At 41.6% G+C, this 139,812-nt stretch overlaps 3 protein-coding genes across 7 annotated transcripts; all 3 read left to right on the top strand.

Moving 5' to 3' along the window:
* The first annotated feature begins 18,408 nt into the window (after positions 1-18,408).
* LOC120955590 (uncharacterized) lies at positions 18,409-101,257 on the top strand. Of its 5 annotated transcripts, none has more exons than XM_049609840.1 (10): positions 18,409-18,562; positions 20,077-20,347; positions 50,930-50,967; positions 63,071-63,139; positions 75,660-76,954; positions 82,356-82,630; positions 85,190-85,400; positions 92,502-92,613; positions 98,548-99,167; positions 100,192-101,257. In XM_049609840.1, the coding sequence occupies exons 5-10, from the start codon at positions 76,843-76,845 to the stop codon at positions 100,389-100,391; spliced, it is 1,530 nt and encodes a 509-aa protein (XP_049465797.1). In that variant the 5' UTR covers positions 18,409-18,562; positions 20,077-20,347; positions 50,930-50,967; positions 63,071-63,139; positions 75,660-76,842; the 3' UTR covers positions 100,392-101,257. The 5 variants fall into 5 exon arrangements, with proteins under 5 accessions (XP_049465797.1, XP_040232545.2, XP_049465799.1 ...); XM_049609841.1 differs by lacking the exon at positions 18,409-18,562 and adding an exon at positions 18,570-18,777; XM_040376611.2 differs by lacking the exon at positions 50,930-50,967.
* A 2,650-nt stretch (positions 101,258-103,907) lies between these two features.
* LOC120955588 (uncharacterized) lies at positions 103,908-113,190 on the top strand. Its single transcript, XM_040376609.2, has 10 exons — positions 103,908-104,114; positions 107,623-107,788; positions 107,866-108,200; positions 108,305-108,516; positions 108,648-108,764; positions 109,918-110,047; positions 111,329-111,712; positions 112,271-112,501; positions 112,585-112,803; positions 112,886-113,190. The coding sequence occupies exons 1-10, from the start codon at positions 103,991-103,993 to the stop codon at positions 113,077-113,079; spliced, it is 2,112 nt and encodes a 703-aa protein (XP_040232543.1). The 5' UTR covers positions 103,908-103,990; the 3' UTR covers positions 113,080-113,190.
* Positions 113,191-122,975: 9,785 nt separating this feature from the next.
* Positions 122,976-136,945, top strand: LOC120955589 (uncharacterized). The gene is made up of 10 exons (XM_040376610.2): positions 122,976-123,446; positions 123,531-123,726; positions 123,789-124,335; positions 124,404-124,523; positions 126,904-127,030; positions 127,125-127,291; positions 135,358-135,556; positions 135,644-135,871; positions 135,956-136,183; positions 136,308-136,945. The coding sequence occupies exons 1-10, from the start codon at positions 123,350-123,352 to the stop codon at positions 136,457-136,459; spliced, it is 2,061 nt and encodes a 686-aa protein (XP_040232544.2). The 5' UTR covers positions 122,976-123,349; the 3' UTR covers positions 136,460-136,945.
* The last annotated feature ends 2,867 nt before the right edge of the window (positions 136,946-139,812 follow it).

Here is a 139,812-nt window from a genome sequence, read left to right as displayed (position 1 = left end):
GAGCGATCTACTCTCCTCCCCCTCACGGTCCACTGCTGTGTTATGCCGTAACGTCGATCGTACGCAGATCGCTACCGGGTCTGATCGCGCGCTGTACCGTGTCTGCGTGTGCGTGTATGGTAAGTTATTTTCTTCCCTTCAGGAAAAGGTCATCCGAAGGCGCGGGTGAAAATTGGTTCGTTTTCCCGGTGCATTTTAACGTCTCACCCGGAAGAAATGTAAACATCGCTGGTGCGAGCCTATTAATGACTGCCGGGCGTTGGTTTTGGGAGTTGATGTGTGTGTGTGTGTGTGTGTTGGAAGGAATGGCAGAACCGAGAACCATCAATCGCACCATGGTGGATGAATTTATTTTCCTTCCCCAATGTCTCCGGAGGTTATTTTCTCTTGCCCGGTGGTGCCCCGTTTTGGAGCGCGTGATGCTCGATGGCGTGGCGGTGGTATTGCGAGTATTGCCTGGTTGGTTAACAAATTATCACGTCTTAAGATGGCATGTGAAGAGAAATTTACAGTATTTTAATGAGCTCACGGTTGACGATTGCCTATTGAATGTGTCGCGCTTGTCGTGCGTATTGTGTGAATTTAATAGTTTTTCTATCTTCGATTACGGTGTCACTGAGTTGGTTGATTATGCGGAATGTGTGGCCGTGTTCATGCAGACCATAAACCTCTTTCCTTAATTGCACTGGAGATCTCTCTTCTCGCCAGTTGGAATTAAGTTAAATCCTTGAGCTATTCAATATATCTACACTTTATATTTATACTTTTTTTACTTTTACGTAATGTTCAATTGTATGTCATTTTATGTTCTACTATTTATTAGTTAAGTATTTACTCTTTCAGCATTCTATTGTTTCTTTGATGTTATAGTTGTTTCTTATGCATGTTCTCAATTATATTTCATATTTTTGTATAATGTTTCAATCCATCATAATCAATTCGTTTATTTTCTTTTGTTTTCTGTAATTTTCTTGCGTAGAATACCCAGATTCTTCCTGTTGTATTGTTTCATATTCTATTCTATTTGCATATTCTTACATTTTATTCATATTATAGAATATTGTTTACAATATAATATTTGTATCAATTTTATCACATTTTAAGGAGATCGCATTATTTAACTATCACTTATTAAAATTAAAACATTATCATTATTCTCATTTTAGAGGCAGCTGACAATAAATCTGACGCATAGCCTCTATAAAACGCAAAACATTTATTATACATGAGTTGTATTGATATTGATATTGTAGTAAAGAAACATAAAAAACTGTAATAGATAACTTGAAATAAATATTCGCTAAATTTAATACATTTAAAGGAGGAAAACATTCAATAGTTGACAAACGAGATTAAAATAATTGTGAACACTTGATCTCATTTATTTCACTTGATTATTGATAAACTAAATTAGATTCTCTTTAACAAAGAGTATACACTACATCCCTACCATATTACTCAGTTTGGGAAACTTCAATTCTAAAAGAATTTTTGGTTTTTTCTCTTCACGGACCATGTTGAACTTTCCTATTGGTTGTGCAACATTGTGCAACACAGTAATTCTAACGTTAGTAACTATTGAATACAAGCACGTACTGAGAAAATCTGTTGCAAAATTGTATAGTATGCTCTGATACCTTCAAATAACTTTGAAATGGTTCCATATAGCTCCACTGGTGATGCTATTAAAAATAAAACTAGGTAACCGAATTCTATCTGAACAGTGCTTTAACATCTAATAGATCAGGTTAATAAGTATTTCCACAATTTTATAAAACTTTAAAAAGTACCAACCTAAACCAAAGCCTTGAAAGCTCTATCATCGTGCAAACTTTGAACATACTAATACGAGATAATGAACAAGCCATGTTTTGAAACGACTCCACTCTTCAGTAGACTTGCAAACAACCTCGTAAAGTTTGTGCATCATTGAACAATGTGCTGCTGCTGCTGTATACATGATCAAAACACTCGTCTAAACGACCGTAGTGCGTGGTCGTTGCGTTTTCCCGCAATTAAGTGTGATGTTTATGATGGTTGTTAGACCCATTACGATTCAAACTATTCATGCATGTGCGCATGGAGAGGCAGTTACAAATCACAAAAAAACTAATAGTTTGTCCTACATTAAAATTGAGAACGACGAAAACTACAATTCAATAAAAATGAAGTGCCAGTCATTTAGATGCTGTTGCTACTATAATCTTAAAATAGGCAAAAAGAAGGCAAACACGATTATCAATCAAACGTATGACTCCATTCAGCAATTTCCACACACTAAAACCACCACCCATTTCGTAGATGGGTGTTACGGTGTGTTTGTAAATATTAGCAGTCGGTTTCCCGATCTACTTCGATATCCCTTTCCGTTGCTGCTCAGAATGGGTAAGCAAATTAATCCTTCCGCTCGCCATCCGCACAGGCAACAGGCAAAGTCGGCAATAAATTAGTAGGGTTAGTAACAACTTCTTAACACAACGCCCGCTGGCACGGTTGTTTCCAAACATGGCACCGCGGAAACCCTGGCCCCAGCGTTGAGTTACTATCCACCGGGCAAACCGTCGATTTCGGTGTTGTAAAAATTATAAACAAATAAAACCGAACCCAAAATCGTTTTATGAATTTACAGTTCCAGCAATAATTTTCCCCACTAACACGCTTTCGGAACACGTTTGAATGAGTGTACTAGGCGTTTGAAAATCTGAGGGAGAAAAAAAGCAACAAAACCTACTACTACTACTACTACTGCTACTACTACCGCCATCACCGCGAGGGGTTTGCTGTTGTGCCGTCTCTGGGGGAAAATCGACCGAAACCGGGACCGGCCATAAAGGAACGACCGCCCCGTCAATAAATTTAAACTGTTTAAAACCGTCTAAAGTAGCAGATGTTTACGACTTTGGTCCCGTACCGACGGTTCGCGACGGCACCCGACGCTCTGACGCTATGATGAAGGCCTATGCCATGCGAGCCACTTTAAGGTGTTTCCACTTTTTTATCCTCTCTTGTCGTCTATTCGTCGTGGCGTGCACACACACACCCCATAACCGGGAGGGTGTGTTGAAGGTTGTTTTTTTTTTAAAGAAAGCATACATTTTCCTAGATTTTTCCCGCATTTCCACACTTCCCGGTACGACTTTAATCATAAACGGAACGTGGGTACACGAAAACGGGGTAATATTAATCGGTTCTTCGACAGATTTCGGTCAACTGGGTGGGGGGAGGGGAGAGGGCTTAACTCATCCTCAAAAGTGGGTCCAAGGCAACCCTAGCAGCGTGGCAATAAAAGATAATACTCTTTTTTAAAACGCCGACAGATGTGCTCAAGCGCGGGATACCGCCTAATTGACAGGTTCATAGGTAATTGGGAATTGGGGAAATAACACTTCGTTTTTGGTTGGGTATGAATCGTTTAATATACGACACCGTTCCAGCTCGGTAGTATGACACCAAAACAAAATCAAAGCAATACACTTCATTTGCTCTGGCTATCATAAATCTGTACGTCTGTCCCTCCGTGATATACAGTGATCGGCAAAATTTAGTGTCCTCTTGTTATTTTTCAAACGATCTTTTGTTTTAAAAGTAAATGATACAATTGATTTATTTTGTAGAAAAAGTTTATTATGGATTCTTCAATTTATTGAATAATGAAAATATCATCATGATTAAATATAACATGCTTTCGATATTTTATGTACATTCTGACCTTTGACCTTTAGGAATTAATGTAATCGCATTAGTATGTTTTTTTTACAAAATATTTTTGATGTTATCCATCTCAGCTAGTACCAGGTTTGTTCCAGAAATGGTTCGGGCTCTTGTTTAAAGACCGGAATGGTTTCAGGATTAGTTTCAGGAACGGTATGGGCTTGGGATCAGTTCCAAGGCTGGTACGATGTAAGAAGAGTTACAACAAGGGTAAGGGTACTAACATGGGTACAAGACCAGGTCCAGGGTAGGTAAAGGTTCAGGATCGGTTCATGATTCGGAATGAATTAAAAATCAGTACCAAGACCGGTATGAGTTCTGGATAAATTACAGGATCGGTATGGGCTCAAAATCAATTCCAAGACTAGTGTAAGTAGGGGATTATTACCAGAACCGGTATGGGTTGAATGTAAGTTCCAACATTGGTATGAGTTCAGGATCAGTTCCAAGACCCGTTTAGGGTTTTATTCTAGAACCAGTATCACTTTCAGAGCCGTGTACGGTTTTCATTATTAATTACAGAATCGGTTTGGGTCCAGGAATAGTTTCAGGAACGGTATGGGCTTCGGGTCAGTTCCACGGCCGGTATGATGTAAGAAAAATTTACAAGGAGAGTAAGGGTTCCAGTACTATCATGGGTACAGGATCAGTTCCAGAGTTGGTATAGGTTCAGGATCGGTTCCTGGACCGGCATCGGTTAAAAATCTGTTCCAAGACCGGTATGAGTTCTGGATATATTACAGGTATCGGTATGGGCTCAGAATCAATTCCAGGACCAGTGTGAGTTGGTGATCATTACCAGAACCGGTATGCATTGAATATAAGTTCCAAGATTTGTATGAGTTGAATGATCAGTTCCAAGACCCGTTAAGGATTTATTCTAGAACCAGTATCAGTTCCAGAGCCGGTAGGAGTTCAGTATCAATTCCAGAACCGGTATGGGTTGAATATAAATTCCAATATTGATATGAATTCTGGATCAGTTCCATGACCCGTATGGGTGCAGGATTTATTTCGGAACCAATACCAATTCCAGGTATGGGAATCAGTTTATATTGTAATGCACATACTCTTTTACTGAACTATCATTTAAAATAATATAGCAGTACGTTTACTTCATTTCTAACGAATCATATTTAAAATGCAAGAGCTGTGCGCTTTATTTCGATGGCCACTGTACCTTAAAGCTTTATTTATTTATTTTGTTGGCTAGGCCCATTTCATCGAATGGAAACTACCTATACCGATATTGGCAGTTTCGGTGTTGTTATCCCCAAATCCGATCTGTTTTGGAGCGAACACACACAAAAAAGCACCATCTTTCGCCCGAATCGACTCCCCAAAATGCGACCAGAGAACAACCAACAACCACGGTGACACACGGAAGCACTTAGAAAGCGACGACCTTTTCGCCCCATACATGTGTACCACCCATACGCCGGCACCTACCAAAGAGCGACCCGCCAGTGACAGATGTACTACCTATTAAATTGATATTTCGGTACGATATTTCGGTGAAAAATGGTGTCCCATTGTTGTTGACATAAATTGTGCGATGTGTGTGTGTGTGTGTGTGTAGCTAGTGGAAGTTAGTTGTGGCGCGGGAACGCGCGTAGTACACAACAACGGCCATACCCATAAATGTCACCGCATTTGTCTCGCGCGCGTTCGGTTGTCGGCGGGAAAATCGCCTGGCAGCTCGTCAACTAAAACGCACGCGGCAGTGCGGAAGGGGAAGGTTGGACATGACGAGTTGGTTGGTTGGCGGTCGTTTTTTCGGTTTTGTCATATTAGGGGCGGGTTTTAAACGTGGGGCAGGTTTTTCTTTTCCCTACGCACGTTTTCGCTTCCGCGTGCGTTTTGTGCGTAATGTTCAAACGATTGCGGTCTCCCTTGAGAGAAGACTTTGTGACATGTTCCGGCAGGTTGGATATTTGTCAAACGCACCTTGTGCTGCGTGCCGTGACGTAGTTGCTCTCTCGTAGGTGCTGGAAATACACACCACACCACACATCTTACCTTACACCTTGCCTAATCAAAATCCTCAAGTGTTCGGTTTTTTGTTGTTATTGTTGTTGGATGAGATGAAAGTTGCAGAACCTTTCACGAGATGATTGAAACTACTTAAGGGATCGAAAATGATATCCTTCAATTTAAGTGTTTTTCTGGATGCTGGAGAAGGCACAGAGAGGTTGCAAAAGGAATAAATACTCACGCGTGTTGTGTGCGAATACAAAGGTCCTTCAAACGTTGTTAGACCATGAAATTGAAAAGTCATTTTTGGAGATTTTCGGTCACAATCTTGTTTTTAAATATCTCTTAATTTAAGAACAAATGAAAAATTGTCTAAAGAACTCAGTGATTGAGCTTTAAGAAAAATGTGGGTACTATTACCTTGCCTAAGATAGTATAACTCTAATAAGCAAAACTAAAAACTGCTTTAATCAGTATTATTTTGCATCAAAATTTACTTCTTTGGTGAAATACATTACACTCTGCGGGCTTATTTTACATTACAAATTTTTACCTTTTTTACCTATCCTATTTCTACTTCAACTTCTTCAACCTTTTTTTCTTCTATTTCTTCTTATTCTCTTTCATTTACATTCACATTATATTCTTTCTATTTTTACTGTTATTTCTACGTGTACTTATTTTGCATTCTACGTGTAGTTATATTGCTTTCATTTCTACTTAACTATTAGTTCTTCTTCTTTTTCTATTTTATATTATATTTCTTCTACTCTTACATATACTTCTAAATCTTCTTTTATCTATTATTTTCTCTTATTTGCTTTTTCGTCTCATCTTCTTCTTCTACTCATTTGTACGGTTTTACTTCAGACACTTTAAAATTAAAGTTGAATTCCTAAATTTTAAGAATTCAATCTAAATTATCGTTCGTCCGAGGCCTGGATCCTAACAAAAACACCTACAAAATGTTTCCCGCAAATTCTCAACATCAAAAATAATTCTAATTCATTACTTTAATATGCCAAAAAATTAAATTATTCGGGTTTAAAAGTGTGACTTTACAATGACTAGTGGAGGAACTTTGTCAAGCATGTAAACAGAGAAGGCGGTGGCAGATGGCAAAGGAATAAATCCTGAACATAATACTTTACCCACAACGGAGCAAATAACGATCACAACTATTGGGTAATTGCGCCGAATCAAGATTAGGGATAAGGATTAGCCTTGTCAGGCAGTTAGAACATTATGACAATTTTTTTAAAAATTTCTTATTTTTTAATCATAATAAGAGTCTTACGCTTCTTACTTACTCAAAAACACCCATATGGAAACCAATTTCCTGTAAATATTAATTTACTCATAACCAGATCGCTGTGCCTTATTTTATTGCATAACTTATACACCACAAGAAGCCGTTGCGCTTTTCTGCTTTACCTTCATTCTTATTTTCATGGAAGCTGTAATAAACTCCTCCAAGGTGAAGGTACGTTAAACTTCCGTTCGTTTCCCAGCCGGCCGGCTGCGCAGAACATCGTCAATCAGTCACCAATGCTGCTACTACTGCTACCATTGCTGCAGTGCGTGCCATTCGATACTGTTTTTTCCATTGAACCGTAACCTATTTTGGGTGCGTGTGCCCAGAAGGAAAAACAATTCAATCATCATATCCTTCCGCGCGCCGTTCGAATCCCATTCGATCCTTCCGCACGTCTTTCCGTCTTCGATTGCGCCAAAGGTGATTGTTTTACGCGTGGTGGGGGACCACCTGGTGGGGGAGGGAGGGGAGCTTTTGCGCGTCGGCTTTTGGCCGGTTGACTATTTGATACGACACTTCGGTATAATGGTTTCGAAAATCTGTTGATTTAGGACACCACTGTCAGGGCCGGCAAAGGTGCGGTTTCGTTTTCTTGCGCTGTGTACGCTTTTCGTTCTTTGTTGTTCTTCGATTCTCTCCCATGGCATAGCACCGCTATATTTGATGGCCAAAAACGGGGGAGACAAAAAAAAAGGGAGGACAAAAAGTTTCGAAACGAAAAACAACTTCAAACACGTCCATCATCCGAAAACGGACACTTCTTGTTAGGTTAATATACTGTTTGCATCGATTGACCTTTCGGTGCGGTATCGCATGATTTGTTGATGCCATATCAATGGGTGTGACGTGTTTCTTAAGCTGCCAAAATAATAACGAATCGTTGGCGTTAATAAACTGTCACCTCTTTTTGACACACGAGAAAGAAAACGAATGGATTTAAGTTCCATTACACGCAGCGGTGTGGTACAAACTTTTACCCAGCGCTTCAACGCCATTGCGACTTGCTGAAAAGGAAATTGTAATTTAATTATCCCACACACACTGTCATTTTTTTCTTCCAAGAATCATTATTTTGCCACCACTCGACCGGGGGGTGGAAACCTCTTCCGACTCATTATATTCCAACCGACCAACGATCGACGCGTTCGTCTATTTGATTTGTCTCGGTTCGCTGGCAGTTCAATGTGCCGCACATGGCTTTGGGGCGAGCTGTAACGTACCGTACACGACGACAAATGATCGCCGCGGGGCTTTTGTCTATTTTTGGCTGGGTTGTTTTGCTTTTCTTCCTTCCTTCATTCCCGGGATGTGGATGTGAAGGAAAAAAGTGGTGGAAACCTTGGAAACAATTTGTCAAATGTAAAGATGCTTTACCAATGAATACGTAAGACATGCAAAGCGACGGAATGAAGAAAGTAAATGGAGAAATGATGTAAAAGTAGTAAAATGTTTACATTACATGACATAGCTATTTTTGGCATGCTTTGGAGCTTTTAAAGCTTATTTTGGCCGCATGGATATTGCTATTCTTGGTTACACCTTTGACACGTTTGAAGTTTTCGTGAAATCGTACATTCGTTTTCGGCGCTGGAAGAGTTTTGTTGAGCAAATGATTTAAAAATAGATAATGAAAAGGGAATGAGAAAAATGTAAATAAGTAATTTAAAAATACTTTTACTGGTGGCACCAACGATAAAACTGTAAACGCAATTACAAATAAAAATACAGTGTGTGACAAAAAGTAGCAGCGATAGATTCAACCATCAACTAACCCGTATAAACAAACTACGATAATAGCTCGACAATGAGACGCGCATTGATGAAAAAGTACTTCGAGACGTTAAAGCACTCATCGTGCTCTTGGTAGTTGTAAATTTGGCAGTTGTTGAACAGAAAATCCATGCATTGTTCACAACAATGCAGTCGCATAACTGAGCTGGTATCTTTAAGAATTATTATTATTTATTTTACATTTGCTTAAATATACTCATTTAGTTTCTATTTTTGTTAAAAGATGACACTTTCGTCAAAAACAGTAACAAAAAAAAATCAAACGTTCAAGAAATCATGAACTAGATGACGTTAGTGTATGAATGTGCAAGAAGTCCTTTATTTGATTATTTATGTATTTATTTGATTGTTTTATTTTTTTTTTATTTAATTATTTAATTTTTTATTTTTTTTGTTTTTTATTTATTTATTTACTAATTTATTTATTTGTTTGCTTATTTATGTATATATTCATTTATTTATTTATTTATTTATTTATTTATTTGTTTATTTATTATTTCGATTAGAACGGCAAGCATGGCAGTGTTAGTCGGTCTCTATTGAAAAACTAATTCAGCATGGTTTTGAAGACTTGTCACATTTCTCGTAAAAAAAACTCGCATAAAGGCCATCAAATAAGGTGAGATCATTATCAAACTTGTTTTACTGGGCTTTTCATATGAACTGATAAAGTTGGCATACTTTCTGGATTATGTGTGACGTTAAGTGATACAGTCATGCCTTGTTTGTGATTTGACAGATGACGGAAGAAAGGACAAAAAGAAGAAGAAAGGATCTAGAAAGATTGTTGAAATTATCAGAACCGCTAAAGAACCCTATAATGTTGTTTTTTTTTATCATCGAAACGGATAAACATTTATCTGTAAGAATTGAAAATATTACCTTTTTTATTATTTATGTTTATATACAACACTACCTATATTGCTATTATTGTTTAATATATGCATATTAATCGATTAAGCACTACACATTATTTCGTTCAGCACTATATCCGCAGTCCAATGCCGGTGCCGAACAACGTTGTTGCTTGGATTTACATTGCTAACCCCTTTCCGACCAAGCTTCTTCTCGACGCAAACAGCGCAAAACACATTAACGCAACAGCGCACCAGTGATACAGCTTTTCAACTGGTTTTCGGTGAAAGTGAATTAGCTCGTTAGGTGAATTAATGCAAAAGTTATGCACAAACCTTAGAATAAATACAGTCACGCGTAAGAAAATGCTTCTTTTCAGCGTGCTCTCTCGAGAAGAGTGAAGAAAACGGAGATGAAAGTAAAAGCGTCATATCTTTGTTGGGGCACAAACACACGCTTGCTTATCGTTCGCTTTCGCACAAATGGGCACCTCTCTTAATGTGGTTGGAAAGTTTTCTTCTCGTCCTTGGCAGAGGCGGCAGAGTGCTGTTGTGGGCATATCACTGGTAGCAATTATTACAGCGGCTCGGCGGTACTGTGTGTGCAACGTGTACAGCCGCACAGGCGGGCGCCAAGACAAATAGCCAAATTATGAGCCTGGTATCAAACTTCAAGCCAAACAAACGAACACCAACTGGGGCGACACTGGGCATAATACTAAAGCATAACACGAAAAACAAAAAAAAAAAGAAAATGGAAAAAAAACAACACCCTCACTTCCTCCAACATAGTATCGATTGCAGATTACTGTGTTTGTGCAATCCAATCGCAGCGTTTGGCGTTTGCTGCATAAATCGATACGCGGGTACCATTTGTTTTGCTCTCTCTTTCTGCATTTTTTTGGGGTAAAAGTTTTGTAAAGCCAATTAAATTAAACCCTCGGTGTGTCGGCGGGGTCGGCGGCCCATCGGCTGCTGCTGCCGCCGCTGTTGTTCTCACAGTCCTTTCAAACCGTGGTAGGGTGTCGTTTTGTCCTCCGTGTCTCTTTTATGTGTGTGTGTTTGTTTTCACCGCAATTCCTTTGCAAATACGATACTTCAGCGCTCATTCTCCCGCAAGGTGCAAGGTGGAAAATTCGGTTCAACTTCATCAGAAAAGGGAGGTACAATTTCTGCCGAGCTTCCGATTTCCAATCTCATCTAACCGCACGCGAGGCGCTGGAAGGTATCAAACTTTAATGACATTATTGCAAATACCTGGTGTCCTGGCCCGGTGCGGGGGGGATATTCAAATATCAAATTTCCGAAACGTTCCGACGCAACAAAGATGATGTAGAAGTGCGACTGTATGAATGGTATTTGGTGGGATTTAATAACAAAACGACACTCTATTGTTCGATTTGGTTGGGTGTGTAGATAAATGAAGCCAAAAGAAAAGGGTGCTTTTGTTGAGTGTTGTGACGTAAAATGTGGATTGTAAATGGGAGTTTAAGTGCAAATAGTTAAAGCAGTCAATGCACCTGTCGTGAACTGTTGTGGACAATTTTGAATGGAATGAAATTCAATTGAATTAACAACAAACAATGCATACATATTGCTTTACTCTTTCAAGGAATTTTGAACCCGAATTTTTTAAAGGACAGATGCAAACAGCATTGGGAGATTGAACCCCCCAATTGTCGATGAGATCAGTACTCTTAATGTTATTCATTGATTCTTTCAGTGTCGTTTTTTGTTGGAAGTTGATGAGAAAATTAAACAGCTGACAACAAATTATTCATTTTTTGTTTCCAAATAACTCCATATTGTTGCAATGCAATTTTTCTATTTACTGATCCAACAATCGTTGAAATCAATGGTTCGTTTTCAAAGTCTTTACACAAATATGGTGTTATGTAAATTCTAGGAAAAGAGTAGTGCGCATTTTAGTGCACTGAATTAAAAAATTGTGACCAGGAATGTTTTGGTAGGAGAGACCATTACTGGAATATGGAGTAGTAGTTATTGTTTGTAGGAGTTTAGAATGAGTTTCACGAATTATTTTTAGAATTGGTATGAGTTAAAGATCAGTTTCAAGATTAATATGTCAGCCTACATTCTCATGCGTCTGTATCGGATATGCAGATAAGCGGATACATTCCTGCGTCTGTATAAATTCAGAAGCCTTCATAAGACTGGTACAGGTATCGTGTATGTACGAGGACCTATATGGGGTCAGCATCAGTTCCAGGAATATAATGAGGTTAGAATATGTTCCAACATCTGTGTTTATGCGTTCGGAATCAGTTCTACGACCGATTTCAAATCGGGATCAGTTCCAGGACCGTTATGAGTTCTGCTCATTCGTCATGAGTTCGAGATCAATTCCAGCGTCAGTATGGTATCAAATTAACTAGCAACAATGATAAAAAGTTTAGAAACATATAATATAACATAAAATTAAAAAAGCATCGAAATAAAAAATAGAATTATCCTGATAAGTAAAACAAGTAAAAGCATAAATACAGGGTTTATGCACAATTTATTAACCGTATCCCATTATTTTTGGATCATTCTAAAAACAATTTATTGGTATCGTCCGATTAGAAATCAACTCGAATGGACCAAAAACAACTGGATTACGCCCAATAAACCTTGGGAACTTTAAAAAAAAGAATGGGAAGCAACCAAAAAACCTTAGGAAACCCTGTAATTACCACGTAAACTACAACTGCCAGTTCAAACGGCCCAGTTGTTATCCTAGTCACAGTCACCGATGTTGCCAAGAGAATCAACGGCTTACGGTATGCTTAGGTAGGCTATGGCTTTTGCACCATATAATAATAAGAAGAAACAAATAGAAATACCCACAAGAAAAATCTACCAGCTCACCGAAACAAAGCTAATCAGATGTAGCAAAACAATAAAGGCCAGTACATATTCATCGCCAGTCGAGAGAGCTTTATGACTCGCATTGCTTGTTAACTTAACATAAATCCATCGTTTGTTCCGTGCTGAATTACAGTACTTTGGTATCAGTCGTGTCGAAAAGAAGCTGTCCGAAAAAAGAGTTACACGTCCCTGTCTTATACTTCCCTCTCGAGGTATAAAGTAACCTCTTGTCCATCGTACTCGTACTAGTTGTTTGTTACTTGGTCTAGATCAGCGGTTTTCAACCAGTGGAGAATTCCCTGTATGGGGGAGAATTTTTACATTTTTGGGGGAAATTTTTGATCAAAATTTCGCTTAATACCATTGATTTCCACGCTCTCCACCCGCTCATGAACTTGTTAGTAAGGAAAGAAATCCTACATGCTCCCTACAAGGGGGAAAAAGCTGCAAAAAGGTTGAAAACCACTGGTCTTGATTCACTTGCTAGTAGTAGACGTGATAATGCTCAATCCATCTTCATGTGCAAGCTTCTCAATGGTGAGTTAGATTCTTCTGAACGAATTGGCAATGAAGTCAATATAAATCTCTCTTCTAGAGGGTTCCGTAACTACAGACAAGTAAGTAAGAACTGACATTAAAAGACGTGCGTATAGCGAGAAAGAGCCTATGATGGTCGGCAAATTTAATCGGCGTGATATGTTATTTATCTTGCTTCATCCTATTCTTCTACTTTTCAACAAGCTGTTTGTATTTGCATTTAGTATACTTTGTCTCTATTTAGTAAAGTTTAGCTTAATAGTTTGTTTGTCGTCAACTCACACAATTTAACAACTTGCCTGTTGTGGAATCAAGCCTCAAAACGGACCGTCCCCCACCGTAGCAAGGACTGACTATCCGGCTGCGTGGTACTGAATTAAGTCTCGAAACGCTGTATAAGTCGACATGCCCTCGTATGACGTTCCACCAAGTGAAAACCGAGTCTCCCGGAAGCCGGAGCGAGAGCAACGCGGACCTTCAATCAGTAAAATAGAAGAAATCAGTCTACGTTTCGTGTCTCTAGTATAATTCATCGCAAACTGACTGAAGTATTTGAACTGATTTGGGACAACATATGTGTTACATTAGCACAGAATTTAATTAGGTCTATAATTGAATTATTTAATGCCAAAAAACTTGTTCCTTATGTATTAAATATCAATGTAAATTGCAAATTTAAATTTATCTTCTCAAAACTTTCCACAAAGCACAATCATAAAATAAACCCCATCAACAAGCAACAGCGCACACAAAATAGGTTATCATCATTATCTGTCTGTGTACACCAGCTCGGGAGGGAGGGCAAAGGTCACCTATACCTATTTGACCCAGCAAAAAAAGGGGCAGGTCAGCTAAAAACTTGACAAGCGTCGTCGCTACCTGGTTCACCTGTCTGTATCAAAGGTCCACGTGGGCCAAAGGGCGGGCAGTAAATATCCATCCTCTAAAGCTTAAATAATTAAGTCGATAGCGAATTTCCACGAAAAGCCCCTTGTAAATACCACCGGAAATCGTACCTTCTGCGAATTCAGCGCATGCAGGCAGCTGGAACGGAAAGCGGGCCTTGTGATTGCCGAGCAGATATTTTGTACATCGGGTTTGTTTCGAGGCAATGGCGGCGGCCAATTGATACGATACGGTACGATGTAATCTGTTGGCGGTGTTTGGTGCCGAAATTAGCCACCGGCACTCATTCATGGATTATTTTTTTTTAGCATTGCTTTGATTTATTTTTGATGTTTTTTGGCGTAGCACGAACATAGAAATTCCAGTGGTGATGGTAAATTGGGCACACGAGCGATGCCCTGGAATGTGTTGATTGATGTGGAAGTTGGTACGGAAGCTTTGCCTAATGAGAATATCATTATGGGTTGTACAAATTCCCAAGCGAAAATTCAAGGTTTTAAATCTAATTTTGAATTGATAACGTTAAAGAAGTAGATATCAAATACAATACAATGATCCAACGGCTAGTAAAACACACCGGCTCTTTCAGGCAGCTCCGGCACTACGGAAACTTAATACTGCGAAGGAACTCTCTCGAACGGTCCAGACACCGCCACAGGGCCCCTTGACCACTGCACAAATTTAAAGGACTTTTGCTAGCAAACGAAATGGAAAGTGTCCGAGTTGTCGAAACAGCTGGCCTCTTTGGCTTGTTGTCGTCGTCGTCCCCACCGTGTGTTTGGTGCAGGACAACAGCGACAACACACACAACAACAACAACAAAAAACAGATTTCTTTTCAGTTTGTCTTCATCTTTTGCCTTCTGCCCACCGGAAATTAATAATTCATGAGCAGAGTGAGCCTGCCGATGGCGTGAGTCGCTAGGCGTTGATCGGTTGGCCGCCCAAGTGAAAACCGAGTCTCCCGGAAGCTGGAGCGGGAGACGTGTTTCGGAAGGAGCGGACCCACCGTCGTGCGGGATTGTTTGTTTTATGCTACCTCCGACAAAAAAAAAAAAACATGCCACAAGCTGGAACGATGCCAGAGCGGCCCCATCCTGTATCCTGCTGGGATCCAGAGAGACAGGGAGAAAAGGAAAAGCAATTCCTCGAAAAAGGATGGCACAAAATGCCATCCCACCACTATCTGCAGCACACGAGTTGGCGAGCATCCGGTACGGTTCGGAAGAGGCTTTGGGAAGGATAAGGATGTCCTTCCTGTTTTACGGTACGGTATTGTCGGGGAGGACTCGCCAGTCAGTTTAATGGCCGCGTAAATGCTCGGGTGTTGGCTTGTAATTTCTGATTCTAACGAGTGCGTCCCCTGCCCACTCCGGAACTTAAACGCTCACACCCCCAAAGCATAGCGCGTTTGTGGAGCGCACGGTCCACAGAGTGTGTGTGGTTTGACGTTTGTGCGCACGGGAAAAGCCTTCACGCACACGCCGGACGTTAGTTGCCAAGGAAACCGCGCCGTTTTCCAAGCAGGAGATTGATTTGGTTGATTTGATTTAACGCAGCAGCAGCAACGTGCTTGTGGTCGAAAAATAACAGCATCCACCAAGGGCAGCGTTTTGCCTTTGCCTCTTCATTTTTTTAAAGCCCTTTGCGGCATTCGCGACAAACCACACTTACCGTGGTTCGTAATGGTGGCCTGTTTGCTGTTCTGGCTTTGCTGAGGGTGGGCGGAACAAAAAAACAAAAAAAAAGGTTCGTTGCAACTTTACTACACTTTTGATTCGCGTTCCCGCTCTGCCTTCATTGGGTTTCGGTGGGAGGTTTGGGTACATTTAAAATTCATATGATTGTTGCCCAACAGGAGTGGTTTGTGTACGGAGGTGGAAGAATGGAAAATAAAAATAAAACCGTTCACAGCAACATCTTCACTAATAGGCTGTGGGCTGCCGGGGCTGTGCGGTTTGCGGTAAGCGTGCGTTTAAACGTGTGTACGACGGATCGCAGGACAAGGGTACGTGTAATTAATTATATAAAACCATACAACGGGGGACAGTATTTATGAAATTCCAAGAGTTTGTACAGGAAATTAGGTAATTTGGGGAGAAAACCGAATCTGACGTGTTTACAATAAAATAATTAAAGTCGTAGCAAGACCAAACAATCTGAAACGGTGAAGGTATGAGTAAATAGATTGTTATGGTTGACTTTTGCATTATGTTGAGGCTTGTTTTTACTAATATGCTTATTTTTTCTGTTCATTTTATATACACCATTAAAATCAATTATATACTTTTTGCATACTTTAGAGCTGTGTTCAAAAATTTTACAACCCAAATGTATCCCTGCTGAAATTGCTGGTCTCTTTATCACTCGTTTGCTCACTCGGAAAAAAATCCAAACGTATAGAAAACCATCATCATTTTTCGTACAATTTGTTGTCGCATGCGTGTCCGCAAAAAGTATTTTAATTTTTCTTAAAACGAGTACTCATGCATTTTTGACATATTCTTAACATGTTTTTAACCACAACCAAAATGAACGAAGAAATGTGGCGTGCGATAGTTATCTTTCTAGTATCTGTTAGATACTAGTTAATTAGGCCCGGTTACAGGGAATCGCAACAGAACTTCAGACGTGTATACTAACCGTGTAGCTATCTTGGTTCAAGTTTCTATCCAATTCTTATACCGGTTCATAGCCCTTTCATCTTTTTGTCTTATTTACATTAATGATAATTGCTACTACTCTCTCAGTATCTTTGACTATTCCGTTATCAATGATCGTTTTCACAACGACATACTACATACGAAATTTTAATTTAGTCGTTCTGGACTTTTGGAATAGCTACTATTAAACATCATGAAATGTTCATGTAATATATGGGTTCGAGTCTCCCATCTCACAGGACTCATTGTCACAGTTTATTATTGATCTTTCTGCAAGCATTTTTGCACACCAAGCAGCCATGGATGTCTTGGTCGATTGGTGGTTTAGAATCGTTTCTTTATCTGTTCAAGGTTGGTTGAGATTCTATTTAGAGATGGATTATCCGGATCGCACCTACAGTTCCGATCCGGTTTTGGCAAAATTGATTCCGATTCCGACTCCAGTATAATGAAATCGCTAGCTCCGCCGGTATCGTCCGGAATCGTCGCAATCGTAGTGGATCGATACTAGTGAATGTGTCTATGACTTTAATTACATGACAGTTAAACGCTCGATTTCTGAATTTACCGAGCCCACATACCTACTATGGATACAACAATAACTCACAGTTAGCTCAAGCCTCCCTACCCATCGCCTTGAAACACTTGAAAACCGTAAAACGGCATTTTGTTGCCAGTATACTAAGAGGTTCCATCAACGCTACAAACATTTTAGGGACGATTCCGACGATTTTGGACCTTTCCGGACGATGCCGACAATTCTGAACAATTCCGGACGATTCCAGACGGTTCTGGCGGGTGTGACCTACCCTTCGGAGCTGGTTCCGAAATTTGATGGAACCGTTCGGTCCCCGTTCCGCTTTTTTTGTGAATTTGGCCCAACGCTAAGTTCTATTCCCATCTAAACCATGTCTCTCAGCAGCATGAATTTTTGCTTGGTTGCGTTGTGAAAACAAGTGTGGAGAACTGTTTATGTTTATGAAACTTTTAACCAAGATCAATCACTTCCTTAATTCTAAATGATGCTTCGAACTTGCTTCTGCAAAAACATTTTTACAAAACTATAGAACATTTTTTTGACTGTAGAAAAGAACAGGACGTCTGATTCTATTTAAATGAAGCTATAAAGGCACAATTTAATAACCATTACTTTAGACTTCAATCAACACAAGGCATATTTCTTGTTTCTTCTCCTCTTTCAATCAATGTTACAGCACTGATTGTCAGTTACAACCGACACCGAGGCCACAGATTTGAAGCCGTTTAATCTGCATTCAAAAAATACTGCTTCTCCTCGTGCGATGTTTTGCCTCTCCGCTTTCGAACTTCAACAGCAAACATCCTTTCCCCTAGCCGGCATACAGCGGCAGCAGCAGCAGCATTAAAACCCTCCTGAAAACCATGCTGACCATTTCCTGAACCCGCACATTTTGTCTGCTGTACATGTCTTTCGTTAAGATTGTGAGTGAGGCGATAAACGATCGGTGCGTTTTAAAAATATTAAGACATCCCAATCAACACACAGACACACACATGGAAAAGGGGGAAGATGAAGCGGAAAGAAACCCCTGGCAAACACAGAACCCTTATGATCGGAGAAGATATCCGATAGCATCTGATTGAAAGCAGTCCTCCCGCGCGCGTTCGATTGCGTTCGATGCTGTCGATGTTGACGGCGGGACCGTGTACAGTTTCCCCGCCATAGGCAACCCACTAGGGGAAGTGAAGCCAGTGTGCGCATGTGCAGCACCACCGAATGTGTTCATCCGTGTACGTACACAAACCTTCCCGCGTTCCTTGGTGGTGTGGCTGGCAAGGTGGAACAACGGTGGTACCGGTTCGAGGGATACGGTTCAGCCAACAGGCCCGCCAGTCGGTGGATGGCTTCGGTACGGGATACATCGGCACTCCAACAGCGGTGAACAGTGTAGCACACATTGGGTAAGCTCTAACAGCCCGAAGCGACCGACAAACACGTCTTCGTCCCCGCCACGTGGATTGCTTGCGGTTGTGACCAAGGGACAAGAGCTCCGACAAGTGTATAATCCAGTGTAGAGTGTATTGTAGAGTATGTGCAGTCAATGTTACAAACGGGGCGGTATGGGCTGTAATGCCTGATTAAGGCAGCCAAGACGTTCCGTGCGACCCCTTCGAGAGTGAGTGTCATTATCCATATGCGATACGTTCTTGTCGTGTCGTGGGTACTTGTACGTGACCGAACGTGCCGGTAAAGGCAAAGCAATTGGTGGAAGAAATCGGTTACATATGAGTGGCAGCAGCAGCAGCAGCAGCAGCAGCACGATCGTACGGTCCTGGGGCGGAAGGAAACATAATTTTCCAACCCCTAGGTTCCAACCCGTTTGCCCCGTTTCTCGCAGCTGATATGCTAATATCTTAAGACTGACGGGCCCAAAACTATCTTGCTCAACTGCTGCAATCCATCACTCTCGTGTGGCGCTCCAGGGTGTCGCGCGAGCAGGTTGTGGTGGAGGAGGAGGAGAAGGAGGATTACCAAGCATGTTAAGCAAAAGTAGTGAAAAGAGAAGAAGAAAAAAGGGGTATCAAAAACGATGTGTAAAAGTTTGATCGTGGAAAATGGTCTTACCCAGTGCCTTCGCCCAGTCCTAGAGTAACCCTTGCGCTGAGTGAAGCAAGACAGATGACGACGATACCGGTGTCATACGTCTCGTGTATGTGTGTGTGTGTCGGTGTGTGCGTGTATCTGTGCGTTGCAAGTGTGTCAAATTTGGGAAAAGATATTACCGCACCGAGAAGGCAAATGCCGGCGAACAACCCGTTCCGACCCGTTGGCAACAGTTGGGTGACAAATTGGGAAAATTAAGATAACTTTCTCGCTTCTCATCTGCGCTCTGCGTACGTTGGTGGGGTATGCAACGCCTGGGATTAATATGCGTAGTGCGGATGCTGACGCGCCACTGTGCTGTGCAGTGCTTCCTGCTAAGTAGGCTGAGTTTTTTGCATGAAACGGCTGAACCTTCTCACGTGGACGCTGGTTCCGGTGGTGAAGCATTGGGAAAAGGAACGAAGGGCAAGAGTGGAGGGGCATATTTTTTTGGAAGCACATTTTGAGAACTGGCGCGACGATGTGAGTGAAAAGGGCATTAAAGGGTATGCCAAGTTTATTAATAATCCCGGCACGATACAACAGCCTCGTCGTCTTCGTCGTCGTCGTCGTCGTCAACGCGACACAGTAGCGTTGGTGCGTGATTTGAAACAAAATCAAATGACAACCACTGGTTTTGGGAGAAGTGTGTCTGTGTGTATGTGAGTTTGTGTGTTTGTGTGTTTATGTGTGGGGGTATAAGCGTGATCGGTGGCGAGGTGATACGTGCGCGTGCTTTCGGTGTTTGGTTCGGAAGGAAATTGTGCAATCAAGAGTCCTTTTTTGTGTGCTGGAAACGCTCTTACCTTTTCCATTCTCTGTTTGTTTTCAGTGTTTCAGCTTCAAGACAAAAGGTGCGTCACGTGCGTAAGGTGTTGGCGTTTGTTTAGCAGCGGGTGATTTAGCCCCTTGACGCGTGTGAGTGTGAGGATTATACATGTTATAAAACACTCCGTTGCGGTGTGACGATAGTTTTGGTATGAACGGTATTAAATGAAGTGTTAAATAAGGTGTGTGTGTGTGTGACATGGCATTCGAAACGGTTGAACGTGTTTGAGCCTGTGGTGTGCTGGAGCGATTCGAATCACCGTCGTCCCTTAAAGGTAAGTAATTTTCTGCACATGTACAAATCGGAATATTTTACACATTTGAATTTTTTTTGAAATTTGAATGAAATTTTTCAAACATTTTTTGCTATTGGATGCTATTGGATATTCAAACAACAGCTATTGGATCTTCATTCAAAATTTTAGTATTTATTGTTTGTTGTCATAAGATTCTCTGAAATAATGCATGCAAAATTACCTTCCAAAGGAGTCGCTGACTGGTGATCTATTCGATAAATATGCGGGCACGTACACATTAGGAAGAGTTCGGTTCCCAGCCAAATGATTCACCCGTAACGAAGGCCGGTTGTTGAAGTAGCTATAAGTCATGAAAGCTGGTATGATCACTTAGTCGTTATAGCAAAGAATTAGACAAAAGAAATTCTTAATTTATAAATATAAGGGACACTTATACAGTGGCTCACTTATGCTAGACTTAAATTTTTGATGCCATTTCGTAGGTAGTTCTTCTAAACATCGATTATGTTATCATACTTTTTCTATCCTCTTCTGGCCAAATTGTTCAAAAGCACCACAATTGAACCATTGGAAGTCAAACAATTGATCGTACATCACTGATTAAATGGACAAAACTGAAACAGTTGAGGTCATAATTAAGTTTCCATGAGCAATAAGGGCCACTTTCTTTTAGAGGCCAAAACTAATGCACGAAAAACTGGCCCATTACAACGCGTTTTTAAACCACGCAACGTGACTTATGCGTGTTTTCAAAGCTAGCCTGCAGAGCAAAATCGATACACTTAAGGCAATGTTGCGGTGACATCGTTTGAAGCCTTATCTCAGTGTATACGCTCAAAGCTGTTCCAAGAAATGAAATGAATAGCTAACAAACTGTAATCAAGAAGAACTATGAAGAGAATATCACAACAAATTTTTGTGTAAATTCTTCTAGTTGAAGGAGTGAGAATCCCACCAGACCACAATACTTCTTAAATTTTAATCTCTTTTGTAAGGAATATAGTCTTCTTAACAAACGTTAATGCTATAGCTACTGGAAAAGGCTATTCATTTGTCAACAATCACTTGTGTCGTCCTATTTCTTGCCACGTAATTGGAGCACTACTCAGCATATTAAGAACATTGTGTACTCTGCCAGTTTTAGTCGATGAAATTGTGCTATCCACTATACACATTTTTCTCGGAATTTGTGTACTGCACCAATACGACCAACACTGAACACTTTTCGATAGGAATGTCCATGCTATTCAAGTACTCTTTCACCGTACGACGGGGTACAAGAAGGCTCCTGGCCTTGGATGTGTACCTTTCCCGTTGATGCAGCAGCTGAAAGGCAAGACGTACACTCAGAGACTCGGAAGCACTATTGGATTGACGGAATCAGTCTTTCATTCCATGTTCTAACCCTTCTTCAGATGTGAATTGAAGTTACATGTACTGGATGAGCCATGCAGCTTCCAGTATGATGCTAACTGTTTGGTAACGTCCCTCAGACCAGCTATTTCATTGTTTTAGTTCGTGGAATTATACATCAATACATGAAGTTGTTGGATGTAATCTTCAGAGAGCTAAGGTCAAGCTATTAACGTAGATGAGGGGAATTCCTCGTGATGTCATTAAAGTTTCGTTGCAAATGTTAATAATTTTTATTAAGAATGCATTAAAAATCCAATCAACATTATGCAGAACAGTCAGTGCAACGACGGTTCAAACGAGACATGAATTCAATGTAAACCGATCATTTAAAAGTCAAACGTTGGTATATTTCTCTTTACATACCATCTACTCATTTTCATCTACCTTTATCCATAGGCTAACAGCACTTCAAACAAAATCGCAGCTATGTTTAATTCAATTTTATGTATATTATCGAAATTGATAACAATTTCTGCGTGCTGCGTGCAAGTGTCAACAGAGTGCGATAATAGACGAACGAAAACACCGATTAATCTCACCTAGTTAATGAAACAAAAACAACACATTGACCATTTAAATATTCATGCAATTTACAGCGTGCCGTGGAGCGGTATCGAGCGAGCGATCTTTCCCAGCCGGACACAGTCGCTCATTAATCCATTATGCGTTCGGCTAATAAATTTAATAGCTGCATCATCAGCCCCGATAATACAGGGAAGCGCGTTGTCAGATGCAAATTATCTTCCAACAGCTCACAAAAGCGCGTCCCTCCCAACCGTCCAGCGCGTTCTCGGCACGGGAATAATTTCACCGATCAGTTTCAAGATAACGCCATTAAGCGCCAATCAGCGCCTGATTGGCCACCGAGAGACAGAGAGAGAGAGAGAGAGCCATCAATACCGAATACCATCATTCCAGCCACAGAGCGTATCGGCGGTAGCCACGTGCGATGAGTCAACATTAAGCTAGCAGTGGGCGGCTGAAGGATATCAAAGCGCTTACAGACGGAACACGGTTGGATTAGCAATTGTAATTAAATTCCCGTTTAGCATACCGTTTCGCGTAAATGATTCGCCCGCTTGGCGGAAATATTCCTTAAACGTGGACGTGTTACATTGGCTGTAAGAGCTGCTCGCGCAGTAAAGCATTAAGCTGTGTCTGTGCAGCAAGAAGTACGCTCTTTGATGAGCAAAAAGGTGTTTGTTTTTAAGCACTGTTTTCATTCTAATTCAACACGGATGAGCGATAAATGCAGCTGCATATCGATAATCGTGCAAACGTTCGCCTCGTTCGCCCTCACCATGTCACCGATGGTTTGCGTTTGCTGGAGCCAGTGCGGTGGAAAATGTTAGCTATTACGATTGCTGTCCCGAGTTTTTCCCCCTACCACCGACCCGTCCCATAATCTCTAATCAGCATTGCCACGGATGCAGCGATAAATCAGTGTTCAGTGAGCGCAATGAATGCAATGATGCAATCAAGATTGCAAATGATAATGTGGCGCACATGTTCGCTTCCAAAAATAACAATATTGAATTTCGCTGAATTTCACAGCTCACTAAACCAAACCGTGGGTTGGTGTATCAAATTAATTTCTACCTGTTAGACCATGGGGATTCGGTTTTGTTAATGTTAAATGCCTGTTTGCTTATCGTTCATCCCCAGCTGACCTGTCAAGCCAATGACGCTCGTCCATGCGCGATAGCATAACAGATGGTGAAAAATGAAGCGCTTAGGACGATGAAAATGGTCTAAAAAATGCGTCATAGTTAATGGAACGGCAACGAGAGGGAGAGAGAGAGAGAGGGGCCGTGAGAGTGTCATCGCACCTGAGTGGTTGCGCGATGTATGAATTATGCATACTAGGCTTAATTTATGAGAGTGTAAGAATGTGTTCCGTTCAACACGTGTTCGGCTTGATGGTGTGGCTGATTATTTAATGGAGTCTTGAAAATAGATTCCTTGCTTTCCGTGTCTCTCTGTGTGTGTGTTGTGGAGCAGGTGAGCATGGTTAGTTTGTGTCAAATGAAGAAGTTTTGAGGCTACCATTATCGTTACCGGCGTTAAATATTTGAAATGGCAGTGGTAACCATTGAAACACATGTTGTACTTACACTTTAAATTCATTTAAGTTTTAAGTCATTTGTTAGTTCTATGAGTAGTATGAAAGCTTAATTTTGTGTGTTATTAAATTAAATAACAAAAATACTGACATCAAGGATACAGATCATAATTACAAACAAACAAAATGGCAAACTTAAAAAGGAAAGCATAAAAATCGAGAAAAGTTTTACTAAGAAGATGGATGGATGGATCGATTGTTTAGTTTGTAGTATGTCTGTCCGATCAAAGTGTTTCCAATCGGACGCTTTTAGTTTGAGAACATCTACGGAACATGCAAGCAGAGGTTTGCAATTAACTTTCCAAATGAATCTATGGATTTCTTTATAACTAACATTAAATGTCATTCATTTTGGTAACAATCTACGAGGTCTATGTTTGCCCTGGATAGGCTTATGATACTTGTTAGGCTGATAACTTATTTAACAACGCAGCATGCTAGTTAGTCCTCTCAAAGGACGACAGATGGAGAAGCACTAACTTATTAGGGTATTTACACCTATCTCGTATAATAATACTATCTACTCTGCATAAGGTTTTACAGGATTTACAGAAACACTTCTAAAGTGTCTCAACTCTTTTTGTCAGCTTTCAGTGACAATCATACTAGAAATTATGTCAAAGGCCTTCGATTTTTTACGATAATCCCTGCATGTATAAAAACTCAATTAAAATCATTCATCATTTAGTAATTTAGGGTCACATTGAAGGACTGGTATCAGGAGAGCAGACAACACACTAGTCGACACGGACGGACACTAGTCATGTGTCGTCCGACTGAGACTTGTAGTGAAAAATAATCGAAAGACAGTAACAGGAAACCAAGTCCAGAAATATTGACTTTTTTAGTGAACACATTGCTATGTTTCCTGGATTAGCAACGAAGCTTATCAAATAACTGAGTTGTGACCAAAACAGTTACTGAGCGTTACATAGCACAACATCGAAGGGTTGGTACAATAAAACAGTATTATCAAATTCTTTATCAACCGCACAAATTTAACAAATAAACTACCACAGGCAAGTCTACTTGGAATGCTGCACTCAATCGGAAAGCATCGTTCTGATGTGATTTTAATTAGAGTGCATTGATTGATGCTTGACAGCAGCAACCCGTGGCAACTGTCAATCCACAGCGCACGGCGTGTGAGCAATGAGCCCGCCGGCAGATGATTTATTCAGCAGTGCTTTCGCATCCTTTTGCCATTAATTTGCAATCTATTGCCCATTATGTACCGCCATTTCATGCCGAAATGCACACAGCACGCAACGCACAACCGGCACTCCGCATTACTGCACTGTGCCGGCCCGGGAAGGGGCCACCGAAGATTTGGGCCACCGGTGTCGTCCGCGGTGTAGTGTTTGTGTTTGCTCCAGCTCCAGCAGCTATTGATTTAGAAATGGGTCACTAATGAATGAGTAATTGGCTAAATTTTCGGAAGTATGTCGCGCACAACACTGTGGCGGCAGGGCAGCCGGACGACGGCACGAGATGTGCAAACGAACGATGCTCGCTGTGGTGGAATAATTAGCACGCCCTACGCAAACCTTATTGCGCTGCGGAATGTTGACCGAGCGCGTGATTTCCCGTGAATGGGAAGAAGCAACATTTTCCCGGCAGACCATTATCTCTAAGACAGTAAGGACGTAACAGCACTGCCCCCGTCCCTTCCACCCCGGCGTAATGCGTTAAGTGGCCTTTGGTTCATGAAAATTCATGGCACAATCTGTCTGCAGCTTCGTGGAATGCGTGCAAAATTTTGTGGAGAAATGCGTACCACCAGATATAGCAACTTCTGGAGAATCTGGTCGTCGTCGTACCCTTTTGCGAGTGAATCGAAATAGCACCTGAGCATTCCTGTTATTTGGACCACATGTATAACCGTCGAACGATGCCCTTTGTTGCCAGTTGGTAACGTTTCGAGGGCATAAAGCATAATCGGTGCAATTATTTCTGTTTTTAGCCGCTGGGAAAGGAAAATGAAACCGTTCCTTTATTATTGTTTCTGATGGTCAACGGTGCAGGACGGGGGCTGTAATTTTAGAATTAAATTGGAACCACAGCTAAACAACTATTCATCCATTTCGGTGCACCATTCGTCATCAATTACGTCAAGCACTGTTGTTTTGATGCCCTACGAATTGCGTCATTGATGTGTTAGGCATTGACATTTGAAACGGTTCGATCGATTCGTTCCATTGACATTTCAGCGCTGGCTGACCGGTGTGTCCGAAAACTTTAAACCGTGGACAGTACAAATGATTTAATGATCCACCGATGGTGTGGTTCTTAGAAAGGCTCTTCGTGACTCACGACGTATCCTGTCGAGCTGTTTATAGTTAGGTATTTCAAAGTAGTCCTTCGAACATGCTAGCTGAATGCTTTGCAATGCTTATGTGGATGAAAGAAAGTGATTCATTCTGAACCATTGTCCCATTGAACCGAGTGAAGTAGTGCAATTTCCTCGAAAACGTTTCTATCCTAATGCAGGAGGACCGTTTTCTACGGCTCATTGGATTTCTGTGGATGTGGGTGGCGTCCTATGGTGTGAGTATTTTAGCAATAGCTTGATTGACAGGACAGGATGAATTATTTTGGGCACCGTCCATAGGTGGATGGTTTCCTTTCTTTGGTGCAATATATTTACGGATATGCGGGCTGAGAGATTGGCAGTCGTAGCGAAAATGCGGGTTGATGCTGGGATCTCGTTATCTTCATTTGTTTGTCACCGTTGATTGATCAGACACTTGATTCATTTATTGGTAACTGTCGGTTGGTTCTCACCGTTTCAATGAAATGTGTTAGTAGTGTGAGAATCATTCAAAGGTCACCAGTGTGACGTGCTGGATTAAATGCTCATAATTGCTTCCTGAAACTGTTCCTTGGCCACGAAGATCCTTATTGCGTGTGAATTGTAATGCAATGTTTTTTGAACAGCATGGGCAAGTATGTATCATCTCTCCATCTTTTTAAGCCTAAAACGTGCTTTATGTAATTAAACGTGGGATATTTCCAAAGATCAGCAATGATGAAAGAAAAATACTGTATTGAAAATACACAGAAAAAATCAAAGATTTTTACGTTACACGTGCCCGCTACTACACGCCATACGTGAACCTTTGTCAAACTGAAATTGTATCTCCAATCAGGGCAAGGACTATCGTTTTTTACGTTTTTTTTCGTTTAGGTTTGACGTCACCACGAGCGGTCAAATAAGACGAACCATAGACTGTATTTGTATTAAATTTTCAGTAAATTTTATTAAAAAATGCAAAAAAGGACAACCTGGTCGTTTCTTATGGATAAAAAACATAGGTGTACATGAAACTGTACTGCTTTATGCAGAACAATTTCACTGTTACAATCAGAGGCGGATTTTGCTATAAGCGGGCTGAGCGGCGGCGGCGTAAAGGGCGCCCCGAGCTATTAAACCTTCACATGTTATATTTATAAGCGATTGAGTTGTTTTTATTAATAAACGGAAAACTAAATCTTTCTCAAAGTAGTACATTTTTACAAGTAAGTGTGTGGAATTGGTTAAGGTCTGGGTAACTAAATCTAGGTAAACCAACTACATCTATACTGAAATTTGGAAAGTCTGAAGATTTAATAACGACAGTTGATCATTTAATTGTTTGATTCATTTCCATATAAAACATTCTTAGCTTAGTAAATCGACCAAATGCGTATTTGTTTAACAAAAAAATTCTACAGACAATGATTTTTTTCTGACACCAAACACTGGTTAGTATTTGAATATAGATTTGATAAATTTTCACTACCGGAAACAGCGAAGATGGACAACTTAAAAATATGCAAAATATGTAAGCCTGATTACACGAAGACTATAAATACCATTAAAATAATGTACTAACTACCTTATAAAATGATTGAAATCCCTAACGAATTAAGGATTATGTATTTGGTATTTATAAAAATATATTCATTAAAAAGGCAAAATAATTTTGGGGACTATTGAAGAAACTAAGGGCCCCATTTCGATCCCCCGCTTAGGGCCCCGAGACAGATAAATCCGCCTCTAGTTACAATGCATAGTCTTAGCTACCCATTGATATCAAGGCTTTTTACTTTACATGAATCACTTTACATGAATCACTGAAGATGTCATTCATTGATTTTCATCTTTTTACTTAGATTGGGGCCGTAAATGGTGCTTAATATTGATGAAAAAGGTATGTATATGGACCCATATCTAGCAAATTCTTCATACGAATCATGCTAGAGACTCATTACAGATCAGTCACGAATCTTATTATTTGCCAATAATCTATCAAAATAGCGGAATGAAGGGAAAACTTTATGTACTTCTAATTCTAATAATATTGATGCCCAAGAATCGTTCTAAAACGCTTAAAAGCGCTTAATATTATTTATTCATTTGTTGCTAAAAATATAAAATCTTACATACTACTTCACCTCATGCTTGTGAGTGGTTTCCCTGCTACCAACGACCTTTTTTGAATGACTTATTTTAAAATGCAGAAGCAGCTGGGGGGGGGGGGGGGGGGGGGTGAATGTTTCGCAAAAACTTCACAAAGAAATGCAAATCGATTAAAAGGAATCGAAACGCAATAAACATGTAAATATTCTCCCGAATACTACGTGCAACGGTTCGAGCATTTTATGACTGCCTGCCTCATCCTCTTACATAAATTAACCCTACTGCTATCCGCCATCCCGCACTGTCGTTCCGGGACCAGAATCGTCCACCGTTCAAAACGTTCCCAAATAACCTCACGAATGGGTCCCTTTTTGTGGGTTAAGTTTCGCATCTCCCGGCGTAAAGTTAGCACACTCACACACACACAGTTGGATGCTGCTTTTTTCTACACCTTCCCGTTGTTGATACCATCAAAAGGAAGCATCTTCCGTTCGGTTGAACGTGGGAAAAGTGTTTGATAAAATTGTATTGTCGCCCTGGTTTGTCAGGCTGCCCGGCTACCCAGGCCAGCGGGCAACTGGTCACAAGTCCTTCTTCCGGCACACCTTTTTGGCCCAAAGCCCCGGACCGGACGGACGAACAATGTAGAATCAATTGAACTGTGTGTGTGTGTGTGTGTTTTTGCATATGGGGAAAAACACGCACCTACATACATACTGGCTCCACAAAGCCTGTCCATACTTTTGGAGCGGTCGACTATCGGCCCGGATGGAAGAGTACTATAAGAGTGCTGTGAATTGTAATGACCGCTATAAAACTGGATCGTAAAAAAGCTCATTCAACCGTTGTCTCACTGTGGTGATCGCATGTACACTGGCAAACAGTAGCAGCAACAGCAGCAGCAGCATGGGATAAGAGTGATCGGGTATGGAAATGTGGGTGTGCTCGGAAAATGTGCGATGTGTTGCACTTTTGCCAACCAGTATTGGACAGCGTGGGTTCCTTTTATGCACACACACACCCGTAGCATTTAGCAGAAGGGCTTTCCTTCTCGAAATTCACCGGCGGTTTTTTTAAAGGACATTTCAAATTCAAGCATAATATTCATGAGCTTTTCAGTGGAACAATCGACGAGAGATAGGGCACAGAAAGAGAGAGAGAAAATGCAATTGATGTTTGAAGTGCGAACGATTCAGCAATCTTGTGAATAGCGGTGGTCAAGGTAGTGCACTGTGTGGGGTAAAAAACCCTGTACCTTGGATTCATAGCCAACCGACAAGCAGGCAGGCAGGCAGTGGCAAATAGGGAAAAGCAAAGCAATGGAATAAAAACTCCCTCTCGAAACCAACCAAACGCAGACCGAACTGGAAGCGCAGCTCATGAAAAATACAACGTACAAAACGGTCCCAAAAGGGTCGCACGTAATACGATTCCAATCGAAAGGGTTCCTTTTTTTGTTGGGTCTCTGTGTTCCTTTTCACTGCCGCTAACCCACCACGCTGCTATCGACAGCTGATGATGGGCGCACGTTGTTACGAACGTTGGGATCGAACTTGTATCGGGCATGGTTTGGTTGTAATTTTCCATGGGAGAGAGAGAGAGCTAGAGGGAAAGACTGCCATTAAGACAAGGATGATCCGTAAATGAGCAACACAAACAAAAGGGATCGCAAAAAGGGTCAGGCTCCAAAAGGGCTCGGTACTTTTCACCCTATCAAGCAGAAAGGAGCGGGTGGCGCGTGGCCTGACCTGCTCTTGCGGAGGCTCGGTTTTGATGCGCAAGATTTGTGAAGCTCATAGTTGATGAAACATTCAAATACACCTACCCAATGTCTCTCCGTGAGATGAACGGTGGGCTTGAAACGAAGGGAGGGTTTCGATGCGTTGGAAATGGTTCGTTAGGAAAGATCAGAGCAGGCGGTGGAGCTTGAACCTGAGGGCCGGTTCAGCTGGCCGCTCCATTTCATGGTATTACTCTGCGCTAAATTTACGGTAAAAGTACATCACTGTGACGGTTGTTTTAATTCAAGGTTAAATGTCCCTTAAGGCAAGCGCTTCTAAGTTTTGCATCAGCAGTCGAGCTTCGTCATCAAAACAAACACATTTTTCTAAAAGAGATAGGTAGATAAATTATCTGATAAAGTGGAACGATCTGGAAAGGAAGTAAACATTAGAAATCCCCTCCTAAACCAAATTAACCAAACAATTAAAAACATGATAATGGTCTTTTTCTATGTTTTAAGCCAGTAAGCTAACATTTTGGCCTGGGACACCATCCAGGGTTGTATCAGTTTGACAATTACGATCCGCCGTATTGGATTTCAGCAATTGTGTACAAACAAAGATTCTTCTTCTTCTTCTTTGGCTCAACAACCGATGTCGGTCAAGGCCTGCCTGTACCCACTTGTGGGCTTTGCTTTCAGTGACTAATTGATTCCCCCCCCCCCCCCATAGCAGGATAGTCAGTCCTACGTATGGGAGCACGGTATATTCGGGACTTGAACTCATGTCGGGCATGTTGTTACGTCGTACGAGTTGACGACTTGACCAGCAGACCGGCCCATCAGAGTTTGTTATCAGAGAACTTAAACTACAAGGATAAATCACTTGGCTGCTTACAATTTGGTAGAGGAATATCATTTAAGAACAGTAGAACCACTGTAGGTACACTCGACTTTTTTACTTATTTGTGCATATATTTTGTTTTTCTTTAACTAAAATTTTAATTTTTACCCCTTGTACTGTTTTAATTATTTAAATAATTATTTTAAAAAATGCAAATCAATTTCATTGCTGCTTTAAAGTTCTTTCGGATAGGTAGAACAACATTTTAAAGTACTTCTTAGCTTTATTTACTATACCTCTAGTCCATGTCAGCTATTTGATATTACATAAAGCATCAAACTCAACATATTTTCCCTCGGGTGCGGCATTTTTTTCCCGGAAAAATATCGGCTTGATGAACAGTGGTGCCAAAATGGGAATGAACGACGAGCACGGGCACACACGGATAGGAGTCACGCACTTGCAAACAATTCCAAATATTGAAAGAAGCAAAGATTGGTGTAGCAATCAAGCTCCCTCTCCCCAAAAAAAAGGAGCGATACGTACTTTCTCGCCCATTGATCGGTCCCATTTGATGCCATATCGTTAGTCTTTACTCGAGCCGAAACGAACGAAACAAGAAAAGGAAAAACAGTTTCCCATTTACCACGTGCCACGGGGGTAGCGAATTTTTCAAACTCGCGAGGTCCCACAAGGTACTTACGTTTTACTTGCCGGCTGCTTCGTAAATACTTTGCCTCTTAATGCAACAGTGTATCGTTTGATCTGTTCACAGCCGTTGGGTGAAGACGGGGTTGGGAAAAATTGGAGCTCTGTTTGAAAAAAAGAAAAGTGTTGTGCGGAAAATCTCCCCCGTGATGGGCGGCAGAGATCTGATCAAGACGATGGCGATGTGAATGTTTGAAAAGAAAGAAAACCGTTTCTCGGCTACGGAACACCGAGCGTAGTCTTTCTCTTCCCCTGTAATGGGAAAAATATGGAAAATTTCATGCCCATCAAATCGTCTGTTAATCGGATTAGCTTGTTTCTCTCGACAGATCGATTTCGTTTGCATACTTTTCCATCAACGCAACGCACTGCCCCCGCCCGGCAAGGGTGCCGTGAATGAGTTCTGCGAATCGCTGTCGGTACCTACTCGGTCTGTCAATGCACTTATAGGCTATAAATTGGCTTCAAATTGTATGTTCGAGAGAGAGAGAGAGAGAGAGAGAGAGAGAGAGAGAGAGAGAGAGATAGTGAAAAAGCTGGATAGAAGGTTTAGGAATGGTTTCGGGAAACTTTTTTTTCCGAAAGAACCACTCCATCCAGATTGGATCTGTTTGTTTGTTCGTGTCAGCCATCTGCGTTACTTATTCCTGGAAGGATATTTTGACGAGGCAGAGATAGGATCGTTTTCTATTTGGAGATTTGGTGATTAAAAGTCTGCGCGCGTTGATGGTGTACCAAGCAGGATTAAGCGAGAGTTGATTATTGAACCCCTTTTTGCTGCTGCGAAATCAATCTGCGGCGATGAGTGTTTTATGGTGAAGTTTATATTTAGACAAGCGCAAGCGACAGAGACTGTGTTTGTTCTTTTTCGAAAGGGAACCGATTTTATTTGTTTATTTATTTACGGAAGGACGGTCCGCCATTTTTCTTGAAAGGAACTAATACAAATAACATAATTTTTATGTTCTTATGCAATTTCTTACTTGGAATGAATGAAGATGTTCTTCATGAATATTATATTGGAAGAGAAAAATTTTTGGATTTTGGAGAATTTTTGGAAAAATATTCTTCTAGCTCACATTCTTTAAGGCTTTTGAACAACATTATCGTTGAGTATTAGGCATTACTGATCGAATTGAGGTCCCGTAGTACAGTCGTCAACTCGAACGACTCAATAACATGCCCGTCAAGGGTCATGGGTTCAAGCCTAGAATGGACGGTCCCGTAGCAAGGATTGACTATCCGGCTGCGCGTGGTAATGAATTAAGTCTCGAAAGCCTGTATAGGCCGGCATGTCCGCGTAGGAAGCTACGTCAACTATAAGAAGAAGATAAAGAAGAAGAAGAAGATCGAATTGAGGGAAATGACGCGTTCCTATTGAACGTTAAGATATCATATCTTAGCAAAATGTAAATCAATGTGTTTATTTTACTAAAAGATTAAGTAAAGCTGTACGTTTCGCATATTTAAACGATCGTAATTGAGATGTTGGAAAGTTTAGACAGGGCTTATAATGGAACACAAAAAAAACCCTTTTAAAAGGCTATTGCTGTTTCAACTACACTTCAGCTTCACCCGTTCACTTAGCAAGACGTTGATTGAGATGAAACGAAAGCACTGATAAACTTTGTCCAACGATCTTCCACCCTCCATCGCGTGTCCATCGACCCACGCGCCGGAAACCCCCGTTTTATCACAGTTTGACGACAGCAATCTTGCCAACTTTCGTGTGCACTGTGTGCGCGGAATGAGAATTTATAGGCAAACTAAATAAAAAGAAAAAAAAACAGGAAAGAAAGCACAAAAAACGGGTTAAGCTGAACAATCTTTGTCAGCCCGTTGGTTCTGATTAAATCATCCGCTTATCAACGGAACCCCAAGGCGGGAAGGCGGGGTTGGGATCGATGGACAGCCGGGTTTCCTATCGCCGCTTGGGAATTGTGCACCTACGTACCTACGATGTGTTGTATCGGTCGGCACGAGCAAGCGAAACTTTCATCGATACACAGTTTGCGCAAGAAAGGGAGCAAGCTCGCTTTATGTAGCGATTTCTTTTTTCCTCGTATATATATACATTCAATCGCATGCCATTTACCCGTTCCTTTCGAGATCGAGAGCAGCAGCAAGAGCAGCAGTGCTCATCGGCCGGGCAAAGTGGTTCCAGTTCGCTGGCGTAACGAAACCAATCTTCGTAAAGCAGCTGATAGATTATGCTCATTTATCAATCAGAGGTTGTGCGGTGGGGAGGCTAGAAGAAGGCCAATGAATTGGTGGCCCTCTCGCGATAGTGTGTTGCTGCTGCTGCCCCGAGGTTAGGCAAAGTTTAATCGCTCACAATCCAGAAGGCCAGAAGGTCCGAGCCCGGGGGCAGGCGGCGTCTTAGGTTACGCTGCTTAGGATCCTGTGAAGCAGTAAACGATTTTCTGGATTAGTGCCCTCCGGACCGGCGGGACCCGTCAAAGCGGATTGTAACGAGCCGAAATTTATCCGTTGCCCCACCCCCCCGGAATCCATCGGAACCGTATCGGAAACCCTTCACTCGATGCTCTTCAGAACAATCCAATTAACACCTTCAACGGGACGTGGGTTAGTTTTTTTGCTTCTGCTTCCCTTTTTTTGCCGCCCATTCGCCTGTTCTCCGGCCTGGTCCGGTACAAGTCCATTGCCAATGGTGTGCGAATTGTTACGAGTGGCGTTAGGTTTCACGTTCCATCTAACTTTCGCTCCGGTAAGTAGCGGGTTAGTGTTCGATTTTCCGTTTAGTGTTGGTCGGCTGCTTATCGCTGGGGTGTGAAGTTTGCTGAGGCATTCAAATTACTAAGAAAATTTGCCCCAAAAGGATGGAATAGTACTGGATCTTTAAGTTACTAAACCTAAAAGGCATTTAGTCTTTAACACTTTTTGATTTATTCAATTCAATAATTTAAATAACCTCCGGAATGGATGACATTGTTGCTGTGTGGATGTTCTGAAGGCATCTTACAGTTGTTTTTTCATAATATCATAGTAGTTTACCACCTTGAACTACTTTCGCTGCCTTTTCCCTTTCTCCCCATTCCCCAACATTCTTATCGATGACGCATTCGAGAGCCACTCGACATTGTACGGCCTTTTCTTGCTCTGCAACCCGTACAATTTCCATCACTTCAAACCGGCACGAAACCCGCTAACGACCAACACGTCTACGGTGCAGGTACTGATTGACCCGCCCGCCCGGGTGTCAAGGAGGAGTGCTGTCGTTGCTCGAGCCAACCAAGCACCAAGACCCAGGGAGAAAGAACATGTAGAAAGCTGGCGCTACCCCATGTTAAATGGTCGATACATTTTTATGAGCTCTCCCAGCGCTCCGGCATGGTTTCGGTTTCGCTTCGGTCCACTTAAGCTGTCCGGCAGCTAAATTGCTTCCGCTCGTTTAATTTCTCTCGCCCGCTGTTATAACTTCGCACCATTCGGCCGGATGGCCAGTGGAGAAAGGGGGAAAGTGGCGGAGTGGACTATCACCCCTTTCGCCCCTTTTCCAGTGCATAAACTGTTCGGATATCATAAATTCATCGCCAGACGGTAGATGTTGTGTTGGTTCTTAAAATAAATTGTGCAATAGTTGTTCAAGCGAGAAGGCAGGGAAGAATGTTAAAACTTCGGGTACGTGGAAACAATCTGTTTTTGGTGATGTAAATTGATATTGATTTATGCTGACAATTGTTTACTATTTTAAATTGGTACTTGATGTGAACCTTTTTTTTTTTTAATTGTTTTGATTTATGGTAGAGAACTAAGCATGTAGAAAGCTTTAATTTGCTGCATCTTTTTTCATAATTTATATGGCACATTTGTACTCGGAGAATCATTGCTCAATGCAGCTCTCCAAAACATGTCAGATGCGCTCGATCCAGTGCTCACATTTCAGTAATTTCTAAATAAATTGAATAATTATCACTTTACAGTGGAGCGCCGTTTATCCGGGTACCTTTTATCCGGCTTTCTGTTTATCCGTGCTGTTGAGAAATGACAGTTCAATACAAAGGTGACATTGCGTTATGAGGAGGATATTTGAAAAAGCGGTTAAAAGAGCACATTGTCATAACAAAAAACATTATAATTCGTGGCAAATTTTAAATATTCTCATTGGAAAAACATGAAATTCAAAAAAACTGGGTTATTTTTATCCAAAAATAAGAAAATTTTCCAAAAAATTATCAAGAATTGGTGATGAAATATATCATTTGACTCATTATCCGTATTATTCGCTTATCCGGGCGAGGAGAAGCCCGGATAAACGGGGCCCCACTGTACTTATTCCATCCGTCAATTGATTGATCTGTACTGTATTCAGCTGTAATATTTATGTTACCGTTATCATAAAATTGACATTAAATTATTGCAACTATGCGCAACTATAAGGTTTATTTTTAACCATAATCATCTAGTTTTTATCTATTCTTCGCTCATCGGCATGAACACATTGATGCTTTCTTGTATTTCTTATTAGAAATCAACCTGGAATATTTAATAAATGCTGTTCAAACAAGCTTTACACTGCATTGAAATTATTAAAAAATAATAATAAATGTACATTTATAAATTCTATACAATGATCATGTCCATGATATAAGAATTTTTAAATAAAGTTTTCAAATAATGCTATATTATACAAATAAAAGAGTTGAAGGTTGAATTTAAATCTTTAACTACCTAAGTTAAATGATGCAGTAATACGATGCAGAATTATGCACTAATAAATGAAAGAAATGTTTCGTTGTGTCCAAAAATCATGCTCATCCTTATGGTCGAATACAAAACATACATATTGTTTACAAAGGCATCATTTGCTTATAGTTTGGAATAGTGTTACGAGAAAATTACATAAAAGAGTATTTGATTAACTGCCTTCTGTTTGTCCATTTAAAGCATCACAATTGAGCATCCTGTTTTTGGATAGCTTTGGATTTCATTCTAGGTACTGGTTTCGTCCAAATAGGACATCCTACCCAGAATTTCATTAACAATGGCACCCGTACTGTCCGAATAGCTGAATACAAAAGGCCCACAAAATTTGATGCTATGGTATTGTAGGACCTAACATTTTCCCAGAAAGGTAGCAAGCTATCAGCCAAAACGGTGACATATAGCTGTCGTTCGAGAAATGAGTATTAGCGAACGCTCCAACTACTATTCACAATGAAGCAATAAAAATCTCTTTGTTCTCAAACAACAATATATGCACAGCAATAGATTGAACAAGCCCCAAACAAAAATATAATAAATAATTACTCAAAACTATCTAAAAACCAATCGTGTGTAAAGAGATTGCAAAGCGTACAAGAGCTCTCTGATGCGGTACTCTCCTAGAAATAAGACCGTAAACAAATTCCCAACCCTTCTGCAGCGTGCGGATTTAAAGGTAATACCGTCGCGGTCAATTAACCTACATCATACAGCCCGAGCGGTTGCGGTTAACCGAAAAACCTCAACACCAGCCAGAACCAGCCCCAGTTCCGGCAGCAACAGATGCGAACAGAACATTCTACCTCCTTCACTCACTCCCTCTCTCTCTCTCGCTCTCTCTTTTCCTTTTCAATCTCTTTCTGCGGTTGCTAGCTTGTGCAAGAGCAGGAGAGGAAACGCATCGCTAGGGAAATGGTATCGAACTCGCTGAGCGCGCAACCCGGTAGCGTTGGGAACGGCATCCGTTGGCACCAATTACTTCTCCTATAGCTTCACTTCTTGGAAGTACCCGTGTCGAAAAAAGGGTTTAGCGTCCCGACGAGGGGGCTGTGGTGCAAACGGTGCGGGGCAAGATCGGGAAAAGATCAAAGAGGCTGCTGTGTGCTGCTGCCGTTGAAAAGACCCAAACCGATCCGGAAACGCCGCGTGGTAGATGAAATGCAATCCGTAGACGTTTGAGGTCGAGATGGAGGAGCCCCGGACTGCTACACCGAGCAGGCAAGATGCCAATCAGACCGGGCCGGCACACTGATGTTGTGCAGGTGCGCTCGGTGCCTGTTGGTTGTACCATTTGACAGTGAATAGCAGGCCAGCAGGATTTGTGAAATACGAACCCGACCGAACAGGTGTAATATTGATCTTTTCATATTTCCTTGACAACGATTTGACGATTTCTTTAAGCGGGTTTATTTTTCAAAAGCCCTTCGTTGCTCTCACCGCTTCTTTCACACGGGTGTGGTGGAATGGGTGGAAGGAGCTAGATGGACGGAGCATCAGAACTGGTGTGTCGTATTTCGTACAATTTGTGTATTTCTGCTCCCTGTTCAAAGTGATGGTTAAAAATACACTGGACAGCCCAGGCGAATAAGTTTATTTTTCCTGATCAAGTAAAGTGCCAGGAGTACTTCCAGGCACTCTGTGCACATTATGCTGTTGGTTAGATGTTGGTGAAGATATAGTCTTGATGAACTATGGGGTTCACAGAATAAAATTAGAAAAGAGATAAGATGGTAAAAAACCTATATTTCATTTAAATCTGCTTTGAATTGGTTTGGTAAATGTTTGTACCACTTTTGAATAAGTTATAAATTATTATATCATAAATATCTTAATGCATAATGTATTTTTAGATGTGCTAATATACTCCACAAACACAGCTCCATACAAACACTGTTAGTATCAATCTCTTGCTGATTTAAAGTGAATAACGACATAAGATTGTCCATGTAGCTGTATCATCATTTATTATTTTTATCATTATCATTATAATTATTTTTATTATTATTATTATTATTATTATTATTATTATTATTATTATTATTATTATTATTATTAATATTATTATTATTATTATTATTATTATTATTATTATTATTATTATTATTATTATTATTATTATTATTATTATTATTATTATTATTATTATTATTATTATTATTATTATTATTATTATTATTAATATTATTATTATTATTATTATTATTATTATTATTGTTATTATTATTTTTGCCATCCTTTTTATTATTATTATTATTATTATTATTATTATTATTATTATTATTATTATTATTATTATTATTATTATTATTATTTTTATTATCCATTTTATTAATATTATTATTATTATTATTATTACTATTATTATTATTATTATTATTATTATTATTATTATGTTTTTTTATTATTATTATTATATTTATTAATCTTATTATTTTTCTTATTCTTATTATTATTTTTTTATATTATTATTATTTTAATTATTATTATTATTATTAATATTATCATTATTATTTTTATTAATATTATAATTATTATTTTTATTATTAATATAATTATTAATTTCATTATTTTTATTTTTATTTTTTAGTTATTTATTTTGTTCAACGGACTATCGTCTAAATGAAAAAAAACATGATGAAATCTAACTTAACATAAATTTCTTTGTGTACTTCGTTCCTGTCATCCTAATAATATGTTAGTTTTGAACGCTGCAGTACTAGAGTTATAATATCAGACAAGAAAAAACATGAATGCAAAAAAACTCTTCTTCAATTGTTCTATTTTAAAAGCCATTTTGAACATTTGAGAATTTCAGTCGAGAAACATAAAAAAACGCAACCAAAAAGTTGGATAGAAACTTGAAAGGAGTCATCGTTACATGGAGACGCCCGGTACTTCATCGAGAAGCGGCCACTAGACATTCTCTAGACACGAATAAACGGTTGTTTGAAGAGCATTAAGCATTGAAATGAACATCTTAAAATAGCTCACAATATTATTCACCAGGTTTTTTTTGCAATCGTTAATTCATTTTATGCTATTTTCAACCAGGCTTTTCCCAGCATTCCAATGTATCCTCGTTTCCATTGTGCTTCAAACGAGGCTAAATATGAACGAGAGCTTTGATATGCAGTGGCAGATACCGTACAGCTACCACGTTACAGCATTGTCTAGGTACAAAACCGATTCACCCTTCTTCGTCTGTTGGTTGCGCCTCGGCAAGTCGCTTGGTAGTCGTAATTCCTTTTCCAACGGTGATTTTCAAAGTGCTTGCGCCTTGCCACCGAGTTTCGCGTTCCCGGTAGCGCCCGTCTGTCAAAGCAGGGTGAAAAGAAACACCACAGGCGGGCAAGCAGCATATACATAAAAGCAGCCCGCAGTGGAAATATAATTGAAAAGCTCGACAAACTGTTTGCCTTACACGGAAATGGGGAAGGAAAAGTCACGTCACGTACCGTGAGCCCTGCCGGCAAACTGTCCGGATGGGGCAAACAATGGTTTTGCGCCATAAATGCGGTTACCCACCGGGTTTTTTGACTTAGTGTGTAGGGTTTGATTTAAAAACTGTCTTTCCTTTCGCCTTGCCTGCTGGTTCGGGGCTACGGGGTACGACACGAACCAACCGGTCCTCGGTCCGGTTTCCGGGAATGGTGCGTTTTATTTTAGTTCCGTTCAGCTTGTTCGTTTGTTTTTTTCTTCTTCTTTTTGTTTGAACGAAATGGCGAATGGCAATCAAATCACGTCCAACGGTTGTGTTCGGTTCTTGGAAGCTTGGTGGCTTACGACACAGCACGCCGTAAAACACCGCTTCGACCGTTTAAAGGCACTTTTCGTTCGGTGTAAAGATCTGATCGGAAGGTGAGTAGGCATAAAAAAACCCGTGGCATAGCGCAGGGTGAAATAATGGAACTAGAACGAATTGAAAAATAGAGCCCTGAACACCGAACACAATGCACGGCATCGTGTTCTGCTTTCCCAAAATCGTACCAGAACTGGGGTTTGTGCTGGGTTGTGCAGTTATTCGGCAGCATTTATTCGTTGGTCGATTGTTGTTTGCCACATTCATTTGACCAAATTTTCCTGCCCCCCTTTCGCTGCCGGAATGGTAAAAGCTGCTCTGTTTACTTTTGCACTGCCTCCGAACAGACGAACAGAGCAATACACGGTGCTACAACATGACATTGCCCACTATTGCTACCGACGATGATGGTGATAAAACTTTGTCCTGTGCCCTGCACTGTGACTATGGCTGTGTTGAGCGGAATAGTTCGGTAAAAAACCCCCAATCGTGTGCTGCTCCCAAACCCCACCGACTAGTTTCGTTGCTATTTCCGATTTGCTGCGATCGAACCAACCGGCGGGCGGAAAGCGGCAAATAAGTGAAATGAACAGCTCAGCGCGCGTGGCGGATGGCGAAAGGCGGCGAGTGCGGTTCGAAACTAGCCAGATTAATGAATTGAGGCAAGATGCGACAACCCGTGATACGATGGGAGGGTGTGGTGTGGTTCCGCATCTTCTCAATGGAAAAGTGAAATTCAATTTTGGGACGCGTTGTAAGTTTGGAAATGAAATTAGTTTTTCCAAGCCCTGTGAATGCGCTTACCGAGAAAACATCAACCTCCAACCTCAATGCCGTGTGATTGTAATGGGTTATTTGGGGCGGGCTGTGGCTGGATTATTTCGTCCGGTGTGCTTGTGGGGCTGTGGAACCGAGGGGAAGTGTTTTTGTTTTAATAAGATTCACAAAGTGTGGTTCATTTTGTAGACAGATTTAGCAGACGGTTTGCAGGGGGCTTGCAGGAAATAAAATGAAAACCATCGTATTTTTGTTTGGTGCAAACTTGGTCAAATGGTTTTGCTGGAATGATACAGAAGCTTCGGCCCTTAGCACAACAGTGTGTTTTGTTCGTGGCTATTACACTCATGGGCTTCTAAATATAACCAACCAACCGGGGTCTACCTTTCCAGATGCGACTAACCGATCTTTCCAAACGTACTTTTCGCTCGTATTGTTTTATTTTTGTTGTTTTTACTTTGCTCTCCTCCTTTTCAATTTGCGTTTTGCGCCATATTACACACGAAAGCTTGTCAAAGTTTCATCGGACCATGTGTTTCGTTATTTTATTTTTATTTATTTTTTTCAACGCTACACGTGTGAGCTTAGTAGAGCAACAGTGAGCGGGCAGCGGACAATACAGACAACTTTCCTAAACAACGAACGGGGCTGGGGTGAAGTGGTTGTCTACTGCTGAAGGCTAACCGGTAGGATCGGAACACCATACACACAAATGGCGATGAGACGATGAGACGATAGACGATGGCAGTTATTTGTGGAAGCTTGTGTTGTTACATGCATGTGCTTAGGCATCTCTCTCTCCGGCCGGAGCTGTGTTTATTTTGCTGTTCATATGTTGAATGGTTTATTGTTGGAAAATATTCCATTTGGCGGCGGTGGCGGTGGTGGGTTTGGTAAGCGAATGGGGGCTTTGGTATTTGGATAGTTTAATTAACTTATTGCTTTGCATAGAGTCGTTCATTTGCAGAGCACAATGCAGTGGTGATTCATACAAAACGACTAGACTATTAAAATAAGTTGTTCAAATAATGACTGTAGCTAAACAATGCGGCTAAAAGTAATAAGAAAATATATTCTTATGTATCGTATTTGCGATGGACATTAAATATGTAAGTTAAAAAAATATCTAAATTATAAACTGCGTTTACTTTGTAGCGTGTCATTTTTCCATCATTTGGCATACCGAATTGGTGGGAAATATAAGTGTGATTGCATGTTTCCTTCTAAAGTGTAATTATTTTTTGTACTACACAGTTTATTCTCTTGCTAAGAAGTAAATGCGAGCAAGTAAGTCTTTAAAGAGTAACTAAAATTAGTATAGTTTAAATATTTGAGCAAGGTTCAAGCCTAGAATGGACCATCCCATCGTAGCAAGGATTGACTATCTGGCTGCGTGGTAATAAATTAACTCTCAAAAGCCTGAATAGGCTGGCATGTCCACGTAGGGACGTTACGTCAAATAGAACAAGATGTGAGCAATATGATTGAATGAATATTTATAAAAATGGCAAACTTCTTTTTCTGATTGAATTATTTCTTAAAAGGGTAATTTATGATGTACTTCACAGTAAATGTATTAAAATTGCTTCGAAAATCTATCCAATTTCAAAAATCATATAACTTCAAATCCTCGCCAGCTGAGTGCTGCGCGATTCGAGAAAAGCTCTATTCATATTATTGGGCATTAAGAAGAACATTTTGTGAAAAATTAAAAGGTATTTTAACATTGATTATTTCTTGGAGCCGACGCGTTTACCATCGGCTGATCATCGAACCGCCTTTACCTATTTCAATATTTGACTATATTTGGCCTTCATACTAGTTGAGTGTGTTTAAATTCCTCCTATTCTCACTCGCCTTTTTTCTCGCTCGCTTAGTGTAGGGATTTTTCCTAGTCAATGGAAACTAGCTTGGCTTGTTCCCATTTATAAGAAAGGTGATCGCACACTAGCATCAAACTACAGAGGTATTTCTATTATTTGTGCGTGTTCTAAAATCATCGAGTCAATTGTCCATTTATCTGTAATGCCTTATGTGTCTTGCTATATGCTGATGACGTTAAAAAATGTCTTCCTTTATCTTCTACAGCTGATTGTTTAGTCCTTCAATCCTGGCTCTGTAAATTCTCTACATGGTGTGCTTCTAACGGGTTAGTCCTGTGTCGTGAAAAATGTTCTGTCTTGTCTTTCTTCCGATCCTCTACAAGTATAACTCATGCTTATAGTGTCTGTGATGCCCCTATTCCCCGCGTGTCCTTGCCTAAAGGCCGGGCTACATTGATCGTACTCTCTGGTGTAATTTTGATTTTCACTAGCGTACCTGGCGGCGGCTGACCGAAGCTTTTTTTGGTCATCGAGGGAATGGTCGTGCCGGATCTCAAAATTAAGTTGTTTTTCCATCGTTTTTTGCCATGAAAATGGATGCAATGCGTACAGGACATGTGCATCTACCTTTTACAAAACTTTTCTTGTCCAAATTAGGTTAAAAACATGGAAAAATTACATATTTTTTGAAGCGGCTCCAAATTGTTTGGAAAAATGCTTAGGTCAGCTGCCGCCAGGTGCGCTAGTGAAAATCGAAATTACACTGCGGAGTACGATCAATGTAGCCCGGCCTTAAGGATCTTGGCGTCTTCTTTAACCCGAGTCTCTCTTTCAAAGAGCACACGGACTATGTCATCAACAAGGCCAACAAAAGTCTTGGTTATATTTGTCGCATGTCCACTGAAATTCGCGATCCTTTTTTGTCTTAAGTTCCTTTATTGTTGTTGGGTCCGTTCCGTACTAGAATATGCCTGTATCATCTGGTCTCCTGTCCAAGTATCTCTGCTCCAAAGGATTGAGAGGATCCAGAGACGTTTTACGAGGATCGTATTTTGTAGGTCGCTGGGTCATCACTCTATTCCGCATCCTTCGTATGACGATAGATGCACTCTATTAGGCCTTGCCAAGTTGGAGCACCGCCTCTCGGTCGCTCAGGCTTCTTTCGTTGCTGGCATATTGCTTAATACGATTGATACTCCTTCCCTTCTATCGCGCTTACATTTGTATGCACCTTGTCGTACCTTACGTTATCGTTTTCGTCTCCAGTTACCTATATGTCATACACGTTTTGCTCGCAATGAGCCTTTTGTAAGAGCTATTTCGTCTTTTAATAGTACTTCAGATTTGTTCGATTTCAACGTATACTATCCTGTCTACCGATCCCGTCTTCGCTCCTTTTCCGTACCATAAACTGCTTCCAACTCCTCCTCTTTCGCCCTCTCCTTACTCGCAAATAATTGTACACTATAGTCAGTAAGCACTATTGCTGTAACCCAACGTGGCCGAGCAGTTAATAAAATAAAATAAATAAATAAATAATTAAATTAGGTGAAGTTCCCAGGCTTACGTATTGTGCTTATTTAAACCTAGTGCTTATTTATTGGTAATTTAAGAATGATTTAATGGTAAATATCTTTGATTAGGTTTATAGGTTAGGTAATAGTTTTGATAGATCCTGTTCCTATTATTACATTTTTATTAAAATTATCAAAATTATGTTCAAATTTCCTTCAACTGTGACAAAAAATTCCACAGTTTTACCGACAAAACAGTTTTTGCAAAAACTTGACTGGAACACTCGCTCCATCCAGAAGAGGGGAAATACAATTGGCACTGTTGAACGTTATTTCCCGGCTGAATTTCATTGTACACGCTGTTTAACAACAGCCGACGTCTTAATCAGCTACAGTTTCAAGAACTCATCACAGTGAAAACTGCTGTAATGGATAAGTTAACTGACGCATGTCTGGCTGGGTTGTCTGCACAAACGTAAAATGGCAGTTTTTTTATATTTTATGATAAAAAAATAATGTACAAGAGTATTTGTGTGTACCTTTCAAATGTGTTTTTTTTAGAATTTTAATACTAATGCAACGACCACAAAAATCGTACCATTCGTGTCCTACCATTCGAGCGTCAGTGACCTTCCCTGGTGCTACAAAACACCTTTGTCTGCTGGGTTCGCCTATTAGGCAGATTAATAGCAATATTTTAATAAACGCTGATCACTGATTGTTGGTGCTACCCGCGTCAATGCACGCAAACATGCCATCCCGTGTGAGCCGAATACCCGTCGTCAACTAATTACCGTTCGCGTCAATATTTAATTAGATCAACATTTCACGTTAGCTTCTAACTACCCTCTTCCCACCCTCACAGGATGGCCACCGCTCACGCATGGTTTGTGTGGCCTTGCATGAATAATTCGGTACATAATGCATTGTACAGTACACGGCGCACAGAGGGTAAACATACCAGGACGCCGGTGAAATGGCTGATTGAGTTAAGAATGTGATCCACTTGAAGCATTAATGGCCAGCAACCGGCGAGTGTGTGTGTGTGTGACCCCGTATGATACCGGCAATTGTAGATGCCGGGACGGGACAATCCCTTTGGAGCCCTTTCTCTACCATTCTGTGCGTGGCAGGGTCGAGCCCGGTCGTTGGTAAAATATTTATGAAAATATATAAGCCAAACATTCCCTATCGGCTTTCTCGTCCCCACCTCGGGAAGGGATCAGAACGTAGGAAGAGATGTATGGGAACATGAAAACATGTATGTTTTTTGTCCCATTTTGTTAGGTATGCTCTAGCCCCCCAAGCAAGCATGTGAATCCGGTCCGGTGAGACGGGACGCGCGTCATCAAGGCGCAATAAAGGAGTAAAACGGAGGGTTTGGGGGGCATCTTGCGCCTTCTCCGTTAAGATGTGTGTACATCAAAAATCACCACACACACACACAAACTTCCATCCTTAATGACATGTTGTTCCGACCGGGGCAGAAAGGCACGTACTGTCGCATAAAATATGTCACCTTCAAGACACCGGTGGGCCATTCTTTCGGTCATGTTTTATGTTGTTTGTGCTTGCGGTTGGGTGAATAGCATAGTCACTAGTGCCTGCAGTGTCGAATCTACCGATTGTTGTGCTGCCAGCGGCAAAAGCACGACGTTGGCAGTCAAAATGGGTCGAAACACTCGGACGGTCGTCGGTCTCGGTCGCGAAGGTGGCGCCGCCACCACATTCCGAGCCTAAGCGATTTATGACCAAAGCCACGATCATGCCGCGGTCGTTCGATACCCGTGCGTGGGTGGGCAATTTTTGTGATTTAATGGTCCGCCGGCATGAGATGATCGGGCGGGAAAAAAGGTATACACAAAAGCATACACATTCGGGCGGCAAATTATCGGGCTGGCGGTGGGCCTGGGTGGGCCTGGGTGGGCAACTTGGGCGGCACTTGGAGCAGCTTGAGTGGTTCAACATTTTGATTTGATGTGATTTACCGCTTGTTGCTGCGGACGACGACGATGAGGACGAATGGTAACGATGGGGTGGGTGTTTTATATGGGTGGAGTGGGGCTGGTGGGGAGGGGAAGGAGAGGAGTGTGTCTCGTCGTGGTTTATTGCCCGAAAGCAAACAATTCCCGACTGGGGCAACCATTGTGCAGTTTTGGAGGGTAATGAAATTCAGCTATATGAAGGTCCCCGGTTTAGTTAAAGTAGCGGTGTAAGTGAACGTCAAAGTATGGAGTGACTAATCGGGCCATGGGTATTAATTTATTAATATTTGCTTTTCTTCTTCCACTGCGGCATGTTAAGTGTGACGTGTATTTGACACCGGGTATTATTTATTACAGAAAAAAGGATTAAAATTAATTAAAATAGTCAAATTGCGTAAAGAATTATTATAATCTTAGGCCACCAAGTGCCAAGTAGCTTACTCATACGCCAGTTCAAAACTCATCGAAAAGCTATAAATTAAAATGTGATGTAAATAAATAATTTCCTATTATACAATATCATATAATTCTTGATTTTCTAGACGATGTGTACTTTACATGTTCTTGGCGTACCTTTTATCCAGCGAGCCATGGTGGGAGTAACCGATGCTTTCCTTACGAAACAGGAAGCAGATGCTTGGGTGAAATCACTCTTAACATGGAAAATAGACGCTTGAGGATAGATTCAGCACGAACACTCATTAATCCCTCCTGCTCCGTTATGCCTTCTGTCCCTTCTGTCCCATTCTGCCCAAGGGCTGTGTGTCCCTCCATACTCTAGCTGGGAAAATGTAGAGAAAATTTACAGAATTTACTGCATGCCTGGAACGTGCTGGGAAGAAAGGAATGGAAAGCTTATGAACGGATCCAACACATTAACGCAACGATACAAAGTGCAGCCTGTTCAGTGGCTTGTTCAGAAGAAGCGAAGGATCTGTTGCAGATCGGGTATGCAGACAAGCGGTAGTTCTTGCTCCATCTATTGCACGTGTACGTAGGAGTGTGGTTGGCAACATGGCTTATGGTTCGCAAGCATTGCACTGCTGTAAGCGCCCCATCAAAAGACAATATAATAGCAATGGTTCTGCTCTGACCTCTGCAAATCATTTCGTTGTTCAATTATTACTTCAATAATTCCAGATGGAAGCTGCCTTAGGGCTAAAATACTCAGAACAAAATGTTCCACAGATGCCTTAGATCCTAGAATGACTGGAATTCCTTTCTCAAACGATTAGTGTCTAACATCGGCACTGCAGTATGCCATGACATTGTTGGATCATTTGCTCTCCATCTAATGATCGATGTCCATTTGTCGTACAACTTTTCTCATAAATGTCTAAGCCAATACGTTGATTAACTGTTAAAAAGGCCTAATGTTGGATTATTTTTGTAATCGATCCGTATTTTTAATTCTGATATCGTGATAGTAGTATGAGGTGTGCCTCAGGTGTGCAGACGATGTTAATTCTAGTTCAATTTGCGACCAAATTCCAAAACCAAATTTTAGAGCCAAATTCTTGTTATCTGAACAGAATATGTGAATGTGATTACTCGTTAGTGTGAATGTGATTACTCATTTTTTAAGTGCGTAACTTCAATAATTACTCATTAATATTATCGAATTCAAACAGGACCTTAATTCTACAGCTTGTTCGTTCCTTCGCTCCGTTCGATCGTAACCATACATATATATAACACCTTCGTTTGAATGTAGACAAGTTCTTTGAATTCCATGTACAAGATAATGTTTTTCACCTTTATTTTGCGATCAATCCTCCGATTTAGGTACTAGATATGGAGCATTTTCATAAGAATTAAATTATAGGAGTGCCAATGCTTGTGATATTTTTTCCAGCTGCCCAAATCTTATTTCAAAATTTAGACCAAACGATGAGGAGAAGCCAATCAGAACGTTACCCAACACATTTCCATCATTGCTTTACTGCGCACTGTGTAAAGTAAAAATAGCAATTTGGGGAAAATCGTTCTCATAAAAACGATCAGCTTCGTAAATCGGTTAAACAGTTGTACCTAAGAAATTCGCTAATAATTTCACCATTTATGTTACACAGCAAATCTGCTCAATAAAAACTGCGAACAAACTGAACCACCTCTAATCAATGCTTAGCGGCCACAAACAAGCTGCTGGTTTTATTGGCCCTTTTAGCATAGGACTTAGAGCTCTGCAAGCTGAGCAAAACCTCCAACAAAGCGAAGCTTGTGTAACGAAGCTGCTCCGGTACATCAACCAAATCCGTTACTTAGCTTGATATGAAAAACACAACTTTCTCTCTCTCTCTCTCTCTCTCTCTCTCTCTTTCTCTTGCACACTTAACAAACACTTTGCTCACCGAGCACAATGAATGGTGGGGCAGATTCGTGCTTTGGCGCAGGATTACACCGTTGCCGCGTGTTTTGCTTACTACCGCTCCCATCCCATTTGCAGGTTAAAGGCTTTGCTCCCCCTCCCCTCCCCCCACCAACGAGTGGTGAATTGGTACCGCTTCAGATTTTATGCCCTCATTTTGCAAGCACATCTTCTCGTCTTATCTTGCTAATCAATCGTCGGTGCGAAATGAAACAGACACACCACCGCGTACGGGAAAATGTGGACGGGCGCAACGGTCGGTGGACGTGTGGCCGTTTGAAATGTGGGTCGGGACGGGCCCGTCCGCTGCGATGCGACGTGGTGTCATAAAACCCACAAAAGAAGGAAAACATAAACTTTTACCGTGCAAGGAAGGAGGACGCCGGTAGATCGACGGGTGTGTGTGTCGACCTGTTTTATACGGTCGCATTTCTTCGCAAGTTCGCCAGGATGCCACTGCCGATGATGGTGGGGTTTGCTGGTTGGTGGTGGGGCAAATTTGCCGCGGGGAGCCATGGTGCTTTAGGGGAGATTATTTTTCCCAACCGCAAAAACCACGTAACCCCCCCCCCCCCACACCAAAACCCTGGTGCGTTACCGGTAATAAAACTCCGGAAGGAGTTAACAGAGCACCAAAGAAAAAAGCTCATCAAGCTCGAGAATGTGAGTGGATTGGATGCATTCTTTGGAAGGATGGGTTTACACAAACTTGCTGCTCGTGTTTTCTTCTCTTTTTTTTTCTTCCCTACCGAAGGTTGTCGTGAAAAACGTCACGTTGAACGGGAGAACTTTATTGCCCTACAAAGTATGCGTTTTTTTACAAATTAGAGCTGTTTTTTGTGTGTAATACTTTTTGGCAACAAATAAACATCCTCACAAGGACACTTTCCATTTCGGACACTGACCGGCCGAGGACCGCTTGCTTTATGTTATTGATTATGCGATTAATCATGCTTGCATTTTTTGTTTGTACCCAAACACCGGGTCGGACGGAGAAATATGGAGCAAATTAAACCGCCCAAAAACCTTCCCACGAAGTGAACCGGTGAGTTGTGTGACTCTAGGGCCAGTTTACCTGCTGCACATCGTTTGGCCATAAACCTCTCTGACCCATAGCCGTACGGGGGGCTGACTTTGCGCAAAACTTCCCCCTCCCTATATACTTGGCATTGGCAGCCCATCCCAAGCTCTGGCCTTCGCGAAGGGTGACCGGGCATCGTATGAAAAATTAACGAGATTTTAATAGCATTTTATGGTGGTGCTTTTCTTCCGTTGCTGCTGCTGCTGCTGCTACTGCCTGGTGGAATTTCATAAAGTTTTCTCCCACCTTACCCGGGGCTTTTCTTGTCCAGTTTTGCACACGCACCCCAGCCCGGGTTCGTTCCGGTCGCTGGTTTCGGGGATCTCTCGGGGTCCGGTTTTTTTTTTGCTTTCTTTCTTGACATTTCGACGTGCGTGAACCATGGGGTATTCTTGTTGATTGGGTAAACTTTCTTCTCAAATTTCATTACGCCAAATTCCAGACGAGTTTACTTTCCGGTACTGTCTGACGGCGCTGTGTGTGCTTTTCCGTTTGCTCTTTCTCTTTCTGACCATTCTGACTTTGCTGCGCGTTCGGTACACTCACGTTTTGGCAAACCCCGGGCGAAGCCCAGGCAGCCAATTACATTTGACGAAGCAGCCCGAACCGCTTCCTGAGTGTTGACGGAGCTATGGTGGACCACGGCACGGTGAGGTGAAACAAACAGCAAAAAAAACATAGAAAGGGTGCGCAGCAAGCGATACGGCAGCAACCGAATGATTAGCAGATTAGCGGTGCCCTTTTTGTGTGCGTGCTTGGTGAGAAAGTGTTTCCTGGAACAGCAGCAGCAGCAGCAAAGGAACAGTGTCTTGCGCCGGGAGAGCAAAAACAAACGGAGCAGAAGGAGGGCAAAAACAGTCCCGAAAATGAAGTTAAATTCGACTGGTGCAAAAAGCACTCCAAAGTTTTAATGGATCGCTAAACTACAATGAGCTGGTGGACCGGAAAGCGGGGTGGCAGTAAAAAAATATATGTACGGGTGGCACGGTAGAACGATAATCTTTAACGCTACAATGTTGTAAATCATCCACCATTCAAGGCGATTTTTTGGGCGAGTGTTTGGTATTTTGTTGGGTTGGATTAGGTGCGATCAATGTTGATGCTTTTTAATTGCAAATATTTTAATCGTCCACTGTATTCGATACGGTTCGATTAGTTTAAATTGCTTTATTGACTTTTATTTGTGTACAAGTAGATTAACATTGGGTTTGCTTGTAATTAAAAAGTAATTAAGAACGAGTTGAAGCTGTTTTTTGTGCCATAAATACTAAGTTGTTGTTGAATTATAGCAAAAACATCAAATTGTATACTTTCAGGCGCATGACAAGCTCGAGGGATGAGGTGATTTGCTAAGGTAAGCCATAATGCTTTGCCAGCCATATTAAAAACAAAGCTTAAATAACTCTTAGGCAGAGCTCTGGCACCAATAGAACAATACAAACAAATACGACTTTGTTCGAAAGGCGCTCTGTCACCTGTTCGATGTCTTATGCACCTGTCATAATGCACTGCAATACGCCTATTATTGAAAATGAAGCATTTTCATAGCTTAAATTAATAATCATCTACAGAGGGAAGATTCAACAAACAATTTACTAGCAATCCACATCAGTAATAATATAAAATCATTCAAATTTAATATTGAAAAATGTAAACAAACGTCCATGCCAAAACACATACAGTGCAGTGCACATACGTAATAGTTTTTTTTACGTTTCAAACGTGTATATTGGATGTTATAATTGATTGTGAAGCATTACAACCATTATTAATAACTATTTTAAATGTTTTGCACGAAATTTTATGAAGAAAAAGAGACAAACTTGAAAATGTCCCCAATTGAGTTTCATCTACTGTAGCGTTGAAGCGTTTGACAGTCAAGGTACTCACAGCACAGGTGGATATCGAACATAATCGAAAATTTGCAATTTTAGCGTTACGTAATTGATGGATGATACCTTAATATACAGGCGTATTTTATTACGAGCTCGATTCGATTCGTGTTGAGAAAATGAACTCCAAAGTGAACTTTTCCATACAAATGAACACACAAAATTCATCAACTCGACGTCGAGACGACTCGAGTATAAAAATAGACTACGCCTGATAATTTCCATTTTGACACTGCATAATGGATTCAACCCGTACTCAAAACACTTCCTCTTAGTACATTGCCACCTACATTCGATTGAGCGTTATAAGTCAGTGTTAGCAAGACCAGGGATTAGCTAAAAAGTAGAATGAAAACACGAAATGAATTTTTCAGTGTGCATCCCACCACGTTATTCAATCAGGCCCTGGAGGGCAATAGTGCTGCCATATTTCCATTTTAAATATTCCAACTCTAACACCCAATGCGCTTAGTCGATTGCCCGTAGAATTAAAAGCAAACATCAATTCCCTTCATTGTTTCCGTTTTATTGAAGTGTTGGTTATAGGTATTAGAAGGGCATTTCTGTGTGATTTGTAAAACAAAGAAAGGAACAAAACGAACACACACTATCAAGCACTCTATCCTAGGCCATTGTGAAAAGGGCTGCTTGTTGGATAAAAGTATTTGCGTGAAAGATTTTTTTTTATTCCCACCAAAACATTCGCTCCTTCGCTTCTGCTTATCACCATCGTCATCATCATCATCAGCGGTATGATCAACGGTCATGCCCCTCGAACAGAGCGCTGAAACTTTCCCTAACCGATCAACCAGTGCGGCACACCAGCGCCAACCATGTGTCAGGTTCTACAACGAGCAAGCAAGCCAAAAAAAAGAATGGGGATACAAAAACTCCTCCCTAAACCATCGCGCAAAATTCGTCTTCCTGCTGCGCCAGCAGCAATGCAAATCAAAATTTGAATTCCAAATGGAACACTAAGTGAATAAATAAAATCAAATGGAAATTAAATAAAGCGCGCGGCGACTCTCGCCTGCTCGCTCGCGCGTTGCTCTAACACCGCGGATTGACGAGGGCTCTGGGCTGCGTGGTTTAGCGCGAGATCGGTAGATTTATGGGTCAGGGAAGGTCACAGCATGCTGGAATGCATGGGAAAATGTGCAACCAAAGTGCAACCCGCGGCGGGAGGGAGGGGACCGAGGATGCTTCCCAATGAAAACCCAATAAAGCCTCGTTCGCTCTTTCCGTTCGGCTGGCTTTGGCTGGTTTTGTTCGAAAGGCAGATGAGCTGCTGTACGGATGTGGATGTGTGCCTGTACGGATGAGTGTTTCAGTGTGTGAGCGTGTTGCATGCAGTGACAGGTACCGGGATAACCACGTGCAACTGCAACAGACGTAATGCACATGGCCGCCCACACACACACACACACACACACACCTGGCTTTGCAGCGGAATTTTGTAACCGAGCTCGGATCATGTTGCGACATTTTTGACTGCACATCGAAACCGAAGCGGTGTACGAATTGGCATTTGCATTTTGTGACTTTTATCATATTTTATTGTTTCAATGTGATTTGACTTTTTTTTCTTCTAACTTTTCTATATCCTTATTTGTCATGCAGCCAATAGTGTGCAAATTTTTGTTCGTTAAGTTTACGTTTTAGTTATGTTTGATTTGAGTCGCTCTTTTTTGTTATTTGTATTAAATATTCTTTCTTATATTTTAGATTTATCTTAATTTTTTAAAATTTATTATGATATTTCTTTTTATATATAACTATAAGTGAGCGTTTCGTTTTTTTATTTCAAAAACAATACTTAGAAACTCTCTTATCCATTTCTGATTATATCTTTTCTATTTGTTTTTGTTTTCTATAAACTTAACTATCCTCCTTTTTTTGTATTTTTTTTTCAGTATTTTTTCAACTATTCAACTATTTTAACACTGGAAATAACCGTTCCTAGTTCCTCATCATACATACATAATTTATCAAATATTAAATCCATGCCTCTATCATACAAATATTTTTCAATATTTTATAAAATACATTTTTTCTAGTACGTACTATCACTTGTTTACTTGTGACACTCAAGACACATAGAAATGTTCATTATTAAAAAAAAGGTAAAATACCTAACGTCATGCAGGGCTAAACGTGTCAATATCACACACTAAGGCTTTCCGAGAAGTTCCCCGCTGGGAATATTCTTCCAGTTTACTGCTCGTCTGCTAAAGTCTCGTTAAGTGACGATCATCACACTTTTCGTTCACGCCTGCATGTTTTTCCTTGCCATTATTTTATTCACCTGCCACTTTTCATAAAGCCTGCAGGCAGCCCACATACCGCGGCTCGTTCACTCATGGTTGTTTATTATTGTTCCTTCTCCGTCGATTATGTATGGATAGAGGAAAAAAAACAAAATGGAGCATTTCACCCCTTCTGCTTGTGTGTTGTATTATTTTTCATATGTTTTCCCGCTTGTGTTTTTTTTTTGAGATGTCAGTACAAAAATTTTGTCCAAGCCAGCCCCACTTTCGGTGTGCAGTGCGGCAATGGCCAGCGCAGCAACGAGCCGAAACGAACCGACTCCCCTTTGTGCAGTTGCACCGATGCACAAGCCCGATACGGCACGGCCTTGTCTCGGCGGCGACGATCAGAGCCCGCTGCAAGTGGGTAAGCAGAGAGCATAAAACAGAATTATGCTAATGGCTTATGCAACGCCGAACGCCGTCCCAATGTGCCATGAGCACGCAGCAGCCCTCTCACCCCTAGATCGGATGCACTCAGAAGGTGACAGCAACGTCAAACACACGGCCCGACGGTCACGACACGACACGGGGCTCGGGTGCAGCATTATCGTTCGCCGGCCGCCACCGGCAGCAGCAGCAGCAGCAGCAATTGAATTGAAATTTGCCACCGCCCCCACGGTCGTCCTACATTCAATTTAGCATTCTTATCCGTAAAATTATCTACCGCGCATCGGGCGACAATGAGTGCAATAATTAAAAGTACACTTGCACATAATATAATATAATGCGGATGGGAGCAGTCGTGTTTGATACGTGCAAAGAAGCGTGCCCGGCGTGTGCTTCATAAAAGCCGGTTTAAATACAGCACGCCATCGCACGCCAAAGGAGTGCTGTGCTGTGCCGAGGAGCGGAATTCGCGGGCTTAGCGGGCGGATGCTTGTTCTTGAATCTCCGTTCAAAATGCTACTATTGTACTTGGGTGGCACTGCACAATCCAGCGTGAATGGTACTCAAATGAGCGCTTGTGTAATTCGCCCTCTTCGTGTGCGACGGATCGAGGAAGCTGCAAACCGATAAGAACCCGTTCCAAGCCGGATGAAGCTATTTCGCCGTAGGAAGGGCGAGCGTGTGCGCTGTGCAACTCGGCGAAACAAAACGAGGCACAAACAACGCTTCATTAGGTCGCCGGTAGTGTGGGATTGGGGTTTCTTGCTCGCTCGCTTTCCTAACGCTGCAATCAATTTGTAAACGTGCTCTCACGGTTGTTACATGATGGTTGGTGTGAGCATGGTGTTCGGCATCCGCTTACGATAAGACGACTGGTTGGCAAGTCAGTCCCATTTCGGACGTGGAGAGAGCCACTCATAAACAATGTACAGAGATCATTGGGAGAACACCGGCAGCATCGATTGTTCCAGTACGGTGAACGAAAATCGATCCGAGCTTGATTGATCGGAATGTGAACGGGATTGAAACAATTTCACTCGTTTGTGCAATGAATGTTGAAGCGTTCATACTTGAAGACATTTACTTCATTTAGTCAAAACGTACGCAATTGGATCGTGTATCGTACCTACACCGTACCTAATTGGCTATTACTGACTCTTAAACTAAGTGTTTAAGCTATTCTATCCACTGCTCATTCTTAGCTTGCTTTATTGCTCTGTATTCAGCAGAGATCTTCCTCAAATAGCAACGAGTGAAGGCGGACACGGTGGAGACGCACTGGTGGCTGACTAATTGTAGCTCTTTTTTAACAAATGATGCACCCATCCTTCGTACCTTAACTAAGGTACATCAACCTATGGGCCAGACAGCTATAATTATAGTGTACGTCGTGCTATTTTTTCATTTGGTACACGTTGTATTCACATTTCATCTTGTGCACAGTGTCATTTGTTTGGAAATTGCTGACGTAGGTCTTCATGATTGTAAGAATATGGCTCAAACGTTCCAATAGAAATAAGGTCGCATGTTGCGCAGAAGTACTTTATGTACTTGAAATGTATAAAGTAAAAGAATTCAAGCACGAACAATGTGTATTGCATCATTATTTCATTTGCAGGGTTTTTCAGAATATATCACAAGAGGCACATGGTCATCTTGCACAATGGATGCAAATCATTGGTAAATAACAACATCAGTACACATAATGTATGATATAGGCAATGTAGAACAATTCATCACTAAATTAAATTATAATTTCTCTCTTAGTTTCTCTCTTCGCAACAATCAGTCGAGCTATCCCGAACATTAAAGTGAATCATTGAAACATTGCAAAACAAACAAACAAGTCTAATTAATGAGGAATAATCTGTGAAATAAGTGGAAATAAGGGCTTTCAGTGACTTATTGATTATCCTTAGCAGGATAATCAGTCCTACGTATTGGGGGATGGGTCCAGTCGGGGCTTAAACCCATGACGGGCATCTGGTTAAGTTGTGCGAGTTAACGACTGCCCAACTTGTACTACTACTACTACTACAATGTACTAGCCTTAAATTAAAGGGCCGTATCGGAGAACTCGTTCGTCGAAGAACGTTCGTCGCTCATGTGTGAACAGGGTTGTACTACTAGATTTTGCAGAACAAAACCTAATTTTTGATCATAGAGGACTATGAAATGAGTTAAAATGAGCGTCGCGGCGAACGTTCCCGGGAACGAACGAGTTCCCCGAAACGGCTTGTTACTTTAAGGATCATTCAAAAAAAAAAAAAATTAAATTCAAATTTTCATTATATTCTAACAAAAAGTGTCTGCATTCGTGCGTCTTTCTCCAAATGGTTGTAGTGTTCTGTTTTACATATACTACGGTATAAACGAAACACTGAAGAATATATTAAGAGAATACTTCGAACGAACCGTGCTCATCAAAATAGAACTACTGTACATTTGTGCATTTGTGCAGTTTATCTCATGCACCGCAACGTACCCTTTTCCTAGCAAACAACCAGGAAATTAACCCTGATGTGGTTGGGTTGGAGATGTGATGGAAGTGTTTTAAAGTTATATCCTCTTACACGTCCAATTTTGTACAAAACAATGGACGGTCCCATCGTACTCACAGCGTTCAGTTGAGCGCAGTAAAACCTAAAAACCTCAAATTAAATTTGTAAAACGTTTGCTTTTATCATGCATTCCTGTGAATGGTCCTTGGAAAGATAACAGAAATAAGGTTTATTGGGGTTTTCCCGAGAATTGGTCGATGTGCAAATTCAAGTTCAAACTCAACCTCCTTAACGCAACATTATGAATTCCCAAAAAAACGCCGTCAAGTCAAACAGGCGCTGAGAAAATCATAATTCGATCGAATCGTTTGCGAACAATTCAAACCATCCACCGGTTGATTGATAGGAAGATTATCTTCGCTTTAAATATGTTCAAGGAATTGATGTTACTTGAGCTTGAGCGTATAATAACGTTGGTATATTGTGCTTTACTTTCATGAAGAATCATCGTTGTCACGATTCATTTAATTTCTGGCATATTAGAAGTTAGTTTGTGCTACAGGAAATTTCAACATTGTTAACAACATTGTTAGCTTCTTTTGTTCGATTTTTAACTTTATTATATTAGTTTCAATTTCACCTATCTTTTTGTCATAAAAAAGCTAAAACAACCCACTTGAACCTAGGCACACAATACGAAGTCATTCATATTTCATTCACTTTTGGGCTTCAGCACATCATAACGCTGCAAAAAGCGACCCTCAAAACTAGCTCCTGCTTTTGACTTTGCAACGATAAAAGCTTCTAATCCCGCCGGCCAACCTCGCTTCGGCACCTGCCTCTATCCCGAAAGCAAACCATAACTGATTATTACCGTTCACGTGAAATATGCCTGTGCACACCAATATCGCATTGCTGCGGCACTACCTGCGGCATCAATTTCTCCACACTGCAGGTGTCGCTTTCGGATCAGCAAATTTCGGTACCTCAAGCCACCTTTGAAGCAGGGCGAAGCAAGCGAAACAGGAGGACGGTGTTTAGCACGGCTCGCCAGTGCCGGCCAGCCCTCTGCGCCTTGCGTGTGTGACGTTCGAGCGAGCATGGCCGGATAGCATGGCTTTCTTTTAATTGCCCCCGGCGGGACGGTCTGCTCGACGAAACGTGACCAATTGCTCTCGTCTGCATTGTGTGCGCCTCTCGTTTCGTCTAATTATGATGGGAGTTTGCTGGCGTCATTTTTTCGCTCTCCTCCACTTGCACACAACCGAACCACTCCTCGGGTCGGTTTGCTTTTCACACTGGGCGACGTTGTCGTTTCACGCAACATGAGAGCGCCTACTTCCTGCCTGGCGTTTATCTGGCGTGTCGCTTAACTGTCGAAACGGGCGGCGCAGCTCATCATCCGTTCACCGACACAGACACCCAAGGTGGGTGATGAAATTGGTGTCCTGGGGGCTAGTGTGTGGGGGACGCTAGATGGCCATTGAATCAAAAGGACGTTGAAAAAGTGTCGGTAATTGGAAAGGCCCCCGGACAACGAGCCCGCCATGCATCCTCGGGGAGTTCTCGGCTACAGCAACAAGGAGGAAACACATTTTGAATTAATCTACCTAAAGCAAAAGCGTAAATGAATTTGCCTCCGGTTGCGACAGAGTTTTGTTGATTACTTTTTTGTCCCCTTTGCTGCCTTGCTGGACGTGTTCTTTTTTTCTCCTGTTGTGAGCTATGGGCTGTTTTTCGGCTTCTTCTGTTCGACCAATTTTTACTCCATATCACGTCAAACGGTAATTAATGCGCTCGTCGTTTTGCTTCTTTAATTTACACAGCTTTTTTCTCTCTCCCTTTCTTTATGTTCGGTGAATATAAGCGGTGAACGGCACAATTTAAAAATTGACAGTTGCCTTTCACGGTACGCTTATTTATGAGTTTCTGAAAACATCCATTTAATTTCGTTGCCAATTAAGCCGCCGGTTCCAAAAAAAAATTAGGCAATAGGCAGCGTTGTCGCTTGTTATTCAACATAATTTCATTTTTATCATCATGGTTTCTAATTTGTGTGTTAACATGAAATTTTCCATTTCTCGGAGCGAAATTATAATCTACTACGGCGCAACTGGTAAACTTATTTCTGACCGGGGGCAAACATAAGCTTTCGCCAAAAATCCCTTACCATCAGTCAGAAACGTTTGCGTATCCATTTCATCATCCCGGCAAAGTTGACCTAACCATACACAACCATCCTTAGTGGAAGCCGTGTGCCTTGGAGGCGAACGCATTTCGCAACTTTTGGCAAATCTTTGCAAAGCCATCACGTACGTACATTATGTGGTGAAAGGCGATGGCGTCGGTTGACACGACCTTGTCGAACCTCCGTGGTGCCCAGCGTAAGTAAGCGAAGGTGGCTCCCGGATGAGTGTGAATATGACGCCTGCTCCTTCTCCTCCGTTGAGTGCCACTCAGCGTGAGAAGTCAACAGGCAAAACGGGGTTGAGGGCAGCTAGTTCCGGGGCCGAAAAGCATATTGCCACCAAAACATGCGGGGAGGGTTTTCCACATTGGGGCCCCTTAGCCTAGCTGCTGGCCGAATGAGATGAGCACGATGAGCTGATGGTCTGATCTTTGGATGGATGAACACGATGCGGCGAAGAGGGTGTGTGAGCAGCATTATGAGGCCAGGAAACAGGAAACATAAAGTTGAGCTGGTGCTGCTGCTTGTTGTTTCGCTCGTTTCTGGCCGGCTGGTAGTGTGGTGCGATGCGAGGTGCGATGGGGACACATAAGCAAATGAGGTCAAAGCGGCCGGGCACCATTGTGTGACGCTTCTGCTTGAAGGCATTTTATTGCCCGGTTAGATGTTTGAGTGCTTACGCTTTTTGTGTGGTCGTCGTTTGTAGCTGCAAAGGATCCAGCGCATTAGTGTAGGGTGGTGGTGAGATGGGCGTTATAATGTGACGGAAAAATGTCATAAATAATAGCAAATAATGTTAGGTGGTGGTGGTGGTGTGATTTGCTGCACGGGATGAATATGTGTGTGGCGTATATGCGTAGGAATAAATCATATTTGTAAGCGTACATCATACTTGAAAAGGATGGAGTAACAAGCGTGTAAGCACTGATTAACAAGTAGTATAATTGCGAATATGCCGAAAGCCCGCAAACACAAGTGTAGCTTATAAAGTTAAAGTAACATCGTAGTAACAGTAACATATTTCTTGATAACTTGTAAATACACGATTAAACTCAAATATATTGGAATATTTAGGCATAAACAACAAACAAACAGATGTAAAATATGCGTCCAAGCAAAGAATAACGTCAGAAAATCATTAGAAACGGCATAATAATAATAATAATAATAATAATAATAATAACAATAATAATAATAATAATAATAATAATAATAATAATAATAATAATAATAATAATAATAATAATAATAATAATAATAATAATAATAATAATAATAATAATAATAATAATAATAATAATAATAGTAACAATAATAATAATAATAATAATAATAATAATAATAATAATAATAATAATAATAATAATTATAATAATAAAAATAATAATAATAATAATAATAATAATAATAATAATAATAATAATAAAAGTAATAGTAACAATAATAATAATAATAATAATAATAATAATAATAATAATAATAATAATAATAATAATAATAAAAATAATAATAATAATAATAATAATAATAATAATAATAATAATAATAATAATAATAATAATAATATTAATAATAATAATAATAATAATAATAATAATAATAATAATAATAATAATAATAACAACAATAATAACAATAATAATCTTCTTCTTTGGCTCTACAACCGTTGTTGGTCAAGGCCTGCCTGTACCCACTTGTGGGCTTGGCCTTCAGTGACTAATTGGTTCCCCCCCATAGCAGGATAGTCAGTCCTACGTAGGGCGGCAAGGTCTATTTGGGGATTGAAGCCATGACGGGCATGTTGTTAAGTCGTACGAGTTGACGTTTGTACTATATAGACCGGCTTAAATAATAATAATAATAATAATAATAATAATAATAATAATAATAATAATAATAATAATAATAACAAAAATAGTAATAATAATAATAACAATCATAATAATAGTAATATTTCGCTGCGCCTAAGAAGAATGGCAGTAACTGAACTTTCAAAGTGCACAGTTATCATAAAACAATTTTTCAACTTAAAACCATACAAGGATGGTCATTATTGATGTTAATAAATAAAAGATTATATATTATACGTATCAATGTATACTCAAACAAATAACAAATGAAATAAAAGGAAAGTGAAGGTAGCTGGTATTGAGATAACAACATACAAAATATTCAGATGTGCCTTTTAAAACCCTTTACACAATTTACAAGCACGAGTTCAACTTAAGCACTTCCGAGTACTTTGATTTTATTTTATTCCAGATTCATTATTTTATGCAGCAATTATAACTGTCAAGACTGAACACCCTGGGGTCAAATGGTTAAGTCTTATGTCAGCTTCATTCCCGGAAATAAGAAAAACATCCCCAGGAAAAAACCATTAAAAACATGAATCATGAATCATCAAACCCCGGGTCGGCGGATGAAGGGGAGGGAAAAAACTTTCTTCATTGCAAATTTTATGGTTCATCGGCTTACGGCTCCATCGGCTTCAGCCTTAAACATTTGAGCCCAAGAACTAATAAAGTGAAACTTTTTTGATCACTCCAATGAAAACGAATGGTTTTCCGGGATGTCCTCCGGGAGCTTATTCCTTTCAGTGTATTGATGGAGAAGGGAGCGGTTGCTGCTGCTGCTGCTGTATCGATAGCAGAAGAAATTGTTGCCATCGGGCAATTTGCATAACACATCGACGATACGAGGTGAGAAACGGTTTGCTCCACGAGCTACCAGAAACGGTCGGGGTTTGTCGGGGTGAGAGTGGTTGAACGGTACAAAATGTGTCGTACGTGCTAGGGCGCCTAGGATAGGTGCTTACAAGAAGGGATTGAAATTGCTTTCGCTTTGTGTAGAAGTTTTGAGTGAAGAATTGCATCGTAAACTGCTTCGTGTTTCATTTTTTCACTACATAATACGCTACAAACAGGAAGGAAAACATCACACCACCGGAGGCAGAAACACATACACTGCCATTGAAGGGAAGGAATAAAGAAATGTGTGTGTACTGCAAAGCCGAGTGTGATGTGTGGCTGTACATTGAACTGCAGCTCACGAGCATGCTTCCTTTGCTACAGTGTTGCGGTTTTATCCATTTGAAAAAAAAATGGTTCTTTTTGCACCTCAGAGAGTGTGGGAAATCATCGATTGTTCGATTATATTTAGATCCTGACCGAAGCAAAACGATGTGACAATTCGCTTACATAGCACGCGGCGTGTACATGATGAGACAGAAATTAATGAAACCATACTGCGCGGTGCACTTTTAATTAATAGTAATTGTATTCCAACTCCATCCTGCAGTACTGGTGGTGGTGGTGGGCTGAGGGAAATAATTAAAGTGAGCAATTTACCGCATTGCCCCATAGCATCCGTTTGGTTGGTTGGTGCAGCATTTTGTTTTTTTTCCGTTTCCCAGCACTAACCGGGATAGGATTAAATAATGTATGCCAGTGGGGTCTCTTTTTTCGATGTGTGTATTTTCGTTGTGCAATTTGCCACGTTGATGAGTAATTTTACAGAATGCAAAAAAGCGAGTGCGACCCGCTGGAATCATTCATCCACAAAGCGATTAATTATTGGTCACATTCGTACGCACGGTGAGGGTTGTTGCGAGTTGATCCACACAGGCTTGATGAGGGTAGGATATTGAATTTATTTGCCGTATGATTTTATCCATCATTTAATTTTGCACATGTGTGTGTGTGTAATTGTGGGCCATTTTTTTTTTTGCTTTGAATACCATTTGCATTCCATGCGACTCTCCGGGCAACGACCAATTAATGCACACTACTCTACCTGCAGCGTGGTTGAAGGTCGATTGATTATTGACAGCAATGACGTTTGCGGTGTGGTTTAGTAATTGGCTTTTAAGCTTTGCTAAGCTCTACCCACCAAAACACCAAGGTATGGGGTGGGAGAGTGGAGGTGAAGGAGCGAGTGGTTTTGCTAATACGAATTAATTTAGAGCATGGGTGCGTTTTAATGCGGTTTCACGAAAGTTGAGTATTTAATTGTGGTCTGAAATGTGGTGACGCATGGTGAGAGTAATTGGAATTTTCTAAACATTGTGGGTAGATTTAGAACAAAAAGAAACCTTCTTTGATTCATGTTGTTGCTGAGTAGTTTTTCGCGAGTAAATAAATATGCTCACCATTTTGTTTTATTTTATTTTAACTTACAGCATACAACAAATAGGAAGCACCGACTGGGTAGAGCATGATTGTGGACAGGCAGCTGAAGCTTTTATAAGGTTTGTAGATTATATATCTTGTTGAAGTGCTTATTTATTTGTCAGAAACAACTTCAATGATTTCAGCACCTACAATTCGCGTTGAAATAAAAATAACTGATGTAGGACCCCTTTTCGTTTTTAGATCGTAGGCTGAAATTTAAGCCTATCAGCTGTTTGCATTGTATAGCAGTTTTCGAGCTGCTATCAAAGTCTAGGTCTAGTATACAGATGAGCTTATCCCAAGATGTATGCATTTAGAAGGCTGATTTTTATCGTTTCTGTTTCTAAATGAAGATTTTAAGAGTGTTTTGTGTATTCATCAAGCAACCAGGTAGCTTGTTTGAGCAATAGTTTACACCCATCCTGTCTAAAATTGACGTTCAAATTTCGTTATAAAAAACATGCTATGAGACCACCTGATCTACATACACTTTGATTCTAGATTCCACCACCTGATCTCTTCAAGGCACCTTGGGATAAATGAAAACACGACCTTGTTTTGACATGTTTTCGAGCAGGTACTCGAGTCTAATTCTAGCATTGAGGTCTATAATCTAGGCTGAAAATTGCAGGCTAGTTTTATGTTTGGTTTTGTATGGAATGTTTACATGATTTCAACCTCCAACTGTCAAACTCCATATAAAAAATCTAACAAGAATCGTAAAGGGCCCTATAATAGGATTTACTTGCCATACTATACAGAGCGACACTTTGCATACCTTTAGGCGTATAGTTAGAGTATAATACGTAGATTATATTTAAAAAATACTAATAACATTTCACAGTTTGTTAGTAAGTTGTACAAAATAATGTTTCTTCCATATTAATTAGCGCGCGACATACGGTGTTTCTTGCTTTTCTCGCTTTTTCTCACATCTATCCCGCCATAAAGCGCGACCTGCTTTGAAAAGGGGAGTGCAAAACATCAAAGTTCCCACCCTTGCGGGGCAAGTTAGTTTGGTTGCTGGCTGCTGACTGCTAATGAAGCAATAAAACTGAAGCAAGCAAAACAAAATCTACCACCACCATAGAACAAAATACCCACCACTGTACCCAAAAAAAAAAAGGAATAATGCGCACATGTACATGCTGCCAGGCTCGTGGAACCGTTATGTCAATAAAATTCGCCACATCCAGTCCAGGCAGTGGTTGACAGGGAGGGTCCCTCCAGCGGCAATTGCCTGCCACCGGGCAGCTGTGAATATGCTTTTATTTTTCGGCTTGACCGGTCGGTCGGTCGGTCCGTTGGTTTCCGGTGCTTCAAGCGGGCACTGGAAGGCTGAAGAAATTATGAGCCCTCGATTGAGCGCTCAATCGAACGTGCGAACGTGTACATGGCATGGGTCATGTCACTCCCCGTTTCGGGCTGCCCTTTTTATCACCAAAGTCTCCTGCACCGCTATCGGAAGCACCGTTCAGGCATGATTGCGAGGGAAGGAGGAGCTAACTGCGAGAAGACCTTGCGATATGCGGCTCATAAAATGGCCGTGCGTGTGCCCTTTCGGGCGTGAATGCGTTAGCCTGAAGGGGTCCAGATAAAAAAAACCCCGGTGAAGGTAATTTTGCCCGAAGCAAAAGCATAAATCATACATTAGTTGCGAGGGAACGGAAATTAATTTTATATTTGTCAATATTGAGCGATTGCACGGGTTGCTGGGGTCGATTGGATGGTGAGTTCATACACGCTCGTGGATTGCTTTTTTCTTCTTCTGACGAGTACTGGTAAATGTTATGCGTGTGTTTGTGAACCCGTTTCACAGGGCAACAGATTTCAGCTAAACACAGGATCACCAGTTTTTGCTTTCACCACTCAGCGCAACGGTGACAAAATTTGTATTTTATTGATGCGTGCGTTGATCGTGGGGCTAAAAACAGTATCGTAAAAAATGATACAAAAGCATTGAACAAACAGGAAAAGTGTGCACACGTTGATCACACAATTCTCGCGCCCTATCAATCGGTAAGAGCGTTGATTGAAGGTTTTTGCACGTTCAGCAATTCGCAATTTTAGTTTTGTTTTCGTTTTTCAAATCACATGATTGCACCGTATAAGGGAACAAATGGTAATGAACAAGTATGCAGCAGTGCTCGAATTGGACAGAAATGGTGAACTGGCACTGTCACGCAGAAAAGCTAAATTATTCAAAGATGAATGATGGTAATAATAGGGGGAAAATACGAAAATTTGGGGACATTTCAGCTGTAGCATAAATATGAGCTGATTTTTGTTAGTATTTGTTTTTATCATAGCGTGTGGTACATTTAATCATTTGTTTGATAAATTGAAGTGAAAAAGCACTAAGAAAATAGCATAATAATATGTGGCGCAGCAATTTCAACACAATTAAAAATAAAATCTATGCAAGTGCTACGTATTGACAGACGATTAACAATTTTTCATACACAATTTTTTTAACATTTTTTTCTTTTTTCATAAAATAAACATTCCAATCGTTTATCGTCGCATTTTTTTTATTTTATTGTAGAAAAAAAAACCAAAATAGTCACCAACTACTAGGCGCCTCCATCAAGTACGAAAAGCTTAACACTAAAGGTTGCTTTAAACCTTGCGTGGAAGTGAACTTGAAATTTTGTTTTTTGTTGCAATATTTCATTAAATATTTATCTGAATATTTCTTATGGTACATCAAAAGAAAGGATATCTTTTATATAAGGATATTGAATTTCCTTTCATTTGGTGTACGAAAGCCAAATTCTGATAAAAAAAATATTTAATTATAGCAGAAAAACCCAAAATTTCACATTCAATTTCACTGGGGCTCTAATGCGAGCTTAATTTTTTTAATTATTACTTGTAGAAAATGGAATTATTCCTCTTATTAACAAAACATTTGATGAATAACTCTGTGCATAATGCAAGTTTTTAATGGATTTATTTGAAATGTATTTTCCCATTATTGGCGATTGCTAAAGTTCATAATAATAAGTTAGCCGAAGATAATACAGTATTTATCACAGATTATTTAAATAAAAGTTTAAGTAAACACATTACTAAATTCTCTGGTTCAGTCTATTAAAAAAATCACATTTATAGCTCAACGCTCTCCATTCACAGTATTGAAAACTAATTTATGCAAGATATGCTTTCCCTCAAAGATGGGAAAACAATCACAGGAATGTGGCCATTGATGTCCTCCAAAATTTTAACGAGCTCGCCTACCTTTTTTCTCTTTTTGTTCGCCCACCATAGCAACGGAAACAAACAATCGAATAATTTCATAAGTGAACAATCATTGCTGTCGCAAAAGTGGCACCCTCAAATCGAAACATTCCGCTCTGCCCAACAGCTGCTGCTGTGTACCTTTCGATTCGTCAAGCACCGGCCAAACAGTGCCGGCCAGGGCAGAAGAAAGTCGAAACTTGCTATGTCACAATTTGCCGTTCCAATCGGATCCCACATTGTTTACTTTTCCGGGGAAAGCCATCCGGCGGCGTGAAGTTTGTGTTCACTAGCCGCCCTGTGCGCTTTCCTGTGGAAAGTTTTCAGCAAACGCAACAACAAATGGTGAGATGAGCGCGAGGGAACGAATGGGATGCGCGGACAGTAGTGGCATGAGGTAGGCGACAGGAAAAAGGAACTTGCGGAAAAATAAATTTCCAAAAGGCCTCGTTATCCCGTAGCACTCGGTCCGTAACGTCTCTATATCCGGGGCAACAATCGAACGAACGAATTCGCAAAAAGGCAAGCACACACACACACACACGCTCCGACTCACTATATTGCTTTGGCCATCGATTCGAAGGTTCGAATCGGGCGTGCACAAGGACCGACACAAGGATCCCCAAAAAAAAACGCATGCCAATGAAGCACGGGATGCTAGCCTAGCTAGATCCGACCCAAACCCCCAGCGCCCCGCTGGCCATATGGAAGCGGGCAAAACTTTGCGCCATTTGTCAGTGCCGCAACCGAACGGAGGGGTTTTAAATAGTTTGATTTGGGTGAAGTTCCCAGAAACCCGAAGGAGGGAAAGTGGGAGGGAAAAACTCCCCACAAAAGGACGCCTGGAAATTCGCAAGCTTTTGGCGAGCTTTGGTGCGGTAGTACAGCTGCCGGAACTGCTTGCCTCCAGCACTGCCGAGATGATGATGCCCGGGATGATTCGTATCGTTCGGTAGATGGTTGATAAATTTTCTGTCATTTCACAAACCATTCGTTCCATACTAGTTCCGAGAAGGCAAAAGTGCGCAGTGCCGGCTACCCCGTTGCAATTAGGGGCGAAATCAATCCATCACAATTTAAGTGCTTCGATCCAGCGATGCCAGCTGGTGTGTGCGGCAGAAGGCGAGCAGACTGCTCGATGGGTGGGAGAAGAGGAAAAAAGCAGTAATCCCCCATCGAAAGTTTTGCAAGCCTGCTCCGTTTCCGTTTCCGTAGATCCCGGCGATTGAGGTTTAACTTTTCATCCAACTTTGGAAATCAAGTGCTTGGAATTAATCAAAAACGCATCCCACCGAGCGTATTGAGGGTGAGGTTGGGTACGATAGTTGGCAAAGTATCATTAATACCTAGCGTTTTTTTTGTGTGTGGAGCAGAAGTTTTCCAGATGTTAGCTATTCGATGGGCCAAGAATGGGTTTAGGTGTTCGGCAGGCTATAATGAATTTTAATTTATCAACCCACCGCCGGGGCAAAGGCTTCGTTTGCGACCGTGGCGTGGACTTTCCAAACGAGCAAGCAATTATTTTTAACTCGATTGTGAATAATTCGTTGCAGAAAAGTTAAATGTCGGTGCGTTTTGTTCCGTGACGACTGTGTGGAACGAAATTGAATCGTTTCGGCGTAGAGTGTGAAAAGAGAATTCGTTCGTTGTGATAGTTTTCACTGGGGTTGTTTAATGTAGGCAGAGGAATAGGTAGAACAAAAATAGTAGATTTTTTTTATATATTTGTTCCCACTGCTATAGAACAACGGTCAGAGAAAAAAATCAGGGAGGCATTTGGGCTTTTTCATTCATTTTAACATAAAAATGAATGGAAAAAATTGTGTGTGTGTGTGTGTGTGTGTGTGTGTGTGGAACTGTATCAAATTTCATTAGTTGAACAGACCTTTCATTTCGAGAACTTAAAAAGTTTTTTTTCATGAATTTTTGATTAATATTTGTTCCATTGAAACAAAATGACTTTACGTCTGTGAATTGCAGAACCAGCATTGAATTACTTTTTCTCCGTTACCAACATAATAATAAGCTTTTTGTACAGCGAATATTCTTTAAGCGCTCAATAATATTGGTTTGCTAAGGAACTTCCGTGACTGTGATGGCTTTTGATTGTTGGTGCTTTTGATCATATGATGCCTTCAGCTGTGATATATATAGACAACTTTCATATGACAGCTTTGACTGAATACATATGAATTAGTGGCAGAAATCATATCAACCATCTATACAAACCCACACAACAAAATAGCCTCAGATTTACCTCCTGGATTATTTTTGTCTGACAAAAATGTTAACCATCGCCGATTTGTAGCAGTTTGATTTAATGATAGTTATTGATTGCGAACAGTCCCGTGGTACAGTCGTTAACTCTTACTTTGACACGAACTCAATAACATGCCCGTCACGGGTTCAAGCCTACAATGGACCGTCCGCCCGTAGCAAAGATTGATTATACGGCTGTGCGGTAATGGATTAAGTATCGAAAGCCTGTATTATAGCCGGTATGTCCGCGTAGGACGTTACGCCAAAGAAGAAGACAAATTGATTGATTTTTTTTTACCTGAAGTAAATACTTAATCCATTTCAAAAATACTAGAATCCATTTCAAATAGGAAAAAAAACTATTTAAAAATCCATCTTTGTTTGTGACGACAAAATCCGTGATGCATGATGAAATCCAATATGATGTAACCTGGCGAATATTGATGCAATTCAGATGATGAGCATTGTTCCACTGATAGGTCGAAACGTCAGCTTTCTAGCTTCAAATAGGAATGTAGAATTGTTAGCAGTGCTGCAAAATATCACTGTCAACGTCATAACAAAAATCTGACCGAAACAATATCCATATCAGCGTCACGTACTCAATTGTGATAATCAGAGGTGATACTCAAAACGGTTGCTGTGACCAATGCATGTTTCGTGAAATTTTTGTGACCAATGCTTGGTCAGTCACATTGTCATGACGTTTTTTACTGTGATCAGATAAATTCCGATTTAAATAAAATCATGTCAGCGTCACGAGCTCTACTGTGACGATCAGAGGTGAGACTCAAACAGTTGGTGCGACCATCACATGTTTGGTGACATTGTGTGCAACCAACTCTTGGTCAGTCCACAATGGGCAGTTTAGAACAAATTGCAAATAAAATTATTTTTGCAGAAATGGTTAGTTTTTATCGTTTGTAGTAAAGTATTATGATAGTAAATAACATTTTATTTGTAGTTCGCATCCATACCACCAGGTGGCGCTACATAAAATAGTGTTTTAAGGGATCTTTGCTTAGTTTTATTAAATTTTTGTGTTTTTTTCTTGTATTATTTGTTGCTAATAGTATAAACCATTTTAAAATATACTGTAATGTTCCATAATGAAGATTAAATAATAATAATAATAATAATATATAAACAAAACATAATAATTTTGAATAAGATAATTTTTTCTGCATTGTATAGGACAATTGTAGCTAATTCTCGTCACTTTTACTCACAGGTAGTACAAATATTAAAAATTTACACACACAACTTAGGTGGATGCTATTATAAGCTCCTGACGTCTAGTTCACTTTTCTAAAGACATGAATAAAGGCATTTAAATAATTAGATAGAGCAGGTGCATTGAAATAAAGTACTTCCCATATTCGTAATGAAAAGCAGCACATATTGTTTGTCTTTGAATATTCATCCAATACCTTTCCAAGTGCTGTACTGCCTTCAGAAGGGGTAATAAAACTACAAATTCCTTCTTGGTTTTACAACTATCTGAAAAAATCAAAATTGCACGATAGCTACAAACTAAGTATTTACTTCATTTGTAAAGTTAAACCCTGTCTTTGTTTTAGTGCGTGTAGCTACTGATATTGAACTGGTTAACGAATCAGAGGAATACAGCTCATTATACAAAATGTCCTTCTGGATGCATTTTCTTTCTTGCAAAATATTCTTTGTAGCATCTCCCCTCTATCCTTATATTTAGTTTGTCATGAGTTTTGGGAGTTTCTTCTCCCAAAACGCCAATAGATGCTACTGCATTCATAACGTTTTCCTGTTATGCGTATAATTTAAGAATTACTTTCTTTATATCCTTCTATAATCTGCAGTAGGACCAGAAGGTATTTGGTTCTGATTTGCTTCATTATATTTAATGATAAAGTTAGGTTAGAATAGAAATTTACATATTAGATAAGTACATGAGCTGAAACTAAGATACACAGGTTCGTAATTGAAATGAAAGTTGATCAAAAGCACGTAGAATATATTTTTGTAGAATACACGAAATACGCTACACTAGGCACCTATGGAGCCGCCTAGTTACGCATGTGTCTGTTTTTAGAAAAAGTTGATGTGAAAAAACTTCAATAAAATTCGCGTTCGCAAACTTTCGCAGAATATTTCTTCACAGATTGATAGTATATATATTACACTATGATGTGACATATATGAGACAACGCCACTCTACGCCACTTTTATAATGGCATCAAGTCAAAAGTTAAAATGATGAAAATTTTCAGGAGGTTTCTTCAGTTATTATCGTATATTTTTGCATAAAATTAACTTAGCTCAAAATTTTTCATGTGTTTATAAAGCTGACTAAATATCCTTTATAAAATGTCTAAACTTATCAAAATCGGTTCATATTTGAAAAAGTTACAAAGGTTCAAAGTTTTCCAAAAAAGTGAAAATTTTTCTGCGTTTTTTTAACAAATCTCGACTTTGAGAGGTGTTTTCTAGAGAACCAGAACAGATACAGAGCTCATATTTGGTATTTTTCTTAGTTTAACCCTTAGTATTAAAACCTATTATTTGGAATTGCGCTATTACAAAGTTGATTTTTTGAATTTCATCCCGGCAAATGCCCATTGTGCAGTCACTTGGTTGCGACATTTTCTGTCGGTGATCATCACGATAGTATGCGATAGTAGAGATTCAGGATTGAATTCACACATAAAATACTATAATACACTGAACGGAAATCAGGCAGGAAAAACAGAGAAAATAAAATAAGATTTTTTAAGCGAACAGAATGAAGGAGAATACAAGTAGAAAGTGAAGCAACAAGGCTGCATGACAAAAGGTTCAAATGTCTTATAAAGAATACCACTAGAACTGTCGCGTGCAGCCGATCGCGCTATAGAAAAAAGAAGTTGAAGGGTTTTCGGCGTAAATCCGACTAACATGTCCAGCCTAACATATAATCAAATTACTCTTAAATTACAGGAAATCTATTCTCACTCAACGCAGTCCTAAAACTCCATACGACACGAATTTCAACCACTTTAAACAAATTTAATAACTGTTAAGAATGGAAACAAAACGATTATGATAAAAACAAAATCAAACACACCATAACCTCACCAGTCAAGCGATTCCTTTGATGTCGGGTTCATTCGTTTTGCATCCACAAGGTCTGGAAATGATTGGGTGGGTTTGAAACCTCTACAGAAAAAGCAGCCCAATAGGTGGCTGAAATAATGCGAAAGGAAACGAAACGAGCGATATTGCAAACGAGATGAAAATAACATCATGTTGGCCGGGCCCTTAAAAATATCAACTTCTACCCATTGCTATGCTAAGGATTCACAAGCAGGGGTGAGGAAGGGACACGGTTTTTTCTTGTTTGTAAGATGCGTGGGAGCTTTCCATTTAGAGTGGATGGATGTTCCTATGAACTTGTGTACGCGTGTGTACTGCCCGTGGGAAAACCGAACCAAGAAATCTTTGCCAAAAGCCGGCCTTAACAGCAATAGTACGCAGGGAAAAAAGACGCATCGCCTTGGGTATAGCGCATTTATAAAGGGCATTCCCGTTTTGGTTGGTGCTGATGGTGGAAGTGTGTTTGAGAGAGAGAACGCACCAAAAGACGAATGAATGAATAAGTAAAAACTCACCTTGAAGCTCTGGAAAGGTTTTTCTGGCCTGCTCGTTACCATGGAAGGAGGGAATTGGAAAGAAAGGTAAAAGAATCAACAACGCAAACCAGCGACAAAAAACATTCCCGTAACAAACTCAAAAACGTTCAGAAACCACATTCCGCAAGGTACAATCGGTTTCCTCGGTGTGTGTGTGCGTGTTTTTTTCGACTTCATTTTCACCGTTATGGTTTTTTCTTGTGTTTTTACATGTTTCTTTTTTTTTTGTTTGGCTGCTGCTACTGTTCCCATTTCACAGTGAACCCGTGTACGGAAGGTGAAAAGCTCCCGTTTCAAAGTGAATCAAATCGAAGAAATGCGGCAGTATAACCTTCAACTTTCTTTCCCCCACCGGTGGGAGGGGGGGGGGGGGGGTGGAATTCCACTGTGCCACCACCCAGCGGCAAAAGGTGGCAAAATTCAAAGGCTTCCCCGGCTTTTTTTTGTTGTTCCCTCCCCCCCAAGGGTAAAAGCCCGCTGGTAGACGAAACACAGCGAACTAGTTTCGGTACAGCAATTTTGATTACGGTTTGCGCTGTGCCAAAATTCACCGCTCCAAGGGACGATGTCGGCGCCGGTGAAGACCGGTTTGTGCCAGGTCGGTATGGTCGACCGCAGCACGACGTCAAGCGACGCCAACAGAACGATGCCATTTCGGAGGTGGGGGAAGCAGGAGGACCACCTTCAGGGCGTTTGGGGCTTTCTTTTTAAAAAGAAAGGAAATCGTATAACATTTGCCAGTTGCGTAGGTCGCGGTGCAAAGTTTTTACGCTCCCCCTTTACGCTCCGTGCACGTGTGTGTGACAAACTGTTATTCCCATCTCCTTCTTGTATGTGTGCGTTTTGCTTCCCCTTTTGGTAACCCATCATCATACTTTGCCTAATCTTTTCTTTTTCACCTTTTTCCACCGCTGTTTTCCGTCCAAAAGGCTCGCTAATGCCAAAATATCACTTCCGTTGAGTGTTCTGCAACTTCTTTCTTTTGCCTCCCCCCGTTTGTACTGTTTCCGATAGAAGTTCTGGTGCTTTATTTGCTTTCGCGTTGGCAGCAGTGGTGGTTTAGGGCTACACTTTGTCGCTGTCCAATCGTTTGTTGGCAGGATGTATGTGTGTATGAGCCTACAACATTTGGACAGGGGGGAAAAAAACGAAGGAAACTTGAAGGCGGAAGCTATACTTTCGCGTGCCAACTTTCTTATCTTACTAAAAGAAAAAGACAGAGAGAGACAAAAAGAGAGCAAGAGAAAAATGAAGGGAAAAAGTTTGCACACTGTTAAAATCAAGCGGAAACAAAATGGGCATAAGAGAAGGTGCAAAACACACAAAAAACCCATAGCCTCACATCACGCCATGTGCAAACACGGTCCTCTGCAAGAGTTTAAGTTTTAGTTTTCCCCCCACAATGATACATGTTGATGTGGAATTGAATTGAAAACGGTCAAGGTTAGTCAGCGGGGCTAAATAATGAAAGGCTAGTTTTCATTGTCTCGTGAGTTTTTTTCTTTCGTTTGGATTTAGCTTTTCCCGACTTTTAGCCGTATCACAAAAGGGAAGTGAGTTATTTCTTTTCTTTTTGTGCTATTTTTGTTTCCTTCTCAGATTCGATAGTGAGCAGAATACTAATGAAAATGCTTAAAACATACAATGAATGAAGATATGGTGCCATTGAAAACAGTTGTATTATCTAGATTCAGTATCAATTTCAGGAAAAAAAACTGGCTGGCATAACCTTAATACAGAGTGTTCCAAGTCAGTTTCGAATGTATAAATTGTTATTCACCACGTACAAAATTTTAATCCGCCTCGATCGGACATTTCATTTTGATCACAATAATTTATTATTTCTTCAGCATGATTTTCAACACTTGAACTCTCAACGGGTGATGCGATGCGGCTTAAAAACCCGGTGTAATAACGATGGCAGCAGCCCGTTCAAGAGTTGGAAATCATGCTGAAGAAAGCAATGTAATGTAATGTAATGTATTTCTGAATTGCGAGTCCGCCGAATTGCGTTGTTGCACATCGATCTGACATTTCATTTCCATCACAATAGTTTTCAATTTCTATAGCATGATTTTCAACACGACTCAAGCTGGATTGAGTTTGACAGTTCTTTGTTATGTGTTGAAAATCAAGTGTTGAAACTGAAATTTCATCTTGAATTTAATAAACCATTTGACAGCTGTTGAAAAACATCTTGGATGCGGTGAATAACAATGTTTTCATTCGAAACTGACTTGGAAAACTCTGTATCTTTTAGACTAAATTTAGTATCTTCTTTAAACCTTGTTTACAGGGGTTTTCAAGTCAATTTCGAATGCAAAAGTTGTTATTCACCGCGTGAAATATGTTAATCCACTTCAATATGATATTTCATTTCCATCATTATAATGTTTAATGTCCCCAGCATGATTTTCAACACGTCTTAAGTTTAATTGATTTTGACACAGTTCTTTGTGATTTGTTGAAAATCACGTGTAAAAACTAAAATTACATTATGAAGCAAATACACCATTTGTCAGCTGTTGAAAAACATCTTGAAGGTGGTGAATAATTATGTGTACATTCGAAAGTGATTTGGAAAACTCTGTATATATTTGCGGTTAGATTTCATTTTTAACTAATCCTATGACGTAACCGCTTAATAGTTTGATTTTGAATAGCTTCCTTTGGCCTTAGACATAGCTAACTGACGCAGAGAACTCATACGGCCACCTTTAGTCCAAATGAAAGAGCCTAATTTCGATGTAATCTTACCTAAGTATTTGTTGCTTATTGCTAATACTGCTTCAACAAACCATAACTTAGAAATGATGAAAATTATATGTAAGATCGAGGTGGAATAACATTTTGCACGTGATGAATAGCAATGTTTACATTCGAAACTGACTTGGAAACCCCTGTAAAGAGACTGGCGTTTTTTTACATTAAATTATTTATAAATATTTACTTATTTCATAAATCAAATATCTACTGCATTTGTGCGTTTAATATTGTTTGCTCTTTATCATGCTAACGTACAGCAAAAACTAGCAGAGCTGCTTTTCTTCGCAAATCAACCCACTTATTTTCCAAACTTTCTCCTAAACGCTTCCAGAAGCGTTCCACGCCTACATGTTGTTGTTACGTCTACCCGCTTTACCCGCCACCAGGCGCCGGGTCGATCATGTGTCACACAATGGGCTTCCCAAGAGTGAGCAAACGAGCGTAAAAGTGTGAAAATCAAAAAGGATGCAATCAAAATAGCATTTTTACTCACCTTCCCCGAAACGGTAACGGTGCTAGTGCGGGAGTACTTTGCTTCCCTTCCCATTACCGCCTTCCTACCCAACCTATTCAACCCCACTCCAACCGAGAGTGTCAACTTTAACTGCAAATGATTTCTAACCTTTTACCTCGGTACAACAATCTCATTTCCTTTCCGTGTCGTCTTGTTTTTATTCCATTTCAGCAACAACATGCTTCTTCACATCGCAACGCAGTGAATAGAAGCCGTGCCATCAGCGGAGAGAACCAAGAGAACAAGGACGAGGAATAGAGATAGAATAGAACGGAACCAGATAGCAATGTTGCACCATTGAAATCCATCCACACCGTTGACAGGATCATTAGTGACGTTTAGAAGCCGTGTCCCGCGTAGGGAGGGGAAGAAGGTAGCAACATGATCACCGTGAAAGGCCTGCCTCAAAAGTCGGTCCGGCACGGGTCGCTACAACCTTCGCTCCAGCAGTGCGTGTGTGAAAGGTGTACGTGTGTGTGGGCTACTGTGGTGGTGTCCCTGCGACGACGCAAGCCAATGTGTTAAAAGTTAATTGAAATCGGACTGTATAGAAGAAAGCAGAAACAAAGCCTAAGCCAGCGCCTTTCACAGCAATTCCCACTTCGGTACAATTAGTGTACAGAACGAAAGGAACTGTTGGGACACACTTGCAGCAACAGCACACCGTTGCACATGGTTGGTAAAGCCTGGTAAAGCAAGCCGTTTTTGCATACCTCAAACAAGTGCTCGTCTTCACGGGTGTAGGTGTGATGTGACAGAAGAGCAATGCAAAACTAGTCAACACAGCTTTCACACCATTCACACTTTCTGCAAATTTTCCCACGCATTAAAAGTTGTTTCCATCCAGTGGCAAATCTGTCTGAAAACGGAAGTATGAAATGTGGTGTATGGTGCATAAAAGCTGCACATTGCAGACCATTTGCACACGGTGCAGGAAAGTGTGTGTGGATGAATCAGTTGGCGACGGTAATGAATGATGATGATGATGATGTTGATGAGATGGTGCAAGTGATATGTCTCCGTGCGAGTTAATGGGGCCTACAACAGGTTGGCCTAGTTTTACGTCTCCCGTTTCGTAGTGGATGTGTAAATTAAGCAAAATTGTGTAACAGACAGTAAGGTAGCGAAGCTTGGCAAGTTTCTGAAAGTGTATTGAAAAAAAAAACGATCAAAAAGTGGAATACTCCTGTTAAAGAGTTTAAGAACGCAACACGCATACAGTGACACATACCCGGTCGAGCTTCAAACTTCAAACCCTTCAAGCACTGTTTTTTATCAGTCTTCAAAAATCCTAACCGAATCCGAAGCGCAACGTCCAAACGTCCTCCCTTGCTCGTAACGAAACGCACGTGCCATGGCTTGGATTTACACCGGTACCGATCTGAGCTATCTCTGTTGCTGCAATCAAAGGCATCTTCTAGCTGTGATATTCATCTTTACCATCGTCATGGGCGCACCACACTCGGGTGAGTAGTAACGGGAACACCGCTTATAAACTTTCCATGTTCATTGTTTCGTGTTCCTCTTTTTTTTGCCAGTCACACTCCTTTCTTTCTCCCTCTCCGGGAGGAGGGTTTCTCTCTGGTTTAGGAACGTGTGTTTTCACGCCACTGCTTCCTGAGATCCACCATTAAAACTGGATCCTTACAGCCGTTGTCGTGGCTGCCGCGTTATGCGAAACAAGGCGCACAAACAACACTACACTTTCACGAGATGTGTGTGTGTGTGTCGCATGAGCACACACGCGCAAAAGTTTGTGTTGTGCTGCACATCATTATCCCCCCCGAGGAGGCAAGGGGCAAAAAATGTGCCGTACCGTGAGAAAAAAACAGCCTGCTGAAGTATTCCTCAGGTGGCACATTCTTCGAGCACTCACTGTAGCGATGAGCTGCTGCAAAACAATTCCGCAGGTTCATTGCTGGGAGTGTAATGCAGAGTGATGTATGACACCAAAAAAATGCCGTAAAGCAATGCTGTTTGAGTGTGGGAGAGGGGGGGGAGGGGGAGAACACAATCAAATTCCGTGCAGTTTGAAGCGTTTTTCGTTTTATGGGAACATTTTTTTTTCACAAAAAGGTTTTTTGGTGTATCTACGCTTTTGATGTTACATGCGGTGCTTTGTGAAAGGATTGTTAGTTTATGTATTGAAATTAGCTTCATTTGCTTTGGTCATTATTCATACTATACTTCGAATTTATTGATCGTTTCACGATATATATAATCCCTATAAATACTGAATGATAAATAATTGCAAAATTCTTATAACATTTAGTTGAATGTTGTAAAGTAATGATTTTTCGGAATAATAATGAATGGTATTATAACCATTTCACCGAAAGTACCAATAATTATTCCATTTCACGGGAATTTGTTTGGATTAATTGTGAAATAATTTAGAACCATTTGCGGTTTTAATTTTCCTTCATTGTTTCGTATTTAAAGATGTTAATTAATGTTTCACAGAAAGTAGTGAATATCACGCAATTTCATGCAAAAATGCATTTTGAAACGTACAGCAATGCTGCTGCTATTTAATGCGATTTTAACATCATTGCATTTATAGCTGTTCGGAAAATATTTCGAACTATTTTAGATTGATTGTAAACAAACAAATGTTTGAAATGATAATTTTTGCGAAATGTGTCAAACCATTCTTAAAATGTTTTTTTTTTAAGTTGTTCGTTGTTAGTTAAAATTTTCACAAAACATCAGACTTTATTCTCAGTTCAATCAGTTTCTTTATTTCATGTGAATTTATGCACATGGCAAACAGTCAAATAGTTAAAAAAGAAAATATGAAAAGCTTAAATTGATTTTTTACAATTTCTTCCATTGTTTTTAAATTTCTTCACCATTTTTGTAACTGCTTTCCAAATATGTTTGTATCTGTCTTACGATTAAACAAAATAATTTTACAAAATTCATGGAATCATATTCAAAAACATATTCAAACACATTTATGCAATTTTCAAATCCCCTGAAACATCCCTGTAAAGCAGGGATCTCCAAACTAAGGCCCGCGGACCGCATGCGGCCCTCAAGAGCTTGTAATACGGCCCACGATGACTTTGCCAGAGTTAAAGAAAATGTTACGTTACTTTGACTTTTTCAAATAAAATTGTATTTTTACTTTTCTTACACAAAAATCAAGCTTTAGTAACACGAAGCTGTAGAAGTATCTTTAGTATTTTGTAATAAAAACGAGATTTAAACGTTCATTCATCAGTTAAAGGTAGCGTCAAATGGCCCTCAACATAGTTATTTTTGAAACAATGCAGCCCGCGAACTGAAATGTTTGGAGGCCCCTGCTGTAAAGCATTGCTAACATAGCTCGAATAGGAATTAACTCTAGCATCTAGATCGTATTGCTGTATTTGTTTGTTTTCTCTTCAAATGTTTATGTATTGCTTTCTAAGAGATCCTAAAAAAAACTTTCATCGTTCTAAATTCCCAAGAGCTTTTGGATATTTTAGAAGAGAGAATGAGTTGTGCTCAATGCGGCAAACGTGCTTAATGCGTTAATAATCATTTATTTCAATGAAGCGTCAAGCGGGCTGGTCTGATGGTACAGTCGTTAACTCGTACGACATGAACATGCCCGTCATGGGTTCAAGCCAGTGGCGGATTAACACGAGAAGAGGTCCTGAGCGGAGTCCCACTGTAAGCTAGTAAGCCTTTCTGAAGTGGCGAGCGAGAAAATTTATGGCGAATTCTAAACTACCGAATCTACTTGTAAGCGGGGAGTAGGTCCCTGTTTTTTCGGGGCTTTTCGAGACCCCGAGACTTCGGGATGTAGGACTGACTATCCCGCTATATGTAATCAGTAAGTCTCACTGAAAGCCAAGCCCCACTAGAGGTACAGAGGCAGACATGGACCTGGAGAAAGAAGAAGTCAAGCGTGCACTAAATTCACTAAATATTATGTGTTCTGTATCTATTATTAGTAAATTGCTTCAAATTTAGTTACATGATTCAGAACCATTCAAATAGGTTTGTGGAACTTGTATGAATGCTTAAGCTGCCTTTTTCTCGTAACCTTTTCTCAGCCTCATTTCTTTGAATATTTACACGCAGCCACGCAGTGTTAAAATATGCATCTCAAAAGGTTACGGAAGACCTTGTTGCACACCCACACAATGTCCTACCAGCTAAAGCATGCAAAATTTTGCGAAGAGTGATGTAGAACGGTAGCTTCATTTTCCACGCAAAGAAAATATTCCTGTCAACGACATATTCTATAATTGGAAAGCATTCCAAGACCGCTGCTTAGCATTAAGCTAAATTATTTCTGGTTACTGAAAACATTCATTCAAATATTGCTGCTTGATAGCTTAACTCATCAAACGTGAAATTGATTGACAGCAGTGTAACTCAATGAAACCGACCCTCACAGCTTAATAGCAAAAAAACACGTAAATCTGGAATCCTTGCAGCAAAACACACTTCCACCGCCCACTTTCCGTTTGCCAGCTGTTATAAAAATATTGTTCCCACTTTGCCGCACAAATCATTGCTATTGCTAGGAAGTGGAATCAGTTTACAGCTCTCCCACTCATCGCACAAACATTCAAATTAGTTCTACAAGTGATATCCATTAACATTCATCTCACCACAATTATCAGCTCGCTGCGGTGCCACAGAGTATTTACACACAAACTCAATTTAATTAAAATAATGGATCGGTTTAGTCGCCTCTCCCCGTGTCGCCGCAGTTCTTGCATTCCCTCCCGGATAAACCCCCCTCCCGCCCACAGGCACAATACGTTCGGTGCTTGGGCGTTTAGCGAATAATAAATCTACGCTCTTGGGGGCGTCTTTTGGGCTTCTTCCTGCGTCTTGCTTTTTGCCCCGCGAGAAGCTTGGAAAGCTTCCATCAACGCCGCAATAAATGCGAATGCTGTGCACACTCTCTTAAGTGATTCGTATGATCCATTAGCTCGCTGCTCGCTCGGTACAGCGCACACAGTACAACACACGATACAGTTTAACAACAATCGCTTTGCCCCTTTCATTCCTTCAAGATGGGATCTTTTTTTCTCTTGCTATCCTTCTCTTCTTTCTTTCAACACCCAAAGCCAACTCTGACGTTCGGTTTGTATCTTTTCTCCTGACAGCTGAATGTTGACAATTGCTGGCGCACAGGAAGGGCATTACAACCCACCCTCCTACACTCGCTGACACTCTTGTTTTTTTTTTTGCTTGAAAAATACATTTGAGGTTATTTCAAAAACCACCACAGTCAGCATAACATTAAAAACCAAGCGGCTGGGAAGGACTGAAGCAAAACAAAAAAAAACACTTTTCCCCACACAAAACAACAACATCCATCAGCGGATAAGAAATGCTGGCGGTTTGTGCTTTTTTCCTCTCCCCCCCCCCCCCCTTTCGCCACCATCTTCTAGCAATCGGGCGGTGGCGGGACGGGGCCAACTGTTTCATTTCCACCGAAATCACAGCCCCCACTCCGCACTTGACAAGTTTTGGAGTTTGACAAAGCTTACCGCCCTTTTTTGCTGTTGCTGTTGCGTTACATTTTTTGTTGCTTTTTGCCCTCCCTTCTCTTTCCGTTCGTCAACGTTCTTCAACAACTCCTTTGCGCAGGAGAAAAAAAAAACAAGATTCCTCCATTTGTTCGGTTCGTTTACAGTCGTCGGTACATTAAGAGTGTTGGCGCTATTGCTGTGCGAAAGGAAAGGAAAAGAAAGAAGCAGAAGACGACGACGACGATAATAACAAAAAAAAATGACCACCCCCCCCAAGAAGGCTGGCAATAGCTGGGGGTTTGGCCAGCAAAGTGCTGTGGCAAAAGATGAGCCGTGCTGCCGTCATATCGGGTGAGAACTGCTGACGACTGCTGACAAGAAAGAGCAATACACTTCACAAGCTCTGATGGAGTTTTATTCTTCCCGCGTCCACAAACCACCACCTCCATCGTCTATGGGAGGCTTTTCAATGGACGAATGAGGGGAACTGAAGGGCGTGGGAAATCAACCACTGGGAGGGATCGCTGTGAAATATCATAAAGTCGAACCATTGTTGTAGGACGCAGTGCGGTGGTGCCGGTGGTCGGTACGGTTTTGGTTTATTTTTCTTCACTCCAAGATGGATGGGGCTGGTTGGGTTGGGGAAGGCTTAGTGATAACAATACGAGATACCGCCCATATCCTTCACAACCGCAACCGTCCCAAACTGTTTCCGGTGGCGGGATGCGCGTAAGTAAACATCAACAAAGACGATCAAGCAAGGCCTGCAGGTCATCGGTGGGCGGGCGATGGTAACAACAACAACAACTATGACTGCGACGAAAAGCGGCATTACGGCCAAAAAGTGGGAAGCTGAAGAGAAAACAAACAAGAGAGAGAGAGAGAGAGAGAGAGAGAGAGAGAGAGAGAGAGGGGGGGGTGGGGGGGCAGGAATTTGCCAGTGTATAGACAGGGTACGATAAATACACGAAATAAATTAATACCGACCTCCGAATGCAATCAATCATCGCAGCGCAACACGCAGGATGAAATGGGAAGGTGACTCTCGCCCTCTTATCTTCACCTCCCAGTGCGTGCCCAGTAAGTGGGTGGTGGGTTTATTTTTCCGGCTCGCTATGTCTTGCACACTGCAGACACAAACACAGGGGACACAGGGAAGTCGTAGGCACGAACACGGAAATGTAGTACATTAATTTTATGCTCGCGTGCTGCTGGTCCACCACCGTCCCCGCGCACAGTTGTTGCGGTTGTTTTTCCACTGTTGGCAACATCCAAAAATCCATCACAAAAATTCACCTCAAATGCTGTACCCCTACTGATGGCTTTCTATCTTCCTTTCTCTCCCCTATCCACCGTACCAATGGTTTAATTTTTTTTTTTGCAGATTTCACCTCTTCACAACGCCAAACGGTACAAGATACCGACAGCGACGACCACCATCCACCACGTGCACATCATCATCACGCACATCACCATCCACATCAGCATCGGCAGCAGCAGCAGCACCACCATCAACAGCCGGCCGCATCGGACGCTCCCTCGGTATCGCCATTTCCGGCAGCGATGTATTTTGCCACCCAAAACAACACAAAAGTCACCGCACAACGGGGCGGCACGGCCCTGCTACCGTGCACCGTCATCAGCCAATCTTCCGCCCTGGTGAGTTGAAATTTCGCTTCGCTATACACCTTGTTTTTTTTGGGGCTTTTAACCTTCCCTGGGAAGGAAGGAACTGGGTGGAAAGAAAGGGGTACAAAAAGGGCGTCACGGGAAGGGATACAGACAACGTAAACAATATCTTTGCCAATAAGGGCAGTTGATAAGGCAGTGTGTTTTCTCTGAAATAATATACACTACTTACGAGGCTAAGCTACGAGCTACGATGGTGGGCGTGTAATCCGTTTCCTTTAATGTGGTCGGATCGTTTAATGGGGATCGTTTAGGAACGGTCTGTTTGTTTTTGGTTAGAAAAGGATACAAATAACATATTTTTTACTTAGATTACGGTTGAAAGAGTAATTAATTAAATTAACTTAGTATATTATATGGTTGTCTATTCGCTTTGATGATTTTTTTGTTGGTTATTTGAATTGTTTTGTGTATGATATGATCAAGAACTATTAATAATCTCAGTGTTTTTTTTTACAAAATTTGGGCTAATTTATAAGGTTCAAGTTCTCATTCCAAGGGCTGCCTTTGGTATATATTGTATATGTTTTAAATCCTTCATTTTAAATTCAGTTTACATTCGTTTTACCAAAATCTTTTTTTCAAAACAATTTTCCATAGACAATGGCTCCATTTATTGCCTTATTGCGTTAAGCTATTTAGCTACTTTACAGTCTTTTAACACCACTAGTTAATTTAGACAGATTACAGGGCTGCTCAAACTAATTTCAAAGATGTTCTTTACGCTGAAATAAATGGCATCAGAACTTAATTTAAATGAGGTACTCATGACGATCCCTTAAGAGACCTAACATCTAAAAACCAAACAGGTCCTGACACAAATCCTTTACATATTCTGGTTGAAAATTGCATATTACCGAATGCCAGACCTGGAACCGATCATGAACCTATAACGACCCTGGAACCTATAATGAACCCATATCGGTCATAGAACCTATCATGAACCCATATAGTTTCATTCATTTCATTCATTTCCTAAAACAGTACATGGAACTGTTTCGAATGCGGAACGATACTTAAACCTGGTCCTGGTCCGAACCGATACAATGTGCAGCGTAGAAATAGTGTATGAATTAGCGTAGGAAATAGCGGAGCAATTCAGCTTAGGAATTCAGCGTAGAAATTAGCGTAGAAAATTTAGTGGAATTTTTATAGTGATGACAAGTTAGTTGAGATCTTGAACTTTTGAGCTTGTTTTTGATTTTTTATTAAATACATTCCCAATACAAAAAAATAGAATAAAATGTTCCCAAAAGCTTTTTGTAACATTTGTTATAAGCTGGATGGCTCTCAGATTGCTTAGAAACTCTGAATATCGATAAGAAAAACTTGAAAATTGATGCATCCACATATAACCACAGTTTCAATCGCTTTGAGTGTTTAAAATACAATTAAAAATATTTTGTTCGCTCATCATGTCAAGTACGCATAACATTAAAGTAGTTTCATGAAATGTTTAAAAAATTCTTCCATAAAAACTTACAATTTAACTTAAAAATCGAAATTTTAGCTTACATTTCCCAGCAATGCCAATGAAACCTTAAGCCTTTAGATCTAGAAGAGATATAACATGCCCGCTATGGGTTCAAGTCTCATATGGACCGTCCGCACGTAGCAAGGACTGACTATATCAGGTGATATGGCACTAAATATGTCCAGAGCGTCTGTAAAGTCCAAGAAATTAGATAAAGATGCCAGAAATTATAGCTTAACTCAGGGGTCCGCGAATACGCGATACGAACTCAAACTTGCATCGCAAACAACGTTGTTAAGCGCTATTTGGACATTGCTTTTAGCTAAACGGTGAACATTCGCAGCAGAAAAAGCAAACATTCGTAAGATAAATTAAATTTTAACAGCCTTTTAATATTGTAGCAAAATTGACGGTTTAAAAATGTGATACTTTTTATTGAAATTCACAAAACATACCATCGCGAACCACTTTATAGGATCTTGAAGACCGCATTCAAGCCGCGAGCCTTAGTTTGATTCATTTATATTATTTATTTCCGATTAATTTATAGCTAATTCAATCTAGTCGGTTGTATTGCGCTCCTCCGTATTTGAAAGCTTATCAAACTCGTACTATAGCTGCGTTGCATTTTTAAGGGTTCTGTTTAATGTTCTTCTTCATTTAGAATCCTTTTTCTTACCCTTCGTCATCAATTGTTTACCTTTTTAAACTTTAAAAACAAAAACAATTAATTTATCGTTTCATTAAATTAAATAGCAACCTTCTTGCGTACCCTTTCATTAAACCCAAAATGGCCCTACGGTTCGTTGCGCTATGTTTCCTTCTACCTTTAAAAGCTTCGTTTTTATTGGAAAAGCGATTAGTCCACTCGACGGTCCCCTTGCCCAATCGGCAGGAGACAAAACATAGGTACACCAGCGAGATGAAAATAAAACAGCGTCAGGTGGAAAACGAATACCTGCTCACTTCCTACAGGACCACTACGGTCACATTCCACCACTGAAAGCAATCTAACAACCCAATGTGTGTTTTTTTTTATCGTCTTCTTCCGGCAGGTATCGTGGATCCGGCGGCAGGACTTCCAGCTGCTCACGGTCGGGCTCGCCACGTACAGCAGCGACGAACGGTTTCTGGTCGAGCATTTGCGCCACTTGGGCCACTGGGCACTGCGGATCAAGTCGGTGCGCACCGAGGACGAGGGCCTGTACGAGTGCCAGCTGTCCGTTCATCCCGTTCAGTCGGTATTTGTCGAGCTTAAAGTCGTAGGTATGTATGGGCACGTGTAGTCGATTCTGTCGAGGGCTCTTGCTCTTGCCTGTACGCACACAGACACACCGGAACAGCGCCATTTGTACAGCGCAAAACGACACAAACGGTTTGTCGATACGCGGACGGTGAGGTTGGGCATGATTTTCCAATAAAAGCGGTACACGGGTACACGGGGAGCCACTTTGGCAGGATTTTTATTTCAATACAACGGCATACGGGGCATAAGAAAATATGGCCTAGTAAATGGGAAAACGAGTGCAATCCTGCGTTGGTCTCCTGGGGGGGACGGGGGGACGGGTGGCTGAAGGAACCGGCGCAAAAGATAAACCTCTCATGAAAAATTCCTTCGATGACACAAATCCACACTAGTCGGGCACGATAGCTTTCCTAAGAAGATAGGGCGGGCGATATTGCCGGTAAGAAAACGGCACAAGGACAATAGGAATCCTCGTCCTCGCTCACTCTATCTCCTTTCCCAAGGGAGAGGATACAGCTCAGCGGATAGGGTAAATAATCTGTCCCACCTCCGCTTTCAATGTTTGTTTCCCGTCTTTGCGTCAGGTGCTCGATCGGAATGGATTTTCATGTTTGGAAAAACTGCTCGTATTTGTAGCTTGCTTTTTTACGGTGACCGTCTCCACGAGCAACATCCTTCGCTGGCTGTACAACACTAACGTGGAAGTTTAGTTTTAACATTTTCGCTACTTATTCTTTTCCGACCATTTCCGGTGGTCGATATTGGGCTCGGTTTTTTGCATATGTTTGTTTGTTTGCACACCTTTTTTTCTTCTCCAGCTCACTTATATTTATTCTCCTGAATCTGTGTCAGGAATTCCTGCGCAATCCTTTTGCAAGCCCTTTGAAAATACGCTCCCATTTCGAGCTGGCAAATTAGATTGCGGATGGAACAGCCAAAAAAAACAGCCCTTTTGCGATCCGGCCCGTAAGCCGGCCAAAAAAGTGTGGAGCGAAAAGGCAAACGCGTAAGCAAACAAATTTCAGATGATACTCTTTATATCCGCCAATGGGAATAATAACAAAAACGGACGGAAATGTTGCTCCTTTCGTCGCTAACTCGATCGTGAGCTTGGGAGAAAGGTGTTGGCCTTACCCTTTCGAACTAACTAAGCCCCTTCGACACGGGACACGGGTAATATTGGTTAAAAATGCTGATGCGATGGGCATGCCTTTAATGCCGCCAAATGAACTCCCTTCAATGAGCCGGTATTTTGTGGTCAGAATTTTTAATCTAACTAGTGTAGTGTGTGTGTGTATTGCATGCTTTTATGCAATGCAAACAATGTGTGAGGTCAATCCCAAATTTGAAAACCTTTTCATAAAAGGTCAACCGTGCGCGGTATTGTACGAAAATGTGCGATGTGATGTGACATCGGGAAGGGATGGTTGAAGATGCACGATCGGGAATTCAAAGCATCATTCATGCCCAAAGAGGTTCTATCTGTGTTTTATCATGTACATTTAAACATTGCTGAAATGTAAAAGATTTCAGATTTTTATATTATTTTCAAATTTAGGGCGATTTGCAGAGAAAGAGAGAGAGAGAGAGAGAGAGAGAGAGAGAGAGAGAGAGAGAGAGAGAGAGAGAGAGAGAGAGAGAGAATAAAATTAGTAGTTTCTTCACTCTTGTGTCATAGGAAAAAAGGACGAGTGTGCTTTTTGCTGTTGTATTTATGAACATCCCTGTAGTAATTGGGAAAAGGGTTTCCCTTCAATTTATTGCTTTTTTATTATCGTTTTTTTTGGGATTATCTTACGATTATTTCTCCATATCCAATAGATAATTCCTTTGGATGACGTTTCCATGATTTATTGGAATCTTATCATTAAAAAGCCATACAAACGATCCATAAAAATTCGTGAGTAACGCTCAATTTAATTTATGAATAATCGTATTTCATATGTGATGCATCCTACAATTTTATAGAAACTAGTTAATTTGGTCCGGTTACAGGTTTATGCAACATCATTTCTGGGGTATTTCATAACTTCCATGTGATTTTTTACTTCAGGGGACACATATAGAGAAACTGAATCAAACTCCATACCGATCCTGGGACTGATTCTGAAAATATGTTGATTCTGAAAATTTGCAGTATTCATACCGATGCTGGAACCTGCTCTGGAATTTCCAGGATCTTGACCCTATAGCGGTCCTGGAACTGCTCCCAAAGCCGTACCGGTGCTGGAATTGATTCTAAAACCATACCAGAATTGAGCTCATACTGGTCCTGGAACTGATCCTGATCCCATACGTATCCTGTAACGTATAGCTATGCGAAGAATTACACCCTATGCGTGTAACATAACTATATACACATACATACCGGTACATACCGGAACTGGAACTGATCCTAAACCCATACTGGTCTTTGAATTGATTAAGATTGCATATCGCTCCTGGAACAGATCCAGACCCTATTCCAGACCCTGAGCCTGTTGCGTTTTTAATTCGTTGCCAAAAATAGTACCTGTATCTGTTTCATTCATGGAACTATTCATTCCAGTGGTTTTCCTATTTGTTTTTTTCCATTGGCGGTACTATCGCCACCTAAATTAAGACGCATGTCTTTTGACGTTGAGGCTTCCTGGGCAGCTCATTCGACCACTTATTGGAAAACATTCCTCACACGTCGTAGATGACATTTTTTAGCTATGCTTCAGCAAAAATAGGTCAATATATGGAAAAAACTCTAAACACCACTCATACATGCATATCCAGTCTGAGCGCACTGGTTGAACTACGATTGCCTGCCAACTATTGTATATGTGTTTTTTAGTTGGAGATTTTTGTTAATTTTTCGATCACCGTTTTTCCACAAAAAACGCATGCTTTTTCATTTAACTGTAATCAAACTATCGACTGTTGAACTAAAAAGCGTTCAAGTATCGAATTCGAACTGAAATTTGTATCATCATAGAAATTTGTATTTTCAAAACAAAAAAAAACAAAAAACTAAGTCGGCGTTGCGTTTTCCATAACCAAATCGGTTGTAAACTAAATGAAAAGCATTCAACCATCAGCTAGAAAGTAACGCTTATCAGCCTTTGCTAGAATTTTATTATAGAGAAGAGATAAATAAATCAACAAATAAACAAAAAGTATATCATAATACCACTAATGGCATGATTATGGCGTCCTGATTAAGTCAAATGAATCAAACGTTGAATGCGGTTGTAATCGTTTTGTACCGAAATTTAAAAATGACTTTATATGGAATCATTTACTATTAACAGGAACAGAACCATAGATAGCAATATAACGAGTGCATTTTTGGTTGAAATTTCAAATTTCAGCGCGGCATCATCCGCAAATCCTGTTCAAACAAATATTAAGCTCAAACATTTGAACGTTGAACGAACCAATTTTACGAATTTGACGAAAGTTCACAACTGTTCCACGAAACAACTGTTCCCGCTCTCGTAGTAACTCGCCTAAACAAGCCCTTATACTAGTATATTACATTTACTGGTAATCGTTTCACCGACTGTCCCAGAACTATAAAGCAAATCAAAACGGAAACAATCCCCTGAATAATTCAAACGTTAATTTTTTTCCCCTATCTCTCGAACAAAAAAACAAGCGGGAACTTAACGCTTCGCATTCCAGTGAACGTGTTGTTTAATTTCTCTGAAAATGAAAATTCCATTTATTCATATTTCCCCGGCGATCAACTTTCAATCACCGCTTACAGCGTCTGAAAAGCTAGACAGGGGGTCTGAAATACCGGGAACTAGCAATCTGTCAGCAAATTTGCCGACCCAAAAGCTGCTCCACCGGTAACACTCCAGGTACGCGCTGACTTCACAGCACGTCCATCCATGCGATCTTATGGTGGAGGTTGTTTTTTTCGCTCTCTTCTGTTTGCCATCATCTGAATTTCACCTAAAAACCCCATCAATGTAGTCCACCCCCTCCCGAACCGCTAAAGTTACTCAATCATTCCCACCAAACAGCACTGCGCGTTGACGCGGTGGAACGTTTCGCCAAACCAAAACCGGGTAGAATGTAACTCCGCTTACAAATTGCACGAACCGGAGGGGTTCATTCCACACCCGAGCTGGGCGGAATTTAAAACGGATCCTGTTTATGGACCAATTGGGTACAAAACCCCCCGTCGGAGGGGGGGGGGGGGGGGGGGGAAATAAAAGAAAATTCCCACACCTGTGAGTGAGTTCTGTGCGTAGTGGCGATGGTGGGGCGATCCTGTTTCTACCCGCGAAAGGTGGTACACCCAAGGCACCAGTAGAAAGACCTCCATACATCTTGGCTACATCGTCGTAAGGAGTATTTTTCAAGTATTTAACGTGTACAGGGGAACGTTCCACGCACGAGTAGGTGTTCTGGGAAATTGAGTTTTCATTAAAGCCTGATGAAATCGCATCGAATCCAGCGCTACCGCTGCCGTTCCCAGTGTGTGTGTGTGTGTGTCCATGTATCAGAAAGAAGGAAAAGCTTTCCTACCCGTTCGGACCGGATACATGGCAAGTTGCCGAAGCCATTCTAGCCGGCACCGGTCGACCGGTGTGCTTGCGTGCTTCCTTAACCGTAACGTGCCGTGCGCCGTCGTTGTACGCTGTCGTTGGACGGGAAAAGCTTACCAAGCGCTCACGTCAAGCGTATATTTTAATTAAATTATTTACAATCTGCAACCAAATTTAACCTTTACCATTGAAAAGCGGGTAACAAGCTAACGTACACGCACACATGCACACTCACACGTACGTGCTGGGATCGTACCGTATTAGGGATGTTAGGTTTCTGCTCTAGTTTTTTCTTCTTCCAAACATCATCCCTTCGCCGCTCTCTCTCTCTCGCTCTCGGTTGGCGCGTAATTGAAACTTTTCCCATGCAAGCAAACAAGCTTCTTCGGTCGGTTCGGTAGCCGAAGACGATTTGAAAGCGATACATTTTCCCACGAGATGAAAGCAGCGTGCAGGGAAATGGATTTCATCTCGTAAGCTGTATCAATGTGTGTTGCCATTGTTGTTCTTTCGAACAGGCACGGGCTTTACCTATTGCCCAATGCCGCTCGGTTGACATTTCCGAATGCTTTTTAACTTCTACTACTTCGAGCATGGGAAGAATTTAGCAACATTTCGAGCGCTCGCGCACGCGGTGGAGTGTGATTGCAAATAAAGCCCGCTGCATGGAATTTTGCAGTGAAATGGGCCGAAAAGTTTGCTGCTTCGGAGAATCTGTAATAGCTTGTTCCCTTTGCCGCTGCTGTACGGCTTTGTTCATGCAAGGATTTAAATTATTTTTAGAACTTGTACGTCTAATAATTTTGAACATCGTTCGCGTTACACACGTGTCTGTTTTGGTGTTGTGAATTTCTATTGTACTACCCCCCGGTTGGTTGCAATTATATCTGGTAACGTGGCAGCCTGTCAGCAGCAGCAGTTACCGCATCCATGCTTTATGGGGATTTTTGTTGTTGTTATTTTTTGTGAGCCTTTTTCTGTTGATGGAAGCAAAATTTGATCAAAGCTCAGCGAAAATCAGTTTTACAGTCCATCGAAACCACATGCCGCGTACATCAACTGAGTAAATGCTGAGTGTGGTAAAAACAATTCTCGATGCATAATTGAGAACGTAACTGGTTAGGCGATGACGGCTGACGCAAAGTGGGACCAGGTTAGAGGCCCCAAAATTGGTTCAGAATTAGCCCGAAATAGGAATTAAAGGTCAGATCGATAGAACAAAGTTCTATCCCAGAATAGCCCAGAAAAATGAGGCCTGCGAATGGGTCAGGACAATGGTGGATTGACATGATGACATGATGTGCTAAGTGGTTACACTAATGTAGACCCTGCGAAAGTGCCCAGCACGAAGGTTGATCGAGGAATTCTCAACCCGAGATATATCAAGATGAAATTTCCTAAATGTGAAATAAATCATTACTATTCGTACAGGATTTTTCAAACTATGCTTTGGAATGTGCACACAATTATTCACCGCCTTCAAGATGTTTTTCAACAGCTGTCAAATGGTGTATTTGTTTCAAAATTAAGTTTCAATTTTTACACATGATTTCTGTGTCAAACTCAATCCAGCTTGAAACGTGTTGAACATCATGTGGAAGACTTGAAATTTTATTGTGATGCAAATAAAACATTTGACAGCGGTTGAAAAACATTTCGCAAGCAATGAAAAATGTTGTATACATTGGAATTTGATTCGGAAAACCCTGTACCAATCAATACGTATGCCTCACATTGAATTTGTTTTTAAATTACAAGAAAAACAGTAAAAAATTCTATCTAAAATAAATGAGAAAAAAACAGCTTAAATCTTATAGCTGTAAATCTTCCTTCCTAATACAAATGCTTGCCGATGAAATAATGCATACTAAACCCAGAACGATGCTCAACTGTTGATCCTTTCTTTTACACCGCTCAACAAAGCCCGTTCCATTCTAGCTTCTGATGTTACATTCCCTTTCCCTAACAGTTCCCATGGGCAACAACAAAAAAAGGTACGCTAAAAATAAAACACACTCGTCATGTTGCTGACAATTGCAATTCAATTCAGCATTGAGCGCGAAGTGGTACACCAAAACTCACTATCTTTCAAACATTCGTATCACCGGCAACGGAACCGGGCACAATGAAGTCGTACAAAACGAGCTTTACCGTGGAGCAGCTCTAATGCTTATTCACACACATACACACACATACATAGTCAGAATCCCGGAATGCCGGGGAAGCTGAAACAACTGAAACATATTAGCAGGCAGTAAACCAGCAAGCCCCAAGTTCTCATCCGGTGCCTCGGGAAATACGAGCCACTCGCCTGTGTATATGAGCTGGTATCTGGTGGGAGTATCTGAAACGGAGAAAACACTCGAACGCAAACGCCGTGAAACGCTGCGAATGCGAATGCAGAAAAGGGATACATTTTATGTGCAAGCTTAAGCTGTGCACAAACCTTGCTTCCTGGATGAGCTAGAATCCATCCGGCTCACACGGCTAGCGTAAACCGAGTCGGGCGAGCGGACTTGTGCGCCTGACTGCGTCTTTACCATCTGACTTTCTTATTTCTTACCCCGTCTTCCCGTATTTTGATGTATTTTGCAGAAGCGGTAGCAGAGATAGTCGGCGCACCCGATCTACACATTGACGAAGGATCCACCCTGCGGCTGGAGTGCAAATTACAGAGCGCTACCGAGAATCCCACGTTCGTGTTCTGGTGAGTATTGAATAATTTACTTCATTTTGCGCTGTGAGCAAAGTTGCTTACCAAGCGCGAACCGAAATCGTATGGAAATTGGTTGCAACAAGCATAATAAGGATAGCGAAATGTACAGAACAGAGGCTTTTTTTGTGACAACTTCTACATATATCATGAAAAAGAGCTTTTGAAAAGTGTTTTTCTTTGTTTTTTAAATTGCGCAAAAGCTTCAATTTTATATCATTCAAACGACGATCGTAAACAAACGACACCCATAATACGGAGAAAGATAATCCTTCCCCGGAGGCATTATGTTGCCGATACGGTTCCGGAAAAAATGACCCAGGTACTCATAACTACTGTGCAGCAGCAGTCAATACAGTTTGCATTTTTATTGCTCTCTTTCTTCCACTTTTACCCATCTGCTTCTCCTCGCTACTTATGAGGGGTTACACAAAAATACAAACCAAAATTACACAACCATCCCGTGACAAATAGCTTTTTAAAGCCCACTCGTTTTGCGTGTCGGTGTTGGCTCACCGCTTATCGGACGACGGTGTGCACGGAAACTCGGCCTTGCTCACAACAACAGCAACCCATTCGCCCGATCATCCGCGCGCAGGCGGGAAATAAATATGTGCGACAGGTATTAATGAGGGATTCATGATATGGCCTTGCCCTGTCGGTACTGTGTATCACTCCTCCTCGTAAGGCCAACCAACTTGCAGAGAGTAACGTGACACTCGAATTGGGTGGAACGGAGGCTGATGGTACAACCCACGTACCGGTTCGATTCGACGGTACAAATCATTTTTTATCCAACCGGGGTAAATGCAGCATCAACTGAACGTTGGAAACAGGGATCACTTACTTAATTATACCTCGCTGCGGGTATGGGCGTGTCATGATAAGTAAGCGCGCTGTTAAGTTGCAAATTTAACGTTTCGCAAACTGACATTATTGAACACAAAGCCTGTCTGGGGGAAAATTGATGATTGGTGGCAGTAATGTTGCCAAATATCAACCAATGTGTAAGGGTAGTATGTTGAAGTTATAAAACCTTTTATGCATTGAACAAGATTGAACTTTCTGTGCAGATGGTTTTCTATTGTACTTTGCTGTTGCTAAGTGGATGAACCTCGTTAGTCACACTTCTCGGATGTGTCAGAATAAGTACCATAAACTTAAACCAACGCTTACCTTCGTCCCTAACCTTGACCACTGGTGGGAATACATACTGTGTGTTGTGGCCTAGTTCTACCTGTCTTCCCCGTTGTCTGGTTCGGGTTCAGTCAAGCATTATGCAGAACTTTCAGGCGAATCAGTCAAATGCACTAAACCACTTTGCTGATATGTATAAAGACAGGATTGTGGTGGTATGTGTGTGTGATGCTTTTAAGTTTGCTAACAGGTACTGTTATAAGTTAAGTGATTCCTTAAAATGTGTGGTGCTGTACTGTAAATGGATAAAGAGTTACTAAGAACAGTCATGCTTGGAGTGTTAGCATAAGGAAGGGATTAAGTGATCTGATAATTAAGTTTTCCTATTTTTTTGGAAAGTTATGATAAAATCATACTTGTAAGACAGGTAAAACACCGTTTTAAAGCTGATGTACATATATGTTTTGGCAGAATATTTTAGTTTGTTCTATTAACTAGCATCACTCAAAAAGAAAATTATAAAATGATGTAAATTATTGTTTTCAATGTTCTTGAACGAAATTGTCTGTTAAGAAAGTATGAAAACAGTTTTCCTTTGACACTCTTTTGAACTTACTCACAAATTGCTGGTGATTTTAATCCATTACTATGTAATTTTGTCATCCTGCTCCATCCATCTTGCTTTAAAATTAAATAAATAATAAAGTAAAACTATCGTCTTAATGGCGTCTAGACGTTTGAATGGAGCATGTTGACCAGCTACTATAGCCAAATGACACGAACACGGGGCACAAGCTGCACAACTACCGTTCTTCGGCTGGTGGGATTTGTAAGAGCTTTATGACCGTCGGTTTAAGTATTTGTTCAGGGTTTAAGTGGCATTTCATCCTATTGCAAATATCAATGGGAGCAGTGGCTAAAAAGTATCCATTTTTAATATTTTTGGCCAATGATTACTTACAATGGGCAATGCTAGTGCAAAGCACAATAGGGGAAGCGTCACTTGTTAGGTTTGTGACAGTTGAAGCTTAACAAATTAATAACGTTTGAATTTACCTTAATTTGCATAATATTTAGATCCCGATTTTCGAAAGAAATGCTTTACCAAACAAACATATTCTTCCATTTTGCTAGTTGTATCCACACATTTGGTATTGATCAGTTATCCTAGAATTTAAACGACCACAACTAGACAAGCTTCTTTGTGTCAATGATTAATCATACATAGCCCTCTGTCAAGGACAACTCAAATAATTTACAAAGAAAACACCAGATGGTGCTGTTGTGACAAATAGGGAGAAAAAGTTATCTCCAAAGGCGGGGCGGATAGCTTACCAAAAATAGGGCCAATAAGGAATAAGTTAGGCAGAGGACACTTAACAAGCAGGGACAAAACTGATCAGCTGATCAAGAATAGGCGCCACCGGGGCAGTTAGTAGCACAAGTAATTCGAACGAAACAAGATTTTGGTTTTGCTAGAAAGTTTCCAGTTACTAGAAAGTTTGCAAAGCTACCGAAATAAATAGATTGTCACCTGGGGTAGCAACTGAAATACAATACATAAAAAAGACTTAACGCTTAACGGGTTTATTTTTGGGTCAATTAAAAATGTACCCAACGTTGGCAGACATACAGCACGTAAAGCGAATAAAATTTAAGAGCCATTGCATTCATTGGACCATTTGCGCTATAAGCACGACTTGTTTGGTCAGTTCGTAGTTGTTGGGGAGCTTTCCTGAAGAGAGCATAATTCTGTCTCTTGGTAGAACGGTTCAGGTGAATCCAGTGGTACATCGAGCATTGTCACGTCTCCTGGCAGCAATTTTTTTTTAAACCCGAAACCGTACCAAGCAAATGGATACCTTGGTACCTTGGTCCTTTGCGAAATTCAAAGCAAGACGTGAGTTGTTTTTTGCCTACTTTTTATTTTAGTTGTGCAAAGACTGGTTGAAGGACACAAAGCCATTAAACTGTTGCTTAGGTTTATTCAGAGCTCTCAACTGTTTGCGAATATACTCTTTCATTAAAGCGTTGCACGCGCTGCAATTGAGTCCGTGAAATGAAGAAGAATAAAACATAAATTGCATGAAGATGGTTATTTATTTCATCTGTTATTTTTGAAATGATACAGACAGTTTAGTGTCTTTATTATTGCAGATGATTTTAGTAGTTACATGATACAAAAATGCGACATACTCCTCATTGTCCGCGGCGTAAGGATGTATAACTTCATCAAATTAATCGTACCACTCTACCATGGAGCTTTTCCATTCCGTTCCTAACCAAAGGGATCAGCAAACACAAGCCACCAAATTACGTACAGTGTATCCACCAGTGCGCTACAATTACCCCCACAAAAACCGCTAATCGTCAAACCACGTACGTTTGGTGCAATTTCCGTGGTCTCCGATGCATGCACACACCACGATCCCGAAAACCCCGAAAACCGACAACCCCGGATGGTGAGCGAGATCGTTGATCAAGATAATTACTTTCCGCATCGGTACAAGCAGAAGTGCATTGCCTCTTTCCATTCTCTCCCTCTCTCTCTTTCTCGCTCTGTCTCTTTTCTGACTATTGAATTTTGCAGCAATAGACAACGTTACAACACAATGTAACCCGGTAATCGACCCGGCGCGATGGTTACGTTTGAGAGTAGACGGTCGGAAAACATGGGACAATCGTCCCCGATTACACGCATCCGTCGTTAGTGAGGTTACATTATTCAGTGCACTTTGGGTCGTAAATTTCTGCGAATGAATGCTACCGTTCGAGCGAACCGAACAGATGAGGCAGATTCGGTCTGGCCGATAGGCCGGAATGCTGCCATCTCGAGGGCATATGGTCTATGATCGATCGGCCGTTAGAACGGCGATGCAGTAGTTGGGAATGGTTAGTAAAAAGCCGTTACAAGGATAAGACGCACATGCGATCATGTGACGCCCGCCCGGCATGCTGGTAGATTTGCAGTGCAGAGAATTGCATGAGCTACGCAACATTAATTCGTTTTACGAATGATTTGCGTATAGGAAAAGTGGGGGGTTTTGTGTTTTATATGAAGATTGCAGGATATTAAACAGATTGTGGGACTAATTTTAAACCATTTCAAGCAATGCATTTCCTCCTATTCTGATGTGCAATTAGGGTAAACGTACCAAAAGTGGTGCAATTTGTAGTGATACAGATGTGTTTTAATGGATTTAAATTGTCAGGAAAGTCAATTTGTGAATATTTTAAAACGTAGCAATTGTAATATGTTTTATCTTCGCTATCACAAGCATTTTTACCATCAAACACAGCATATTTCCGGAAAAAGTATATTTTTATGACGAATTTGTTGTACCGGCAATGGTGGTTTGGTTCCAATAGTCGTCGTATTGTGTTCCTATAGAGGTGGTAAACAAAGATATCTCTAAAACAGTGAATAATATCAATGAAACTTAGTTTCGAAGCAAGGATTACTGTCATAATATTGATTTCTTGCGTAATTTGATCGTAAACAATGTATAAATTTGATTGATGTAACTTTTGACTAAAGTACTGCATCACACCTGTCGTCAACCCACACCCGGAAGAGTGTGCTTGATTTGAAGTCAATTTTTCAATTCAGCCAAATAAGCGAATTTTGTCCTTTTTTTGGCAAATTACCAACAGAAAACTTATTTCTGTTGCTTATTTTAGTGAAAAAAAATCGACATGTCAAAAATATCCTCGAAAAGATCTAAAATGACCTGTTTTTATTGATTTTATAACTATAACCACTATAGGAACATGCCTGTTTTGTGTACCTAAGTGGTAAAAAAACACTAAAAAATGCATAAATATGGTCAAAAGGCAAATAATGTTATTAAAACAATAACATTTCATAACAGTGATGTTGGAAAACTAGTAATTGCGTGGTTATGTGGTCATTCAGTACGTTAACAGAAATATGAGCTTCATAATGAAATCCTAAGGATTTTGAAAAAAATTTGACACATTTCACAAAATAATGGATTTTTTGCCCCATTTATCTATTAAACCCTTTATAAAGGCTAAAGAACATTTGACACAAACTAAATAACCTGATTACTTGTAAATTATCGTATGGAACGAATTTTAGTGCAATACCACCACTATAGGTACTACCATCACTATAGGTACGTTTACTATAGAGGTTTAGAATTCTAACGAAAACGAAACCCTTGTCTTTAAGGTATTTATGTAGAAATTATCAATGTATATTATCTGCTCTTTTTGACATTTTTACAAAAGATAGTCTTTTTTTATAGCGACTTTGAGCCAATTGGCCTCATTCGCCACACAAAACGACCAATTGGTTAACTGTAATTAAGGTGGTTTAAAGACCTAGGTTCATCCTAGAATTGAACCTATCGCGGCTATGCTGTTCTGTCATGCATTCGGCATTTCTGAACCACAGGCTGCAATTTTAAGTTTGGATTTGCTTGTACACATTTTAAGAATCAAGAGCTTGAAGAAAACTTAAACAAAACAGAACTACTAACATTCATAAAACGTTTTGTTTGTGGTATGTCTTTCTTATTCACTCATAGCAAGACCGTTGCATAAATGGCATTATAAAGCCACAACGCCTTCATTCCACCGCTAAGCAAATTGAAATTATTACCATTTATTTGTACCACCTTCAACCGGTTGCAGTTGCTTCCCCTTGAAACTCATCATACTTTACTGCACTTACCTGTAAAACCCCTCCCGATCCACATCGTTCTGCTTCATTAAACTAACTTATTTTACACGTTCCTCCCAATGCTCTCTTTTCCTTTATCACAGGTACCACGAGCAGAATATGGTCAACTTTGATCAGCTGAACGGATTTTCCGTCACACCGTTCCAACCGCCGGCCACCGCCAGCCATCCATCCCATCTTCACCCTTACCTGTTCCCGCACCCGCTCGAGGACGACCAGCACGAGCTGCCCGAGCTTTCGTCCGAGGAGCAGGGCTACAATCTGCTGGACGACGACCGGTTGCTGCAGCGCTCGCTACAGCTTGGGCAGGATTCGGCCGAACCCTTCCTAACGCCCTCGTCCTCCTCCTCGCTGCTGCTGGCGTCCTTGGCTGCAGCGGCCCTATCCTCCTCGCCCTACCAGCTGCAGCAACATTTGGATCGAACGGATCTATCGCTCGAGCGCGGGGACGCAGCACCGTCGTCCGACCCGTCACTGGATCGACCACAGAATCATCCGCATCTGCATCACCAGCACCACCACCACCACCACCAGCATCATCTCGCGATGAATTACAGCGGACCAGCGTTGCTGTACTCGCACATCCTGACACCGGCACCGAGCGTGCTAACGATCAAGGAGGTCCACTTAAGGCACGCCGGTAATTACACGTGCGCTCCATCGAATGCACGCCCGGCCAGCATCACCGTGCACGTGCTGCAAGGTGAGTTTTCCGCGGGCTGTCGGGGTTTGGTAGCCGCATTTTAGCGCTAAACGTTACAATGCACACCAGTTGCATGAGGCAGGTTGAGAACGATGAGTCGCTTGTTTTACACAATTCAATCAGGAAGATGTAACGGACTGCTAAAAAAAAAATTCGTTTTTACGTGCAATTTCCATGCAGTTCGCTGCAGGTGTACTAACTGGACAATTAATTTAAAAATTCTATTAGAGAGAAACTAACTTTAAAAAATTAATGTTTAAACAGGAATTTAAATTACAAGCTGATTGAGGTTTAAGGTCTGGTTGGAGTTTGAGGCTAATTTTGGATTACATTTAATTTGATCAAACGTTTCAAGCATCTCTTTTCAACCAGTTCACCATACCCGTAATTACAGATACACTTTCCAACTTCAAAAAATGACTTTTAACTTGAGCCATTCAAACCTCTCCTGTGATTCTATGATAAGCATGTTTCTTCAACATTTTTCTTCACAAAACGCTGCAGAAAAGTTATCCTATCCCATGTAGCTCGACGCTTTATCCGCATTAAACTCCTGTACCTTGCCCCATCAGCTGTGAGCAAACTTTCTAATCCCATAATTCCATTCCAGTCGCAATTTAATTGGCATACATGCGCATTTTTGTAACATAAGCTCAGCAATATTCCAACTTCCAACCAGATGTTAAAACATGCATATTTTTAAACCTTTCCGCTAAGCTGAAGAAACAGTCCCAAACTGGAGAAGGAGCGAGTAACTTTCTGTTTGCAAAAGCTTTTCTATTTTAAATTTCTTGTGAACAAAAAAGCACACACACACATACACACATATATAGGATCAAAAAGGTCACAGAAAGCTCGGCCACAGTACGTCAAACGATGTCACAATCTCCTCCCCCCACACCGATGCAACATCATGCAAATTGCATCGTTTAGCGACAGTAACAATGTTAAATAAAATAGTAGCTAATGTAATTTCTGCTAAATAAATTCTTTTACCATTTTTGCTTCCCGTTTGCTTTCGCAGGTGAGAAGCCGGCAGCGATGCAGCACGCCAACCGCAGCCAGCTGGACGACGGCAGTAAACCATCGTCCCGTAGCGGAAGTCACCCACAGCGTCCTACTGCGGCCCACGGCTTGATGGTTCCGGCACTGCTACTGCTGCTGTTTGCGATGAAGTGGATGATGCCGATGTACGATGGTCGTTCGTTCGCACACCGTCGGTGAAACGAAATGTCGCTAATAAGTGGTGCATCATGCTAGGGGGGGATGTGGATGAATGGGTTGCAAGAGAAAATGTGGGTAAATGTTTTATATGAAAAAAATTAAATTGCAAAAACTGCGGCGTACAGAGCATACATTGGACACAGAGCGATCGCTTCAAAGTGCAGTGTGTGGCAATGGAAATGGAAAGCTGTATTATAGTTCAAAAGGGAAGAGCTATCCGCACACCATGTGGGCCACATGTGGAGGAAACATAGACATAGAAATCTAACAGTATTTTTATTCCACCTTGCATGTTACAGCGCGTAGTGTTCTGGTGTTTCAGTTTTGCGCCACACAGACTCTCACACATACACATAGTTCTGAAGCAAAGAAGGGTGTGTTTTTTCTTCTTATGTGGAAAAAATCGTACAACCGAGTTAAAGAATAAATTAACAAAAAAAAAAGGAAAAATCAACGGAACGATTTCGTTTTCTTTCCTGCGTGTTTTGAGCGCAGCTGAATAAAAAGGACACAGAAAACTACGAATAATTAACAACAACAAAAAACACATGCAAAAAGATATAATAAGAATCTGATTAGATAGAGAAAATGTTATACGGTGAAGGGAAAATGGATTTAAATGTTCTGGAGAAGTGTATAGAGAGAGAGAGAGAGCAGCTAGAAGCTCACACGCACGGGTGTAGAAGGTAACAGAATTATCTGATTGAGTGGGAGCAGATACGTACGTAAAATGGATTGAGGTGGGTGGTATAGTGTTTGGGGCATATGGGAGGGCTAGAAACGGGGATGAAAAAAGTATTATTCATATACAGGAAGTATTCAGAACTCAATAAACGGAAAAACGAAAATACTCTCAACAACAAACAGCCAACAATTGTGTATGTGTTTTCTTTCTGTCTTTGAAATATTCCTTTTCCGAGTAACATGTTACATCCATTATAGCGCAAGCTTTTTCTTTCTTAAAACTCTAGTAGGAATTTTTAATCATCAACATAACTCTCTTCCTGTAAGCTTTGTGCGAGCGAAAGCTTTTGTAAAACGATTCAGTGGGGCGGGTTGCTGCTTCGCAGAATAGTAGCAAACGCGCTTCCATAGAAACCGTTTGATGTCCATATTTGTTCTGCGTTTCTTTTCTTTTTTGTCGATTTGTTTTCTTATGCTTGTGCCGTTTGATGTGAAAGATATCACGTGGCTTTTTTGAGAAAAGCAATCATTCTCGGTAAGTATGTATGAAATTTAAATCGTCGCATTGCAATGGCAGGTTTTAGTTTTTGTTTCCTTTAATATTTGATTTGCTTTACTTACTTTTGTGTATCACTCCTTTTCATGTAATGTGTTGTCAGGACAAGCTGAAGAAGGATTAACAATTATTTGAATTAATTATACGTACACTAAATTTATATTATAGAATCGAGTTTTTATGTTGTATTTTTTTACTATTTCCAATTTCAATATTTATTTTCAATTAAAGCGCTATTAAAGTGAAAAGGATATTGTAAAGCAATAGTGAACAGAAACTATTTTGAAGTACTGACTACGTGAAAACTGAATTCCGACATTCTGGTAGCCCTTTTTAAAAAGAGGAATACAGATTTCAGAACGTTCAAATTCACCAAATTAGAAGAGCAAAAGTGTTCTGAAAATGAAGAGACTGTTTAAAATGTTCAAATTACTGAATGTTTTCAAATTGCAAAGGCTGCAGATTAGGGAGAGTTCATTGCATCTCTTTTTTGTGATTTACAAAATAAGTTTTATGCCTGTAAACTGTTACATCAATTTCATGAGTACACTTTCAATTAATTATGTGAATTACTTTCCACTTTACTTTTTTTTTAATTTTAAAAGAATAAATTTCCTTTAAATCATTCGTCAGATCTTTGGATTTATCTACCCGTAGAAGTAAGATTTTAACTGGACTGATCGTGTTGTTCAAACATATTGCCGCTTTCATCTCTGAAATCTAATCCGAAAGCTGGACCTTCGGTAGCTCAATCATACTCTATTTATAACCGCTTTCTATTTTAAACTGGAAAGCTGAAATTTCATCCTGTCCGTGGAACAATATTCATCGTCGGGGTTGGATTTTTCACACCCATTTGACAGCTTTCGTTCCGCCAATTGTGTACAATCAAAGATACATTGAAAATTTAATTTTTATTTTCAATGAGTTATAATTCTTTGAATTCATTTTAACCATCGATTAAAACATTTTTTTCCGACAAAAATATTTTTGCTTAAAAAAACAAAACTCTTGCATGAGCTAACCTCACCAAGCTTGCGACGAATCGGTTTTAGTTAGAAATTGTGCCTGCTGAAATAATCTAGAATGAATACTTGAGCCAAGTTTGACGTGTGGATTTGTTGAAATAATTACATCCGCCAACTGTCAAACTCCATACAAAAAAAAACGCAGTAGTATCTCCCATTAAATGTTTGATCCTAGCGTCATCTCGTCGAATATGACAGTACTACCGCAACAGTTGGAGATATTCAAATAGTTTTTACAGCATCTTTTAGGTACTCAGCTGGCCTTTACTTAACTTAAGCTAGCTAAGTATGCTGCAGGTGTGGTTATGATTTCTGACTTTGGTGCCTTGAAAGATCTTTTAATTACTACACTATACTTTGACAAATCGTAATTTGGCAGTGGGGAAAAGAAGGGTTCCTAAGGGGGTTGTCAACAATCATTGCGTAGTAAGCCAATATTTTGTACGAAAATTAAGACACCAAGAAAAAGAGTCACCAAAACTACCACTGCAGAGATCTTTTGGGTCGTCTGCAATAAACAATTCTTTCAGTGGATCATACGAATCATTGTTATTAGAAGAAAACATTTCCTCTAAAGCGTGCATAATAGTTTAAGCAGATTTTTTGTTTCCCCGAAACGCATACAAACTCTGCGATGTAACGCATTTAAGTGTTAATCTTCGAAGACTTCTAAGAACAATAGAAAGTGTGCGTCACACTCATCAACACCCGCAACCACCAAAACACACCTTTTTTTCGTTATGCCTGAAAGATCGCATGTTTATGATTGTTCTGTTAAAATCACCGCATGTATAACCCGCTGATGAGATCAATCGTTTAGTAAAAAACCCATATTCCGCTTTACCAACGAACCGTACACATAAAATGAAACAATCAGACGGATCATGCCAAATAAACCAAAACACTCGACTCGACAACCATCAGCACACGCTCGAGACCCTTTTACTTGTGGCCACGCGACAACAAAAACGTTCCAACGCCGCCCAACACACCCTGGCGCAACGGTGATAATGGCCTCCAGTATAACCCGCTACTGCTGATTAAACTGTGATTCCACTTCAACCAATCGGAAGGGCAACTAAAATACCAGGTTTTTTCTTCTCAAACTCACGATTAGAATGCGTCCTGGGCATTCGAACGCGTTTTTTGTAATAGGAGACAAATTTTCTTTTGATTAATTTGAACCAAGGGAATAAAAAATGACCCAAGCCCAGCCGAAGGCGCTGATAGCGGTCAAACATTGGATGGTGGTACATTTTTGGACGGGAGCGCACTCATTTCATGTTTAGTTCTGCTCGGTGAAGGCACGCGATCGGACACGCGCTTGTAAGATGATTCTCAGACGTGCTGAAGTGGGCCCGGGGCCACAATTACTTTTAATATCGTTGGGCGTTTTGGTGTGCTTTCCTGCTGCTGTGGACTGTTTTGTAGGGCTGCCGTTGTCAACTAAACCGGGTGAGTTGCAGTGCTCGTGAAAAGGTTGAAGTAGCTTTTGATTACATCTTTCAAGTGAACATTATTTCAATGTGCATAAAATTCATGATCAATTTCAAGCAAAGCTGTGTGACTAAAGTGTTATCCAGTTAAAAATTCTCTCCCTTTTGCGAACATTTGTTTATATTGGGTAACATTAGAACCGTTCATTCATGTTAGAACTGTTTTGCATTGTAATAGCAAATGTTCACTCTCCGGTCCGGCCGCTTCCTTGTCTGGATGGACCGATTGTGCGATAATTCGTTTGAAATAAAAAATAGAATTTCAGCTGATAATGGAATAGACTGTTTTTTGTATCTTTCACCACCATAGCCACAATGCGCGATTCGATTAAGATTGTCTGTGTCTGATAGGTTCTATCGCTTGTCTTTTTTTTCTTGTTTTGTTTTGCTCTGCACCCGTCACAATTCATTCCTTTTGCAGAGGAATGTTATGAAAGAGAATCGTTCTAGAAAGTGGGGAAAATATTCGGCAGACCGATTATAAACTCAATTATAAAGTGGAATCGCAAATGCTTTACCAGCAATAGAGAAAACAGACTATGCTGAAAACTCTACTGCCAAAAAATATCAGGTTCAAAACAGATATCTAGCAAGATTTTAGGTACCAAGTAAAGCATATGTTATTATGCATATTAAACTTTTATGACTCTTGCCATTACTCCTTTTGATAGGAATCACACGAAAGTTGAATACAAAAATTCAGTTAATCGAATGACACACCCCCTAAATTTAGCAATAAATTTTTATCGGTTGGGAAATTATAATAGGTTTGATTGATTGGTTGCAGCTAACGATTGACGTCAGTGTAACATTTCTCCATAAAGGTTTAATGCTTTATCCTAACGCAAACCCTAACGTAATGTTAAAATGTATTATTGCTGTAAGGTCTATGCTTTAGAACTGTTTAGGTAAGGCAATATGCTGTTGTTTATGTGATATAATATTACAATTGTCAAAAATCTGCTCAAATACATTGTAAAATTATCATGATTCCTACAAGAGTCAAACATTGATGATTTACAGACAGAAATAGGTGCGTTAGAGTCAAAAATAGATGCGCACTGTCAAAAATTGGTGTTTTTGAGATAATATTGATGCGCACTGTCAAAAGTTGATGCCTTAGAGCCAAAATTAGGTGGTAACGATTGTATTATTATTATAACACGTAGTACTTCTTCTTCTTCTTCTTCTTTGGCACAACTACCGCTGTCGGTCAAGGCCTGCCTGTACCCACTTAGTGAAATGAGCTTGACTTTCAGTGACTTTTTGTTACCATAGCAGGATAGTCAGAACTACGTATGGGGGCACGGTCTATTCGGGACTTGAACCCATGACGGGCATGTTGTTACGTCGTACGAGTTGACGACTGTACCACCAGACCGGCCCAGTACTCCTTCTAGACCATCCAAAACTCAACTGAAAATAACACAAACAATCAACTCTTGCCAAAAAAATTGACATACATGCGAGATCTTGGCGTTACACTTGACTCTAAGTTAACATTTCAACCACGTATGGAAGATACCATCGAACGTGCAAATTGAGCGCAAGGTTTGATTTTCAAGATGACGAAAGACTTTGACGACACTATGTGCATAAAAGCATCATGGTGTAGCTTAGTTAGTTCCAATCCTTAGTTGGCCCATCCGCTATGCTATTCGAAACATGAATTGAAACAATCCAGCGAATATACCACCGTACAACAAACGTCTCTTGCTCTTAGGACTGGAGACGCTCGAAAAAAGACGTAAAGACTCTCAAGTAAGCTTCATTGCAGGGTTGGTGGTAGATACAATTGATGCACCATCGTTTTTTTACACAAATTACGCTTTTTCGTTCCTCGTTTAATATCGCGGCAACGTAGAAAACTATATGAATCGAGACATAACACACAACATGGTGCAAATGCCACCATGAGCATCATGACGGGGAGATTTAACGAACATGTAGACTTCAAGGGATTATTTGACTACCACCTAAGCGCGACAATATTTAGAAAAATAGTATTAAATTGGTACTAAAAAAGGCTCTCGTTGGAAATCTCCTTGGTGGACGGGTAATTTTTAATAAACAACAATGATTAACAATGAACAACAATCTAAAAACTATGCCAACATTTTTGCTTTCCATTGGTATCCATAGGTAGTTGATTCCAAATAAATGTTGTATCTATGCAAACATTATCAACATATTATTTGTAATTCCAAAATAATTAAAAAAAAAACATACCAGTATGTATGCTGAAACAAACCATCTGTAGTTCGAAACTGTTACCAAACTCATCAAACTATCGGACGATTTTTGTTTTAACTGCCTTTGTTGTTTTGCTCTTAAACGTACCAACTTATCAAATTTAGTGTTAATATAAGTGGATTTTTGTTTTTATTACTTAGTTGATTACTTTGATGTGCAGTCAAGCGCACGGGGACTACCTCAACGAATTCTTTAGCATCCAACGGCAGCGTTTCGGTTGTGTTACGGTGCTTTATCAAAAAATGTGACATATGTTAGACACACGGGCAGTAACAAGCAGAAGCATTATCACCTTATGTAACACTATTTTACGATCATTCGACGTACGGCAAAGTTGTGCGTAAAAGTGCCCAAGTGAATGTGATTTAGAAGCACGGTCAGTGACTTCGAGTGATAATGTTAAACCCGCAGACGCAAATCTTGGCATTGTGGCGTGAAAAAAAACACCACTCGCCACACTACATTGCTTATGATTTAATCCTTTCGGCACACCTAGTGATAAAGGGTAGAAAGAACCTTTCTAATCTAATCATTTTGTAGCATTGCAAATCATGAGTTAATCAATTATACATGTGCTAAAGATTGGGAGTAATGGTTGAATTGTTGGCGGTTTTGGTAAAAATGGCTTTGAAGTTTGGGTATATACATTGGAATTGGTCTAAATGACTCGATAGACCTAACACCACATTCGAAAATAAGCCCTAAAGAAGAAGGAATACTTCATTACAATGACAATCTTTCATAGCAAAAGCTATAAAATATCTACATTGCAGTGTTCTTGTTTGATACGTGCTACATGCTATAGCAAACATTCCAAACATATCATTCATTCAACGTCTGTTAAATTAACCAACTCGGGTTTTGTAGCGTTCAGTTCCTAAACTCACAACACCTCTACAGTTCATTTCTCAAAGAAAACCCCAAAATTCATCTTCATTGCATATCAAAACGAATTACCCACCCGAATTGAAATACCCAAAGAAGCTCACAAACTCTTCAACAAAAGAAATTTATTTTCCAAGCTTTTCGGAGAAAACTTGCTCAATCAACAACGAACAAATCACAGAACAACATGTTGCCGTTGCTTCCCAAAACTCAACGCAAACCGTTGTTACAACAAGCAGCGCTACAGTTGCCTGTGCTACACCATGCACCATAAGCGCCTCAGAAATCCCACTCAGCTCGCCACTCATCAACGCATTCCCTCTCCACAGCACGACTCTGGCCGCAGCTATTGCTACTCGCAGACAACGCCACCGTACCGCCCATCGTCCGGCGGGTCGTGCCGGGCGACCAGTGTGACCGGCATTGCGTACCCGGGGACCCACCGCTTACCTGCCACTTTCGCTGGAAGCTGGAAAACTACGCCACCATGGGCTCGTAAGTGCGGGGTTGGTTCTCTTCACAACCGATACGTTTTGTTTCATGTTCTCCTCATGTATCGCCTCTTACGCCAGTGCCTGCTGGGACTGTCGTCTCGGTAACCGAGCGCACTGCTTCCATCCGCAATGCATCACCGCGAACGGGCTGGAGCGTGGCGTATTCGCCATCAACCGGCGCGTGCCGGGACCACCGATACACGTCTGCAAGCACGACTCCATCGTGGTGGACGTGGAGAACCAGCTCGAGGGTCTCGGTTCGACCATCCACTGGCACGGCTTTCACCAGAAGGCAACCCCCTGGATGGACGGTGTGCCGATGGTAACGCAGTGCCCCATACCGCAGGACACCACGTTCCGCTACCAGTTTACGGCCGTGGAAGCGGGCACCCAGTTTTATCACTCACATGCGGGTAAGTGATAATAGAAAACGCATAGCGAACCCACACACCTACCACCCTTTTCTATGCAATTTCTGCTAAATTGTTTGTCTCCTGTGCTCGCCCACACGTCATAGGTTTCCAGAAAGCGAACGGCCACTACGGTATGGTGGTGGTGCGCGATCCGAGCGACCTCAACCAGGCACACTACGACTACGATCTGTCCGAGCATCGGATCATCATTGCGGACTGGACGCTCGACATGGTGGAGAAGTGGGTGCCCGGCATCCAGACCGATTCGATGCGCGTCGACTCCATCCTCATCAATGGCCGCGGGCGGTACTTTAATGTATGAATAATGAATTTAAGCCCACACACACCCCACACGCTGGTCGTCTGACCGGAGGTTGGTGGTTGGTGGGGGGGTTGTTGATAAATTAAAATTTATCGAAAATTACCTCCACACCTTACCATTCGCAGGAAACGACCGGCACTCGAGCGGACGCCCCACTGACCGTGTACCAGGTGGAATATGGCAAACGGTACCGCTTTCGGTTGATCAGCAGCGGCAGCCAGTACTGTCCGTTTCAGATGCAGGTACGTGGCCCGTGCAGTTTGCACTCTGTGTGTGTGTTTTTTTAATACGAAAAGTAGTTCAAATATTATAATTACGTTACGTGCTTTATAGCATCCGCTCCAGTCGCGGCGGCAGCATTACACAGTACGACCTTCGGTCAGCCCAAAATGGAAAATACTGTTTACACCCGCAGCAACGGGACTTTTGTGTCTTTGTTCTTGGAACACTGCAGTTTGTGTGAGTGGAAATTTCCCCCCTTTGTTGCATTTCCAATGCGACCCCACCCGAAACGAGGTGCCAATTTGGTGCAAATGTGCACAATGTTTCTCAATTACGGCGAGCTTTTAAATGGGGATTTACTGCTCGGCGAAGCGTTGCGCGTTTGTTCTTATCGTTGCATTTTTAAACGATGGAAAGTTACAGCTATTGTTTTTTTGCCGATATTTCAATTGCATTGAATGTTTACCCCCGAATATGTGTACGTTTCCGAGCGCATCATTGGTGAAAGGCAACATGGTTAAAATGATGCTTTTCCTCACTTTATTAATTGGTTTTGCGAAGCACATTTTCCGATTGCACGATTGTGAGTTCTTGTTTTGTTAGAATTGCCCTCTGCCAAATATGAATAATTGAAATCAATTGCCATGTCATGCTGGTGTTGGGATGATCGCAAAAGTTACTGATGGCTACGAAATTGTACAAGAGGAAATCGTGTCTGGTTTCGAACGACATGGAATAAATTTATGGATGTTTTTTCGATTTCCGATTTCTATGTAAAACCATTAAAAACTTTAAAAGCACAATTTAATTAATTGGATTTTTGCAGTGCGTATAGATGCAAAAAAGCTGTTTGGATGATTGTAGCTATTATTGTTTGCCCGGCTGAAATTGCATCATCTTTCCATTCAAAATCACGGGCAAAACTAGCCAAATTATACAAACTCAGGCTGTTAATTCTGAAATATTGTATGCTCTATCAGATTTTAGAATGTTCTAATTTTCCGATTTAAAAATATCTCGGGAATGGCAAAAAATCTTTAAATAAAACCGAAAAAAAATCGGAAAGTAAAACATAAATCACGAAATAAAAACATAGAAACCCTGTAACCAAGACATTAAATCTATCAAATAAGAGATTATTTTCTACCTTTACCCCGAATTTCTTATCGCTAGATTCAAAACCACAGTATGCTGATCATTTCGACTGATGGCGGTACTGTGCAGCCCCAGCACACGGTAGACACACTCGTATCCATCTCTGGTGAACGTTATGATTTCGTACTGACTGCCAATCAACCGCCAGGTAAGTTTACTCAGTTAATTTATTTGTTGATTGTCTGTTAAAAAACACCTTTGAATGTTTCAATAAAATGTTGTTTGATTTCTACATTAAGTGCACTTTACCAATCAACTAATTATGTCCTCAATTGTCTCCGCCAATAAAGCTATGTACCGATCTGGTGCCCTTAAATCACTACTGTCTGTCTATCAAAATAGACCAGTAAAACAGATGTGTTTCTTCATGAAACGAGCCAATAGTGTCACTTGTCACGCTCCTGAACTAACTGTAACTGTACAGTGTATTTCTGGAAGTAAGCTTAGCAATAAGTACTAAGGTCCTTCAATAAATCGGATGAGTCAATTGCTGTATGTCACGTGATCAGCCGTACAGTTAAAATCGGCTAAACATTCGCCCAATGCAAATATAGAAGCAAATAATTATTGATCTACAAATAGAACTATAGACATACATATATTGACACAGGTATCCATTAATTAGGTACTCATTAACACAGAGTAAAACAAGGTTTCACGGAATTATATTTTCAAAGTTTCTGTCATTGTCCATGCCATTGTATTCAAGCAAAGAAGTTCAGGATGTAGAAAAGAGTAGCATTTATTCGACGATAGGTGGCATTTTTCCTTGACTTTGAGCAACATGGTACAGAGAGTCCAAAACGAAAACAAGACGTATAAGAATGAACTGAATACAATCATAAAATGTAAGATAAAGATTCAGATTATTAAGGATCTTTAGACCTTAGGGCCGGTCTTGTGGTACAGTCGTCAATTCGTACGACCTAACAACGTGCCTGTCATGGGTTCAAGCCCCGAATGTTGTCCGTACACCCATACGTAGGACTGAGTATCCTGCTATGGTAATAAATAAGTTACTGAAAGCCCCTTTGAGGCCTTAGACCGACAACGGTTGTTATGCCAAAAATAAGAAAAAGAAGACTTTCGGAGCCTAAGCAGGCTTGTGGAATCCAGGCTTGAGGTAGTGTGAAAGTTTAAAGGATTTTTTTGGCTATCAAACCATACAGAAATATCATACTTAATGCACCAAAATGTAAACTATTTGAATTCTGAGAGTGATGGACAAAATTTCTTTTAAATTGGTAGAGTTATGATTTAATACACACTTCCTCTACCTCCGTGGTAGCCATTACAGAAATAGTAAAAAAAACCTTTCAAATTAACCATTACACATTGCCCCATCGCGCAAAAGAAAAATTCTCTCTATTATTGGCCATTTCCCCATTTGCCCTTTTGATTTTAAACCCGTTTCCCTTCTCTATCGCAGGCAACTACTGGGTGCGTGTCCGCGGCATCGGCTTCTGCGATCAGATGCGGGTGGAAGACTTTGCCATCCTGTCCTATCGCACGCCGGAAACGGCCATCCCGGCCGCTGGCCTAACGGTGGAGCAAACGCTGGCCTACCCGACGGAACCGATGCCGACGTACGATGAGCCGTATCCGGATGGTATCGTGTTTAACCACCAAACCGCACCCTGCTACACGCCGAACGATACGTACATCTGTGCGGCGGACCTGGAAGCGTACGAGGTGTTCCGCGACACCGGCCTCATCGATGCCGTGCCCGATCGTACCTTTTTCCTGGGATTTCACGTCATCGAGGCGAACAATAGCTTGCTGTTCTCGGACCGTGGCACAAGCCATTACGCAAGTAAGTAAACCCCGTACCGGGATCGGATATCGTGCCCGGTGCGTATAAACATTAAACAAAGTGACCCGGTTTAGGTAAACTCACATACCTATTTGCATGTTAATGTGGAGCCGTCAGTCAGTGGGCAGCTTTGGTAGAGAGGCAACATTGCCGTTGCTGGCTAGTCAGTTGGCTTAAAAGCTGGAAGGCTTTATTAAGAAGTTATTTAATTTATCGTTGATAGCCGCACGAACAGGAGCCTTGCTCCTGTGGAGTACAGCAGCGCGTGTTCCGTAAAAGGCTCAAGAAAATATGCAAGATTTAATGAAGATGCTGTCACTAATTAAATGAGTTATGCAGAGGCTTACTCGATTGCTTCCCGTCTACCTGAGGAACCTGAGGGTGATTATTTTCTTGCACCCTTCCCGGGGACTAACCATCATGTCGGACAAACGGAGTAAACCGCTCTGATATACGAGAGCCCATAATTGGAGCTTTGGCCGGGCGCATCCCAGACGCCCACAGACAGCCCAAGCACAGCAATTAAAAGGAATGCAACCTTCCATTCGCTCTTTGCAGCTGTCCGGGAGGGCTTTAACACGATCGGTGCTACGAACATGATCAGCTTCGTGCCGCCCTCCTTCCCGCTGCTGATCCAGCCCGAGCTGATTGTCGACGAGAATGCCCAGTTCTGCAACGTCAGTCATCGGCCGGCGTACTGCACGGACGACCATCTGTGCTTCTGCACCCACCGGATGAAGGTGAAACACAACGACGTCATCGAGATCGTGCTGTACGATACGGCCGAGGGTAAGTGTGCCGAGGCGGGACTCTAGTTCCAGCCGGGTTGTGTCTCACTCCCATCGTTCAAACCACCCACCCTCTGTTTGCAGTGCGACAAAAGTTCTACCATCCGTTTCATCTGCACGGGCATCGATTTATAGTGACCGATTCGGGCAGCTTCCCGAGCGACATCCTTACGGATCAGATTGCCTACCTGCGGAATCTACGCACCGTACGGCGCCCGAACGCCCACTGCCCACCGTACAAGGACACGCAGTCCATCCCGAACCGGGGCTACGTTAGGATACGGTTCCGGGCGGACAATCCGGGTAAGTGGGGGTCGCGGCCGGGCGGGTAATTTTGCTCGGCCAGAGTCTTACGACAACGGTGCCGGCGTTTTCTTCTCCGCAGGCTTCTGGCTGGTGCACTGTCACTTTGAATGGCATCTTGCCGACGGTATGGGGCTGGTGTTGCAGATTGGCGAACCGGACGAGATGCTCAAGCCGCCGGCCAACTTTCCACGCTGCGGTAGCTTCGAACCACCGGTGGATACTGGTGGTGACGCGCAAGGCACCAACGGTACGGTTGCCCGTAATGCGCTGTGATCCTTAATTTATCGCCAAAGCTTATGCTATAGTGTATTTCTCTGTGTCTGTGTGTGTGTATGTCTATCTAGGGTAGGAATAAATTTTGAATTTATCTTCCAAAATCCGAACTCTCCTGCGTTCTGATGCTTCAGGAGCTACAATCAGTGATTCTTTGTTATTCGCTCAAGTTTCCAAGAATCTTTCGAGACGATTTTTTTTAACATATTGACCTAGTTTGAAGTTGGAACGGGTTTGTATAAAAAAATGTTAATAATAACAATACAAATGCACGCAATTGACAAACTTTCGTGAAAGTTCTAGAGAAATTCGATAATCAAAAATAATTTCCGAAACATAATAAACTGAAAAGGTTACTTGAAACCATATTGGAGAATGGACAAACCAATCGTATTTCCTATTTTAAAATATGCCACCATCTCCCTGTCACTCTTGATTTGACTTGCTTACTTGCAAAAATAAATCTACGATCTTACGAGCTGACTGTCGTCAATTATTTGGAATTTTCGCCATGGTGGATTGTTGGAAATTTGTTGGAATATAACTTTTGCATCATGTTGGTCCAAAAAATTTCGATCAGACGCAGCTAGGGGGAAATTGGAACAGTTCGGGTACTAGGGTTTCATATCGAAATACAACTAAAATTCGCCTGAAAGGCTCGCACTGAGTTTTGGCGTCACTGGTGCGATTTCTACTTCCCGATATGTTTTTTTCATGATTCGCAGGTACTATTTCACCGTTTGGCCGGTTGCATCGATACAGTCCCGGCCAAGCTTACACAGCAAAGTAGCGACATTTCCCTGGACCTTCATTTGAAGCTTCTTGTCGCTCAGGGTAGTCGGGCATTCGGAATTTGGCTTTCTATTCGATGCTCTGATTGTTGCCTAATAGTGTCAAGATGTTGTAGACACCGAAAGAGGCGTATACGACGTCCACAAACTGCCGCACGGAGACCGTTTTAGATGCTACGGGGTTCCGTTCTTTGATTACGCACGCTTCCAAACGAATTAGCTACACTTTTTTGTCCATCACGGTTAGAGTTCGACTAATAGAGGGGTCAAATTTTGTCTGCTGATTCATGATGATAATGATGAAAAATTTTGTCGATTTTTATTAAATGCAAACGTTAATGTTGAAATGCAACTAAAAGTGCTGATAGGATTTAAGGGCCACGCAATAGATCCTTAGGTAGTTGACGACTGTACCACGAAACCGGCCTAAAATCCTGATCCTAACCGGCCAAAATCATAATTTAGCCTGTTAAAATATTAAAAAACGTTGAATGTTGAATTTGATTTAATAGAAAGACACTGGAAACCCAATGCTCAACTCCAAAATTAATGCGCTAATAACAAGTTCACTTCAAATTCAAATTAATAACGTTATAGTATCTCAGAAATTGAGAATTTTTTCCCGCAATAGATGTATAACAACATTGAGGAAGTAAAAGTATGTTAAATTTTAACAATTCTTGAAATGAGCTTTGTGCGTAAAAAAATCCTTTCCCATTAAAATGTTATCACTTTCATTAGATTCTAAGCTGTTACCTTACTTGTGCAATATAAAAATTGAATATTATTGTACAATGTTACGTTTTACAAAAAATAACAAAAATAGTAAGCTTACAATTCTTAAAATCGCTACAAAGTAAATGTACAACTGTCTGTTTGGTTTATGAAAGGTCATGGAAGGATTTGTTGGTGCCGATTGATGTTGCTCCAATCAATCTGCCACAGTGTGTTACTAGTTAAACACATCTTTAATCTATCTCACCATCAAATACCAACAAAGGCAATCCACAAGCAAGGTTTAATGCTCATAGCTGTCCGTTCTACGAATTTGATGCCACGGAAACAGTATTCGTAAATTAGCGTTCCCATGTTCAATTACCCTTCATTCACTTATCGATTTCCAGCCCTCAATCACCGGTTCGATCAGCACACAGGTTGATTAGTTGCAGCTTAATCACCGCCACACGCAATTACATCGCTCAATCGCTCACAATCGCCCGTAACTTTGGATGGAGCCACATCGCTCCCCATTGTGCTTTTCGCCGTGGTGGTGTGCTTTTGGTTAAACGGAATGCTTTGTTGTGCTTCCCGTACGATCCCCTGAACACAATCGAAAGCTTATCTGATCGCGTACCGATTGCTGGACGTTGGGTTGGGGCTTAGCGCTGTGCTAGCATGGTACAATAGGGGCAGGCATTATCAATATCGCTCGTGAAGGAAACAAAAGCGTTGCCATTAATTTTGTTTCATCCGAGGCAGTGCGAGGCAGGATTTGCGCTTGGCAGATATGCAATCCGCGGTTTGCCGGGGTAGGTTTTAGTACATCTAAACGTTTGAATCGTGTTTAGTACCAATGCAAGTGGGGAGCAATTTGAGCACAAAACAGATATGTTTTTAGAAGCCTTTTAAAACTTAATGTAGCTGATATTCTAGCTGGAATTATGAAATAGCAGCAGAAAATACGAAATTGCTTATTCAAACTCCACAAATTTTCATGTTTGCATTTAATCTTCACACATTTCCCTCTTCGTGTTCAAAGGATGTACCGTGAAGCGGATTTTTCTACCTCACGCCAATTACTATTCATGAGAACTGGTACAATCATGCAATAAGTTCACTATGCTACTACCACAAACATGCCGGGTTGACCCTTCAAACATGCCAGTTAGCACTGTCAAGGGAACGCCGATGACACGCTCCAGACGGCCGACCCGTTTCCTCATTTGAAATTTCTAATCAACCGAAACTGATTGGCATTTCGAAACCATTTCTTTCTTTCCTTTTTTTCACCACACTTTCCATATTTGATGACGCAAAAATATGCGTACCGGCCCACGACGTTAGCCAACGCCAAGGCTTTTCGTGGAACGGACACGTTTAAAGAGCATGTGCAGACGCTAAAGCCGTTATGTAAATGCAGCCGAAATGTTTTCTGTGATCCTGAAATCACATCACATTTATGTAACGGTTTTTTGTTTTGATTTTATATAAAAAACATTATTAAAAAGATTTATCCAAATCATTTGCTCACCTCACTCATAAGGATGCCTACGCAAACGCCCAATAAATTATACAAATTTCACCGATACGCCTTCCACATTCAAAACGCCAATCTGCCACCATCATTGAGCAGCTGTTATTTGTCCTCCCATTTGCGTAAAGTCACAAGTCTACGCATTAGGACCCCTTTCGCCTGGCAAACAACTGTTGCTAAAACGAGGAAGCAAACAAACCGTACAAATGTCTTCGGGTCAACCACGCCATAACCCATTTCCCCCCCGCGTACACCTTCCCCTTTGCGACCGTCAAAGAATCACGGGAACGGAAAGCCGTTGTAATTTGCCTAATTGGCTCTTTGAGCAGTCGGCCAGCAATCGTCCGGGATGTTTTCAGATCAATTTGTGGAAGGGTGTGCTGCCGGTGGGATGCGTGCCGGGGGGAAAGTGGGAACGAACAGGAGAGGAAGTGTGCCACTACACACTGTTTGCTGGAACAATTTAACGACTTCTACACCTTCGGGTTATGGGGAGGAAAAATCAACGCCAGCTACGCCAGCCTTTTGCTCGGTAAGGGTAAAACCGTAATCAACGTGGTAAGGAATTCAAGGCCTGGATCGCACTGCCAGCACCAGACTTGGAGCAGGGACTGGCACTAGTTGGAAGGAAAGTCGGGTAGGATTACCGGCACCGGCATGAATATAGTTTTCCTGCGAGCAAATATTTGCATTTGCGGCACCGAGGGAAACCGTGTTTACATTAGACGTGCGTTTTGAAAAGGATCTACGCAAAGAAAGGGAGCGAGCGAAAGAGTGAGCACAAATTATTGTACGCAGTCGAGAATCGGTTTGAAGTGTTGAACTGAAGTGAACACGGAAATCTAGGCATAAGAGGCCTTTTTTTTTACATGCAGAGAAATGACTTACATCCAGAAGGTACAACACATATCCCTCGCAATGTCCCAGTAGATACCGCTTGAAAAGATTCCACCATAAGAATAATACATCATCATGTTTAATCTATTTTCCAATTTTGCATGTAGAAGAAAAACAGACTGGGCACAATTTTCATTTAACTTGCTTGCAATAAAAAATCCAAAGCGTGCGGCGACTGTTTCTTATCGCGACGAGCTGCAACCCGTAACGAATTACCACCTTTTTTCGGTAAAAATGTTTTCCAGGCCACATGGTACAATTTTTCACGAAATTTCCCACCTCAACAATACTATTGCTGATTGCTTTGCTGTTTGTGTTGCACACTGAAAACTGACGGACAATTTCCCGTACAAATGAAATAAAATTGAGGCGAGGAACAATTTTGCTTCATGATTGTCGCGATTAAAATCGTTACGTACTTTAGATGATGAAGAAGTAGAAAAAAACACCAAGCGATAGGATGAAGGGAATGTTGTGTTTTCTTTTCCACAATAACGCGTCCCGGTTTCACCAAAGCCAGGGTAGAGCAAGCAATGTATGGGGGTTCGTTTTTATGGGAATGTTTAGTGAGCTGAAATTTTGAAGGCAACAATATCATTTGTTAAAATTACATTATTGTTTTAAATTAAAGTCAACTAAAAACTAAAAATATGAGAAATTTCAATTGTTTTCCTAATACCTTCTTTTAGTTCTGTAAGATACTGGTTTTATCATACCAAAAATACTTCAAAATAAGTTTCCTTTAAAGAACGCTTAGGTATTTTGTATAGTAAACAATATAAAATCTCTAAACCAAATAATAAAAATAATGACTTCTGAGTTTCTTGTGAATTATTATTTATCGTATAAAAATACATAAATTTTGGGTTCATAATATGTGACTATTAATATCCTTCATATTAATACGTTATTTTTGTCTACGAAGAAGTTTAAAATAGCATTTCAATAATCTGCACTCGGTATTTAAACTTTCAATATAGAAAGAAAATGCATAAGATGACAGTAATATAAATAAAACAAGATACCATTACTTCAATATCTAATCTACAACAGATGACTAATGAAATACAAAAAATAACAACACAAAATTGTGTTTTTTTATTTGTTTTAATTTATTAATGTATTACTCAAACATGATATCCTACATAAACATGAACGAAATCCGCATATTTAAGCCAAATTGATGATTTAATTGAAGAAATGTTAGTTTTTTTAGAAGAAACGGCCCTGCTGATTTACTTTACAGTTTTATATAATTCGAATTTGATGTTTGGAAAAATGTAAACCTTTTGATTGAAACACATTTTACAGGGTTTACCAGCATAATAAACAACTGTCCACTTGTTTATAACAATAGTCGTTTTGAATAGACACCGCTGTCTACCACTTGCTCACACGTCAGATGGTGTAAGCTACTCTGTCCATTTCAATAACACAATTTTCGCCTTCGATAAGCAACTGTCAGATTCGGCACAGTTTGTTTTGTTTTGACAAATTTTGCAAAAACAAAACATTTTCAAACACGTTTCTTTTATTCAAGAAATATGCAGTATAAACCATACATTTCAATAAATCAAAACATTAATTTTGTTAATTATACAACAACCACAAGAATCCGACCGTTATGCAATCGAAGGCGAAAATTGTGTTATTGAATTGGACAGAGTAGCTTACACCATCTGACGTGTGAGCAAGTGGTAGACAGCGGTGTCTATTCAAAACGACTATTGTTATAAACAAGTGGACAGTTGTTTATTGGACTGGTAAACCCTGTAAATTTTTATATTTAGCATTGATATAACAAAGTAAATGTCACCTAGATTTAATATTTATTTATCCCCAATGTAAAAATGTTGCCCACCCCTGGCAAAGAGTATACAAACTTCTTCAACCTATCTGACCGTGCTTTTCTTTCCACGAACACAACACGAGGGTGTAGCAGAAATTTACAGCGAGCGTAAGAAAGTGCATAAAAGAAATCATAATTCCACTTTGCCTTTCCAACTTGTTTTCCCTCCCTCCCCATTCTCAATCGCCCACCCTCTCCATGTTTAAGGATCTCAATTTATGAACCACTCCCGGGCGTGTATTATCCTATGTCTGTATGTGTGTCTGTGTGTATGTTTGTGCAATAACATTCCACCGTGATCAACTTACCCGTACGACCCTTTCTCCATGGGCTGTTACGTCCGCCTGTTTTCTCCCTCACGCGAAGCCGCGAAAGCGGTAGGCACAAAGTCGTAGTCACAGATTTTAATCGAATCAAGCCCAGAACTAATTTGCACTGAACTTGCCATCTTACACACACACACACATTTACACTCACACCGAATACGAGAATTGGAATGAGCTACCGCAAACATCATTCCATAATCTTGTAACGCGAGAGGGGAGAAAGTAAAACCCATCACACCCCATGTCGTGTCGTTACAAACAAGGGGAAACGTTGCGGTGGTTTTTTCTTTATCGCGTTCTATCAATTCCCAAAGGATAGCGAGGAAAAACAAAACGTAAAAAAAACACTTGGTAAGTACTGATTTTCGTTGTGTATTCCAGCCAACGGAACTGCACGCACGCACACAGCTAATCAAAGCATCACATCGTAGCTCAAGACAACTGGCAATTCCAACGCCTGCTTGGGTGGCATTACTGTCTTCGGTTTAAAGGCGCCCTGTAGGATTCACTACGCCGACCTCATGGCCTGCTGGCACATAGGGAACAGTAATGGCAACAATAACAACAGCAACAATTCTCCGCAAGTAGAATGTACCATGTGTTAATTGTATATGCCAGCAGCGGCTTCTCGCGTGTCTGCTGTGGTGGAATAGCTTTGAGCGGCCGGCTTCAATTTGCGCATAAAACGATAATGCATTCGGTAAACATTGGGCCTTTGCGTCATGGTTATGCTTCGAGCCGGCCTGCTTAGGGGGACATCATTCCAATGCTTCTGGGAGTCTGGGCAACTTAACGGGAGGGAGTGAAACTTTGCAATAAATTGTACGGGAAAATTTTGGAAACTCGAAAAGACCTCGCCAGGCATGGCTGGTAATATTATGCACAGAGCACTTACACCGCGCTCTTTGAAGAGTGGTTGTACAGGCAAGTGACGTGGCTGGAATATTGGTAAAAAACGGGTAGCAAAATTCAAATTCGTGCCGCGTCGGCAGCACACACACGCACAGACATACAACGGAAGTAATACAGTCGTATGAAAATGACGGTGTTACATAAGTGCAGACAAGCCTCTTGTATGAACTCAAAGCACACAAATCAACAAACTGAGTGAATTGGGTCGATTTTGACTGAGGAGCGTAGTGTAAGGAGATGTTATAGTACGCACTTATCGCTGTTTTAATATTTTTATAATAGTTATTATTAATAATAAATTAATATGCTTTATTAATATAAATATTTTTTGTAAGATCTTTTCTCGAAAGATTCACATCGTCGGTTTGCAAAACAATCAACGCAGCTTTTTAGAAGAACTCAACCAACTGTTGAAGAACTTACTTACCCACGTAAAAAGACTTTACCGGCTGGGTCGTCCGTTTCCATGTGTACAACATGACCAGCCCACCTGGCGAGCTTGATACGCTGCACGACAGTGATGTCGCCGTACATCTCGTATAGCTGGTCCTTATAGCGGTTTCTCCATTGTCCTTCCACACATACGGGGCCTCAAGTATCCTTCTCAGCATCTTCCTCTCGAACGCGGCTAAGAGGTTTCCGTGAGATTTGGACAGTGTCCATGTCTCAGGGCCGTATGTGAGTACCAGTACTATATAGGTACTATATAGTCCCAGCTTCGTCCGTCAGCGACAGGTTCTTTGAGGTGAACTGATTTTTCAGGCTGTAGACCGGTTGGCAACGACTTCAAAAGTGCGGTTACCTATATGTACGTCATGCCTACGTAAGTTTAAATTTGTTATTGGTAGGGTCATTGATGTGTGTTACCATCCGTTTGGTCTTTGCCCCGTTTATCTGCAATCCGAGGCTCTCTGCCGCCTGCTCGACACCCTTGGAAGGATTCTGCTACATAGGTGAGTCGCAGACCAATGATGTCTACATCATCAGCATATGCCAGAATCTGGGTTGACTTATAGAAGATGGTTCCCGTAGTCTCCACCCTCCAGTCGCGGATGGCCCTCTCTAGCGCCAAGTTGAATAGGAGACAGGCAAGCATGTTCCCCTGGCGCAGACCTTTGGTGGTCTGCAAAAGGTCCTGAGAGTTTTACATCCACCCTCAACTGGGAAGTGATGTTGGTCATAGTCATTCTAACTAGCCTTATCAGTTTGGCCGGGATTCCAAATGAGCTCAGAGCGTCGTACAGTTTTACCCTGGCTATGCTATCGTATGCGGCTTTGAAGTCTATGAAGAGATGGTATGTGTCGTGTGTGTATTCTGCCATCTGTATTCTGCCATCTTCTGGAAGATCTTTTATAAATGTTCCATTATGTTAACGTCATCATCGTCGTCATCACCATGATAATATTAATCCTAATAATCTATTGCCAAATATCGATTAACATCAGTGACAGAACATACAAAACCAATAAAATGTCCTTAAAATCAATCAAAGTTTCCTATAATCAGTCAAACACGCAACGGCAAGATCGTAACACTTTGGTATTAAGCTCATTTTATAGTGCGAACCATATTAACGAATCAATTAATATTACATTATTACAGTGATGATCTGTAGCTCGTACACTATCACCTCGCCATATTCTTATCATCTTGGCCAGCACAACACAAAGCGACTAAAAAGCGCATTTTGGTTAGCTGTCGTTCGTTGATATTAGTTACACGTTGGGAAAACGCATTAGTAACGGTAAAGGTAAAGAAGAGCTTAAATAAACTTTCCTCACAAAAATAGTTACGTATTTCAGCCCGAAATTACATTTCCAAGACCAAAGTAAAACAGCCAATACGAGGAACGAGGAACATGTTTCGCATCAAATTTGTTTCCCTTAGCAGAAAGGAATTAAACGAACACATCTTCAGAAACAAAACTTCCAACGCTCGTGTAGGTTCCTCTAGGGGAGGAAGTTTTCATTTTTCCCCCCATTGGCTCCCCGTATCAGTAGTGAGATGTCATTCGCTGTAACGGGGGATGATGGGGAACGGCAAAGTTACAATTAAAAACTTTTCGACGCATCGCACCCGGATCGCGGCCGCTGTAGAAATTAATTAAAGAACCATGTTACGTTGTGTAGCCTGCTGATGCTGTGAGGTCGCCCTGCTGATATGGGGGAAGCAATGGCGCGTCGTAGTTTGTACCGAACCTACAGCAACATTTGCCATGTTAGTGCGCTAATCGAGCGATAGGACCGAAACGCAAACAACGTCTGTATGTGAGTGTCGTTTTTTTGTTGTTTTTCTTCTTCCACTAACTTCTATTCCTTGTCGTCGTCGCCTGTTCCGATGCGAGGATCAAAGCTTAGGGCAAAGATTTTTAATTTTGAAAGTTTTGTGTCGACCCGCGTCTGCACGATTGATCGCTTGATCGCTTGAAAACGTAATCGTCGTTATTGTGTAGAACGGGGTTTAGTCTCAGCTTCTTAATCTCGTTTGTTGGTGAAACTAGCTTGACGCTTGTTAAAATGTGTGACAAGCTGGAAAATCAAATCTTGGAAATAATCAAACAAAGCAAAGTTTACATCAAAGCACACGATTCAAGAAATGGTTTTGATGCTAATTGACATTGTTTTAATGTTTGGTATAATAACCTAGCAACAAGGTCGCTTCTGCAAGTATGTTTAAAATATAATAACATTCTGATAAAGTCTTTTTCTTCTATTTCTCTTAATTAAAATTATCAAAATTCATCCTTTTTCAGTAAAACAACTGCCAATGCATTCACCTTGAACGATCTTTTTCAATGCAAAAGTCTTAGCTTTCCTTTTTGCACTCACCCCAATAAATAATTAATGTCACAAACCCCGTCGGCAAATCGTTCCAATTAAAACATTGTTACATTTCCGTTTTGCTCTGTTCCGTGTCTCAAATTAAATTGCACACAAACGGGCAGACGCTGTTATCGCTCGCCGGGACCCAACCAGACGCTCATTAACGAACTCTTAATAAATCACGCGCACCCCAATCAACGGGCCCGAACGTTGGGTCAGTTTTCGGTTGCTCCCCAAACCCCGATCTGATGTAACAAGGGTGTCAGAGTGCGCGGTGAGAGGGATTGATTAGACGACATTCCCACGTCAGGATGGTGATAACGCTAAAGTTCCAAAATTCCATCGATGGTACCACAAAGTTACCAAACCGACCAACCCGACGACGCATCATTTCGTGACGATCCCTTGCGGTGAAAGGATGGAACGGAAATGGTGCTACTACTTCCCCGTTTATTTGCTCCTGGGAGCGGTGTGCTTAGTGTTTGTCGTTCGACATCTGTCCTACCCGAAGGCGGGTGAGTGTGTGTGTGCTTTAGCTTGACTGATTCGTAGCGGTCACAGTAGTGCATTTATTCTCTATTTTCGTTCCCCCTCGATAGTGTTTCCTTCGGTGGGTAAATTTATGGCCGGACCACAGTTTCTCGACGCAGTTCGTTCGGCCAAAGACCGACCGGTTCCACTGCACCTTGCCGAATTTCACGATGGTGCCGAATGTGATCGTATTTGCACGGAACGGGAAGCCCCGCGTGTGTGTTACTTTCGCTGGATTGCGGAACATTATGCGGCAATGGGATCGTAAGTATGGTGTCGTTAGCCGGGCCAACGCCACGATTATGATATGTCCCTCCCCACTCCAGTGCGTGTGGCGATTGCCGATGGGGCAATCGAAGCCACTGCTTCCACCCGCAGTGCATCACGGCGGACGGTATGGAGCGGGGCGTACTGGCCCTTAACCGGCGCATCCCGGGCCCAACGATCCACGTCTGCCGGCACGATTTGATCGTGGTGGACGTGGTGAACCACATGGAGGGGCTGGAGTCGACCATTCACTGGCACGGTGCCCACCAGTACGACACACCGTGGATGGACGGCGTGCCAATGATTACGCAGTGTCCGATCCCGAACGGGGCTGCCTTCCGGTACGCGTTCAACGCGTCCGAACCGGGCACCCAGCTGTACCACTCACACTCCGGCCATCAGAAGGCGAACGGGCACTATGGGCTGTTTGTGATACGATCGCCCACCGACATCAATCGCCATCTGTACGATTACGATCTGTCCGAGCATCACATCATCATCTCGGACTGGACGCTGGATTTGGTGGAGAAGTTTGTGCCGGGACTGCAGAGCAGCACCGTGCGCATGGACTCGATACTGATCAATGGGCGAGGGCGACATTTTGATGTAAGTGGACTTTTGTTTGTTTGTTTTTTTCTTTGTGATCGCAACACTTTCTTCGGCCACTCGTGCAGGAAGAGGAACACGAACTACAGACGCAGGCACCGCTGACAGTGTACCGGGTGAAGAAGGGCTACCGGTACCGGTTTCGCCTAGTGAGCAGTGGCAGTCAATTTTGTCCCTTTCAATTACAAGTAAGTAGCAAAATTTCTTTTGACTATCAACTAGAGAAAGGATTTTTTTAAATTAAATAGTCACTTCTTATCTGTAATTACTGGCTGCGTTTGTGGAATCAAGTTGAGCGTATAATTTAAAGTAACTAGTTCGTTATGTCTTGTTGCTACGTGTATAGCACTCGATTAATTGAGTCGCAAACGGTAAAGATAATTTTACAAACTGTCGTTTATTCAATCAGTCTTAAAATTGGTGGTGTCTTTCCGTGTTCTGATTTGCAACTAACCGCGTTTCGCGATGGCGCCCTGTTCTCGATCAGCTGTGCGAACTTGACCCTGGTTGAACCGCTTCCTGATTGGTCCTATTCTGAGAGAATCAGTTGTCGCACAAACTAACCCTGTCGTCCCTTTCGGTGTATCTGGTACGCCATCTGACGGGTAAAGTGGAAGTTTGGTCGATCTGCTCTTGACGATGTTTACAAATATAATTATCTATCTACATCCACGCGGTCTATATTGTGCCAACATGTCTCGTAAGCCGTTCTCGTGGTACATTCGTCAACTCGTACGACTTAACAACATGCCCGTCATGGGTTCAAGCCCCAAATGGACCGTGCTGCCATACGTCCTACGATTATCATACTATGAGGGGAAATCAACCAAGCCCACAAGTGGTACAGGCAGACTATTGACCAACGTTTGTTGAGCCAAAGAAGAAGAAGAAGAAGAAGAAGTTAATATAATTAATGATGATAAATTAGCAACAGTCACTAGCAAAAAGTAAAAAGTAATTAAGAAATAGTAATATATTATCACCATGATAAGAATCTACAGGGTAAAAATAACTAGAAAAAGTAAATACCTACTTATAGTAATAGTGAAGAGCATACAACAAAAGTTTAGTTTAAAAAAAGTAGCTTAAAACAACTGATCGTTATGACAATATTTGAAACCCAGAAGAGGTTAAATTGAATGTGCAAAAATTAGTAGTTACGATGAATTTTCTTTATAAGCTTTATTGATGAAGTATAGATTAACTCTCACTGGTTCTCTGCATTTATAGGCTTGAATAAGCGTGGCGTACAAAAATATGTATGAACTGCTGGTTTCTATATTTTAATTTATTTTTTTATTTTTTCTTGTGTAATTGTTCTTCATAACATGTTTCTTAAGGCATAAAGTTATTACTTTTACTGAATTTTTACTTTTACTAAAGATTTTGCACTAGCATTCATATCAATGCTAAGCAGTATAGTTATTTACTACTTTTGGGGGGAAAATATCTGTCCTAAATCTTTAAATTCACGTACAAAATACTTCTTTTATGATTTACTGTCAATTTGATTGAGTTTCTTTTTCTTCTTCATCTTCTCGTTTGGCACAGCAACCGTTGCCGGTCAAGGCCTGCCTGAATTATTAATTACCATACCAGGATAGTCAATCCTACGTATGGGGACACGATCTATTCGGGGCTTGAACTTATGACGGGCATGTTGTCAAGCCGTACGAGTTGACGACGACTATACCACGAGACCGACCCTTTCAATGTCTATTTCACATGCACAACATATATATGATGATTACATCAGGAGATAAGGATTTTTTCAGGACTTCACACTATAATAATGATGATATATTTACATATTAGTAATACATATTTACAACCTTTTCTTTTGCACTGTTCTTAGAAAATTTGTAAAACAAATATTGATAGTCTTTTTAAAAGCATAAACGTAATTACCGCACGAAATTCTAAGAAATAAGCAATTATCGTATCAGTTGGCTGATGTCGATGAAAAAGAAGATACAAGTAAAAACAAAAGTATTAGCAGAAATTCCACACAATATGTGGGAGAAGCTTTAGAAATTTCATAAAACGGTTCCAAAAGTGCTCTCCTATCAGCTTATTTTACAACATATAATGCAATGTTTATGAACAATTATTTTATCTAATTGCACAGCTTTGCGGGCAACATGTTTCCACACTCTAATTTGATATCGTTTAATGGTGTTTTTTTGCGCAAATGAATACAACAATCCACAATATTTGGGTAAAAATCGTTGATAATTTACGAGTTGTGCATGTATTTTCTGAGACTTAGTACGCACACGAATGGTACTAGTCAGTAAGCTGCTTCTAGGAAAGGAGAAAACATTTTGTTTAAGCTTCATGAAAACAACGCTTAATCCACAAAACATAGCTGCAAAACCCACAAACACAAAAAGCATACCTCTTGGCTAATAATAGCTTGATTTAGTAGGTAAAGCTAATTTGTGTAAAGGTAAAGCAAATGTAAAGAAAGACTCTCTATTTTATTTAAATCCTGTTTCCATTTGAAACACATCATCTAATTGGATTCAATTGTTTCCTCCACCCCAAATCCCAATCACTGCCCGATAGATTGAAAAGCATCGAATGCAGCTCATCGCAACCGATGGAGGCGCCGTGCAGCCCACGATGGTCGACACGCTCATCTCCACCTCGGGCGAACGGTACGACTTTGTGCTGTCGGCAAATCAGAAACCAGGTACAGTACCCAATTCCTGTGCCTCCACCATTCTCACTTGTCACTGATGTTCAACTAATTCCCAAACCCTCCCGAACTGTACCCATTCCAACAGGTACCTACTGGGTCCGGGTCCGTGCCATTGGCTTCTGTAACATCGAGCGAAGGGAAGAGTTTGCCGTCCTATCGTACGAGAACGAAGCGCACCACGTACAGGAAGAGGTTCTAGCCTACCCGAAGCGTACGCCTCCCAGCTGGGACGACCGGTTCCCATCGGGCACGGTAAGTAAACGTTTAATCGTCACCCACGTGCCATCCGCGCATTCGCTTCGAGCGAATTCCCACGTGAATCGTGTCATCGTGTCTGTTGGTGCGCGCGTTGGTGCACCGAACCTTGCTGTCTAGATTGTACGTTAGAAAAAGAAGAGAAAAAAACAAGTAACAACACACACACACACTAACAAACTATTCAACGAACGGTGAGCGTAGGAACTGATCGAGGCGGTTAATATACGCCCCGTGGCAAATGAGTTTCTTTCTTCAGGTGCTAACGGAAACAAACGAGCCTCATTATGTGTTTGTAGCTGACCAGTGGCTTTTCTTTTTTCATTCATTTTGGTGCCCCCTCCCAGCCCGGTCTCATCGTTTAATCATTATCGCCCACTTATCGCACAGCCCAAAACGCTGGTCCAAGAACCAGCTTCGGGGTTTTTGTTGGTTTATTTTGTTGCCGCTTTTGGGCCGCCCATCCGGCTGCTAAGCGATCGGTAAATAGCTTCATTTATTAGAATAACGAAATACATCCGCTTGTAGCCGTAGGGCGTAGGTGTGTGATGAGAAATGGACGCATTATTTGCGGTGTAGCTCGTCGCTGTACAAAAAGAGAGAATATATTAATTATTTTCATTGGACTTAAATTCTTTATGCAGCTAGAATTCTAATATTAAAAAAGGTTTTAAAAACGTTGTACTCAGTGGCAGTAAGTGTCGCCGTTAGAGGTAACACGTGCATAAGAAGCTGTTATCGGATATTCAATAGGATCCGATGGTATTTTCAATTTGAAGATTGGATTTGATCTGATCCCACAGCCAGTACTACTAATCTATCTAACTAATTGTTATATATTAGCTTAGTATTGCAACCTATTGCAAAAGCTTAGTACAATACAAACTAAGCAACTGTTCTTTATTTACTTTTTTTATATTGGTAGATGAAAGTATAAACTATTTTTTGTGTGTTTTATTAAGTTTTACTTGAGCGTTTTCTATAATTAAACAGTTTTTTATTATACCGGCAATACTTCGACAATGCATGACGCAACATGCTAGTTCAAATTCACAACGGCATATTGCATACCTTCAGGCGCTAGTAACAGGAATTGATGTTTCCTAGTAGATGTGTTGCCATTTTATGCAACATTCTTTTATCAAGGTCATTGCCACGTTGGTGAGATGTGGAAAATCTAACAAATTGTCATGATAAACATTTACCTTAGGGCATTAAAATGCCTTAACATTTGCCTTAGGTCATGATTGACATGGCAGTATTTGGGCGCACGAAGAGGTGCTCATAGAAGCTTTTTTTGTATCTCCTTTCTTCTATTTTTTATGCTCTGTTTTCAAATGCCGGCTGCTAACAGTTACTATCAATAATCATTTTCGCAAAATAGTTAGAAAATAATAATGATTTATTAACAGATTGCATAACTTTAGGATTGTAGCGAAGCAATCAAAGGGAAATGCCTATGTATGTTAAAACAACTGAAGGTTACGGCATATGATTTTTTACATGTTTTTATCCTATAGATGTAGTTGAAGTGACGAAATTGGAGCCTTGATCCATTGACTAGTAAACATTTAAATACTTGATAAAGTCTACCCCAGCCAAATGATGTTCCATTACTCATTAGTACTAAAGTACTAAAGATATCCTACAGCATCGTACTAGATTGGTTACTAGGATACATGATGCGTATGGAGCTCAAGAAGATTATCTTCTATCACGTATAAAGTAAACAACTTGAAATGTAAGTGAAATAGACAGCAATACAAAACAATAGATAATGCGTTCAAAACAATGATAACTATATTATCTGGTGTAAAACTGCGTTGATTGTACTTACAAATAAGTGCAACACAAACGTGCTGTGCGTCTTTAAACCCTCTCCATTCCATCTTTTTTTTTTTTTTTTTTTTTTTAATGTATCCGCAGTTTATTTGTCAAAATTTTTTTTTTATAATTTACATACAACTGCGCGCACCTTCCGATGGGGGTTACCCGATAGGGATTTACCCACCGGATAAGACCGTCCGATTGGACCTTCCTTTTTATTATTATTATTATAATTTTTACGCATTTATACACTATTGTGCCTTCATCCTTTATGAGAAAAAAAAAACCTTGTGACCTAGCTTAAGCCCTTCCGTTACTCGCGTGGGAGTCATCCTCTGTGCCTTGAGCAGCTCTCTTAGCGCCCTGATGTTACTTGAGCGGTAACGGCTGCTTCTTCTTCTGGTGTTAGGCCAGTACGCCTCTCCTGCCTCTCGCCCGATGGTGGCGGTGACAATGGTGTCACCGTAGCTTGGCGCTGGTCCATTTCCACAGTAAGTTGCGCTGTGTGACCCTGCAGCCGACTGTCGGATAGTTGTTGTTGTCCGACCCGTCTCTGCGTTCGCCTCCGGTTGCGTTGTGGTGTCGGAGGTGCTACTGCTGCTGTTACTGGTGCTGGTGTGGCTTCGGCTGGTGTTGCATCACTGGCTGCTGGCATGTACAAAAGTCGTAACGCAGACGCCAGTTCCATGTCGCCAAGCTGCTCCGCGCGTAGCCGAGCTCTACGGGCCCTTGTTTGGCGGTTTCGGGCCGCTCGTCGTACTGCAGCCTCGTCCTGCGCCTGCTCTGCGTTGACTGTCGCCTCTTCGGAGGCGGAACTGATAAGCGCGTTCATCGCTGCCTCATCCTCTCTCCAGCGCAGTTGCAGAACTGTGGTTATGCGTTGTGCCGCTTCCTTGATTCGGGTCCAAGAATCTGAACTTTGCAGCAACCTCCGTCCGATGTTCTCCTCGGTAATGGGACCGTCCGTTCCCAGATCCAGTAGGTCGCTCCGGACTTCTACAAATCTCGGACAGTGGAACAGCACGTGAGCCACTGACTCGACCGAGCCTGTGCATTCCGGGCATTCTGGAGATGGAGCGAAGCCGCAGACGTGCAGAAACTCTCGGAAAAATCCATGTCCCGAGAGTATCTGGGCAAGATGAAAATCCACCTCACCCCGCTTCTGTACCATCCATGAATGCACATCGGGAATCAGGCGGTGTGCCCAACGTGCATAGCGGCTGGCTCCTGGATTTGCAGCGTTCGCGTCCCACTCCCGTTGCCATGCCGCAAGTGTCACAGCACGTTCCTCGCGTCGGATGACCACTCGACTCGCCTCTGTGTCGGCGAGGTATCGCTGGTGGCATCGAGCATCCTCCCTTATCAGATGGTGATGTGGAATGAGCCCGGCCATGAGTACAGCAACGCTGTAGCTCATGGAGCGAAATCCGCTCACCACTCGCTGCGCCAGGTGTCGTTGGGCACTTGCTAACATCCGCAGGCACCACTGGCGTTCCGTGGCCTCAGCCCAGATGGGTGCACCGTAGCGGATGATTGACTCCGACACCCCGGCGAGCAATCTCCGCTTGGCTACCTGGGGCCCGCTGTGATTTCTCATGACGTTGGTCACTACCCTCACCACGCGACTGGCCTTGTCCACGACCATTTTCACGTGCGGTCGCCACAAAAGGTGGTCATGAATCATCACCCCCAGGTAGCGAATCGCCTGCTTGGAGCGAATCTCAACTCCACCCACTCGCATTGGTATCTCAGGATGCCCTCGGCGGAGGCTGGATATCATAACGCATTCCGTCTTTTCTGGAGCCAGCTGCAGATGGTGTTGCCTCATCCACGCGTGCACTAATTCCACTGCTTCCTCTGCTATTCTCGCCGCGTGTTCTGGCGTTGTTCCTGCCGCTAGAATCGCCAAGTCATCGGCGAACCCAACTATCTGAGCCCCTTCAGGGAAGTCCAACCGCAGCACGCCGTCGTATCCGACGTTCCATAGTGTGGGACCCAGAATAGATCCTTGCGGACAGCCGGCCGAGACTCGACGCGTCACGGGACCTTCTGCAGTGTCGTAAGTCAATTCCCTGTTGGTGAAATAGTCCTGCAGAATGCTGCGCAGCTGCAGAGGAACTCCTTTCTCTCTCAGCGCCTCCGCGATGCATTGCCAGTTGGCGGTGTTGAACGCGTTGCGTACGTCGAGTGCAACAACCATGAGACATCGCCTGTCGCGGTTGTTTGTGCGCCCAAACGACATGGCTCGTCGACCCGCGTTCACCACCTGTTGGATAGCCAGCAATGTTGATCGTCCGCGCCGAAATCCGTACTGATGCTCAGACAGTTTTGGGTTCTCCGGATTCTCCAGGTGCTCGTTCAAGCGGTTCAGCAGCAACCTCTCGAACGCCTTGCCCGCGTTGTCCAGAAGGCAAAGCGGACGGAAGGATGATGGGTCGCCCGGTGGTTTGCCCGGCTTAGGCAGGAGTACCAATCGCTGCTTTTTCCACTGTTGTGGGAAGCAGGACGTGTTCAGGCACTCCTGGTACACCTGTCGGAATGGGCCAGGGTATTTCGTTATGGCCACTGCAAGTGCGGCATTTGGCACCCCATCAAGACCCGGGGCCTTCTTAGGATGCATGCTACTAGCTATGGTTTGCAACTCCGGATCGGTGATCTCACGAAGCGGCACCATGTTGCCAGCTTCGTTTCCGTCTATAGTGGGCCACTCTGCTGGGGGATGCTCCGGGAACAACGTGGAGACCACTCTCTCCAACACCGCTGGATCGCGCTCCTGTGCCGTACGTGTGGGTTTCATACGATAAAGGACCTTACGGAAAAGTTGCCCCGTCTCATCGTTGTGCATCGCTAGCACCATACATTCGAAGAATTGCTTTTTGCTAGCTTTAATTGCAGTCTTTAATGCATTTCTCGTCTGCTGGACCTCGGCTGCCACTCCCAGATGGTTGGGTGGTACGTTGCGCAGCTGATCTGCCTCGCGGCAAGCCTCTACCAGGTTCGCGATTTCCGGGGTCCACCAGTATGCTGGCCGGCCTGTATATTCCTGCGAAGGAAACACGCGTGACATAGTCTCGTCACAGGCCCGTGTCAATGCCTCCACCAAGCTTTCTGCACTCGTGCCTCGCTCCTCAAACTGGGAAGCCCGCAGCGATGACTCGAATAACTGGGAGTTGAACTGTCGCGTGTTCCATCGTGTCCCAGCCAAACGCGCTGATGCTGAGCGTTGTCCCCGTGGTATCCCTCGTCGATCCGTCGTTGGAAGCTCGCCGATTGTGTAGCGGATGTACACATGGTCGGAGTAAGAGTAGCTCCGCAAGATTCGCCAGCAAGTGGCCGGGTTTGTCGCCAGGTCCGGACGGCAGATAGACGGGCTAGCAAACGCCACGTCAATTCTACTGGGCCGCGCTACTCCACAGCCCCGGAAAGTGGGTTCGGTTCCGACGTTAAGGACTTCGAGCTGGAGACTGTTGGCCAACTGGAGAAGCGCCTCACCTTTCTGGTTGGTACGCTCGCTCCCCCAAGCGTTATGCCAGGCGTTGAAATCGCCTGCCAGCAGCACCCGTGGATGGCCTTGGGCCAATACGAAGATCCGGTCTAAGATCCCCTCAAACTCCGCCACTCCGATGTGAGGTTGAACGTAGCAGTTCACAATCGTTACCCCATTGACGTCTGCTACCACGACGCCCGGAACTCGGACACTTCGGATGCGCTGGATAGGGTATCGCACTCCGCTGGTTACTATGGCCACCTTTTTGTCGCAGTCAACCACCCAGTTGCCGTTATTTTGGGGAACTCCGTAGATTTCCGACAACAGCATAACGTCCACTTTTTCTACCCGCATCGTATTGAGCGCAAGATCTTGCGCAGTCCTGCTCTTGTTGAGATTTATTTGTAAAATATCCATCAACAAGTCCGTGTTGTTATCGCACAGGAGGCGGCGGCGATACGATGCGGGCCGCCGCAGATCATGCATTTTAGGTCGTTATTGCAGTTGGCTGCCTTGTGGTCAATCGCTCCACAGCGCAGGCACATGCCGGATCTGTCGATCCCCTGGCAGTCCCTGGACATGTGGCCGCGTTCCAGGCACCGGAAACAACGGCGCGAATTTGGCAACGGTTTCGGTGCTTCTCGTACCATGCAGCAAGAGTAGCCAATTAGGAGCCGCTTATCTATGAGATGGTTGGCGTCGCTGCGTGGCAATCGCACTCGGGCACGCTGTGAACCATCGCGCCGCTCCCAGATGTTGATAGTAGCCAGCGTCGCCTCCTTCTCTAACACTGTCTGGAATGTCTTGCGGATGTCCTCCTCCGTGGCCAACATGTCAATATTGGTGATAATTATCTCCGCCATCTCAGTGACAACCCGCGCAGTACCCATCTCACCTAACTCTTCCTGTATTTTTTTCATGAGGGCTACAGCGTCAGCGTTGCGCTCCAGTTTAAGGCGCAGGTGGTCGCGCGCCGTTCGATGTCCCCTTCGAATCTGGCGATTTTCCTCAGCCAGATTCGGGTTCAAACGAACTTTTTCGTACAGCGTTTGATAGGTTTGACCCGTACCCGGTGCCACGAATATTTCATCTGGCCTCTTCCGAGCAGAGCGTCTCTGCAGGTTTTCGCACCGTTGATGTTGCTGACCAGCTGCGTCTGTTGTCTGCAGACCCGCCCTCGGCTGCTCCTGCTGGTGTTGTTGTTGTTTCCGCCGCTCCGTCCGCAGCTCCTGCCAACGACGCGACTTTCGCTGGACAACTTCTGCGAAGGAATCCTCGAGTGTCCCCGCTGACGATGAGGCTTCTTCTATCAATTTACTTTCCTGGTGCTGTCGTTGGAGCTGACGTAGTGACGGTTGCAACTCTTGCGACTGTCGCACAGTTAGTGACTGCCGTGATGGTTGTCGGTGTTGTTTTCGCTGCTGCTGCTGCTGCTGTTGCTGGTTGCCTCTTGAATGGCTGGGTTTGGAACTGTTTCCCATAAGCAATGAGATCAGCTCCCGATCGCGCTGGGCCTCTTCGCATAACGCCTTCGTGCGTTTTTCGGCTTCCTCTCTGAGGGCGTCCTCGCGACGCCTGGCATCTTCCCGCGCCTCCTGTGCTGCGCGTTCTACCCGTTCAGAGCTTTCTGCAAGCTGCTGCCGCATAAGCCCGAGCTCGACTTGGAGCTGGGTAATCACAGCCTGCAGCTCCGTTTTCTCTCTGCGTGACTCCTCAAGCAGTTCCGCTTTTTCCCTGCGCGATTCTTCGAGCAGCAAGCGCAATTCGCTCACATCGCTTGAGCGTTTCGTGAGGCCCGTGTCAATGCGAGCCTTTGTAGCTACAGCCATAGCATTTGGCTTTTTTGGAATCGCCCCGCTGCTACAATCCATTGGGATTGTTCTCGTTCGGAGCGTCTTCGCGGTTCCATTCATGCTGTTGCCGCTATCATATCGTCTTTTTTTTTGGTACGTACCGCTGTAAACTTTCTGAGCCGCTGTACTGCTGCTGCGTGCCGCTCCGCCGTCTGGATCCTCGGATCCGGCCGTCTAACCGCGCTGACACGAGTTTTAGCTGTTTTCAATCCTTGAATCCTACCCTATATCCCCCCTTTTTTGTTTGTTTTCACGCTTCCCTCTGCTTATGCGAATTGCGATTGTGTGCGAGACTGTGAGCCGACGACAATAATTTTCGCTTATTTCCGCTGTGGTTCCTGTGGTATTCGCAAAACCTTCACTAAATCCTTGTGCAAATCACCTACTCCTCTCGATGTGTGCATCTGAATTCCGTAAACTTTGTCAATATCAACTGTTTTATGACCGATCCGGGCTTGGAGCTACACGAACACATCCGATCACGCTGAACACACACACTTCTCCATTCCATCTAGCGCTACCTTTTGAGTACTCTTTTAACACAACCAGTAGCATAATTGCCTCATCGAAATAGAAAGTAAGCGCTCCCGGGACGAAAGAACCATATTCGTCAGCAAAAGTTCCCCGCGGACGGCCACTCGAAGCCACTCTCGTTCTCAAGTGGCGATCTATACTTACACACTCTTGAAAGGTCTTACTTTAGACACCGTTATAATAACAAACTCCAACTAAAGACTCTGTACCTCGTTCCACGCTAAAAAGGACAAGTAGAACAAAACAAAAACAGCCACAACACGCCGTCATTATTAATAACGAATCCACTTCTCGCATCGCCGCACCATCGAACAAACCGTGATGTAATCGTGACTGTTCCTGTTCTCCCCCTCCTCCAAAAGGTTCTCAACAACCCGAACGCCACGTGCTACATAACGGGCGATGACGATCTGTGTGTGGCCGATCTGGAATCGCACGAGGTCCACCGGGACGACGACCTGATCGATGCGGCACCGAACAAAACGTTCCGCATCCTGTTCAACACGTTCACTGCCGACCCGGCGGTACTGTTCTCCGACCAAGGTTACGTCCGGTACATGAGTAAGTGGCCCTTCCCTTCTTCCCCATACACACACACACTCAGGAATAATGTGATGTGACGTTGGTGTGTCCATTTTTTACACCCAGCCGTGGTACTTACGCTCAACAACATCGGCGTCACGAACAACATCAGCATGGTGTTCCCGGACTTTCCGCTGCTCACGCAACCGGAACTGATTGGCGGCGACGGGATGTTCTGCAACAACACGCACCGGCCGGCCCGGTGCAAACCGCACCACGCCTGCTTCTGCCTGCACCGGCTGAAGGTGGCCCTCAATGACGTGGTCGAGATGTCGCTGATCGACGACGCGGAAGGTACCGCGAGCGCGGTCGAACGCGCGTGCCACTTCAGTTTTGTTTTATTTCTAATCGATTGACTTTTTTTGTCCCCACCCGCAGTGGTACGCGACCTGTACCATCCGTTTCATCTGCACGGCCATCGGTTCATCGTGACGGGGATGGGCCAGCTGCCCCAGTTCGGGACGCAAAGCGAAAAGGTGGACTTTGTCGAGCGGGCTCGCCGGTACTCGCGCACCATGCCCAGCGACCATAACCCACCGTACAAGGACACTGTGTCGGTGCCGTCGCGCGGCTACACCCGCATACGTTTCCGGGCGGACAATCCAGGTAGGTGGTACGGGGAAGTACCGATGGAAACAGGGAGGCAGGATGCACATTTTAATTTTACGCCCATTTTTTTTTTTTTGTTCCTTTTTGCCCATTTGCTCTCACTGTGCAATCACCCCGGCAGGATTTTGGCTGGTACACTGTCACTTCGAGTGGCATCTCGGCATCGGCATGAGCTTTGTGCTGCAGGTGGGCGAGCTGGACGAGATGAAACAGGCCCCGAAGGACTTTCCACGCTGTGGCAGCTACAAACCGGACATCTACACGCAGACCTAGGGTGTTGTAAATAGTTGTTGTCGGCGTTTTTTTACCTTTTGAACGAGAGAGCCTGTTGGGCTCGCTTCACTGGATCCGCCGGAGCCGTATCGCGCCGTGGCATGCGTGTCGCTCTAAACTTACTAGCTACAAGTCTCCCAACCTCCCCTCGCTGCTATTCCAGGTTCCGGGCAGTTCTTGCGCTTCACTGAGCAGTTTGAATGTAAATAGCAATCTAGCAAAGTCATGCGACCAGAAGTAGATTATGCTGTGCCCGTGTCCGGTAATTTACTGGACGTGGTGTGTGTGTGTTTTAAAATAGTAACTGACATGCAAAGCAGACGCTGGTGGCATCGCACTTTAAGCTGCTCCAAATTGAATGTATTATTAAGTAAGCTATAAATATAGAGTGTCGTTATGTTGTAGGTTTGTTTTAAAGCGATGTAAATAAAAATAGTACTGATATAAATAGGCTGCCTTCTTTATCATTTCGAGCGATACCTGTCCATTGAGGTGTAGGATCGTATAGCCAAGTTTCCGAGTCGTGATAGCACCGTTGCTCCATTTTGTTGTTGTAAGTGAAAAAATAGGAATTATTTAGACGTTTTTTACATTTTTTTCCATTGGCTGTTGACTAATTCACTCATCAGCTAAATTTTCTTCCAAGAGCGTATTTCTGGTAGTATTTTGATACATTTCTATTGGATTTTAGCGGTTAACTTACGGTAGTTTTGGCAAGTGTTCGTCCCTAGAATTCCCTCAGTCTACACTTCGTTTAATCTTATGTTATCGTTTAGTGCTTTAGCCTCATTGTAGATATGAAACTATCTACAGTACGACTTTTTTCCATTTAAGTAATCGAAATGAGATCGCTTCATCAGGGCTCAGTTTCTTTACCCTGATTCCGGGAACCACATCCCGGGGAGACAGCTCCAAGGATGTAGCTCCAAGTACAAAGGGCGATGAGCTTAGTTCCGGTTGTTAAACGCTTAACTATGCACTTGCCTTGGTTGTTATTAAAGCTATCATTATCGTTAGTATGTTTGCTCTAGTTGACGTTGGTTCATTTCAGTTGATAAACAAATCGGTTCCGTTAGAAGTTTAGTGTCAGTTAGATAAGATGATTTTATAAACTAAGGATCAAGTTAAAGAAAAAACCATTATTTTCAATCATCGGTAGTTTAAATCCCACTAAAGAATTCCGCACAGACATTAACCTCTTTTAAAATAACTAAAACAGCTAACGATACACCGACTGCTACCTTGAACAACCCCAGCAGAATCATTGGATATCGTTGGACGACCACGAAACAGATGATAAAGACCTCTACACCACGATCAACACAAAACACTCGCCATAGACCTTCTGTTTGCATAAGGCCTAGATTGCATGGGGCTGTAACACCGCAGTACACTACATTTCGCAATAAACGTGCGATTTACAATGCCGCCGCGACAATTATGCAGAAATGGTGTTATGGTTGTCGATCACACAGCCCAAGCACTCGGGTGTTGTTGCATTCTATTCGCTTTATTTTTCTTTATTTTTAAGGACCTTCATTTTCAGCTTCAAGATCATGTGTGGATCTTGAACGCATACAATAATTTTATCCATCTTGACTGACTATATACTTATATACAATTTTAGATACACACAGGCTAATAAATAGTTGCACAGGTCCCAAGGTCTCCCAAATAGCCAAATTTCTACAAATATGTAGTATTGAGACATGTTTATTTTTTTAAGTTCAGTAGGCAAAAATCAGATTTTTTAAATAGTTTCGGTTTAGTTCGAGAAAATGAACTAAAAAGTTTACATTTCCATACAAATTGACTAAAAAATATCATCTATTTGGCTTAACGTCCTACGCGGGCATGCCGGCCTGTACAGATATTAGAGACTTTATTCAGTACCACGCAGCCGAATAATCAGTCCTTGGTATGAGTGAATGGTCCATATGAGGCTTGTTCCGATAACGGGCATATTGATAAGTCATACGAGTTGATGACTGTACTATGAAACTCTTAACTATCATTAATTCAATTTTGAGATGATTTGACTGCTAGAATAGAATACGTCTGTACATGCTCTCGAGGGCTGCTCTCGACTCCTGGTCTAATAATACAGGAACGAACGTATTTTGTTTCTTGTACTAATTTTTGCCCTTGGACGAAGATCTGATTATTAGGTTGAGAATTAGTCATCAATTAAAAGACCATGAGTTTTAGAGCATAGACTTGTCGCCCACTGTGTCGTTAGGAACATATCTTAAGAAATATTTTATTAACAATAGGCTTAAAGACTCTTATCCAACTTCCGAGAAGACTAAAATCCATACAGCAAACCTCTGCATATAAAGTACAATCCCAAAATTAATTCGCAACTAAAGACCAACTTTCCCACATTCACACACACACAACCGCTTAACAGCTAACGGAATACTACCCGCTGTTGCATCTAATCGTGTAAAACCATAAACGTGCAACGTATTCGCGCCAAACGATAAAGCCAACTTCGCTGGAAATACAAACAGCGCTCAACATGCCGCTTACCAACGTCACGACAGAATGGTGTCCACGAAGCCGTTTGCCTATGCAAACCCACAGCTCGACAAAAGCAACCCCCCCAACTTCTGGATGCCGTAAGCAGCAGAGCACAAACACCGTTCGTCATCTGTTCCTGTGGCTGCATCCCGCTGGTGCGTGCATCTACTTAGCACCTGATCACAGGGAACCAACGGTTGTTTTCGTTTGCGTTGGGAAACTGGTTGGGTGTGTCTGGATGTAACTGGCATTATGATAGTGCATTATTGCACTGCATTCGGGCTGCTTCTCTTAAGCCCTCGTATGTGGCATTCCAGGAATCGATCTCGACCAAGAATACCGAGCGTATATTGTTACTAACGCGTGGGGGTTTATATCGTTCCCGGAGGAAGAGGGATTACTGATTGCAGGGATGAGTTCCATCGACTCCACCGACATTAAGTGCTATCGTACTAAGCATCTTTGGGGATAACAGCAAGATTTAACCAATTCTGAGTACAAGTTAGCATTATTTTAGGAAGCATTCTTACATATAACACAAAAGGAATGTATTGAATTTTAATTCCAATTCTCAGAAGAACACAATTATAAAATCAATCTTAACAGCAATCGATGGACATAGTTTTAGCTTAAAAATGCTGCCTTGTGTTCACATAATCCATAAGCCGTTTGCATTAAATGGACCACTTTTTCTATAAATACCTCCGCCAGCATCTCTCACCTCGTAAAGTAAACAGGAACTGTTGCACAGCTTCCTCAAAACCCCCGATAAAGCTAAATTCAATCTTTCAAGTGTTGTCCGATTTGTGCTTAAAACCCCGGAAGCTTTG

Source organism: Anopheles coluzzii, chromosome 3 (assembly GCF_943734685.1).
Source record: "Anopheles coluzzii chromosome 3, AcolN3, whole genome shotgun sequence".
In the NCBI taxonomy this organism is placed as follows: domain Eukaryota; kingdom Metazoa; phylum Arthropoda; class Insecta; order Diptera; family Culicidae; genus Anopheles; species Anopheles coluzzii.
Note: the sequence above shows the minus strand (reverse complement) of the source record. Positions and strands in the feature narration are given on the sequence as shown.

Coding starts and splice junctions, on each gene's coding strand:
- LOC120955590 (XM_049609843.1), top strand. CDS start 76,843: ATGGCTTGGATTTACACCGGTACCGATCTGAGCTATCTCTGTTGCTGC. Junction 82,631..85,189: donor TCAGCCAATCTTCCGCCCTG/GTGAGTTGAAAT, acceptor TTCTTCCGGCAG/GTATCGTGGATCCGGCGGCA. Junction 99,168..100,191: donor CACCGTGCACGTGCTGCAAG/GTGAGTTTTCCG, acceptor TTGCTTTCGCAG/GTGAGAAGCCGGCAGCGATG.
- LOC120955588 (XM_040376609.2), top strand. CDS start 103,991: ATGATTCTCAGACGTGCTGAAGTGGGCCCGGGGCCACAATTACTTTTA. Junction 108,517..108,647: donor GCCGCGGGCGGTACTTTAAT/GTATGAATAATG, acceptor TACCATTCGCAG/GAAACGACCGGCACTCGAGC. Junction 108,765..109,917: donor ACTGTCCGTTTCAGATGCAG/GTACGTGGCCCG, acceptor TCTTATCGCTAG/ATTCAAAACCACAGTATGCT.
- LOC120955589 (XM_040376610.2), top strand. CDS start 123,350: ATGGAACGGAAATGGTGCTACTACTTCCCCGTTTATTTGCTCCTGGGA. Junction 127,292..135,357: donor ACCGGTTCCCATCGGGCACG/GTAAGTAAACGT, acceptor CTCCTCCAAAAG/GTTCTCAACAACCCGAACGC. Junction 136,184..136,307: donor TTTCCGGGCGGACAATCCAG/GTAGGTGGTACG, acceptor TCACCCCGGCAG/GATTTTGGCTGGTACACTGT.